Source organism: Oryx dammah, unplaced genomic scaffold (genome assembly GCF_014754425.2).
Source record: "Oryx dammah isolate SB20612 unplaced genomic scaffold, SCBI_Odam_1.1 HiC_scaffold_27, whole genome shotgun sequence".
In the NCBI taxonomy this organism is placed as follows: Eukaryota; Metazoa; Chordata; class Mammalia; order Artiodactyla; family Bovidae; genus Oryx; species Oryx dammah.
In genome coordinates, this window is record NW_024070211.1 from 64663280 (window position 1) to 64807458 (window position 144179).

The following is a 144179-nucleotide window of genomic DNA, read 5'->3' on the forward strand; positions in this document are numbered from 1 at the left end:
CACCTGGTATCAACTCATGCATGGTGAGGGGACCCTTCCTTCTCTCTTCAAGCTTTGCTCTGGGTGATATTTCGTCTCTGACCTCATGAACTGATTGTTTATTTACATTTCAAGAATTCTAAACGCAGCATTTTCCAACTCTGATATATGTCCTGACTATTCATGTGATTCTCAAACTTCTCCTGTAAATGACCCACCCTCATCTTTTCATTTTGTTGAACTGAGGTTCAGAGCCTAGCCAATCATTCTTAGACCATAACACTTGAACATTAAGATCCTCCAGGAGTTTCTTTTCCTTTTTTCATTTCCCCAATGGGATGGCCTTTATGTGTTTGATGTATATCCTTAACCATTGTGTATCCGTGTGTGTGTGTGTGTGTGTGTGTGTGTGTGATTTTTGCTTTCCTAAGTGGCATTATGCTATAAATCTTGTTCTGTTTCCCACTATTCTCACCCAGAAGCATGATGAGAGGCCATCCTTAATGATAATATGTATAACTCTGACTCAATATTTTATACATAATAGGTTGGGTCCCAGTAGTGGCTGGTGAGATCAATTCTGCTGGGGCATAATCACCATATACAGGAAATGAATACAATATATAAGAAATATCAGAGTGCCTCAGACATCATCAGGGTAAATATTGTTTCATGGGAGCTTCCCAGGTGGTTCAGTTGTAAAGAATCTACCTACTATTGCAGGAGCCACAGGAGACCCAGGTTCCATCCCTGGGTGCAGATCCCCTGGAGGAGGGCATGGCAACCCACTGTAGTATTCTTGCCTGGGAAATCCCACGGACAGAGGAGCCTGGCATGGTATGGTCCATGGGATCACAGAGTCAGACACGACTTAGTGACTGAGCACATACACATTGTTCCATGAATTTTTTCCCAAAAATAGATCGATTAGACTTCCTTGATGGTCCAATGGTTCAGAATCTGCCTGCCAGTGCAGGGGACATGAGTTTGATTCTTAGTCCAGGAAGACTTCACAAGCCACCGGGCAACTAAGCCCATGCACAACACTACTGAAGCCCACTGCTGCCTAGAGCCAGTGCTCTGAAACAAGAGAAGCCACCAAGACAAGAAGCCCTCACACCGCAGCTGAAGAGTCACTTCTGCTTGCTGCAACTAGAGAAGGCCCGAATGCAGCATTAAAGACCCAGTGGAGCCAAAAATAATAAATAAAGTGTTAAAAAAAACTAATAAAAAATAGATCGACAGATACAGGTTGCATTGTAAAAGGTATTCTTTACTGAGGGTCCCAGTAAGAAAACTTTAAACAGTCAAGTTCATTGCTGCCTATTGCTTTTGATTGCTCTGTTATTCATCACTGCATTTTATTTGTTCACCTTAGTGATGAACAATAGGTCACTCCAGAACCCACAACCCTACCACCAACCACACTGATGAATATCTTAATCCATGTCTGTCATGTGAGCCTTTATGTCTTGGATGCCTCCAAGCACAACACCAAACAGGCTGAGCCAGAGTTCACAAAATAGAAAGGCTCATAGGCCAAATTAGATGCCTGTATCACACAGACTAATAAGTCAATTAGCACTCAGCGAGAAGGCCAAGTGGGCGGGGGAGATGGAGTGGGTTCACATGCAGACCTAGGATGCCGAACAAGAGGCTGGGAGGTATGTACCACCTGAATCTTAGTATGTGGTCCTCACCTGTCTTTTCCTTCTTATTCTCTCTGATACTAGCCTTTTCCAATGAAGGTGAATTATTAGCACAACAGTTGAGGTTTCAGCCAGGGTCCCAGCAGACAGAAGGTGACCGAGGGCACGTGATCAGAGTCAAAGGACAAAGGATGAGTAGGTCTGGCCACAGCTGTAGCTCAACATTTAGTCTGATCAGCAGCCCTGGGCTTGCTGCAGCTGAGGACCCTTAGGGCAGAGCGGCTGTCACCAAATAAGAGCGGCATCCAGATCACGACTGATACGTGCCTAATGTTTCACAACCTGTGCCTCATGAAAACTGGATGGGGCAGGGGTACTGAGCACCTTCTGGGCCCTCCATCCCTTTTCATCTATATTCACAGTGTGTTCTCTGGATCTGTCTCATGTCTTATCTACCTATATTTCACAAACCTTCTGAGCGTCACCTCCCCATTTGCCTGATGGAACTGAATGTTCTCCAGCAACCTGGCGGATGCACGTTACCTGCTCCCTAGATGCCAGGTCAGGGGCATATGTATGCACTTAGATTTGTTACACACGCCTGTGGCTGCACAGAATGACCCCTCAGTGGACATGAGCACCCAAAGCAGCAAAGTTTTCATTTCCCAACATCCTTGCCAAATGTGATTTTCTCCTCCTACTAACATTTGTTATTTTGATGGGTATAAAATATTGTGATGGGTACATAACTTCATAACCTCACTGCTTGGTATCCTGGGTGCTCTTTTTAAAGGGTTTCACAAATCTATCTCAGATATTTCCTAGAGACTTTGCAGAATGCCAAGCCGCTGAGATGGTGAGCGGGGAACCAGAAAATGCCTCTCTCTGGGGAAAGTATCAGTGGGGATCGGATAGAGTGGGAGATTTGTGGATCTGGGGCTCTCAACCTAACCGCCCCATTGCCCCAGGTAGTCTGGCCCGGCTAGGCAGTGCTAGAGACAAGGGAAGACACCTTCTGTCACTCTTCTCTCCCTTGCCACTCACCCCAGGCTGCCACCCACAGAACTGGTCCCAGCTGGGAATACATGGGGCTTCCCAACTCTTGTCTACTTGGGCAGGATGCCACAAAATCCCAGCAAATCACTACACCTCCCTCTGCTGGCCTCTGCCTGCTATTGTTACTGAAAGGAATTCGTGGGTCCGGCTGCTCGCCACTCAAAACGCAATAAACAGGTCAAGTTGGTGGAAAGGAAAGTTTGTTTTATTTCAGAGCAACAGCCCTGGGTGAGGGTGGTGGACATCTGTCCAAAGGCTCGCTCTCCGCCCCTGACAAGCAGGGGGTGAGAGCTTTTACAGAGTTGCTGGGGCAGGGGTTGGGAGGGGGGTGCGTGTTACAGGCAGAAACAGCAGTCATCTTTAACAGTCATCTTCAAATTGGTCATCAGTGGTCTGACCAGCATCATGATTGTTTCAGGTACAGTTAATCTTCAGTTCCAGGGTCCATTTGTCCCCATTTCATCATGGTCCATTCTCAGAACTGCGGCAGCTCCTGTCCTGGGTCCAGCCTGGTCATCACATAGCCAACTCCTCTACCTGGTGTTTTGGTATCTATAGGACAGGTCACAGGATATGGCTCAGAATATTATCTATAGCCCTTGAGAAAGAACTAAAGGTCCTTGACTATGTCTAATGACTACATTATTATTTAGTTTCTTTGACTGTTTTCCTTTGTTTCCGCATTTCTCACGTCTCTGATTAAACTTATCCTTTGACTAAAGTTTTCCACAGGCAAAGGCAGGCAGAGGACGTGGTGGGGGGTTGGGGGGCCTACGGTCCTGCTCCGTCTCAGTACTGCAGGCAAAGAATCCACTTGTAAGTCTGGCAAAGCCTGGCACCCCATTGCCTCCTTTCAACACACACCTCTGCTGATGCCACCCAGTTCTCCTGGACAAGGTACAGCTGTGGGTGTTGTGGGTGGAGTCTTGTCCTCTCCACCGTGAAGTCTTGTCATCTTGTCCATGTCACTCCATCCCACTGAAGCCAGAATCTCAGAATCGCACACCCTGGCTGTGACAATAGGTACACGGTCCGGGGCAGCAAGAGTGATGGCCTGATGAGTGGACACATAACCCAGACAGGGCAGTCCTGGGCTTCATATAGGTACACTGTGCTAGTCCCCTTGCTCTGGGTCTCTCAGGCAGGTCGTCAGCTTGGGCTGTGTGTGGCCTCAGCCCTCCTCCTGGCATAAGGTAACCCATCCACAGCAGGAGGGAAGCAGGCCAATGTCTATTTTCCATAGCAGACCATCACAGCTCCTGGATCCAGTCTGAGTGGGCTCCCCAGTTCCTTTCTTGAGGGCAGGGTTTGCTGTGGGAGTTGAAACAAGTGGAGGAAAAGACCCCCAAGGAGGAAGCTGGGGGCTCCCTAGAGGGGTGGTCACTTTCCATCCAGTTTTTGGATATTCAAGATGTATTATATATGAACACATATTTTTTGGCTGGCAGGATCTTAGTTCCCTGACCAGGGATTGAACCTGGCCCCTCGACAGTGAAAGAGCCAAATCCTAACCACTGGACAGCCAGGGAATTCTCAAGATGTATCATATTTAAAATCTATGATTATTATTTTGTTTCCAGATATTTTATAGCTGGTATGAATGCAGATTACTTTCTTATACATAATAATACAATTGAATAGAGAGGGTCATGAGCATAAAGTTCTTCCTTATTTCTTTATATTTTGAGAGAAATTGTTAAATGAGAGAAAAACACAGTCTGAGCCCCTTCCTGGCAAGCTCCAAGGCATGACAACTGTGTCCCAGTGCTTCAAATAGTTATCGCTTTCTTAGAGTCACCTCTGGCTCTCAGTTTCCAAATTGAGACAAGTCCAGAGTTTTCCACTTTTATCTTCTGCTTCAGTTATTTGTGATCATGATCAAGACTGCATCGTAGTTAATCACGGAGGATTTTATTCCAATCAGAGTTGCAGTACTATGTATCTTAATAGGTTGACGATCCAGCAAAGAATGTGATGGTAGAAATGGGCATCTCTTTTCTAGGGAGAGAATAGGTTTTACTTTCCAGTGGCTTAAAAGACTGATGACTCTCTTGTTCTTCAGGCGGTGGCTCCAAAGAATGAGGCATGTCCCGGGCAGGAAAGCAGGCATGGCTGGAGCAGGGCATCACCAGCTTCATCAGCAGAGGCTGAGGCACTAGTGCATTGAATGGCTTTGCATCCCGGCCAGGAGGGGGCGCATGTCCTCCGACTATTGACCCAGAGCGTCCTGCTCGGCCCTTAGTGGCCGGCAGGTGGAGCCAGAACCTTCCTGGCCTCTGCACGGGCGCATGCGCACGTCTCCGGCGTCCTTGGCAAGGAGCGGACTTTTTCCTCAGGAAGACGGAGGGCCCGCCACGGTGGCTCTGGGGCAGTTGCCTGGCGTGGTCGCGTCCGAGGCGGCAAAGCGCTTCCGGCTACGCCGCGCGTCTGAGGAGGTGATCATGTGAAGGGGCTGGTTGTGCAGCGGGAGCCGGTGCGGAAGCTGGGACGGAGGTCGTGCTGCCGAGATGTCTGTCAGGGGCAGGGTGGTTTGTGGGGGATGGCAGCCCACTCCAGTGTTCTTGCCTGGAGAATCCCAGGCCCGAGGGAGCCCGGTGGGCCGCCGTCTGTGGGGTCGCACAGAGTCGGACACGACCGAAGCGACTTAGCAGCAGCAGCACAGATGTGTCGTCGTGGAGGGAGATGCGGTGCTGGGGACCCCGCAGCCTCGGGAGAGGGATGAGCGGGACTCGGGACCGGCCTTGGGAGACGCAGGATCCCTGGGCAGAAGGGAGAGTTTACAGTTATCCCCGTTCTTCCGTTACTGTTTGCTCACTTGCCCTCTTGCCCTCGAAAAGTTATAAAAATGTCTGTTTTCCTTAGTGACTGGGAGTGTTTGCCTCCCCTTGTCCACAGGGCACTGAACTATTCAGTCACTGGTGCAAAGATCTTTACTAAATTCCTGGTCTGTGTGGACAATACAGATAGAATGGAATAGTAGTTGAAAAAATACTGAAAAAGTAAAGAGGAAGTGTGTTACATTACTTTAATATTTTAAATATGCAAAAACCAGAATTTTCTATAACTTTAATTTCCTGACTTTAGAGGAATGCAGATTATCTAAAATATACTTAACATACTTCTTAACCTCATTTCCAGATTAAGATGCTTGGGAAAGGAGCTTATTAAAAAATTAAGATTATAGACATTCTAATTTACCATTCGAATAGAGATATACAAAATTAATCTAAATGCCTTCAGATATTGAAGTTATTAGGAGAAAGTTTATAATTTACAAAAGTATTAAAAAAAAATACTAGCCATGCTTGACAGTTTATTTTAACACAGTGGCCATCTTAAGATATGTGTAAATATTAGGTCATTGAAACATCTTTTGCAGGATTACAGTGCAACTAGACATGTTAAAATAATAATATCCAGGCCACTACCAAGTTTTTATAAGAATATAGTGAAAATACTGCAAATCACTTTTAGAAGATCCAAAGACAGTTGTGATTTAAAAAAAAATACTAGCCATTGCGTATTAAGATAATTTAAGATGAATTATATTAAAACTCAAAACTTTAGCGTATTTAAGAGCCGAGACAATGGCTGCTGATTAGAAACTTTTGTAAATTATAAACTTTCTCCTAATAACTTCAATATCTGAAGGCATTTAGATTAATTTTGTATATCTCTATTCGAATGGTAAATTAGAATGTCTATAATTTTATTTTTTAATAAGCTCCTTTCCCAAAAGAATTGATATTTTTATATGTAGTTCTTCATTCCCCATTTCTTTCCTTTTCCTTTATTTTTTATATCAGAAAATGTATGTCTGTGTCTTGTTAAAGCTTTTCATTCTTCTAACGTATTTCAGGAGGTACATTCTCTTCCTGTAAACAAGGAGAGACCCCTTCTAATAAGCATGCATTATATATATAATCAGGAATTTTCCAAGGAGCACTTAACAGTTTCCACTTGGCTTACAGTATCATCTTGTCTTAAAGCCTGCATAAATATTTGTACAATAATGTCCTTTTACCAACATGCTTCTGATTTCACCATGGTATATTTCCTGATGTGACTTTATTTTATCTTATTTTTTCATGTCATTTTTTTTTATTGGAGTATAGTTGCTGTACACTGCTGTGTCAGTTTCTGCTGCAACCCACTCCAGTATTCTTGCCTGGAGAATCCCAGGGACAGAGGAGCCTGGTGGGATGCTGTCTATGGGGTCGCACAGAGTCGGGCATGACTGAAGTGACTTAGCAGCAGCAGCAGCATCCCCCTATATATTCCTGTTTTTGAATTTCCTTCCTATCTAGGTCACTACAGGGCACCAAGTACAGTTCCCTGTGCTATGCACACTTTATACATAGTAGTGTATATCTCGGAGAAGGCAGTGGCACCCCACTCCAGTACTCTTGCCTGGAAGATCCCATGGACGGAGGAGCCTGGTGGGCTGCAGTCCATAGGGTCACTAAGAGTCGGACATGACTGAGCGACTTCCCTTTCACTTTTCACTTTCATGCATTGAGAAGGAAATGGCAGCCCACTCCAATGTTCTTGCCTGGAGAATCCCAGGGACGGGGGAGCCTGGTGGGCTGCCGTCTATGGGGTCGCACAGAGTTGGACACGACTGAACCGACTTAGCAGCAGCAGCAGCAGCAGCAGTGTATATCTAGGGCTTCCTGGGTGGTACTAGTGGTAAAGAATTGCCTGCAGTGCAGGAGACACAAGATACCTGGGTCAGGAAGGTCCCCTGGAGGAGAGTATGGCAACCCACTTCAGTATTCTTGCCTGGAAACCCCCATGGACAGAGGAGCTTGATGGGCTGCAGTCCATAGGGTCACAAAGAATCAGACATTACTGAAGCAACTTTGCACACATGCGGTGTATATATGTCAATCCCAATCTCACAATTCATCCCACCCCATTTACCCCCTTAGTGTCCATATGTTTTTTCTCTACATCTGTGTCTCTATTTCTACTTTGCAAATAAGATCATCTATATGGTTTTTCTAGATTTCAAATAATGATTTCATTTAAAATATTAATCTAATAATACAGTATTTTTGACTTTGTTTTTTTATCATATATATGCTTTAAGAGGACACATATTAATATTTGCTAAATGTAGTTACTTTGCATGAGATGGTAGCTGATTGCATTTCATCTTGATGCCCATTGGGCATTCTTATGAGTGTTTAAAGTACTTTTTAGAACAGATATGAAAATATCTCCCATCAGGAAGCTTCCATTAGCCTCTTATCCTTATCTGTCAGAGGACAGACAGAATGAAAATCACAGTCACAGAAAACTAATCAAACTGATCACATGAATCACAGCTGTGTCTAACTCAATGAAACTATGAGCCATGACATGTAGGGCCACTCAAGACGGACAGGTCATGGTGGAGAGGTCTGATAGAATGTGGTCCACTGGTGAGGGAATGGCATACTACTTCAGTATTCTTGCCTTGAGAACCCCATGAACAGTATGAAAAGGCAAAAAGATACGACACTGAAAGATGCACCCCCAGGTTGATAGGTGCCCAATATGCTACTGGAGATCAGTGGAGAAATAACACCAGAAAGAATGAAGGGATGGAGCCAAAGCAAAAACAACGCCCAGTTGTGGATGGGACTGGTGATGGAAGCAAGATCCAATGCTGTAAAGAGCAGTATTGCATAGGAACCTAGAATGTTAGGTCCATGAATCAAGGCAAATTGGAAGTGGTCAAACAGGAGATGGCAAGAGTGAACATCGACATTCTAGGAATCAGTGAACTAAGATGGACTGGAATGGGTGAATTTACCTCAGATGACCATTATATCTACTACTGTGGGCAAGAATCCCTTAGAAGAAAAGGAGTAGCCATCATAGTCAACAAGAGAGTCTGAAATGCAGTACAATTTCAAAAACGACACAATGATCTCTCTTCGTTTCCAAGGCAAACCATTCAATATCGCAGTTATCCAAATCCAAGCCCTGACCAGTAATGATGAAAAAATTGAAGTTGAACGGTTCTATGAAGACCTACAAGACCTTCCAGAACTAACACCCCCCAAAAATGTCCTTTTCATTATAGGGGACTGGAATGCAAAAGTAGGAAATCAAGAAACACCTGGAGCAACATGCAAATTTGGCTTTGGAATATGGAATGAAGCAAGCCAAAGGCTATTGAGTTCTGCCAACAGAACACACTGGTCATAGCAAACACCCTCTTCCAACAACACAAGAGAAGACTCTACACATGGATATCACCAGATGGTCAATACTGAAATCAGATTGATTATATTCTGTGCAGCCAAAGATGGAGAAGCTCTGTACGGTCAAAAACAAGACCGGGAGCTGACTGTGGCTCAGATCATGAACTCCTTATTGCCTAATTCAGATTTAAATTGAAGAAAGTGGGGAAAATCACTAGACCATTCAGGTATGACCTAAATCAAATCCCTTATGACTAGACAGTGGAAGTCCCTTCTGACTATACAGTGGAAGTAAGAAATAGATTTAAGGGACTAGGTATGATAGAGTGTCTAATGAACTATGGACAGAGGTTCATGACATTGTACAGGAGACAGGGATCAAGACCATCCCTATGGAAAAGAAATGCAAAAAAGCAAAATGGCTGTCTGAGGAGGGCTTACAAATAGCTGTGAAAAGAAGAGAAGCAAAAAGCAAAGGAGAAAAGGAAAGATATAGCCATTTGAATGCAGAGTTCCAAAGAATAGCAAGGAGAGATAAGAAAGCCTTCCTCAGTGACTGATGCAAAGAAATAGAGGAAAACAATAGAATGGGAAAGACTAGAGATCTCTTCAGGAAAATTAGAGATACCAAAGGAACATTTCATGCAAAGATGGGCTCAATAAAGGACAGAAATTGTATGAACCTAACAGAAGCAGAAGATATTAAGAAGAAGTGGCAAGAATACACAGAAGAACTGTATAAAAAAGATCTTCACAACCCAGATAATCACGAAGGTGTGATCACTCACCCTCACCTAGAGCCAGACATCCTGGAATGTGAAGTCAGGTGGGCCTTAGGAAGCATCACTAGGAACAAAGCTAGTGGAGGTGATGGAATTCCAGTTGAGCTATTTCAAATCCTGAAAGATGATGCTGTTAAAGGGCTGCACTGAATATGTCAACAAGTTTGGAAAACTCAGCAGTGGCCACAGGACTGGAAAAGGTCAGTTTTAATCCCAAAGAAAGGCAATGCCAAAGAATGCTCAAACTACCGCACAATTGCACTCATCTCACACACTAGTAAAGTAATGCTTAAAATTCTCCAAGCCAGGTGTGAACATGGCGCTGCGCGCGGTGTGGAGCATGCGGGCCGCGGTCTGCAGCCTGCGTGCCATTTCGGCACCCAGCTCGCCCTGCTCGCTGCGGCCCTGGGGACTGCGACCCGGTGCCGTCCGGACGCTGCGCACCGGCCCTGCTCTGCTGTCGGTGCAGAAATTCACAGAAAAACATGAATGGGTAACAACAGAAAATGGTGTTGGAACAGTGGGAATCAGCAATTTTGCACAGAGGAGTTTGGTGCTTTGGAAAGTATGAAAGCTGCTAGTGAACTTTATTCTCCTCTATCAGGAGAAGTAACTGAAATTAATAAAGCTCTAGCAGAAAATCCAGGACTTGTCAACGAGTCTTGTTATGAAGATGGTTGGCTGATCAAGATGACATTCAGTAACCCTTCAGAACTAGATGAACTAATGAGTGAAGAAGCATATGAGAAATACATAAAATCTATTGAGGAGTGAAAATGGAACCCCTAAATAAACTACTTTGAAACAAACAAAAAAATTCTCCAAGCCAGGCTTCAGCAGTATGTGAACTCTGAACTTCCAGATGTTCAAGCTGGTTTTAGAAAATGCAGAGGAACAGAGATCAAATTGCCAACATCCGCTGGATCATTGAAAAAGCAAGAGAGTTCCAGAAAAACATCTATTTCTGGTTTATTGACTGTGCCAAAGCCTTTGACTGTGTGAATTACAATAAACTGTGGAAAATTCTGAAAGAGCTGGGAATACCAGACCATATGACCTGCCTCTTGAGAAAACTATATGCAGATCTGGAAGCAACAGTTAGAACTGGATATGGAACAACAGACTGGTTCCAAATAGGAAAAGGAGTATGTCAAGGCTGTATATTGTCACCCTGCTTATTTAACTTATATGCAGAGTACATCATGAGAAATGCTGGGCTGGAGGAAGCACAAGCTGGAATCAAGATTGCCAGGAGAAATTTCAATAACCTGAGATATGCAGATGACACCACCCTTATGGCAGAAAGTGAAGAAGAACTAAAGAGTCTCTTAATGAAAGTGAAAGAGGAGCGTGAAAAAGTTGGCTTAAAGCTCAACATTCAGAAAACGAAGATCATGGCATCCGGTCCCATCACTTCATGGGAAATAGATGGGGAAACAGTGGAAACAGTGGCTGACTTTATTTTTTGGGGCTCCAAAATCACTGCAGATGAAATTAAAAAATGCTTACTCCTTGGAAGGAAAGTTATGGCCAACCTAGACAGCATATTAAAAAGCAGAGACATTACTTTGTCAACAAAGGTCCGTCTAGTCAAGGCTGTGGTTTTTCCAATAGTCATGTATGGATGTGAGAGTTGGACTATAAAGAAAGCTGAGCAGCGAAGAATTGATGCTTTTGAACTGTGGTGTTGGAGAAGACTCTTGAGAGTCCCTTGGACTGCAAGGAGATGCAACCAGTCCATCTTAAAGGAGATCAGTCCTGGGTGTTCATTGGAAGGACTGATGTTGAAGCTGAAATTCCAGTACTTTGGCCACCTGATGTGAAGAGCTGACTCATTTGAAAAAAAAACCCGATGCTGGGAAAGATTGAGTGAAGGAGGGGAAGGGGATGACAGAGGATGAGATGGTTGGATGGCATCACCGACTCAATGGACATGGGTTTAGGTTGACTCCGGGAGTTGGTGATGGAGAGGGAGGCCTGTCGTGCTATGGTTCATGGGGTCACAAAGAGTCGGACACGACCTAGCGACTGAACTGAACTGATATTTGTCAGGTGTATTTGTCAAGTCAAATACCAACAGGCAAATTTGGCCTTGGAGTACAAAATGAAGCAGGGCAAAGGCTAACAGAGTTTTGCCAAGAGAATGCATTCGCCATAGCAAACACCCTCTTCCAACAACACGAGAAGATTTTACACATGGACATCACCAGTTGGTCAATACCAAAATCAGATTTATTATATTCTTTGCAGCCAAAGATGTAAAAGCTCTACACAGTCAGCAAAAACAAGACTGGGAGCTGACTGTGGCTCAGATGATTAATTCTTTATTGCAAAATTCAGACTTAAATTGAAGAAACTAGGGAAAACCACTGAACCTTCAGGTATAACCTAAATCAAATCCCTTGCAATTATACAGTGGAAGTGACAAATAGATTCAAAGGATTAGATCTTATAGACAGAGTGCTTGAAGAACTAGGGCGGAAGTTTGTGACATTGTACAGGAGGCAGTGATCTGCCGGGAGCCAGCTCGAGGAGTCCCGCCCTTGGCAAAGGTCATGAGGTTAAGGGGTCCGACAGGCAAAGGCGAGTCCGGCCTTAAGGGAGCCTCGCTGGATTTTCTTGAGCATCTACCCCTGAAACCAGAGTCTGCCTGCCGTACTGCATTATGCTTTCGCTTATGCTTCTGACATTAACAGGGGCTGTTCCCCACCACCTTCTTCTAAAAGGAATTAACTCAGAGCTCCAGTCAATAAGTCTCCTGGGCATAAAAAGAATGTCTCGGCTTAAACCCCTCTGATAGCTTTCTAACTTACCTGATTGGTCTGTCTGGACTTTTACAGCTACGCATGTGAGTGTTTACAGCCCCCCAACTGCGAGAGGCACTAAGCTTAAAACATCTTAAAGATACAGAGCCTTTTTTAAAGAGCTAAGAATTATATCGGTGTAGGTTTTCATTGTTGAGTTAATGACTGCTGCCAGGCCTCCATATCCTTTATCTTTTAGGCACCTGGAGGATATTAATCAATGTAATTGGGATGTAGAAAAAAGAATATAGTAGTTTTGATGTTAGCAATACTAGACTTTTGAGTTAATGAATTTTCTCTTTGTTATAAATCACTGTACTCCTCTTTCCTTGTTATAAATTGTTGTGTCCTTGCTATATAAGAATGTAACCTTAATTAGTGCTTTCTGAGAGTGGTACCAGACTTTAGTAAGAACAACAATTTTAGGGCAAATAAGTTTTCTGGTTGACGGACCCTTATCAGAAAAGGGCCATAAAATGCTAATAGGCCTCCTGGCCAGAAGATGATGTAAATCACCTAAGACCTGTGTATACAGCTAAGTATGCAGAGAGAAAGCCTGGTCTCGATAAGGGTCAGGGCTGCTGACCCTGCATGACTTTGTATTATCCATTTATATCTATGTACAACTAAAAGTATAAAAGCTTTTCTTGGAAAATAAAGGACGGACCAGTTTCTCAGACCAGTTCCTGGAAAGACTGGCTTCCCCCATGTCTTTTCTTTCTTACTCTATTTTCTGGCTGATTCCCGTCTGGAGCATAGAGGCTCATCGTATCTACTTTTTTGCCTGGGTTTCTAAGACCCACGCGAGAGGGAGCCCAAGGTGGGGCACCCTCCGCTATTCAAGGGGGCGCCTGTGGCCTTATGCAGATGGTGAAAGTCTCTTGTCTGAGGTTTTATTGGCTTTCTATGTAAACCAAGGAATACAGCCTCTTTCTCTCTTCTATTCTCTTAACTGCAAACTCTTTCCTTATCTCTCTCTAAATCTATATATCTCTCTTGCCATGTCGTCCCTGCTTCGAATTACCCTGGATCCACCGGGGCTGGTCCCCAGCAGTGATCAAGACCATCCCCAAGAAAAAGAAATGCAAAAAGGCAAAGTGGTTGTCTGAGGAGGCCTTACAAATAACTGAGAAAAGTAGAGAAGCTAAAGGCAAAGGAGAAAAGGAAAGATATAAGCATCTGAATGCAGAGTTCCAAAGAATAGGAAGAAGAGATAAGAAAGCCTTCCTCAGCAATCAATGCAAAGAAATAGAGGAAAACAATAGAATGGGAAAGACTAGAGATCTTGTCAAGAAAATTAGTGATACCAAAGGAATATTTCATGCAAAAATAAGCTCAATAAAGGACAGAAATTGTATGGACCTAACAGAAGCAGAAGATATGGCAAAAATACACAGAAGAACTATACAAAAAAGATATTTATGACCCAGATAACCATGATGGTGTGAATACTCACCCAGAGCCAGACATCCTGGAATGTGAAGTCAAGTGGACCTTAGAAAGCATCTTCATACTCTCTTAATGGTATTTCCCACTGTGGTTTTAAATGAAATTCTACATAATGAACAGTTTTCCTTCATCTCAAATGAAAACTTGCTGGTGGGCCCTATAGTTTGATACTTTCCTCTCACATAATAAAGTGTCCTTAGAGGAAGTGAAATAAGCCTTATAGAAAGGATACACAGGTATGATTTCACTCACATAAGTTGTAGAACAGGCAAAACTAATTTATGGTAGAAAAAAAATGAGAGTGATATTTGCCTCTGGGAGCATGATGACAGACAGTGACTGGAAGGGAACATGAAAGAACTTTCTGGATCAATGATAGCATTCTATATTTTTGTTGCAGGAAGAGGGCCCCCTTCCTGGGCCCTAGACTGAGCTCTTGTCTAACACTCAGAAATGGATTGTCCAAGAACAAACGTGGTGCTGACAAAGCAGGAGACTTTATTGGGAAGAGGCACCCCAGCAGAGAGCAGGAGGGTGAATGAACCCAGGAGAAATGTCTACCATGTGGCTTGCAGTCTCCAGTTTTAGATGATGTACTGTCCAGATTCTCTCTGATCAATCGTTCTGGCTCAAGGTCCTTCCTGTGGTATACACATTGCTTAGCCAAGGTGGATTCCAGCAAGGAGGATTATGGGAGATTGGTAGGACTTTTGGCATCTCTTGCTGACGTTTCCCGAACTCCTGTGGTTGGTGGTGGCTTGTTAGTTCCATGTTCCTTACCAGGACCTCCTGTTGTAAAGTATCTGGTGCAGATGATTACTATGGTGCCTGGCCCAGGGTGAGTGGTTTCATTCAGTGTTTCCTCTAAGATTTTGATAGGGATCTGGGTTGTACAGGTACATGTACTTGTTGAAACTTACCAGTTGGTATATTTAAGATTTTTCATTTTATTATAAATAAATTTTATTCCAAAGAAATAATAAAATGTAAGCAAATGTTGAACTGTACTTAATAATATTCCATAACATCTTACAGAAACACCAGAACGAACTTTTTGGCCAACCCAATATATACACTGAAGTATTCAGTGAGAAGCATATGAATGCCTGCAACTTTGAACGGCATCCAAAAATCATTCAGGTTGCCGGATAGAGTAGTGGAAGGATAGCTAGCTATATGATAAAACAGCTAGAGTAAAATCTTGTGGTAAAAATCTAGGTAGGAAGTACTCGAGAGCTCACTGTAAAAAATAGTATTTTCACTTTATGTTTTCAGTTTCATTAAAAATGGGCAGAAATAAGTTGAAAGTCCTTGAAAAGTCCTTTAAAGTTTGGCGAGGGTAAAAGAAGGCCAGTTTCTCTTGCTCTGCTGTGCTGTGCTTAGTCGCATCGGACTGTTTGCAACCCCATGGACTATAACTCGCCAGGCTCCTCTATCCAGGGGATTCTCTGGGCAAGAATACTGGAGTGGGTTGCTATGGCCTCCTCCAGGGGACCTTCCCAACCCAGGAATTGAACCCAAGTCTCCCACATTGCAGGCGATTCTTTACTGTCTGAGTCACTAGGGAAGCCCAAGAATACTAGAGTGGGTAGCCTATCCCTTCTCCAGAGGATCTTCCTGACCCAGGAATCAAACTGGGGTCACCTGTATTGCAGGCGGATTCTTTACCAGCTGAGCCATCAGAGGCGCCCCTCTTGCTCTGCAGTCACCTGTTTCTGAGATCCTTTCTCAGTCTGTGTCCTCCTGTCTTGCGGCTGCCCATGCAGGAGAGTGGCTTCCTCCCTCCTAGCCAGGAGCTCGTGTTCCTGGGCAGGCTTGTGTGTCTTGACTAGTTGGCCTGGTGTAGAAGGACTGAGTCCTCACCCACTGCCTGCGGTGACTCCAGGAAAGGCTAGGCACTTAGCCTTCTTCTCCCAGCCTGTGGCATCCGGCCTGCGCAGCCTGCCTGGGGAAGGCACCTTTGCCCCATGCCGCTTTCCTGGGTGCAGTCCAACTCTGCACTCCTGCCATCTCCAGGGGCTTCCTAGCTGACCATTTAATATACATGGCCTTGGTTAATGGAAAACATCTGGTCTTGTGCTCCCTAGCAGAATGAGACTTTGGAGAGCAGAGGTGAAACTGAGAAAGAAACGTCTGCTCCAAAGAAATGAGCAGAAACTGTGCAAGATGATGAAAGATGGCTGGGAGGTTGAGAGAGAGAGAGGGAGAAAGAATCTGTAGGAGCAGAGGTCACTAAAGAACCTGGAAAAGACAGCCCTCAAACACTCTCACTTTCAAGGGAGTCTCAAACTGCAAGACACCACTTTTTACCTGCCAGATTGTAAAAACAAAAGAAATTTTAAGTGATAATATTGGTGCTGGCAAGGAAGTGATAGTGAAAAAGCATTATTTTGGAAATAATTTAAAAATATGTATAAAAGATGATAAATTTTGAATCAATAAATTACATTCTAAGTGAAAAATCAAAATGTTTTCAAAGATCTGTATATAAAGATGTTTAACAAATTATAATAATAACAAAAAGTAGATATTGTCTATCAGGGTACTAATTAAATTATAGTCCAACAAAGTGATGCAACTATTATGCAGACATTTTTCATGAAATGATTTTAGGAAAGAAGAATCAGGGTACAGAATTTTATATACAATGTGATTCCCATTATATGCTATAAGACTATGAGATTTAACTTGTTCTCTTTTTCACATTTCTGGCATTTCCCAAGTTTTCTGCAATGCATGCATATTGTTTTTCAAATCAGAAAAGAATTTGTTTAATTTTTATTTTATTATTTATTTCATTTTTGGCTGTGCCGGGTCTTCACTGCTTTGCATGAGCTCTCTCTGGTTTCTGAGAGCGGGGGCTACTCGTGATTGTGCTGCGCCGGCTTAATGTGGTGACTTCTCTTGCTGTAGAGCAGAGGCTCTGGGAAGCTTGGACTTCAGTAGTTGCGGCATGTGGGCTCAGTAGTTGTGGAACGTGGGCTTAGTTTCTCCGAGCATATGAAATCTTCCTGGACCAGGGATTGAACCTGTGCCTCCTGGATTGGCAGGCAGACTCCTGTCCACTATGCCACCAGGGATGTCCAGAAAAAAAATTTTTTTTAAATGCTGCACAGTCTGGGACTGGGCTATGAGAGCGATGTCTGCATAGGGATTTGGGATATGCTGTAAAGAAACTGTATCTTAAAAGACTTGTTTAAAAACTCTTAAAAATCAATTTGCAAAATCTTTTGTTTATAATATAAAGTCAGTGCAGGTCCCGGTTTTGGATCATATTGATGTAAATGTTAAGTTGGTAGGTAGACGGAACAAAGATTGCTGCCTAAGAGCAGAGCTCTGTCTGTACTGGGCTGGAGCCATGTATTACAAATTTTCTGAGTGTACTTGTAAGCATAGGGTATGAACTGTCCATGATGATAAAGGTTGCTGCTACTGTTGTTTTGCAACATGCTGCTGCTGCTGCTAAGTCGCTTCAATTGTGTCCGACTCTGTGCAGCCCCATAGATGGCAGCCCACCAGGCTCTGCCGTCCCTGGGATTCTCCAGACAAGAACACTGGAGTGGGTTGCCATTTCCTTCTCCAATGCATGAAAGTGAAAAGTGAAAGGGAAGTCGCTCAGTCGTGTCCAACTCCTAGCAACCCCATGGACTGCAGCCCACCAGGCTCCTCCATCCATGGGATTTGCCAGGCAAGAGTACTGGAGTGGGGTGCCATTGCCTTCTCTGGTTTTGCAACATAGATGACATTAGTTGCGGAGTCTCACTATCCACAGGGGAAATGAGTTATTGGAAGGGAAGGAGCGCGGGGGTAAGGGAACTTCATTATGGAGCTCTTATAGTTTGCACTGTGCTGTGAGTTTTGCAAGCATTAGCAATCATCTAATCCTTAGAGTAGCCCTGTGAGATATTGTTATATTGTTGTAACCAGGAAGTGACAGAAACCTATGTTAAGCCAGCTGAAGCAGAATGGGAGTGTAGGGGTTCAGTTATCTGGAAAGGACAGTTTGATGGTGGCCACATGCTATACGGTCATAAATCTGTGGCAGGTTATACTAATATTTTCCCAAAAGAGCAGCAACAGTGTCTCCCATCTCACCAGCCTTTCCTACATTGTGATCATGAGACTTTCCATCAAGAATGGGGTCCATGTTCTTTCTCCTTGAATTTGGGTAGGCTTGTGACTATGGTAGAGGTCATGCCATGTGGCTTTCCAGGCTAGGTTATAAAAGGCAGTACGGATTCACTCCGAGTCTCTCGGGACACTCACTCTGGGAACTCAGCCACCATACTGTGAGGAAGTCCAAGCCACGTGGAGAATTGTGGATCGGTGTCCTGGCTAACAGCCACTAGACATGCGAGTGAGGAAGCTCTGAGGTGACCCCTATCCCCACCATCATCTAGCCTCAACCATATGAGCCATCCTGAAGAAGAGCCACTCAGCTGAGCCTAGTTAAGTCCAGAACCATGAGAATGATAATGAAATCACTGTTAAGTCACTAACCTTGGGGGTGACTTATACAGCAAAAGATATCTTTTTTCTTCTGGTATCCAAATAGAATCTCAGGTAAGAGATTTTACTGAAATCATTCTTTGCTATGCCAAACAGCTTATTCCATGCTTCTGGGAAAGATGGCAGCAAGCAGCTCCCACTTATAAAGTCCCTACAGTTAGAGATTTTGGAGGACGGGAGAACTTTCCAACAAGGCCTGGCCACTTTAAGGTGTTCTATGCCCCTGGCCATGAGATTGGTTCAAAGACAGTCAACTGACCCAGGCAATCGCTCTTTCCTAGGATTTTCATGCTGAGACCTTCAGGAAAAATGACCCCTCGTATACTCTAGGACTCTGGTGGACTAATTGCCCTGGAATAGGGGAGGGGGTGTTATTCCTCAAAAGCAGGGATGCCGGTCCAAGCACACATGAGCACAAAAGATACAGTTTAAGATCAGGGAAGAGTCTGGGCTGTGTCAACCAGAACCTCTCAAATTTTAAAACTCTAAATAGATGAATCCATTCTTTAGTCATCTTAAATGCTTTTGTTGATCGTGTATATTCGTTTTTCTTTTTTGTGTTAGGCATTTATTAAAATTTCCACTCAATTCTGCACCATAGAGATTATCCCTATTTTATAGACAAAAAAAGAAAAAAATCTGAGGCTCAGAGAAAATAAGCTGGCTCAAGGTCAGAAAGAGCGAAAGTAGCCACTTTGTGGTTCAAATTTAAATCTATCTGGGAAGCCCATTGGAGAAGGCAGTGGCACCCCACTCCAGTACTCTTGCCTGGAAAATCCATGGATGGAGGAGCCTGGTGGGCTGCAGTCCATGGGGTCGCTAAGAGTTGGACATGACTGAGCGACTTCACTTTCACTTTTCACTTTCATGCATTGGAGAAGGAAATGACAACCCACTCCAGTGTTCTTGCCTGGAGAATCCCAGGGACGAGGGAGCCTGGTGGGCTGCTGTCTATGGGATCACACAGAATTGGACATGACTGAAGTGACTTAGCAGGAGCAGGAGCAGGGAAGCCCATGCTACTTCCATCACTACATATCTTCTGGTGAACAGAGTGTCCCTCAGGGCCACACTTAGGCAAAGCTGTGTGAAGGGCTGAGGTAATCATTCTCTCCAACACCCTCCCACTTTGCTGTCCCCACTCTCTTTTGGTAAGACCCATGCCCCGGTGCCCATGGGTGATTTCTAAGAATGGTCACCTTGGCACAACCTGAGCTTTTAGCTTTTTCATGATTTCCACCAAAACTGTGCTAACTCCTATAGCTTAAGGCTGGTGATTTTTAACTGCTGCTGCTGCTAAGTCGCTTCAGTCGTGTCCGACTCTGTGCGACCCCATAGACGGCAGCCCACCAGGTACCCCCATCCCTGGGATTCTCCAGGCAAGAACACTGGAGTGGGTTGTCATTTCCTTCTCCAATGCATGAAAGTGAAAAGTAAAAGTGAAGTCGCTCAGTTGTGTCCTGACTCTTAAAGACCCCATGGACTGCAGCCTACCATGTTCCTCCATCCATGGGATTTTCTAGGGAAGATTACTAGAGTGGGGTGGCATTGCCTTCCTTGTATTTTTAACTGAGGTGAGCCCAATCAGGTATTCACCAGAGAGCCCTCTGGGTAATGGTGTCTCATTTGTACTTGACAAAGACCTTAAGGGTCTTCTGAAGGAGGGCTGCTGGTGGACAAGACCAGCCCATGGACAGCCATATGAGGATTATTAGCAGGCATATTAGTTTCCTGGGGCTCCTCTGACAAGTCACATAACCTGGATAGTTTAAAACAACAGAAATTTATTTTACCACAGTTCTAGATGCTAGAAATCCAGATTCAGGGTGTCAGCAGGCCTGGTTCCTTCTGGAGACCTAGAGAAGATCTGTCCCATGTCTCTCTCTTAGCTTCTGGTGTTGCTGGTAGCCCTTGGCACTCCTTGGCTCCTAGATGCCTAATTCCAGTCTCTGCCCCCATGTTTACATTGTCTTTCTTTCTGTGCCTATCTGTGTCTCAATTTTCACTTTCTAAGAACAACAGTTATTGGATTAGGGCCCAACCTTAATCCAGGATGATCTTGTCTTGAGATCCTTATCTCAATTGCAACTAGAAAGATCCTCTTTCCAAATAAGGTCACATCCTGAGGTGTGGTGTGTGTATTTGGGGGTGGTGGTGCTTAGGACTTGGACCTATATCCTGAGGGAACACCATCTACCCCACTCTAGCAGAGTATTTGGAAGCCCCACAAGTTACACACTGAAGCTACTTGAGATTACCCCCCCACCAAGTACAGAGTCCTTTACTGTCTTTGATATCTCACTGATTATTCTGGAATGGCTTTGTAGGGGTATCTAAATGTTTGCAGGCAAGACTTATATTAGTTCGTTCATTCCTGAGCAAGGATACTTATAAAAAAATCATAAAACAAAAAAGGTGTAGGTCGACTAATTCCCAGTCCTCCAAGGATCGAGTTGCATCTAAGGCAGGAGGGTGTTGTGAAGCAAGGGGGATGCTCTGCTTGGAGGTGTGCACAGAGGGCATTCCTGGGCCCTTCTGGTGCACTGCCTGGTTTATGGCTCTTTCAGAACAAGGAGGGCATCTGACTGATCTTTAAACCCTAGGATCCTGGTGAGGCTTTGCTCATTTGGGGGGTCTGTTCTTAGCTACCCCACGTCCCTTCAAAAGACAGGTTGTGTGTAGTCACGCAAGTAAATAAAAAGGGAAGAACCATTCTGCCCCTTTCTTTCCTGGGAGCTGCTGAGGGCAGAGGCGCCGTCCTGCATTGAGCCAGTCCAAAGCCTCAGCTCCTTAAAGCCTGCCTCCGCTGGTTATTTCTTTTGGTTCATCCTCAACTCTGAATACCTGTAATTTTACTTTACACATCTTTATGCTGCTTAAACCGCCCACTCACAACTTTATAGCCTGATTCCTGCAAGCTGGGAAGCCCTGGGGCCTTCTCATTCCCCTGTTTTGGTCTCCTTCCTTTCTGTACTGGATCCCATGACCTTCTGCTCAGCCCCATTTTACTGATGAAGAAGCTGAGGGTTACAGAGGTGACACAACTTGCCCTATGTCTATGTAACTTGGGCAGTACTTAGCCAAGGTCCAGTTGCAATCCAGGGGCCTTTCTGTGTCCCCTAAGATGCCTGGTCTCTAGCAGCAGTTCCTAGGCTTTTGGATCTTGGAACTACTTTAGTGTAGGGAAAACATGGTGACCCCCTCCCCCCGAGCCTTATTATTGAAGCACTACTAAGGAGGGGGCGCTTCCCAGGTGGCTCAGTGGTAAAGAATCCGCCTGCCAACGCAGGAGACCTGGGTTCATTCCCTGGGTTGGGAAGATCCCCTGGAAAAGGAAATGGCAACTCACCCCAGTATTGTCTGGAGAATCCCATGGACAGGGGCTGTAGTCCATGGGGTTGCAGAGTTGGACAACTTAGCAACTAAAGAGCAACAAAGTGGGGAGCCGCAGCTTATGTCTTCAGGCCACGGCTTGTCCAAACAGTTGGACAGGGAAGTACTGAGGGTGAGGATGCCGGCTAGGGAAGGCCTCCCGGCTGCTGCAGCTGCTAAGTCACTTCAGTCATGTCTGACTCTGTGTGACCCCATAGACAGCAGCCCACCAGGCTCCCCCGTCCCTGGGATTCTCCAGGCAAGAACACTGGAGTGGGTTGCCATTTCCTTAGTAGTCACTATTTGCTGGGCATTGTGCCAAGCACTTTCCCCATTTTATGGGCTCATTTTCCAGATGGAAGAAAGTGTGGCTCAAAGAAGACAGGTGATTCAGCACCTGAGAGAGGCTGGAGTGGGATTCACATGTAAGTCTGTCAACTGCCTGCAGTGCAGGAGACCTGGGTTCAATTCTTGGGTCGGGAAGATCCCCTGGAGGAAGGCATGGTGACCCACTCTATATTGTTGCCTGAAGAATTCCATGGACAGAGGAGCCTGGTGAGTTGCAGTCCATGGGGGCTGCAAAGAGTTGGACGTGACTGAGCGACTTTGACTTTATGTTAGCCTGGCGAGACAGGGGTCACCAGGTAATGAGTGGTGACCAGAGGGGACATGACAGAAGTGGACAAGCAAGGCCCTTCTGGTCAGAGCCCTGGGTTCGGATCAACTCATCACCTGAGGTGCCTTTTCTTCATCTGAATACTGGGCATGGTAACACAGCAAGGAGGTACAGTTCCCACCTCAAGGCACCACGGATAAATTTCAGAACTGAAGCAAAGAGCCTGACCCTGCAGGTCCTTTGCAAATAATGGCCATTCATCAGAGGCCAGGCCCTTGGTGGGCAGAGGGGCTTTGGGTCTGTCTTTTCACTCCAGTGTCTGTCCCATTGGCATCCACTGGAGAAGAGATATAAGTCGTCATAGTACAATCTAAGCAGAGTGTAACTGCAGAGGGCCATACTGTGCTCTTTGTCAGGGCTTCCCTAAGCTCAGGTCCACTCTTCTGGGATCCTGCCTGGCAACGAGGCAATGACATGTCTGAGCACAGGTCTGTGCTGCCTTTCCAAGCTAGAAATAGCGCAGGGTACCAGGTAGTTGATTTTCTTACCCACACCATCTCCAGTGTTAGGCTCTTGGGCTAGGTCCCCGACTGATAGATATTGCAAGGGATGCTGCCAGGGAAAAAAACTGGTTTGAAGGAGGGTGAGAGAGAAATTCCTGATAAAGTGCTACACACTGTGGTGCCTCCTTTATGGCAGGACCTTCTCACACCCCCTGGAGGCTACACTAGGCCTGACCCTGGAGCCAGGTCTATTTAAGACAAGCGCCATACCCTGGACTCTAAGATTGTTTTTCCTTTGGCTTACTCCCCAAAACAGCCAATAACTTAGCAAAGATGATCTAAATATGGGTCCGGGTGGGTGGCTATGGCTCCTTACTGCCTCCCTTAGGGCTCAGAGGTGCCCCCTGAGTTGGGTGGTCTTGGCAGCCTGGGTAGAGTGGAGCCAGGTGGGAGGCCAGGTTCCCTGCCTCATATGCCCTTAATCACATCAGCACCTAGAACTGGTGCTACTCAGGACATCACCTCCCCTACACTGCACATCTAAACTGTGGGACTTCGTTTTCCATGGGCAGCCTGGGCTGGAACTGGATGACTCACTATTCTCAATAATCACTGATATGGTCAGACTGACCGTCTGAATGCCTTGACCATGTTGCCTCCCCTGCAGCTCCCTATCACCTATGGTCAAGCTGTACTTTTAAACTTGGTTGTCAACTTCCCACTACCTAGTCTCCTTCCACATTGAAGGCCCGCTGTATTCCAGCCATACCAGATGCCCTCCCTGCTTGCTCCTGTTTTTCCCACCAGTGCTACTCACTCCTTTGAGGCTGCCTTGGCTGGTACAGGTATCTGAACCAAGACCTGCACCTGAATGCTGGTCCTGGGTTTCTTTACCAGCTGAGCGACCTTAGGCAAGTTACTGTAGTGCTTAGGTCTCACTGTCCTGGAGCAAGGCTGAACTATGTCTAGGAGCAGGGCACTGGCTCTGGAGGGGAGATCTAAGAGCTGCCTGGCCTCAGAGAGCCTCTCTTTAAGTCCTTTTCGCCTCAGCATCCTCACCTGCAAAATGGAAATATGACTGCCTCCCTTGCAGGACTGTGGAAGTGACTGAAGGGGAACAGGAGGCACAGAGGGTCTGATTGCTGTCTCCTTTAATTCTTACTATTCAACAACCTGCAAAGTCAAAGCTTCAGCCTGTCTTCTTTGCAGCCTTAACCCCTTGCCCTTCTGAGGTCCTGACTGCCCTTCTCCCTGCTGAGCCCTCACTTCTCTTACTGGCTTTTTTGCCTGCCCAGGTGCATGTGGCCAAGCTTCCCCAGAGGACACTGGGGATGCTCCCTGAAAATGCACGTTTCGCCCTGACTGGGGCTTCCCTCCTTGCTTGTTTACCCTGCAACCATGGACTGGTTGGACCTCAGCCAAACCTCAAATGCTCATCAACTCTGTTTTCCTCAGAGTATGAGGCCAGCAGTGTTCTTGACAGAGGGTTGGCAGTACCTGCAGATTGGTGTCTCAGCCCACCTGACTGGTGTAGTTGAAGCTGGGGAAAATGGAGACAGGGAAGGCCACTGCTATAATAACTCCTCTGCACTGAGGTGAACACAGGCCAGGTCTGAACAGGTGGGTGCACCTGCCCACCCTCCAGTGAAGTGTACAGGGGAGATAGGTAAGTTCAAACACTTCTAGATGAAATCTTCAGAAAAAGTGAGGAAGAGAGATCGGAACAGAGGACATTATTTCAAGAACCCAAGTTATCGAAGTAAAGTAACAAAGATACTTTTAATTCATCTACTGATAAAAATTACTCAGCAAGGATTAGTAACCGTTTCAGCTCCTAATCTGTTAATATCCTGGGCTGTCTTGAGCTTCTGGTTTAGCTAGTTATTTATTAACTTCATCCACAGTATTAGAAAAACAAGGCATTAAATCAGTTTAGGTGAAATGAATGGCTGGCAGTCAAACCCAGTCCTCTTATATTCCGTATTTTTTCTTTAGTTCTTCTACTTTGTCAACGTAAGCTTTCATGGCATCTTCTTTAGAAGTCCCTGCAAGGCATCAACAAGATTATTTGTCAGAAAGGCAGTACTGTAGAAAGGCAGCAAACTTTAGAGCCCCAGGTTAATGCTGTGAGGCTGTTTCTCACCTGTGAAGGGGGTGGGGGTTCTACTACCTACACCTCACAGACCTGGCCAGGATGTGACTTTTGAAGTCCTTAAGGAGCTTGGCCCACAGGGAAGGCTCCATAAAGCACTGAGCTCATAATGTGTGTGCAGCTGCCTGAGGCCTGTCACTGGCTTGCTGGCCAGGTGAGTATCCCACTGTTGTGTCCCACTGACTTTCACGATTGGCTTTGACCTATCAAGTATTTCTCTGTTGGGCTCTTATCTCTCAGAGCTGTTAAGCTGCCAGGGAAGAAACAAAGCCAGATACCCTCTTCTCCCCAGAAAGCAGCTTTGGGAACTCTGAAGACAAGCAGCTGGCCCTTGGAGGGGAAGACAGAGGACACTGGAGATATCCCTCAGAGATAGTGATGCCTGGTGTCCTGGATTCTATGCTGAAGGAGAGATACTCGGTGGGAATTAGTGTATGTTCTGGAGCAAGGGTGAGTACATGGGGCCTCAGAATGGTATGGAAATGCCCAATGGGAATGGACAGTCAGAGGGGCATTCCTGTTTCACTTACTTGCAGATCCTAGGAGTGTATTTATTGTATTCTGGCCCCTTTTGAATTCAAGGGTTTCTCATTTGCAGGAAGACAGAGGGCTTATTCAGAAACGAGCAAGCTAGGACACAAAAGCTGGCAGGCACTTCAGTGCCAACTTCTGGGTCTTGCTGCCGCAGGTGGCATGTGATTAAGTCACAGCCGGGATACTTCTTGGCCTCTGTTCTTAGCATATAATAGCTCCATTCACAGAGGCTACGATGTGCCAGCAACCTGCCATGCATTAATTCATTTCTGTTTTTAGGTGCCTTTCTGGCTGGAAGGGAACTAGGGAGGGCTACTTGGGCCAGGGGGTCACTGCCTGGCCTTGTGAGGGAAAGGAAGGTGTGGACAGGAAGCCATCCCTATTCTGAATAGTATAAAGCCCAAGGCAACTCATCACCTCCCCGTCTGTTTGTCAGTGGCCTGGTCCCCTGCCCCTCCACTCTCCAGATGATATTATGACTCAGAGATGGTGTTTTTGGAAATGGCACACGGTATCATAAGCGGTCTAGGTTTTTTTTTTTTTTCCATTCTGGTCTAGGTCAAACTGGTTCCCAGCATGTGCCTCATCCATTCTGTTCTCTCTCCTCACCCCTTACACTCCTTAACAGTATTTCATTACTGGGGTTCCCAAATGAGGGAAGCATATCAGAACAATTACCTTTCAGCTCATTCCAGGCATCCCACTTGGCCTTGCCTTTGAAGTCCAACATTCCAGGACGTTCTTAAACAAGGGAAGGAAAGACATTAGACCTGCTGCAAGTTCTAATGGGGAACTTTATCCATTTTCTTGCCATGATAGCCATATTTTATCTTTTTCCAGGCTCTGCTGCGGAGTTAAATGGGTCTAGTATAGTGGGTTCTGCCTTCAGAAACCCACATGTACAGAAATTAAAACTTAAAATCTAGAGAAAATAGGAGGAAAACTGTTCTCATTACTAGAGAGCCCCTTTCTTATACATTAACTCCAAAATTTCTTTTAAAAACCATACTGTATTTTTTTTAAACAAGTACCACAATCTATTCACCTGGCTTAAAATTCAAACACCACAAAGGGATTACTATAAAGTTTCCTTCCACTCTTCCCACCCAAGGTTTCTCTCCCATGTTATTGTTATCAGTTTTGTATGTGTCCTTTTCTGTGAACTGTCTGTTCATATCCTTGCCCCATTTTGCTACCAAATTGTTAGTCTGTTTCTTATTGTTTTAAGGGAATTTTATTCCACCCCTCCCCACCGAGGGCAAGCTTCTTTTAAGGTATACCATGGTTTTATACCTGTAGACCTGTTATCAGTTGCACTTGGGGAACACACTTACCGCCTCCCTGCTGACCTAGTTCACTGCCATGCTAAGAAGAAAGCCCAGGGGAGCAATTGCAGTGCCCACAGCCAGGACCACAGAGTCTGAGAAACATAAAGTCTCCCCCGAAGTGCTTGCCGGGAAGCATTCCCAGGGACACCTGAGGGAAACCGTGCCCCGGAATCATCATCAGAATCTGAGATTGGCACATCCCAATGGCCCTCTCATGATGATGGAAAGGTGGTACATTTGCACTGTCGAACTTAGGGGCCTCCTGCCACTGGTGGCAGCTGAGCACCTGAAGTGTGACTGGGGAGTTAACTGTTGACTTTATTTCATGTTAAATATTCTCAGTTTAAATTTAGATAGCTGCATGTGGCTAGTGGCTGCTGTACTGGACTGAACAGCCCTAGAGGGAGCTGATCAGGAAGCGGTAAGAATCCCGAGCCAGTCTTCCTACACTAATGCGAAAGCAGGGCAGAGGATAGTCTCTGTGACAATCACATTTGTCAGAAAAGTGTCTCAGTCACTCTGGTTACCCCTACTTCATTTCCCCTGCCTCCCTGGGAAGAGGCAGAATTTATAAACCCAGGGTAAAACTCACCTTCACCACAAGACCTTTCTTAACTAAGCCCTCCCTGTGATTTTTATTTTAAAATATTTTATTTATTTGGCTGTGCCGGGTCTTAGTTGTTGCATATAGGATCTTTAACTGTGGGATCTAGTTCCCTGACCAGGGATAGAACCTGGGCCCCCTGCAGTGGGAGTATGGAATCTTAGCCACTGGACCATCAGGGAAGTCCCACTCCCTGTGATGTTTGATTTGGCACAGCCCAGGATCCTTAGCAGCCAGCCCACCTGCTCTACCCTCTACCCTAACTCGAATGGTATTAGGGGCTATGCTCACCCTCCTAAACAGGAGTGAGGGGTGACCTCCTCTATGCTTCTGTGGTCAACAGCTCTGAGTTCCTGTGTACAATGCAATTGCCATATACTCTGGAGTCTGAAGAACTTAGGGGCAGAATGAAAACTGTCCAAGGGAGAAAAGACATTATAGAATATGGTGGTCCAAACCAAGGCTTCAAATCTGTACCTAGATTTTTTGACAGGGAAGAAATGGTGGAATTGCTGTCAGCAAAAATGCTTCTGACCTACCGCAGAAAGCCAGCTGCTACCCTGGCTGTAGGAGCTGACATCAGGCTTCGCCCAGCTGCCAAGCTCCCCAACTTTGATCCTGTCGGACTGGAGTGGAAACCGTGTGGTTCAACAAAATTACTACTGAGCTGAGAGCTTGGAGCAAGGCTCTTCAAAGCTGGGATCTTTGTTCCTCCCAAATAGATTGAAAATGCTGGTGATAACGAGACAAGTCCTCAAACTGGGATTTGAATTCTGCTATCTGAGCCACCAAGAAACCAAGAACTGTACAGGGTCTGTAAACCCCATTCAGGAACATGATCTTTGGGCAACCTCTCCCAGCTTAAACCCTAAGAACCGCCTTAAGAGTAGGGCTGTGGGTGGTTTTGAGAATGAGGTTCCCAGAGATAACAGTTTCAGCACCAACCAAGGCTGCCAAGCCTACTTTGATGAATCTGGGCCCTCCCAACTCCACCTCAACATACCTGTATTTATGTCACCCACAGTTGCTTGTTTGTAGTGGCTGTAGATGAACAGCATCTCCTCATCTGCTGGCTTGGTCTTAAGCTGCTTAACTTCCTCAGCAGCTTTGTCAAACTCAGCCTAAATATGAGGGAGAGAAGAGGCCTGACTAGAGTTTGGTAATGAGGATGGAGGGGTTGGAAAGGAAGCACTCTCTTGCCCTAATGGTGAGGAAAAGCAGTCTTCCTCATCTCAACAGGGCAGCTAGAGAGATTCAGCAAAACCAGGAGGGTAAGCACATCCCTTCACTCACTTGGACAACTATGTATGGGGCTCTCTCACTAAACCAGGTATTATGTGCTGGAAACAGAGGTGAAGGAGGCAGGCTGAGACTGGCTGCAGTGGACACACACTTCACAGAAAAAGCAGCACGGCCAACTGGCTGGCCAGACAGAGGTCTCAGGATAGCCCTGACTTACGATAGGGCTGGAAATGGGTGACTGAAACAGCGGAGAAAACTGCATGAGCGCAGCGGTGTCAGCGGCCAGAGCCCGCTGGTTCCCTCCCTCTGAGGCCTGGGGATCCGGTGGCGCCGATCCCTGTCCCAGTGTCCGTACTGAAGACGGGGAAGGAGCCAAAGATCACCACCGCCCCCCCCCCCACCCCGCCCCGCCCCAACTGCTAGGTCCCGGAAAAGCGTCTACAGTCAAAGAAGAGAAAGGCCTCTAGGTCACCCCTCCTCAGGCTGCGACCCTCCCCTGGCCTCGCGCTGGACACTCGGCCCCTGCTTCCCCTGACCTCCAAGCTCTCAACCGCGGCCTCCTGGCTTCTCCACTCTATATGGCACCCCTACTCCTGCCGTGTCCTTCCGGATGGGGCACTCTGTCCCCTTAGTCTTTCAATCTATAAAAACCATTACATCCCATCTGTCTATGTTGGACGCTAGCCTCCGACCTCAATTCCTGCTTCACTGCGAACGAAGTCTTCCCTATGGGCAACTTGCCAGCTGTTGCGGGCTCAGTAAGGGTGTTAGGAGCCCCAGACCGGAAAGTTTCGCTTACAGGGTTCTGTTCAGTCTGGGCTGGGCAAGGGTCCAGAAATAACAGCAGAGCACAGAAGGGAAAGACCCTGCGGGGTTGTGTCTGCGGGATGACCCCGCACCAGCTTCCGGCCTCGTGGTACCTTCGCAGCCAAGGCTGGGCACGCATATTACCTGAGACATGCCGGCGGTGTTGCAAAGATTCCAGGAAGCTCGCGGAGGCGGTGAAGAGTAGGAAGCAGGAGCACAAGAGACAACTGGCAGCGCCTCTGGAAGCGCAGCCTTAGGCCTCTACTCGGGTGCTCAGACCAGGAGAGACAGCCAATCAGAAGCCGGATGTACGCTGGGGGCGTGCCCAACCAACCCACGCTGCCAACCTCGCTGTCAGCATCGCTTGAACCCGGGAGGGTTTGCTTGCGCAAGCGCAGCGGGGAGGAGCCGAAGGGGACGCCAGGAGCAGGTGAGGATCGCGGAAGTACAGCGTTCTCGGTAGTGACTGCCAGTTGGTCAGAGCGGGAATTGGGTTCCCGGCTCACCGTGGGGAGTGACCAGCGAAGCAGAAGACAGGGGGTAGAAGCTGAAGAGCGGAGGGTTTAAAATTTGTTTCATTAAATCGTGTGTCCTGCCTGAAATGTCGGAAGTCGCGCCGCCGGACGAGTAAACGCTCACGCTTGGGGAGGGCGAGGGGCCCAGTCCTTCTGTGGGGACTAGAAGAGACTTTCTGAGGGTGGTCCCTGGAAAACTGCTCGAGAGTGGGAAGCTGGATTGGTTCCCAGAGGGTCGAAGCCGAGGCTCTTCCTCTGAATTTTTGACATGTTCTGTGGCTTGCCACATTGGCCGTGATTTGCAGTCCTGTTTTGTGTGCAGTAATCCGTCTGGTGCACTCAAGTCAGGGACAGTGTCTTAGTTGTCTTGACCTCCCTGGTGCCTCAGACGGTAAAGAATCTGCCCAGCGGTGTGGGAGACCCAGGTTGGATCCCTGGGTCGGGGAGATCCCCAGGAGGAGGGCACGGCAACACCTTCCAGTATTCTTACCTGGAAAATCCCATGCACAGAGGAACCTGGAGGGGCTACAGACCGTGGGGTCGCAAAGAGCAGGACACAACCGAGCGAGTAACACTTTCACGTTAACAAACTTGGCCCGGACTAGGTGCTCAGCAGGCATCTGTTACTTTTCTTCGTTCACGAATGTGTACTAAAGTCTTGTCAGGTTGCTTGCACTGCTCCAGACCGTAGGGTGAAGGATTAAGGGAAGGTAACTTTTGAGAAAGCCCCTCAAGAGGAAGCATTCCAGGCAGAAAATGAGTGTAAATGTATGAGCAGGGAGTGAGGGGAAGATAGGAGATGAGGCTGGAAGGTTAAGGAGGTGGCAGGCTGGCTGGATGATGCAGAACCTTGAATTCTATTCTGAGTGAAATGGAAAGTTGGAGGCTTTTGAGCAGAGGATAAGAAGACTAGCGCAGTTTTGCAAAGTTGTTGCAGAGGCTGATAGTCTCCATGGGAGAAAGGTGAGTGGGGGAGTTTGAAGGTGATACCTAAGGGACCAAAGGGAGAATTTTCAGGCTGCAGCTACAGAGGAGCTAGGTGAAAGGAGGGAATTGATGGAAAATAAGTCTCCAGAAATCTTTTGATAAAGAGAGACCATTCCTCTCCAATTCCTAATTTGTAAGGAGGAGTGGACCGCAGATCAACCTCCAGATCCTTCCCACATTAATTTATAGCTGTAGGTGTTTAAAGAAAGGCCAGGTAAATGCTTTCAGATATAACTTACTAACTTAATGGAGATCAGGCTTTATAAAAAGGGGAAAAGTAGAGATGCAATAGCAGGGAGCACATCTCGAGTCTTCAGCCTATGTGTAATTTTGTTTGAGAAAGCAAAGCCAAATGAATTAACAAATTTTGGAGCTAACTTTGGGGAAAATTACGTTTGAATTGTAAGAGATGTGAGTTTCTTCCAAAATGACAATTCAGAACTGTCTTTTTGCCCTTAGTCACATGTGAAACTTGGATTCACTTTTGCCTCCACCATTTGGTGCTTACAGCTTCCTTGATGAAATTCAGATTATTCCTTGTGTGGATCATATTTGCAGTCAAATATATTTTCTAGTAGGTAGGTTTTGTGCTTCCCTGGTGGCTCAATGGCAATGATTCTGCCTGCAGTGCAGAAGCCTCAGGAGACGTGAGTAAACACAAAGTTATTGTGTTTGTGTTGTGTTTGGCACATTTGAAAAGATTAGGTACCTCTGAAAATGAAATTTTCTTTTTATTCCTCCAAGTTTGGCTAGTGTGATTGAATTTTGACTGAAGTTCAGCATTGCAGAAAGCAAAGCTAGTGTTTTAAATTAATTTGGTAATCTCCAGCTTAAGTGGGGTTGATTTTTTGGTTGCTTCTTTGGAATATATGCCACTCTTCTTGAAAAAACTGACCTTCCACACGGTTGCCCAGGTTGCTTAAAGTGACGGAAGTATGGAACTGATCTCAGGGAGCCTGAGTCTGCAGTGGCTTGAAGTGGGGCTTCAGTTCCTTAACCAGAGATTGAGGCCAGGTCGCTGTGGTGAGAGCCCCAAATCCTAGCCACTAGGCCAGTGGTCAGTGACAAGGGCCCTGGCCCTTCAGCTTTGCAGAAAAGAATTTCCACGAAGTCAGAAAGTGGTGAAGCAAGTGGAATATTTATTAAGAGGAAAAAGAGTACATTATATGTGGATAGAGACACGGGTGGACTGAGAGAGAGTCCCTGAGTTGTGCCTTCGTGGTGATTTGAATTACTTTTATGGGACATTTCTTCCAAGTTTCTGTTGGCCAGTCATTTTGAATTGCCTGGTTCAGAGTCCATATTTGATACATCTCAGGATCCTCCCACATGTGTGTATGTATCTCTTGGCCAAGATAGATTCTACCGAAAAGGCCTAAGGGTAGAATATCTCTTATCATCACTCCCCTTTTGACCTCCACAGAACCCTTTTGCACATATGTAGCTGGGGAGTCTCCTGACTTCAAGAATGGGAAATATGTGGTATGGGCAAGGGAACAGCCTCCTCAATTGTCCTGCTATTCTCCATGTGGAGTTCTGGTCCACAGAGAATGAATTTTCAATTGCTTTACCCTGGGTTGGTGGGTGGGAGGGGAGCTGTGGTATCTGCCTCCTGCCTCAGAACTAGTAGTGATTGCAGATCCCAGGGAACCGGGTGCTATGTGATCTTGAGGAGAAGGAAGAACGTTTTTCCTTGTTAGGGGATCCAGCCTAGGCCAAGTTTCAAAATAGCTGAAGGCATGCTTACTTTGTGCTTCCTTCCCTCACTTTTCAGTGACCTCCACCTATGCAAATGCTGCTTTATGCCCTGGAGATCAGTCCTGGGTGTTCTTTGGAAGGACTGATGCTAAAGCTGAAACTCCAATACTTTTGGCCACCTCATGCGAAGAGTTGACTCATTGGAAAAGACTCTGATGCTGGGAGGGATTGGGGGCAGGAGGAGAAGGGGATGACAGAGGATAAGATGGCTGGATGGCATCACCGACTCGATGCACATGAGTTTGGGTGAACTCCGGGAGTTGGTGATGGACAGGGAGGCCTGGTGTGCTGCAGTTCATGGGGTCGCAAAGAGTCGGACACGACTGAGTGACTGAACTGAACTGAACCATCTCTGCTCTAGGGAATTGGAATGTCATTCAGCTTTTAACATAAAGAGAGGGTAACAAGTCAGCAGCTGGTATTTAATTTTTAAAAGTAAATTTTAGCGTATATTTGGGGTCAATAGATGATATGAATTAAAAAAAATAATTTGTTTGTTTTTGGCTATGCTGAGTCTTTGTTGTCAGGCAGGCTTTTCCCTAGTTGTGCTAGCAGGTGCTACTCTCTGGTTGTGGTGTAAGAGCTTCTTGTTGCAGTGGCTTCCCTTGTTGTGCAGCGCATGCTCCAGGGCACGCGTAGGCTTCAGTGGTTTTGGTACATGGCTCAGTAGTTTCAGCTCCTGGGCTCTAGAGCATGGGCTCAGTAGTTGTGGTGCACAGGCTTAGTTGCTCTGTGGCATCTTCCCGCACCAGGGAACCATGTCTCCTGCACTGATTGGTGGATTCTTTACCACTGACCCACCAGGGAAGCCCAGAATTTTTTGATTCTATGTTTTGACACTACTGGAAGGGTCTTCATATCCCAAGAAAGGGCAAGGTTGTTAGCTCTGTTCGTATTCTTGTTAGCAACTATCACGGTTGGTAATTACTTTTTGTACTTATTTTATTTACAATCACTTTTATTTTAATTTACTCCTCTACTGTCTGAGCCCCTGCCCTACCTAAGTCAGGGAGGATAGGGATCACTGAGTTATCAGTTAGTGTTCTGTCTCCAAGTACCTGGCACTTAAATGGTGGGTGAATGAACAGAGTATTTTTCTCTCTATGAAACATTTTCCTTCTAATTAGCCATGAACTTAGAAACCAGCCAAGTTTATTAGAACTAAATGTGAGACTATGAGCTAGATTAAAGTAGATGAACTCTGGTGGAAGGGCTGTGTCATCTCTATGTTCTGCCTGCAGTCTTGGAAATAGAACACTTGAAATATTAGGGGAAGATGAGAACCTGATGAGCTGACGTGTCAGCCTAATTGACCCTCCGAGTTAGTGGAGGGGCCATTATCATTACTGCAGTTTCCCCCCACATCCTTGTCTTGCTAGTTTTGGCTACTCACAGGCTTCACTTGCTGGGTGTCAGTGTAAAGCCAACCAGGCAAGTTATATTAACAGGTAAAAGCAGTTCTTGCCCAGTGGGTGTGAATAGTAGTTTAATATTATGTTTCTTGGTGTAAACTAAATGTCTAATTTCTAAGAGTAACCTAGTCATTAAAACGTGAAAATTATTACCAGAAGTTTTATGGTAAAGCTTTACTGGAAGGCAAGGGTTAGTGTATTCACAAATAATGAATTATATTAATTTTGTATTTATTTTCTGGTTTCTTGGCATAAGAAACTGGGGTTAATCATTTTTGTGACATTTTAAAATTGTAGTTTCTAGTTTCGGGAGTCAGGGTGCTCTGGTTTACCGTTCTCTGGCCGGGTAGTCCATGGCTTGGGGGTCTGTTAGCTCATGTTGTCCTGGAGAAACAACCTGAGTTTGTTCATTAATGATGATACCTATAATAGCAATTTTAGAAAGATGTTATCAGTAACAGCGATTATAGTCATCTGACTCTGGTTGCTTAGTGCTCAGCACCCAATTGAGGTCAGAGGGGATAAAAAAGAATAAAATTTTGGATAGAGAGATTAACCATAAACTTGGTAAGGGAACTTGATTTTAGGGGGACTTGGGTTCAGAAGCACTTGGGAACTGCTGCTGGGATAGGAGTGGGGAGAGCTGGATAGAGTTGTAGCCTTTATTTTGTGAAGGTGGAGGGAACTGACAGCTGAGGTGAAAATGTACCGTAGCTTTTCTTCTCCCGCCCACCCCCCACCCCCCTGCCTTTTCTCCTCTCTTGTCTCTTTTTCTTTTCTGATGAAAAAACTGGTAAGAGGAGGCCTGGTTACCAGAGATCTTAACCAGCCCTTCCCCTTTGCCATTCTTTTCTTCCTTTGGGTATTTATATTTGGAGAAATTGGGTGAGAGAAGAATGGGCATGGGTGTAAGACACATGAGTGTATGAATCTCACCTTTCCCCTGTCCTGTTTTTGCCCAGCCAACATGGGGTGGAGGAGGGGGTGGTTTGGGCTTAGTTGAGACATGAAGATCAGGGCTTGGGTAGAGGTGGGGTGTATTCCTGGCAGGAAGTGACCTTCGCTGGCTGGGAATTAAGAAGTAAGGAAAGTTACTTATAAGTTGGTCATGCACTGGTGAGCTGCTACCTGTGTTCTATTTAGAAATACTTACAAATGTGGGCAGGCATAATGAAGTGCTTTACAAAGATAAGTTCAGTACTGTAGTTCCTGTTCAGCTTCACTAGAAGAAGTATAAACTCTCTTCTAAATCTACTTTGCCTTCCTCACTTTGCCTGTTTCCCTAGCTCCTAGTTGCATGTAACAAGCTCTTGGTAAATGCTTTGAAACTAGGTTGTTAGAGATGAATTTTCTAGTGTGCTTTCCTATTGCCTGTCAACAACAACAAAAAATAGAAATATTAAAATTTGATGACAAATAATTTGGCTGATAATTCCTTTGGAGATAATGCTGCTGCTGCTAAGTCGCTTCAGTTGTGTCTGACTCTGTGCGACCCCATAGACTGCAGCCCACCAGGCTCCCCTGTCCCTGGGATTCTCCAGGCAAGAACATTGGAGTGGGTTGCCATTTCCTTCTCCAGTGCATGAAAGTGAAAAGTGAAAGTGAAGTCACTCAGTTGTGTCCAACTCAGCCAGATAATGCAGTTTTATTTATTTGCTTATTTTTAATTTTTTTTTTTTGGATGTGGACCATTTTTAAAATCTGTATTGCTTTTGTTACAATATTGCTTCTGTTTTATGTTTTTCATTTTTTTGGTCACCAGGCATGTGGAACCTTAGCTTCTCAACCAGAGTTTAAACCTGTGCCCCCTGCAGTGGAAGTGTGGAGTTTCTTAACCATTGGACAGTCAGGGATGTCCCTCTGTGCTGTTATCCCTTGTACTCTTTGTCCTGATGGTAACAGCTTGCACAGTTATTGTACATACCACGAATAGTACATTGACAATAATAGGTTGAAGATACAGAACATTTTCATCATCGTCCTTTTATTGCCCTGTGATAGCCACAACCACTTCCCTCCTGTCCTTACTCTTCCTCTGTTCCTGGCAACTAGGAATTTATTCTATTTCTATAATTCTGTCATTTCAAGAATGTTATGTAAGTGAAATCATGTAGTTTGTAACCTTTTGGGACTGGCTTCTTTACTCAACCTAATTCTCTAGTGATTTATCCAGATTGTTGTATGTACCAGTAATTAATTCTTAATGCTGAGTATACTCCATCATATGGATGAACCAGTTTGTTTAACCATTCACCTGTTGAAGGACATCTGCACTGTTTCCACATTTTAATTGTTACCAATAAAGCTGCTGCTAGTCACTCATGTACAGATTTTTCTGTGGATGTTTTCATTTTTCTGCAATGAAAGCCCAGGAGTGCAGCTCTGGGCCATATGGCCATTCCATGTTTGGTTTTGTAAGAAATTGCCATTGTATCTGTACCATTTTACATTCCTACCAGTAATAAAGGAGAGATCCAGTTTCTCCACATCCTTACCAGAATTTGGTGTTATCACTATTTTTTATTTTAGGCATTCTTATAAGTGTGTTATGGTATCTCATTGTGGTTTTAGGTTTGCATTCCCTAATTATTAATGATGTTGAGCATCTTTTCATGTGTTTATTTGTGCCACATGTATAATCTCTTTTCTGAATTTTCTGTGTCTTTTGCTTGTGTTTAAATTGGATGTTTTTAAATGTTGAGTTTTGGGAGTTCTTAATATATTCCAGATACTATTCCTTTGTTTGATATGTGGTTTACAAATATTTTCTTCCAATTTTTAGTTTGTTTTTTTCATCTTCTTAACAGAGTCTTTCACAAAGCATAAAATTTTAATTCTGGTGAAATCCAGTTTTTCCAATTTTTTCTTTTATGGATTACACTTTTGGTATCATGTCTAATAAATTTTGACCTAGCCCTAGATTCTGAAAATTTTCTCTTTTTTTTGGTAAAAGTTTTATGGTTTTGCATTTTAAAATTCACATAATTTATTTTGAGTTAATTTTTGTATAAAGTATAAGATTTAGATTGAAGTTCTCCTCCCCTCCCCTACCTTGGATGTCTTATTGTTCCAGCACCATTTGTTGAAAAGATATCTTTCCTTTAATGAATTGCTTTTTGCACCTTTGTCTGTAACCTCTTGGGCATATTTATGTGGTCTTTTCTGGGTCCTGTCTTCTGTTGATCTGTGCATCTGTTCCTCCACCAATACTACACAGTCCTGATTATTGTAGCTGTATAATAAATCTTGAAATTGGGTAAACTAATTCTTTCTACTTTATTCTCCTTTTTCAGAACTGTTTAGTTATTTTAGTTCCTTTCTCATTCCATATAAATTTTAGAATAAACTTGTCTATGTCTAGAACTTCCAGAACTATGTTCTAGAACCATAACTATATTGAATAAGAGTGATGAGAGTGAATATATACTTGCCTTGGATTTGTAGAGAATATTGGTCTGTGGCTTTCGTTTTTATAATGTCTTTGGTTGGTTATCCTGTAACTATTAACTTGATAAAATGAATTAGGAAATGTTCCCTCCTCTTCTGTTTTCTAGAAGAGAATGTATAGAATTCTTCAGTGAAACCTTCTGGGCCTAGAGATTTCTCTTTTGGGAGTATCAAAATTATCGATTTTCCTCAATAGTTTCCTTAAAAGTTCCATTCAGATTATCTATTTCTTATTGGATTAATGATGTAGTTGGTGTTTTTCAAGAAATTGGCCCCTTTAATCTAAGTTGTGAAATGTGTTTATGTAGATTTGTTCATAGTATTCCCTTATGAAATGTACAGAGTCTTAGCGAATATTTGTTTCATTTCTGATATTGATCATTTAGATCTTCTCTCTTTTTTTGGCCAGTCTTGCACAAGATTTATCAATTTTTTTTGATCTTTCTGAAGAACTAGCCCTTTTTTCATTGATTTTCTCTTTATTGTCTTTCTGTTTTCAACTTTATTGATTTCTGTTCTCTATTATTTCTCTCCTCCTGCCTATTTTGGGTTGTTTTGCTTTTATTTTTCTAGGTGCCTGAGATGAAAGCTTCCTGACTCTTCACCAGGCACCCTGTGACACTAGCCGTTTTGTTTTATTAACGTTTGTGAAGTGGAGCACAGGTTGCTGGATGGCGAGCTGTGGTCAACGGAGGACCACAGAGAAATTGAAATAGAGATGTTTATTATTCCCCCGTCCTCAAGGAAGTACATGGCACTACTCGAGATCCCACGTGGGGAGGAGGTCAAGACTGAGTACAGGGAGAGAGTGAGCTGTAGGCCCTGGAACACATGGTCTATGAGTGGAACCCCTGGGGTTCCCAGGTTAACACTGGATTGATCAGTGCAAACCAAACGTGCAGGGTTCTAGTAAGCTCTGTGGGGGTTTTATCTAAGGAGTGTCAAAGGGCAGGCCCTGGAGGCACGGGAAGCTGGTGATCACAAGGGCTGTTGGGGAAGTCTTATCAGGAGCTTGTTTTTCTCTGTGATTCAGGGCTGTTATCTAGGGCACATACTTCCATGAGGGGGCAAGTTTCAGTTTAAGGTCCTTGTGGGGCTACACAGCCAAACAAAATGTTTGCTGGGGCAGCAGTATCACGTAGTAGCTTAGGTAAACTCTCCACAGAGCCCCCATGGGGAAGGGGAGGGCCTTATTTCTGTGGAGGTGGGAGAGTCCAAGCTCTTTACTGACTCCAGGATGCCGAGGAATCAAGCTGGTGATTGCCCAGCCTTCTCTAATGTGACCCTGGTGGGGGGTTGGGGCTCCTCAGTAAGGCCTGTGGAGGGTAGAAGTCTAGGCTTGGGCTCTACCTTTGCTAGTGGGGGTGGGGCAGCAGTTTCTTATGTGATTTCTGGCTGGATTAGAGGGCTCCTTTGTCTAAAAGTTTTCTTTCTTGGCTAGGCTGCCCCTTTCCTGGTCCTTTGGCTAGATAGAGAAGACTTGTTCAAGCTTTTTTTTTTTTTTTCCTTTTCCTGCACCTGTTTGTGATTCTGGGTTGCTGACTTCTTCAGCTCTGTGTCTGAGATATATGAAAAACCAGGGACCTCTCCACCATGTTGTTCCTTAGGTCTGTAGATCCCTAGCTAATCTGTTGCCCTCCCTCCACCTTTCTGATCCTCTTACATTTGTTTTATAGATAATGTCCAGGATTTTTAATTGTATTTTATCAGGACATATAGGGAAAGATACATCTACTCCATCTTCCTAGACACAGAAATGAAGAATAGTACCACTTAAAATTCATCATTAGTTTCTCCGTGAATTAGACTAGATTCTGAATTCATAACCTAAGTATGGCTTTTAAAGTTGAATAAAAACTCAGTGTTCTCCATTCTTTTCAGAAGAGCATTAGTTCTCTTTTGGCTGTTTGAAAGTTGTTTCACATGGTTGAAGCTTGAAGTGAACTGAAGTGAAGTCGCTCAGCCGTGTCCGACTCTTTGCGACCCCATGGAAGGAGTAGTCTGCACCAGGCTACTCCATCCATGGGATTTTCTAGGCAAGAGTACTGGAGTGGGTTGCCATTTCCTTCTCCAGGGAATCTTCCTGACCCAGGGATCGTACCCAGGTCTCCCACATTGTAGACAGACGCTTTACCATCTGAGCCACCAGGTTGAAGCTTACAACCTCTCAAATTCAATAGCAGGATTATTTTCTTCTTAAGAAGCCAAGTGGTAGGGGAATATAGCCAATATTTTGTAATAAGTGGAGTATAACCTTTAAAAAATGTTGTTCTCTTGTAACTTATATAGTATTCTATAGCAATGGCACTCCACTCCAGTACTTTTGCCTGGAAAATTCCATGGACGGAGGAGCCTGGTAGACTGCAGTCCATGGGGTCGCTAAGAGTCAGATATGACTGAGCGACTTCACTTTCACTTTTCACTTTCATGCATTGGAGAAGGAAATGGCAACTCACTCCAGTGTTCTTGCCTGGAGAATCCCAAGGATGGGGGAGCCTGGTGTGCTGCCGTCTCTGGGGTCGCACAGAGTCGGCCACGACTGAAGCAACTTAGCAGCAGTAGTAGCAGCAGCAGCAACTTCTTCAATTAAAAAAAAAAAAGAAGCCAAGTGGTCAAATACAAGCCAGGTGGTTTGCCATTAAAAGTGAGTTTGTGCTGTGCTATGCTAAGTGGCTTTAGTCATGTCCGACTCCGTGCAGCCCTATGGACTGTAGCCCACCAGGCCCCTCTGTCCATGGGATTCTCCAGGCAAGAATACTGGAGTGGGTTGCCATTTCCTCTTCCAGGGGATCTTCCTGACCCAGGGATCGAACCTGTGTCTCCCACATTGAAGGTGGGTTCTTTACCACTAGCACCACCTGGGAAGCCCAAAAAGTGAGTTTCAGTAAGGCCAAATCCAACGTTAACTAGTGCTTAATATAATGTATGTTTTAAAATATTAATTTAGAAACAATTTATTTTAAAAAGCATCCTTCCTGGGATGGGTGATACAAAAAGTAAGTTTTGAATTTATCTTAACGGTATTTTCGGGCTTCCCAGGTGGCCCTAGTGGTAAAGAACTCACCTGTCAATGCAGGTAGAAGTAAGAGACGTGGGTTTGATCCCTGGGTCAGAAGGATCCCCTAGAGGAGGGCATGGCAACCCACTCCAGTATTCTTGCCTGGAGAATCCCTGGCAAGGGATTCCAGAGGAATCCCAGGCTCTAGAGGAGCCTGGAGTCCAAAGGGTCCCTTAGTCCATAGGGTCACACAGAGTCGGACACAATTACAGTGACTTAGCACATGACAGTATTTTCTGATTATGTGTAACAGTACCAGAAATGTTGCTGCAGTGACACTGGTTGTTCTTTAGTAGAGCCTGCCAAATACATTATTTGTGTATAGGTAGCTCTTGATGGAAGTCAAGGCATGTGTTCTAGTCTTGTCTCTGCTACTAAATTAGCTGTGTTATTCTAGATTCACATATCCTTTGTTTCCTCATCGGCAGAATAGGGGCAGTTGCACTTGCTTTGCTGATAGGTAATTGAGGATTATTACTGACATTGTACAGGAGACAGGGAGCAAGACCAACCCCAAGAAAAAGAAATGCAAAAAAGTAAAATGACTGTCGGAGGAGGCCTTACAAATAGCTGTGAAAAGAAGAGAAGTGAAAGGCAAAGGAGAAAAGGAAAGATATACTCATTTGATTGCAGAGTTCCAAAGAATAGCAAGGAGAGATAAGAAAGCCTTCCTCAGCGATCAATGCAAAGAAATAGAGGAAAACAATAGAATGGGAAAGACTAGAGATCTCTTCAAGAAAATTAGAGATACGAAGGGTACATTTCATGCAAAGATGGGCTCAATAAAGGACAGAAATTGTATGACTATGCCAAAGGCTTTGACTGTGTGGATCACAATAAACTGTGGAAAATTCTGAAAGAGATGGGAATACCAGACCACCTGACCTGCCTCTTGAGAAATCTGTATGCAGGTCAGGAAGCAACAGTTAGAACTGGACATGGAACAACAGACTGGTTCCAAATAGGAAAAGGAGTATGTCAAGGCTGTATATTGTCACCCTGCTTATTTAACTTATATGCAGAGTACATTATGAGAAACGCTGGACTGGAAGAAACACAAGCTGGAATCAAGATTGCTGGGAGAAATATCAATAACCTGAGATATGCAGATGACACCACCCTTATGGCAGAAAGTGAAGAGGAACTAAAGAGTCTCTTAATGAAAGTGAAAGAGGAGAGTGAAAAAGTTGGCTTAAAGCTCAACATTCAGAAAACGAAGATCATGGCATCCGGTCCCATCACTTCATGGGAAGTAGAAGGGGAAACAGTGGAAACAGTGTCAGACTTTATTTTTTTGGGCTCCAAAATCACTGCAGATGGTGACTGCAGCCATGAAATTAAAAGACACTCCTTGGAAGAAAAGTTATGACCAACCTAGATAGCGTATTCAAAAGCAGAGACATTACTTTGCCGACTAAGGTCCATCTAGTCAAGGCTATAGTTTTCCCAGTGGTCATGTATGGATGTGACAGTTGGACTGTGAAGAAGGCTGAGCACCGAAGAATTGATGCTTTTGAACTGTGGTGTTGGAGAAGACTCTTGAGAGTCCCTTGGACTGCAAGGAGATCCAACCAGTCCATTCTGAAGATCAACCCTGGGATTTCTGTGGAAGGAATGATGCTAACGCTGAAGCTCCAGTACTTTGGCCACCTCACGTGAAGAGTTGACTCATTGGAAAAGACTCTGATGCTGGGAGGGATTGGGGGCAAGAGGAGAAGGGGACGACAGAGGATGAGATGGCTGGATGGCATCACTGAATCGATGAATGTGAGTCTGGGTGAACTCTGGGAGTTGTTGATGGACAGGGAGGCCTGGTGTGCTGCAATTCATGGGGTTGCAAAGAGTTGGACACGACTGAGCGACTGAACTGAACTGAACAGAAGCAGAAGATATTAAGAAAAGGTGGCAAGAATACACAGAAGAACTGTACAAAAAAGATCTTCATGACCCAGATAATCACGAAGGTGTGATCACTCACACTCACCTAGAGCCAGACATCCTGGAATGTGAAGTCAGGTGGGCCTTAGGAAGCATCACTAGGAACAAAGCTAGTGGAGGTGATGGAATTTCAGCTGAGCTATTTCAAATCCTAAAAGATGATGCTGTGAAAGTGCTGCACTCAATATGCCAACAAATTTGGAAAACTCAGCAGTGGCCACAGGACTCGAAAAGGTCAGTTTTTATTCCAATCCCAAAGAAAGACAATGCCAAAGAATGCTCAAACTACCACACAATTGCACTCATCTCACACGCTAGTAAAGTAATGCTCAAAATTCTCCAAGCCAGGCTTCAGCAGTATGTGAACTGTGAACTTCCAGATGTTCAAGCTGGTTTTAGAAAAGGCAGAGGAACTGGAGGTCAAATTGCCAACATTTGCTGGATCATTGAAAAAGCAAGAGAGGTCCAGAAAAACATCTGTTTCTGGTTTGACTATGCCAAAGCCTTTGATTGTGTGGATCATAAACTGTGGAAAATTCTGAGAGAGATGGGAATACCAGACCACCTGACCTGCCTCTTGAGAAACCTGTATGCAGGTCAGGAAGCAACAGTTAGAACTGGACATGGAACAACAGACTGGTTCCAAATAGGAAAAGGAATACGTCAAGGCTGTATATTGTTACCCTGCTTATTTAACTTATATGCAGAGTACATCATGAGAAATGCTGGGCTGGATGAAGCACAAGCTGGCATCAAGATTGCCGGGAGAAATATCAATAACCTCAGATATGCAGATGACAGAAAGTGAAGAGGAACTAAAGAGCCTCTTGATGAAAGTGAAAGAGGAGAGTGAAAAAGTTGGCTTAAAGCTCAACATTCAGAAAACGAAGATCATGGCATCCGGTCCCGTCACTTCATCGCAAATAGATGGGGAAACAGTGTCAGACTTTATTTTTTGGGGCTCCAAAATCACTGCAGATGGTGACTGCAGCCATGAAATTAAAAGATGCTTGCTCCTTGGAAGGAAAGTTATGACCAACCTAGACAGCATATTAAAAAGCAGAGACATTACTTTGCCAACAAAGGTCCATCTAGTCAAGGCTGTGGTTTTTCCAGTAGTTGTATGGATGTGAGAGTTGGACTATAAAGAAAGCTGAGCACTGAAGAATTGATGCTTTTGAACTGTGGTGTTGGAGAAGACTCTTGAGAGTCCCTTGGACTGCAAGGAGATCCAACCAGTCCATCCTAAAGATCAGTCCTGAGTGTTCATTGGAAGGACTGATGTTGAAGCTGAAACTCCAATACTTGGCCACCTGATTCAAATAGCTGACTCGTTTGAAAAGACCCTGATGCTGGGAAAGATTGAGGGCAGGAGTGGAAGGGGACAACAGAGGATGAGATGGTTGGATGGCATCACCAACACAATGGACATGGGTTTGGGTGGTCTCCGGGAGTTGGTGATGGACAGGGGATCCTGGTGTGCTGCTGTTCATGGGGTCGTAAAGAGTCGAACATGACTGAATGACTGAACTGAACCGAGTGATATTTCTAAAGCATTTAGCACATTCTGAGTAGCTATTATTATCATCCGTAATGCACTTTGTTAAAGCAAAAACGTTGAAGCATATTCATAGCAAAATTAGAGATAACTTGCCCCAGTCCTTGTTATAAATGATCATAGAGTTGAGATTGAGGAATCTGTGACTTTTCTTCTTTGACTCCATTGTAGTTTTTCAGGAACTGTTTGCAGTGCCATTTAATATGGATTGGTGTAATAATAGAGATTATTTTGGGGCGTGGGGCTGGTTGAATTGGGTTCCTAGACTCAATTCCAGTGTACATATATGGAGGCTTCCCCACATCAACAAGCAGTTCTTGATGATAGGAGGGTATTCAAAAATTCAACTCAGTTCTCACACTACCTGGCCAGACAGAATCAGATTCCATACACAAAGGGCTCAGTTGCACAAGTCTGCCCTCCACTTCAGAGGCCAGTCACACAAGTTGTTATCTGTGCTTTTGCCCAGCTACAGACTGGAGGTTCTGTTTACCCCTCCAATTCAGGGTGCCAGCTGCAAGTCTAGGTTGCAGCCCATACTTCTGATCAATTGGCTGTAAGTCAGAGGTTCCCACAACTCCCTCTTGGGGTTCAATTAGCTTGTTAGAAGAGCTCACAGAACTCAGGAAAACCTGTTTACTCACTAGATTACCAATTTATTATAAAAGGATATTAAAGGATATACATCAACAGCCAGAGAAGATACATGGGTTGAGGTCCTACAAAGGGACTTCCGTTGTCATGACTGATGAAGCTGAGCATGGGGGCATGTGGAAGTGTTCTGGTTCCCCAACGTGGAAGATCTCTGAAAAAGGTCCAAAAACCTGTTCTTTGGAGTTGTTTATGGAGGCTTCATTACATAGTTATGATTGACTAAATCACTGGCCAGTGGTGATCGATTCAACTTCCAGCAGAGGGTGGGACTGAAAGTTAGTTTTCCTAACCACCAGCCCCCACCTTTGTGTGGACCCCAAAAATCATCTTCCCTGGAGTGGTTTTCAGAAACAGGATGAGAGACCAAATTCCATTCCATTGTTCAGGAGATTCTAAGAGACTGGGAAACCGTGAGCAGGAACTGTGGATGAGGACCAAATATATATATATTTCCTATGAATCATGACATTTCTGTGTAGTGAGGCTTCACTGTAACTGTAGCTCATATGTACTTTGTACTGTACCATGCAGCATGGAGGATCTTAGTTCCCTGGACCAGGGATCCAAATCATGCCCCCTGCAGTGCAAGTGCTGATTCATAACTCCTGGACCACGGGAACGCCTGTTGTTCATATTTTAATAATTAGGTTACTTTCAAAAATGAAAGTTTTAGTTTAAGCAGACAAATGTTAAAACTGTCATTCATGCCCCTTTATCCACCGCTTCCCTCTGTAAGAACACCTTTCACTTCTATATATGTCTTTGCAATTTGGCATTTGTGTTAGTCTCTTAGGGTTGCTATAGCGAAGTATCATAAGCTGGAAGACTTCAAACAACAGATATTTATTGTCCCATAGTTCTGGGGGCCAGAAGTCCAAAATCAATGAGCAAGCCTGATTGCTTGTGAGGATTGTGAGAGAGAATCTGTTCCTTGTCTCTCTCTTATCTTCTGGTAGCCCCAAGCATTCCTTGGCTCTTAGAGGCATCACTTCAGTCCCCCATCTTCACATGGTGGTCTTCTTGTGTGCTTGTCTTTACAAGGCCCTCTGCTTTCATAAGGATGCTAGTTGTATTGGATATGAGGCCCAGCCTACCCCAGTATGACCTCACCTTAATGAGTTGCATGTTCAGCAACTGCATTTACAAATAATATCACATTCTGAGGAAGGGGTAGGCATTAGGATGTCAACTTATCTTTTTAGGGAGAACACAGTAACACCCACAACAACATTCACCTAAAAATCAGAAATAAATGAATTGGTATTAAAAACAAGTGCTTTTCTTCAAGCATTATTGTTTTATAGTAGGGGAAAACAGAGCAGAGGAATAAGTGGAGCTGAGTCAGTCAGAAAAGGTCCTCCTGATGGGGTACCAATTACACTGATAGGGAGGATCCAGTTTTAGAAAAAGCAATAATGTTTCAAGCTAGAGAACAACCTATTGTCTAGTTTCTGGAATGATCCAGAAAGCTGGATGTATTGGAAGAACCAAAGGAGGACCAGTGTAATTGTTGAGCAGTGGCATAGGGGGAGATGGTGTCTAGGGCCAACCATGCAGGGACTAGCTGGCCATAATGATGAGTTCACTTCTTTCCTTTAGGGGCTCTGGGGAGCCTGTGAAGAATTTTAAGCAGGGGAGACATATTCAGATTTACATATTATGGAGATCACTCCTGCTGCTATATGTCACATGGATGGAGAGAACTGGACTGGTAATGGGACCAAGACCAGTTTCTATTATTTCAGTAGAGACAGTGAGAGTGGAGGCTTAGACTAGTGTAATGGAGGTGGAAAGAGATGGGGAAATTCAAGATACGTTTTGGGGAAAGACCTGAGAAGATTTGCTGGGTTAGCTAAAGAGTGGGGAAGGAGGAATGCTCTGCTGATGGCTTGAGTAACTCAAGTGTAATGGACTGAGATGGGGAAATTAGGATTAGGGGTTGGGGTCAGATTTAACTGCCAGGTTCAGTTTGGGATATGTTAAATGCCTGGGGTGATAACTAACTAGAGAACTTAAGTAGCCTCTGATGTCTGAGTTTTGAACTTAGGTCTGGAAATGTATCTGAGAGAGTGGTCAGAGGAGCAGTAACATTTCAAGGTCTCAGAGAGGAGAGGAGCCTGGAGAAGATCTAGGAAAGGAGCAGTGCAGTAATAGACAGCTGGAGAGAAGCAGAGAAGGATGAGCAGGTTCTTCAGCTCTGTTGAGTGCTTCTAAGAAGTTGAGTGTGATCAAAGGGATATGAAGAAAAGGAGAGAAATGTATTCAGTGGATCTGACCTCTGCTATTTTAACTGATGGGTGAGTGCAAAGTCTTTCAGTTTTATTCAGTTCAGTCACTCAGTCATGTCCGACTCTGCGACCCCATGGACTGCAGCATGCCAGGCTTCCCTGTCCATCACCAACTTCTGGAGCTTGCTCAAACTCATGTCTATCAAGTTGGTGATGCCATCCAACCATGTCATCCTCTGTTGCCCCCTTCTCTTCCTGCCTTCAGTCTTTCTGAGCATCAGGGTTTTTTCCAGTGAGTCAGTTCTTCACATCAGATGGCCAAACTATTGGAGCTTCAGCATCAGTCTTTCCAATGATATTCAGGACTGATTTCCTTTAGGATTGGCTGGTTGGATCTTCTTGCAGTCCAAGGGACTCTCAAGAGTCTTCTCCCACACTACAGTTCAAAGGTATCAGTTCTTTGGTGCTCAGCCTTCTTTATGGTCCAACTCTCACATCTATACATGACTACTGGAAAAACCATAGCTTTGACTAAACGGACCTTTGTTGGCAAAGTAATGTCTCTGCTTTTTAATATGCTGTCTAGGTTGGTCATACCTTTTCTTCCAAGGAGCAATCGTCTTTTAATTTCATGGCTGTGGACATTGTCTGCAGTGATTTTGGAGCCCAAGAAAATAAAGTCTGTCACTATTTCCATTGTTTTCCCATTTATTTGCCGTGAAATGATGGGACTGATGCCATGATCTTTGTTTTTTGAATGTTGAGCTTTAAGCCAGATTTTTTACTCTCCTCTTTCACGTTCATCAGAGGCTGTTTATTTCCTGTTCGCTTTCTGCCAAAAGGGTGGTGTCATCTTCATATCTGAGGTTATTAATATTTCTCCCAGCAATCTTGATTACAGCTTGTGCTTCCTCCAGCCCAGCATTTCTCATGATGTACTCTGCATATAAGTTAAATAAGCAAGGTGACAATATACAGCCTTGATGTATTCCTTTCCCAATTTGGAACCAGTCCATTGTTCCATGTCTGGTTCTAACTGTTGCTTCTTGATCTGCATACAGATTTCTCAGGAAGCAGATAAGGTGATCTGGTATTCCCATCTCTTGAAGAATTTTCCAGTTTATTGTGATCCACACAATGAAAGGCTTTGGCATAGTCAATAAAGCAGAAGTAGATATTTTTCTGGAACTCTCTAGCTTTTCCAGTGATGGAACGGATGTTGACAATTTGATCTCTGGTTCCTCTGCCTTTTCTAAATCTGGAAGTTCTTAGTTTGTGTACTGTTGAAGCCTAGCTTGGAGAATTTTGAGCATATCTTTGCTAGTGTGTGAGATGAGTGCAATTTTGCAATAGTCTGAACATTCTTTGGCATTGCCTTTCTTTGGGATTGGAATGAAAACTGATCTTTTCCAGTCCTGTGGCCACTGCTGAGTTTTCCAAATTTGCTGGCATATTGAGCGCAGCACTTTCACAGCATCATCTTTTAGGATTTGAAATTGCTCAACTGGAATTCCATCACCTCCACTAATTTTGTTGGTAATGATGCTTCCTAACGCCCACTTGACTCTCTAGGTGAGTGATCACACCATCATGGTTATCTGGGTCATTAATATCTTTTTTTTTTTTTTTTTGTAGTTCTTCTGTGTATTCTTGCTAATATCTTATATTCTTGCTTCTTAATATCTTCTGCTTCTGTTAGGTCCCTACCATTTCTGTCCTTTATTGTGCCCATCTTTGCATGAAATGTTCCCTTGGTAGCTCTTATTTTCTTGAAGAGATCTCTAGTCTTTCCCATTCTATTGTTTTCCTCTATTTGCATTGATCACTGAGCAAGGCTTTCTTATGTCTCCTTGCAATTCTTTGGAACTCTGCATTCAGATGAACATATAAATTTCCTTTTCTCCTTTGCCTTTCACTTCTTTTCTAAGCTATTTGTACGGCCTCCTCAGACAACCATTTTGCCTTTTTGCAGTTCTTTTTCTTGGGGATGGTTTTGATCACCGACTCCTGTATGATGTTAGAAACCTTTATTCTAATGTCTTCTTTAGAATAGATTGAAGAGAGAATGGGAGGTGGGGAATTAGATCAGCAGAGTAAACGTACTACCCCTGTGCTGGGGGCAGACACTATCTTTCAAGTCCATAGACTATATAGATATCCTGAGAAAAGATAGCTGAGAGCAAAGGCCGCCAGTGATTCTGCTCAGTAAGATATGTAGAAACTCAGACTCATGGAAAATTTTCGCTGGCTAGGAGCCAGTCCCAGGTGGCACTGGTGGTAAAGAACCCGCTTGCCAGTGCAGAAGATCTAAGAAATGTGGTTTGATCCCTGGATCGGGAAGACCCCCTGGAGAAGGGGCAACCCACTTCAGTATTCTTGCCTGGAGAATCCCATGGACAGAGGAGCCTGGTGGCTACAGTCCATGGGGTCACAAAGAGTCAGACACGACTGAAGTGACTTAGCTCGCATGGCAAGAGCCACTCCCCATTTCTATAGCATATTCCAGTGAATGTTCCTCTGAGTATGCCACTCTCAGCCAGTCTGGTTTATCTACTGACAGGCTGGGACTAAATCAGTTCTGTTCATCTCAGACAGCATTTCGTTAGGACTACTGTCAGTAAGACTCCAAGCAGCAGGACCAGGGCAACCTGCAGTATTGATCTCCACCATACCACCAGGGTCCTGAGCAAATCCCAGAAACCACCCATGGGCCTTAAAAAACCAGGGCCCTTTCTCTTTAAGTTTCTGTATTGACCTTCCCTCTGGGTACAAGACATCAATCTAGGTGTGAAAGTGAAAGTGAAGTCGCTCAGTCGTGTCCGACTCTTTGCCACCCCATGGACTGTAGCCCACCAGGCTCCTCCGCCCATGGGATTCTTCAGGCAAGAGTACTGGAGTGGGTTGCCATTTCCTTCTCCAGGGAATCTTCCCGACCCAGGGATCGAACCCAGGTCTCCTGCAGTGCAGGCAGATGCTTTAACCTCTGAGCCACCAGGGAAGCCCAATCTAGGTGTAGCAGCTTGTATTAGCCTTGGCAGAGACTTCACCCTGGGCAAAAGGCAGGAGTCTAGAGTCTGCCACCCATAGCCACGCTGGCCAGTGAGTGAACCCTTGCTAACTTGCAGGATGAGGTGGTGTTCCTTATCGCTTTAGCTTAAGCTGGGAATGGATTTCAAACCACCCTTTCTGATTGGATGGCTCACTGTGGGGGAAACTGCCCATAGGGTCTACTTAAGATAGTTAACCCTCCTAGAAGCTTTCCTGAGTTCCCTAGGGCTGTTTTGGAGAGATTGCTACCTCTAGTTGCTGGTCATCTGAGATCTTACTCATGTGTGTTCTTAGACCTGTTTTTTGGGAGAGAGGCAAGTGGTGTGCATGTGCACGCATACACACGTACACATTCACGCATACAACCAGTCACAGGCCTGGAGGTGCATTTGGTATCCCTGGAAAAAAAATTCTTTACAGTTTGCAACTGGGACTCACATGGTTCGGAACACATAGCTTGTCAGGGCCTCCAGTATGACCCTTGACCTGCTCAACCCAAATGTGTCACTTGGGTTCACGTTATTGCACTTAGGTCTTGTTTTGGGAGGCACTGCATGAGGGCTGGCAGTCAGTCTGTCTTGTTTGTTTAGGCTGCCCACTGAGTGTCATTGTCTGTAACATGACATGCTGAGCAGTGGCTGTGGGAATGGGGTGGAGAAGATGTCTGGAGGTGTGGACAGATGTCTTGTATGAGAAGTACAGGAGCTGGCACAGATGTTCTGAGACACTTGTTTTCTTGGTAACAGTAATCACATAGGGGTCAGAGCCATCTGTCAGGGGTGGCAAATTCAGGAGTCAGTTAAATTTGAAGTGCTTATACCAATTTTGGGGAAGCTTGTCAGGGTGTTTTGCTTCATGTGAACTGCTCCGGGGCAGCCCGGAAAGATGAAAGATCGTCAGGGAATGATCCTTCCCACCCGTATCTCCTGGGGTACAGGTTGTTCTCTTCTTCAATGGTGAGGTTAATCCCCACCCCCCTCCACCTCCGCAAAAATGCTTGTGTCCCATTCCAGGCCCATGGACACTGCTGGGTTTGAGCTTATCCAAACCATCTGTGAACTAAGTCCAGGCATCTAGGGCAACCTCGGTGAACAGAGCATCCTGCTGAGTCAGTAGCTGGGTCAAGGAGGTGAGGAGCCCAAAACGCAAAGGAGTGCCTCTGAATGGAGGCTGTCTCCCTCTGCTAGAGGCTCTAGTTTGCAAAATCATCAGCCACAGAGACTGGTACCTCAACGAGACCGTTGGGTTGTGGGAACCAAAGTTAGACATGTAGTGCAGCTTGTTGGACCACTTTTGATGCAGCCAGTTGATTTGGGCACCACTCAGGATGCTTCCTTGTAGGTTAAAAGACCGTGTAGAGTATCCATGTGAGGACTGTATCAATCAGGGTTCAACTGGAGAAGCAGCAGAGCCGGAAGGGACGAAATACACAGACACACACACACACATACACGGAACTGACTCACTCCTTGGTGGGGACTGGCTAAGCAGGTTGGAATCCAGAGGGCAGCAGTCAGGAAGGGCCCATGAGGAGCAGACTGGACCCCATGGACACCAACCAAGGCCTGTGGTCCCAGGCAGTGATCAGGAGGGAGGACCCAGGGGGAGGGAGAGCAAGTGCAGGCCTCACTGTAGTTTGGACTCTTTGAGCTCAGGGATGCCTATGTCCTTCTGTGCTGTGCTTAGTTGCTCAGTTGTGTCCAACTCTTTGCGACTCAATGGACCATAGCCCACCAGGCTTCTCTGTCATGGGGGTTCTCCAGGCAAGAATACTGGAATGGGTTGCCATGCCCTCCTCCAGGGGATCTTCCCAACCCATGGATCCAACCCAGGTCTCCTGCATTGCAGGCAGATTCTTTACTGCCTGAGCCACCAGGGAAGTCCTCCTAAAGGGCTTCTAACTGATTAAGTCAGGCCCGCCCGGGAAAATCTCCCTTTTGATTAATTTAAGGCCAGCTGATTATGGACTTTAATTTTATCTACAAATTGAATCTGCTACAAAATGGTCACTGCCCCCTTCTTCCTCTGACATTCTGGAGAGAATATCCCTTGTGCATTCTGCGGACTGTAGCTCAGCCTGGCCAAGATGAGCCACCCCAGGCATATACTGTCTCCAGTACCCAAAGACTGTAGCAAGGTGCTAGGCTTTCTCTTTGGTGGTGGGAGGCTGATGAGGCAGCTGTTGTTCCTTGATCACCAAAGGGCTTGGGCATTGTGAATCCACCCACATAATCCCAGGAAACTTTACTTGTTGAATAGGGCCCTGGATTTGGCTGGCAGAGGTGTGGTAACAGCACAGGCAGGACCGTGGAGACTGAGGTGTCTGATCTGCCAGCCAACAGGACATCTTTTATATATTGAAAACTTTGAACATCAATGGATAGGGCAATTACATGTTGTCTTGACCCACCCACTGATGACACACAGCAGGGGAGCTTCTCCCACTAGCATTTCTCTGTCTATAGCTCTTCCTCGTAGGGAAGAATCTCCTCTGGCACTGTGGATGGGGAAGTATTAAGGACATATAAGCATCATTTGTACAATCAGATGTAGAAAGAACAGCAGTACTTTGAATTGGCCTGAAGCACCCATCTGCTACATTGTGTTAGTTTCCCTCTACCATTGTGAATCTTGTCCAGATTCCGTTAGCTGAATCTGAGTACCTCCTCCTGCACAGGGCCAAGTAGCGCAGTTAATGTGGGTGCCTGTATCCACAGAGCCACAGATATTTGAGTCCCTCCTTTCCTTGGAGTTCTCCAGTATCCTTGAGTGCATCAGGTCTTCAGCCTCTCTTGGGAGCAGAGAGGCTTCAGGCCACCCCTGATGCTTCTCCTAAAAGTAGATGTCAGGGTAGAGGGCACAGGGCAGGATCAGGGTTACAAAGGGATAGAGGAGCTTTGTGCCAGTAAGTGTACGTGTGTGTGTGCTAAGTTGCTTCAGTCGTGTCCAGCTCTCTGTGACCTCATGGACACAGGCTTCTCTGTCCTACCAGGCTTCTCTGTCCATGGGATTCTCCAGGCAAGAATACTGGAGTGGGTTGCCATGCCCTCCTCCAGGGGATCTTCCCGACCCAGGGATTGAACCTGTTTCTCTTAACGTCTCCTGCATTGGCAGGCAAGTTCTTTATCACTAGCACCACCTGGGAAGCCCCACTTATCTTTAGTTTCATATGGCTTGATGACTAAACATGGCTCCACTTAATGAATTTTTCAGTTATCCAAAAGCTCTGCATCCTCACTGATGATGTAATCTGTTTCAGCTCTGAGGACTCTACTTAATAGCTGCAGCCGCATTGCTTCTCATCTGGAGTCAGGGGCTGGTGCTTCACTGCCTCAGTAACATCCCTTCCTGCTCCCACCCAAGGGAGCATGAGCAACAGCAAAAGGTCCACTGGGCAGGTGTTTCAGTCCTACCTTTTGCTGCTTGTCCTCTGAGGTCAATTAGCCCTAACACCCCCACACCCATCACTTGGAGAAGAACTTTTGTTACTGGATCCCAGGGAATCTTCTTGTGTACCCTAAACCCATGGGACCCTTGTCTTTTCTGTTCCAGAAAGCCATGTTTCTGCCAGCATCCCATCCTTGTCACCTACTGTTAAGAACTGTGAAGAGTCTTGAGATTTTACCCAACTTGGAAGCCAGCAAGTCAGCCTGTCATCCTGGATGCTGGCAGAAGACATGGGACTCTTGGTTCTGAGACAAAGGACTGTATATCAGCACAGCCAACAGCATGAGCTCCCTGTCTGTGTCATTTCCTTTTGTCCCATGAGTCCACAGCTGTGAATTTAGGTAATCCAAATATTGCAATATATTTTAAAGAACTATAGTGAGCCTACCCAACCTTAGCCCAGAGGGAACCATTGTTTTTGTTATACTAGACAGGAAACACACCTGCCCTCTATTCTGGAGGGGGAGAATATCTGTCTTCCTGGACTGTTTGCTTTATACACATCCTTGAAAAGAATATCTGAGTGCTAGAGCAGCCAGTGCCTCTGCTCACAAGGTGTGCAGAAGTGTGAGAGCACCATGGAGAAGTATCTCCAACACACTGTGTAAGGATTGACATTCTCACTGATGATTGTGTATCAAGAAAAATCAAATTGGTATTCCATGTACCTTGTTACAAACAGGAAGGACGGCGTGAAATATTTTTACCAAATGGTTAACTGTTAAACCTTTTGGAAAATTCAACTGTCCAGAATAGTTAGCTCTCTGAGAGTTTTGTTTTTGTCCTTGAGCAGAGAAACCAGATTATGATTTTGTGTATTTGCCCCAAATCGAAGGTCATAAAGGCAGGTCTGTGGAATTGTAGGTGTTGATTTGTCAGTGAGTGATACACTCAGGGTGAACAGCAAGAGTTTACTTACTAGAATTGACCATGTCTCTTTCTCAGGAAAGCCTAGCTGCTAATGTAATCTTGCAGTGAAGCAGTTACAGTATGAGAATTATTTGCATAATCATCTGATTTAGCAAATGTTTGTTGTTTAGTCTCTAAACTAAACTATGTCAGACTCTTATCGACTCCATGGACTGTAGCCTGCCAGGCTCTTCTGTTCATGGGATTTCCCAGGCAAGCAAGAATAGTGGAATGGGTTGCCATTTCTTTCTCCAGGGGATCTTCCCCTCCCAAGGATTGAAACCATGTCTCCTCTATTGGCAGGCAGATTCTTTACCACTGAGCCATAAGGGAAGCCTTAATTTAGCTAATTATTTGTCTTGCACCTTCTGTGTTATCTTAAACATCTAATGTATGAGATTTTATTTTTCTGACCTATCTAAAAAATGGCTGAAGTCAAAGACTTTGAAGTCTTTCATAAGTTAATACGTTGAAAATCTCTTTCTCAAAGGTTTTGTGTCACTGAAAGATGAATAACTGATTTTTCTAGTATAATAGTGTTTTGATTTCAATTATACAACTAAACATTTGGAAGAAAAAGGCTAGGAGATTTTCACATGTTTATTTGGTTCTCTCATGGACCTATTCTATAGTTATAGCTTATGATCTTAAAAATTATACTTTTGAAAATATTTAAAGCAAATTTCTGTTAACTTTTTTCTTTTTATTATAAAGACCAGTTTTTGGTATTTCACTTTTACCTAGGTCTAATTTTAGAATAAAATTTTGTTCTTCATTTATGAGTTTAAAAATAATTATACTTTTAAAGTAGGCTGGAATATATTAGAATGAAATTAACATTTTAGACATAGTCTAAAATAATTGACTTGATTATAATTTGTCATTCTTATCAACTTCAGTTAAATTGGAATTTTATATAAACTTACTAATTTGCCAAGGTTATGTTCTTTTTAAAAGGTGAACATTTCTCATTCACCTATTTAGCAGTGTGCTAGGTGCTCAGTAATTTTAAGAATAGTATAAAGAATGTAGGTCAATTGTAGTGAGGTGTATGAACCCAGAGCCTGTTATACACAGTGAGGTAAGTCAGAAAGTAAAAATCAAATATCATATATTAAAGCATATACTCATGAACCTGCTTACAGGGAAGGAATGGAGATGCAGATGTAGAGAATGGACTTAGGGAGGTAGCAGGGGAAGGAGAGTGTAGGATGAATGGAGAAGTAGCATTTACATGTATACACTTTGTTGTTGTTCAGTCGCTAAGTCGTGTCTGAATCATTGTGACCCCATGGACTGCAGCACGCCAGTCTCCTCTGTCCTTCGCTGTCTCCCAGAGTTTGCTCCGATTCATGCCGTTTGAGTCAGTGATGCTGTCTAACCATCTCATCCTCTGCTGCCGCCGTTTCCTTTTGCCTTCAATCTTTCCCAGCATCAGGGTCTTTTTCAATGAGTCGGCTCTTCCCATCAGGTGGCCAAAGTATTGGAGTTTCAGCTTCAGCATCAGTCCTTCCAGTGAATATTCAGGACTGATTTCCTTTAGGATTGACTGGTTTGATCTCCTTGAAGTCCAGGGGACTCTCAGGAGTCTTTTCCAGCGCCACAATTTGAAAGTATCAATTCTTACACATACCATACATCCACTATCATGTGTAAAATAGATAACTAGTGGGAAGCCATTATATAACACAGGGAGTCCAGCCTGGAGCTCTGTGACCTCCTGGAGGGGTGGGATGGAAGGGGGGAGGGAGACACTGGAGGGAGGGTGTGTGTATATAATTATGACTGATTCGAGTTGTTTAGAAGAAACCAACACAACAATTTAAAGCAGTTATTCTCCAATTAAAAAAAAAAAAAAGGCAAAAGCATTAAAGGAAGAAAGAATGTAGGTTTTCTTTCCTCTCCCTCTTTGGCCTCAAACAACTTTTTCTAGGGGTAAAATCACATATTTGGGTGATATTTAGTAGTACATATGTTTATTTTCTTCAGAATCATTGTCAGACTCATTTGCATATTGAGTAATTTTCATCTTAGCAGTGCTCTTCTTTTTCCTACTTTTATGTCAGTTTAGTTTCCTCATACAAAAGAACAATAAACTGTATTTCTTCTTTTTATTGATTTGTTTCAAAAGGAAGGCAAATTTACTCTTTGCTGTGTTCTATTAGTTCCTAAATCTAGAGGAAAATTAACCATTTAGTATAATATATGTTTTTTGTATGTGCTTAGAACATTAGTTTTTTGAAAGCTGTACCTTTTTCATATCGGTAAGACAAGTTTTAAAGCAAACTTGGTATTATGACAATTTTGATTTTATAATACTTAAATTTAGGGAGTAGATATAACTTTACAAAATATTTTAGTTTTTCAAAGTGATTCACCTTAGGAATCTGTTAAATTTCAAGTTACGTACACCCTTTCTCCTTCCTGGTGATTATAGAATCTGAATGCTAACTGCCTGAGTGGTGGGTGCTTTTCTACACTTAAAACTTCTGATTCTTTACATGTATGTGTATGGCTGAGTACCTTCACCTGAAATTATCACAACATTGTTAATCGGCTATACATCAATACAGAATAAAAAGTTTTTTAAAAAAGCTTTTAACTCTCAAGGACATTTGGATTCTCTTCCATTCTCTGACAAAAAGTGAAGAGCGTGCTTTCTTCAAATACTGGAAAGCACGTGAAAGTGAAAGTTGCTCAGTTGTGTCCAGCTCTTTGTGACACCATGGACTATATAGTCCATGGAATTCTCCAGGCCAGAATACTGGAGTGGGTAGCCTTTCCCTTCTCCAGGGGATCTTCCCAACCCAGGGATCAAGCCCAGGTCTCCCACATTGCAGGTGGATCCTTTACCAGCTGAGCCACCAGGGAAGCCCAAGAACACTGGAGTGGGTAGCCTGTCCCTTCTCCAGTGGATCTTCTCGACCCAGGAATCAAACCGGGGTCTCCTGCATTGCAGGTGGATTCTTTGCCAATTGAGTTATCAGGGAAACCCGGAAAGCACATATACTTTTTTTTTTTTTAACTGTAATGCAGTCAATCCTTGTTGTTCACAGACTGTGTATTTGTGATTTGCCTACTCACTAAAATTTACTTGCAACCCCCAAAGCAATACCCAGGCACTTTCTTGGTCATTCTCCAGTCTGCAGGGCTGTGACACATTTGAATTAACAAAATTCACATTGCCAGCTGAGGTGAAACGAGGCAACTTGCTGCCTTCTTGTTTCAGTTCATATTGTAAACAGGTGTCCGCATTGTGCTTCGTTTAATGCCATGCTTTTCACATTTTCGTGGTTGTTTGTTGGTGATGTCACTTTAAAATGGCCCCCAAATATCTTGCTGTCTGTGTGTGCCTTAGAAAACATGTGGGTTAAGCAAACTTTGTTCAGGCATGACTTGTAATACTCCTGGCTGTGAGTTTAACATTTATGAATCAGCAGTGTACAGTATATATCAAAGAAGGTGTCTTTAAATAGAAATGCACATAAAACAAGGTTAGGTATTTACCAGTTGATGAAAATTGTGACTAGAGGAAACAGGTGTCCCAGAACCTGACTCTATATTTCCCTCGGAGCAGTGGTCTAGTATTCGTGAATTCAGTGTTCGAGACCACTTTACAGACAGCATCCACTGCAAGTAACTAGAATCAGCTGTAGTTATTTTATTTTATTTTGTTGAACTGATAGAGATCATCAGTCAAGTATTTTATGCATAGGTGTGTTTCATGTTTCTGTTAATGCTGGGCTGTGCACTTTCATTTCAGGAGTGCCCTAGCTAGTTTACAGCTCATCAGCTCAGAGCTTTGCCTCAGGGAGAGGCGTCAGCTCTGGCATGAGAGCCATTGGCTGGTTAGGGAACCTGGCTTGAAGCTTGGCTTGGCTTTCCCTGACAACTCCATCCTGACTTTCCACCTTCCCTTTTCACGCTGCTGCAGCCTGGGCCATGAAAAGCAGCTCCAACCTGACCTGTGACGCTGGTCCAGGAGGGGAGGATATTGGACTGCATCTATTCTTGGCTCTGATGGTGCAGGGACGGGGGATGTGGGAGCTCCTCGTGCGGGTCTTCTTATGTGGGTTTCTTGCTTGCTTTGTTTGTTTCTTTGTTTTTAAGAGTTTTGCTTTGCTATGGTTATGGGTTTTTCTTCATTATCCCAAACCAGCTGGGTAAGGTACCAGCCATGACAGGTTTCTAAGGCAGGGAAGTTTAAAGACCTTCCTAAGCCCTGAAGTGAAGTGAAGTCGCTCAGTCGTGTCCGACTCTTTGTGACCCCAGGGACAGTAGCCTACTAGGCTCCACCATCCTTGGGATTCTCCAGGCAAGAAGACTGGAGTGGGCTGCCATTTCTTTCTCCAGGGGATCTTCCCAACCCAGGGATCGAACCCGGGTCTCCTGCATTGTAGACAGACGCTTCACCGTCTGAGCTACCAGGGAAGCCCTCCTAAGCCCTAGGCACTGTTACTTTTCAAATCCCCACCCTACATTGTAGAAAATGGTCTTGTATCCTGTATTAAATCTAAGATTTAAAAGTAGAGTTGAATTGGTGTTGAAATGTTACTTGTAGTTACTTAAATGTTAAATTTGATTTTTAAAAATTTCATGTTCTAGAGCAGTAAGTTTTTTCTCCAGATCTCAAGCATTTTCATGGACCCTGGAAAAAACTCATAGGTACCTGGGTGCTTCTCTAGTGGCTCTGCAGTAAAGAATCTGCCTGTAGTGCAGGAGATGTGGGTTCGATCCCTGGGTCAGGAAGATCCCTTGGAGGAGGAAATGGCACCCTGCTCCAGGATTCTTGCCTGGAGAATCCCATGGACAGAGGAGCCTGGGGGGGGGCTACAGTCCATGGGGCTGCAAAAGAGTTGGACGCGACTGAATGACTAAACAACAATAACTGTGTCTGTAGTGCTGGACTGTGTCAAGAATTCAAGTGTTCCTTAGCATTGCAGTTATCCAAACACTGATGGGGGCTCTGATGTGCCTCATGACACATACGTTGCTTTGGTACAAAAACAAGCCATAAACAGATGACTGCAGTATGACGTGGTCAGGTGCTGTGGGTGGACAGAGGGCCTTTAGCTGAGTTGGGGCAGAGGAGAAAGTATTGTGATGCTGTCCTGGAGCAGATGGTGCCAGGCTGGGTTTTGGAGGCTGCCTGTGTAGTAAGGTGAAGAGTGGAGGGACAAAGGGAGTTTGGAGAAAAGCTGGGGGTGGAAAGGTGTGTCAGGGGCTTGGAAACAGCCTGATGTGTGTGGGAAATTATGGGCTGACATTACCGCCGGGGTAATATGTACAAAATGGGTTGTGGTGGTGACAAATACCATCAGAGGAGCAGGGAGAGGCTGAGTATGGAAGGCCTTTTGTATTTCTTAGACAAGTGTAAACTCGTCTTGGGCCTGTGACCTGCTTCTAGTGCTTCTTGACTGCTGAGTGATACTTTCTGAATTTATCAATAGTTGGTATCCTTCAAGGCATATCAGTAATATAACTAAGTTTCTGACCCTCTCTGTCCTTTCTGGTATTTGCTAAGTTCTGTTTTGTTTGCCTTTGCTCAGTAAACTCTTTTTTCTTAAAGGAAATAGAAATACCTTAGTTTTAAAAATAACTTTTTGTTAATGTATACCACATACCTCAGAAAAGTGAAAATGTAAGTATACAGAGAAATTAGCCTAATTTCAAAACATATACTCATTCTTAAAACATCAAGCAATATTAAAAATTTATAAAACAAGTAGCAGTCTGTTGGATTTCTGCCATTCATAGCTGCTGTGAACATTTTGGTCAATGCTGCTCTGAACCTGTCTCTGATCTTATGCAGACACCATGCACCCATGGTTTTCTAATTTATTTTTTCATTTCACCAATATTTCATACCCATCTTTTAAAGTTAATATCTGTGGATTCATTTCACCCTTTAATGGCTACAAGGGATTTTGTTTTATGGCATGACATAATTTACTTCATTAATGAACTCAATTGATTTAATTGATGAATTCAGTTACTTCATTGAATTCTAATTTTTATAAACTATTAGAAGCACATCAGTGGAAAAAAATCTTCCTAGAATGTACATTTATCTTTTCTTAAAATGATTTTACTATTAAAAAATTTCAAGCATCTAAAAACTGTGTAGTATGATAAGGTCCCATATACATTCAGCTTCAGCAGTTACCAGTGTTCTTTTCAATCTACACATCCATAATTGTTTTTTCTCTGTCAAGAGTATTTGAAAGCAAGTACCAGTCATAGTATCATTTTACCTATATACCTCAGTCTTTTAAGTTAGACTCACAAGCATCATAATATTAAATAAACAGAATTGATATTGATTCCTAATATCTTCTAGTATTATGCAGATTAAGATCCATGCATGATCTAAACATTAGTTGATATATCTCTTTTAAGTCTCTTAGTTTCTGACCTTCCTCCCCTTCTGTGTATTGCATGCTAATTATTTGTTGAAGAAAACAAGTCATTTATTCAGTAGAATTTTCCACAGTCTACTGATGACCTCCTTATGGTGTCATTTAACTTGTTCTTGCAGACACTGTCATAACCCCTAAACTGGGAGTTAGATCCAGAGGCTTAATTCATTTGTTAAGTTGGATTCATTTGTTAAGTTTGATTACTAAGTTTAGCCCCTGAAGTATCCATTCTAAAGTTTCCCATCAATCTTTTACCTAATGGTTTTGTCACCCCTTTATGATCACTGCCTACTTTCATTACTTCATTAGGGTTTCCAAAATGATGGCCTTTAGCAACTTTTTATTTTGAAATAATTGCAGAGTCACATGCAGTTATAAGAAATAATAGCAGTGATCCTTTCTGCCCCTCATCCAGTTTTCTGCAAGGGTGACATCCTGCTTCAGGGTGGTCTTAGATCAGCCACATCTAGGGAATTGATGTTGATGCAATCCATGGACCATATTCACACCTCACTGGTTTTACATCCTCTCCTGTAGGCATATGTGCACGTGTATGTGTATTTGGTTTTAGGCAATTTTATCACATGTGTAGATAAGTGTGGATCACACCACGGTCAAGAATTAGAAACTTTCCATCACAAGGATCTCGTTACCCTTTTACAGCCAGAGCCACCTCCTTCCCTCCTTGCTAACCCCAGGGACACTAATTATTCTCCATTTCTATACTTTTGTGATTACAAGAATGGCATACAGGACTCCCCTAGTTGTCTAATGATTAAGAATCCATCTTCTGATGCAGAGGGCATGGATTTGATCCCTGGTCCGGGAAGATTTCACATGCCATAGGGCAACTAAGCCCATGTGCCCTACCGCCCATGCTCTGCAACAAGAGACACCACTGCAGTGAGTAGCTGTGCACTGCTACTAGAGAGTAGCCCCTGCTTGCCACAGCTAGGGAAGGCCCGTGCGCAGCAGAAGACCCAGAACAGCCGGAAATAAACACACAAGTAAAAGTCTGCTGTTAAAAAAGAATGATGTATAATGGAACTACGCAGTATGTGACCTTCTGAGATTGATTTTTCTTTTCAATTTAATTCCCTTAAGATCTATCAAAATTGTTATGTGTATCAGTAGTTTTTTCTTCTTTATTCCCCAGTGGTTCATGATATGGATATACCACACTTGGTCTAACCACTCGCATGTTGAAGGATGTTTGGGTTGTTTCCAGTTTGGGGGTATTAACCATGGATATACTATGAGCATTTATAGATAGTTTTTTTGTGTGAACATGAGTTTTCATTTCTCTGGCATAAATGCTCAAGAGTGCATGTGCTGGGTCTATGGTAAGCATGTGTTTAGTTTTGTAAGAAATTATCATGTTCTTTTCTAGAGTGGCTGTACCATTTTGCATTTCCATCAGTGGTGAGTGAAAGATTAGTTTCTCTATACCCTCACCAGTATTTGGTGTTATCATTGTTTTTATTTTAGCCATTTTGATATTTATGTAAATCATAATTTTTAAATTCTGTCATGCCTTCAGTGCTTTTTAGCTGTCATTCTTCTTTAAAGAAGAAGCTTTTCATCAGCTATTTGGTAATCTTGAAATACAAACTGTATAAGAATCTGATTATTTTTCTCATTTTCAATGCCCCGTTCCCTACCTTGGTAAGCCGGTTTTCAGGAAAACAAATAAGTGCCCTTTAGCTTCCCGAGTGACTAATTGACTTAAAAAATATCATTATAAACTCATGGATTTTAAAATATTTGATGTGATTGTCTTCTCCAGATAAATTGGTAGAAGGAAAATTGTCATGTCAAAAGGTAGGCAAATTTAAAATTTTGATATCGGTGATCTCACTCCTGGATGGCATCATTGACTCAATGGACGTGAGTCTGAGTGAACTTCGGGAGTTGGTGATGGACAGGGAGGCCTGGCGTGCTGCGATTTATGGGGTCGCAAAGAGTCAGACATGACTGAGTGACTGAACTGAACTGAACTGAACTGATCCCACTCCTCTCCAGAAAGTCTATCATTTAATGTTCTTGGCAAGAGTATGTAAAATATTTATTTTTCTATATCCTTGCCAACACTGGTGTGACCAGTTTTTAATTTAAATATATTTTACTAATCTGTGGCTAACCATTATCTTACTATTTCTATTTTTCAGTTCTACAGTTACCAGTAATATTGACTTAAAAATTTAGCCTATTGCTCATTGATTACCTTTATCCATGTTATCAAGACATTTGTCTTTTCTTATAATTTTTTTTTTTTGCTATATCTGTCAACCTTTTTCTTGGTGGTTGCTGATTTTTATTTGCTTAGAAAGGTCTGTTCTGCCTTAAGCTTATAAAAGTTTATACCCATTTTTTGATGCCTTCCTGTGATTTTACAGTTTAGTTTAAATATTTGTTCTACGTATAGTTTATTTTGTATAAGATATGAAGTAAGGATCCAGAATTACCTATTTCTAAATGTCTGACCGGTTTTCTTAATGCCATTGATTAGGGTGTCTTTTCCTCACAAATGTGAAATGCCATTTTTATACTAAATTCTTGCATCTTGAGTCTTTTCTGAATTTTCTATTCTCTTCCCCTGATTTGTCAGTCTTCAGTTGTCACATAATGTATGGTACTGCTGGTCTCTCTGTCTCTCTTTCTCTCTCTTTTTTTTTTTTTCCTTTTATGACTTTGCTAAGTTCACAAGCATGTTCTTCTAGATTAGAAATACTTGTTTTAAATCCAGACCACCCTGTTATATTTTGATGGGGATTTTATTTAATTTATAGGTTAATTTAGGGAGAATTATTTCTTTACAACTCTGAGCTTTCATAGTTAAGAAAATGGTCTATCATTTCATTTATTCACACCTTTTTTCTTCTTTTTGAATATGTTTTGTTAATTTACCTCTAAATTATTGCTTTTGGTTTCTCTGTCCCTTCATTTGAAGGATACCTTTTAAACTTGATCAGATTCATTTTTTAAAAGTAGGTCAAACGTTTTGGGAAAGCATCACATTTATAATTTGTAATGCATTCCAAGCTGTCTCTTCAGTATGTCTGGCTCCCTAAACTAACAACCTATATTTCCCACAGTCCTTGAGACAAATTAAATAATGGCCTCATTCTAATAGTAGCTAATATGGCTTAGTTACTGAGTATAAATTACTACAAATTTCTGATGAAGATGACAATACATTGTTAATCAAATTAGACAGTAACACACATTTGGAGTTTTAAATCGAAAACTTCATCTATTTAAGTACAGCATATGGGGCAGCTTTTTTTAAAGTGGAAAAAACAAGCCTACAATTATAAAAGTTTCGTAAGGCATACATGTGCTAGCTTGCTTGGCCTCTTTCGTTAGTCCATTGACATCATTTATTTCATTGCACCTGGGAATCTTGTATCTTTATTTGCTGCCTACGTGAGCTGTCTTTATGCCCAAACCTGTTTAATCCCAAGTAGACCCTTGATAAAAGCAGCTACTATTTATTGAGATCCAACTATATGTTAGGGCTGAGAAGTAGAGTCAGTAATTAAGTTTGATCTGTCCAGCTCTGAACTCTTTAGGAATTTGGACTTCATTGTAGGGCTTCTGTCCATGTGTGTGTGAGTGTGTGTGTGTGTGTGTGTGTGTGTGTACTGCATTATAGGGCTTCCGTGTGTGTGTGTGGTGTGTTTTGGAGAGCTTGTTTGTTGTTTTGGGGGCTAGGTGAGAGGAGGAAGAAATTGGTCATAATTTTCACAAACCTGTTAACACTGCCTCTAAAATATGGAGTCTTTTTTTCTTTTCTTTTTAAAATTTATTTATGTATTTATTTGGTTGCTTCGGGTCCTAGTTGTAGCGTGCAGGATCTTTGTTGTGGTGGGGGCTCTTCTGTTGTGGCTTGCAGGCTTCAGAGTGCATGGGCTCAGTAATTGCAGCACTTAGTTGCTCCTCAGCATGTGGGATCTTAGTTCCCCAACCAGGGATCACACCTGCGTCCCCTGCATTGCAAGGGATTCTTGCAATGGATTCTTAATCACTAGACCACAGGGGAAGTTCCTAGAGTCTTTTATGCTATCCCTTTCTTGAGAGAGATTCTTTATTAGGTATCTCAGTAAATTTTAAATTGTAATTTTGTAGATGTATTGCTAAACTGCCATTATTTGGTAGATTTTAGGATCAGAATTTTGGGAAGCCCTATAAAGCCAGATTTAATAACAAACAGCGTAACAGCTAATAATGGAATTTCCAAAAGATTTAATTTAAGCTCTCAAGCCAGAAAACAAGATTATAGAATGAATCCTTTATTTTAGAGGAAAAATAATATTTTAAATTCAAGACCATTTAATTAAAACCACTTGTTTAATTATAAACAGTACGCTATAATCACAGATTATTTTATGCATTAAAACAGCTTGAACCTTTGCTTTTCACATGTAATGTGCTGTATATTCTCTCAAACTTAGTGAAATGTTTGTATAAGCATTTTGTGATTCAAAGACACTTTCCAGATCAAATTAGTGTGGCTTCCTTGTGTATGTTATGAAATATTATGAAATATTCCAGACACACTAAAAGGCTTAAAGAATGGTAGCTATACCATCCCTATACTTGACATCCTGCTTAAGATATAAAATGCAACCAGTATGATGGAAACACCTGTTTTACTTCTCCCTAATTGCAGAATCCTTTCTTTGCTCCAAGAATCATCTCTTTTTCAACATATAATGAAACCTTTGTTTTTGAATTTTGTGTAAATGATGTGTTATTCTGATGCTTTTGTGACTTGCTTTTTTAGCATTCACCTTACTATTTCTGAGATTCCATCTGTGTTGATGTGCATCGTTCAAGTTCATTCATTTTCACTGCTTGAAGTATTTTGTTGAATGAAAGTACCATAATTATCTATTCTCCTGCTGATGGACATTTAGTTGTTTCCAGTTTTTGCAATTAACAATGTTAATATTGATGTTCTTTTACAGTTCTCCTTGTGCACACATGTGAGAGATTCCCAAGAGCACCTACATATGAATGACATTGCTGGATTGAAAGGTATATGAATCTTCAGCTTTACTAAATATTGCCCAATTGTCTCCAGAAGTAGAATCCATTTGGATGCCCACCTTAACTGATTAAACTCTCATTTTTCTGCACTCTTGCCAACAGTAGGTATTGTCAGGCTTTTTCGTTTGTCAGTTTGATGAGTAATATATAGCTCATTGTTATTTTGAATTTCTCTGATTACTGGTGAGGTCGGACATCTTATTTTATCTTATTAGCATTACAGGTATTTTTTTTTTTTTTAGTACTTGTGTATTATAGCTGAAAGTTATATGCAAAGTTGAAAACATGAAGTAGTTGCTGCTAATTAGAAATATACCATAATTTTATTTTTAAAACATTGGCAACTTTGCAGAGGAAATTATTTGGGGTGATTTTTTTTAATAGTATATTATATATTAGATCATGAAATTTGGAATTAAATTGGTGCTTGAATCCTGGCTCCATGTTTTATGACCTTGGGCATTTAGTGCAATGAATTTTTCCTCATCTTAAAATAAGTATGATTTGGTAATAAAGTATGGTTTGGTAATAAAATTAAATCTGATAACATTAACACTGGCATGTAGGACTGTTATATAGTTTAGGGTGAAATAAACATATTCAAATTAAACAATAGTGTGGAGAATGGGTGATACTATGCATGCTAAGTTGCTTCAGTTGTGTCCAGCTCTTTGCAATCCTGTGGATTCTAGCCCACCAGGTTGCTCTGTCCATGGCATTTTCTAGGTAAGGATACTGGAGTGGGTTACCATGCCCTCCTCCAGGGCATCTTCCCAACCCATGGATGGAACCTGAGTCTCTTTCGTCTCTTGCATTGTCAGGGGGATTCTTTACCACTAGCACCACCTGGGAAGCCTGGGTAATTCTGACGCATGATTAAATCAGTTCTGAAATCTGGCAGCATTTGTGAAATGAAAATGCAGCCTGAGAGTTGATGCTAATGTCAGTGAACTTCCTCTCAGGGCCAAATGAGATTGGTGGTATAGCACACCAGAGCAGAAACGTGTGCAGCCCCACTTCTCCACGTACACCCACATTCCTGAGTCGGTGTTCATCTTCTGTACCTTGTCAGTTTTCTACCTGTCAGAACATCAGGGACTGTGGTAAAGCTGTCCAGGATCACAGTGGGTAGGTGCGAGTGACCTTGGGACCCTTTGGTTGTTCCGGAATCTCGTCTGGTTCTAGGAATTCTGTCGTTAACTGTGCAGTGTGGGCGAGATGGGCTGAGTGCCTGAGAGCTGATGGAGGAAATGCAGGCTGGTGGATGATTATGAGTTGATGTTATTATCCCTTGCCACAGGAACTTCTGCACATGGCTTCCGAAGATGTGACCATTACAGTTCGCCTCATTCGTTCATTTGAGCATCGCAATTTCAGACCTGTAGTATATCATGGAGTTCATTTGGACCAAACTGTGAAGGATTTTATAGTATTTCTAAAGCAAGGTATGAGATGTTTCAACCACTTGGCTTTATTAGTGTTTCAAAAAAGAGTAGTTGAGTATTAGAGTGATAGTAACCTTTTAAAAGCACTTTGAAAGATACCAATCTGTGTTCTAAGCCAGGTGTGAGGCTTTCTCCTGCTCTGGGCCTTGGTATCAGCAGCAATCTCTCCAAGGCTTATTTAGCAACATGTGTGCCTTCCTCAGGGATTGTCACTAGCATGTTAGACTTCTCCTTTTTTTTTTTAATTAAAAAACATTTAAGATCTACGATTCCTCATGACAAATGGCTTTATGTATTTGGAGGCTAGTTAACAAGAGAAGGTAGTGTTACCTGGCTGAGCACACAGAGGGCATCCTGGGGAGCGTGACAGGAAGGTAGCAGGCCTCTATCTGTCCAGCCAGGAGATCACGAGAGCATCTGGTCGTTGTGGACACAGAGTGATGACCAGCCTCACTCGTGTAGTGTATCATTTCAAACTCAGCATACAGCAGATGTGAATGTAGTCTTCATTTAGGTAGGTCCTTGGTGGGTTTCTATCCTCTGGTCTTAATTACAGAAGTGTTCTAGTCATCAACATTTGATGAAACATCTAGAATAAGCTTTTATTGCTTTAATTGAATTGCGATTTATATATGGTATAATGTACAGATCTTAGTGCACATTTCTGTGAATTTTGGCAGATATAGCACTTTATATCTAACTTAATTTTTTTCAACTGACATAATTTGAGACAGAGAAGTTGCCAGAACTCCTGAAAGCTCTTCACACAGGTTCCCCAAATGTCACCATTTTGTTACATTTGTTTTTCTCTCTCCTCCTCCCCAGTTCCTTTCTTACTCTTCCACTTCATTTTTCTCTCTGAACCATTTAAAAGTATGTTGCAGACATTATTCCCTTTTACCTCTAAACATTTCAGGGTGTATTTTCCAAAAATAGGGAATTTGCTTTATATAACTATAGTTACAGTAATGAAAATCAGCCTTAACATTGAAACAATGCTATCAACTAATTCATAGACCTTACTGAGATTTTACCTGTCCCAGAAAGGTCTTTCTGAACAAAAGAAAATCTGAAGACATATGTTAGTTCAGTTTCTTTAATCTGAATTAATTTCTTCATCCAGGAGTCTTTTTTGTTGTTGTTGATTTTAATTCTTTTTTTTTTGAAGGATAATTGCTTTACAGAATTTTGTTGTTTTCTGTCAAACCTCAACATGAATCAGCCATAGCTATACATATATCTCCTCCTTTTTGAACCTCCCTCCCATGTCTCACCCCATCCCACCTCTCTAGATTGATACAGAGTCCCTGTTTGAGTTTCCTGAGCCATACAGCAAATAGATGGTTTTACATATGGTAATGTAAGTTTCCATGTTGCTGTTTCCATACATCTCATCCTCTCCTCCCCTCTCCCTATGTCCAAAGGCTAGTCTCTATGTCTGTTTCTCCATTGCCTGTAAATAAATTCTTCAGTACCATTTTTGTAGATTCCATATATATGCATTAGAATACAATATTTACCTTTCTCTTTCTGACTCACTTCAGTCTGTATAATAGGTTCTAGGCTCATCCCCCTCATCAGAACTGACTTAAATGCATTCCTCTTTATGGCTGAGTCATATTCCATTATGTATCTGTACCACAGCTTCTTTATGCATTCATCTGTTGATGGACATCTAGGTTGCTTCCATGTGCTAGCTATTGTAAATAGTGCTACAGTGAACAATGGGATACATGTGTCTTTTTCAATTTTGGTTTCCTGAGGATATATGCCTAGGCGTGGGATTGCTGGGTCATATGGTGGTTTTATTCCTAGTTTTTTTAAGGAATCTCCATACCGTCTTCCATAGTGGCTGTATCAATTTACATTCCCACCAGCAATGCAAGAGCATTCCCTTTTCTCCACACCCACTCTAGCATTTATTGTTTGTAGACTTTTTGATGATGGCCATTCTGACTGGTGTGAGGTGATATCTCATTGTAGTTCTGATTTACATTTCTCTAATAATGAGTGATGTTGAGCATCTTTTCATGTGTTTGTTAGCCATCTGTATGTCTTCTCTGGAGAAATGTCTGTTTAGGTCTTTCCCCCACTTTTTGATTGGGTTGTTTGTTTTTCTGGCATTGAGTTGTGTGAGCTACTTGTATATTTTGGAAATTAATCCTTTATCCAGTTGTTTGATTTATTACTTTCTCCCATTCCGAGGGTTGTCTTTTCACCTTGCTTATAGTTTCCTTTGCTGTGCAAAAGCTTTTAAGTTTAATCAGGTCCCACTTGTTTACTTTTGTTTTTATTTCCGTTACTCTAGGAGGTGGGTCATAGAGGATCTTGCTTTGATTTATGTCATCGAGTGTTCTGCCTATGTTTTCCTCTTAGAGTTTTATAGTTTCTGGTCTTACATTTAGGTCTTTAATCCATTTTGAGTTTATCTTTGTGTGTGGTGTTAGGAAGTGTTCTAATTTCATTCTTTTACATGCAGCTGTCCAGTTTTCCCAGCACCATTTATTGAAGAGGCTGTCTTTGCCCTATTGTACATTTGCCTCTTTTGTCGAAAATAATGTACCCATAGGTGCATAGGTTTATTTCTGGGCTTTCTGTCGTGTTCCATTACTCATTCTATGAGGCCACCATCACCCTGATGCCAAAACCAGACAAAGAAAACACACAAAAGGAAAACTACAGGCCAGTGTCACTGATGAACACAGATGCAAAAATCCTCAACAAAATTTTAGCAGATAGAATTCAGCAACACATCAAAAAGCTCATACACCATGATCAAGTTGGGTTTATTCCAGGATTGCAAGGATTCTTCAATATATGCAAATCAATCAATGTGATACACCATATTAACAAATTGAAAGATAAAGACCATATGATCATCTCAATAGATACAGAAAAAGCTTTTGACAAAATTCAGCACCTATTTATGACTAAAAGTCCTCAAAAAATGGGCATAGAAGTACCCTGCCTCAAAATAGTAAAGACCATATATGATAAGCCTATAGCAAACATTATTCTCAGTGGGGAAAAACTGAAAGCATTAACCCTAAGATCAGGAACAAGACAAGGGTGTCCACTTTCACCACTATTATTCAACATAGTTCTGGAAGTCCTAGCTACAGCAGTCATCGAAGAAAGAGAAATAAAAGGAATCCCGATCGGAAAAGAAGTAAAGCTCTCATTGTTTGCAGATGACATGATATCGTACATAGAAAACCCTAAAGATAGTATCAGAAAAATACTACAGCTAGTCAGTGAATTTAGCAAAGTTGCAGGATACAAAATCAATACACAGAAATCACTTGTATTTCTATATACTAATGAAAGGTTGTTGTTGAATCACGACGCTGGGATTCTTGGCCCCCGGAGGAGAAGAATTCAATCTGGGGCCAGAGACGAGGCTTGATCGCTCAGAGCTTTTGTGTAATAAAGTTTTACTAAAGTATAAAGGAGATAGGGAAAGCTTCTGACATAGGCATCAGAAGCGGGCAGAAAGAATACCCGCTTGCTGTGTTAGCAATGAAGTTATATACTCTCCAATGAATCCAAAGAATGTCTGGAGGTAGTAAAGACCTCATCAGACCTACTCCCATAATTTACATTTTAAGATAACAGAATTAGCCAGAAGGTTTAATCCAGAGACTGTCCTCAGGCAGAATACATTGTTGTTGTATAATCCTAAGAAATGTAGAGAAGGAAAAAAAGTTTGTCCTTTCTTCCTCCTTGAGAATTCCAGACCCCTCTCTCCTTGGGGTCCCCTAGACTTCTTATCAACCTGCCTAGGAAATGACTCTCTCATTCCCCCCTTTTCTTTTAGGAGAATTATGTTGCCTAGGGAAAACGGGCGTCGTTCTCGTTCCATAACTGCTTCCCAGCTGAGAAGGGGCGTTGTCCTTAAATTGCCGAGACAACATATTCTCCTAATCCTCATATTGAGGATATCTGATCCAGAGGTCCCAAATAGCCATTGGAGGAATGTGCAGCAGTAGCAGGAGTTTGAGCAACCATTTGTAACTTAAAAGCTTTCATGCGGCTAGAAACAAATCCAGTTATACAATTATAGATGTAAGGCAACACAGTCATTAAAACAAGTTAAAATCAAAATTAAAAGTCACATTATGTCCATAGTTAAAGTGCAGCTTGTTGCACCAGTCCATTTTAGGGTTGGTAGATGTCATCAGATGAAGAAGAGGCATCGCATGTGATTGTGGTCGAAGGTATTCACAGACTTGGAGAAAGTCTTTCCTAGAAGTGGAGATGTCCACCAAGGGAAGCCTTTCACTGATGAAGAGAATCTTTATAACCTCCTTAGCCTGTTCACTACGACAGAGAAAAGCCTCAATCCATCCAGTAAAAGTATCTACCCAAACTTGTAAGCAAGAACATGCATTAGCTTTTGGCATATGACTAAAATCAATTTCCCAATCCTCTCCCCACTTCGTTGTACAATATATAGCAGTTAGAAGTCTCTCGATCTCCCTGAAATGCTTAATAGGTTCTCCTGTTGCTGTTTTACACTGTCTTTCTTTCCATATTGCAGCATGAGCGTGTAAAGTCAAATAAGCATACTTAGAATCCGTGTAGATATTTACCCGCTACCCTCTGCTTAGCTCTAGAGCTCGGGTCAGAGCCACAAGCTCTGCTAACTGAGCACTGGTTCCCTGGGGGAGAGATTTTGCTTCCTAAACCTGTTCAGCAGTCACCACGGCATAACCTGCTTTACGCTTTCCATCCCGAACAAAAGAACTGCCATTTGTAAATATTTCCATGTCAGGATTGTCTAACGGGGTATCCATTAGATCTTCCCGAGCTGCATAGTTCAAAGTTAGGAATTGAGAACAATCATGATCAGGTGTTTCATTTTCCTTCTCAGGAAGGAAGGTGGCAGGATTTAAATTTCCACAGACTTTAAGTTTAGTTACTGGTCCTTCTAACAACAATGACTGGTATTTAAGAAGCCTACTGTCTGTCATCTAAATATTAACTTTAGAATTTAAGATTTCACTCACATCATGAGAAGTCAGTACAGTAAGGTTTCGTCCATTAATTATTTTTAAAGCTTCAGGTGCTAATAAAGCCGCTGCCCCAATTACTCTTAGGCAGTGGGGCCACCCACATGAAATTACATCTAATTCTCTGCTTAGATAAGCAATAGGTTGCTGGTGAGGCCCTTGGGGTTGTGTCAAAACTCCCAAGGCCATACCTTTTCTTTCAGTGACAAACAAATTAAATTCTGACCCTGTGGGCAAGCTCAGAGCTGGAGCTTCAGGAGAGCAGTCTGAAGAATCTTAAAAAGCCTTTTGAGTTTCTGGAGACCAAACCAGTTTGTCAGTTTCGGCCTGCTGAGTTTTAGCTATAAGTTTATATAAAGGCCGGGCAAGTTCCCCATAACCCAGAATCCAAATGCAACAGTAACCTGTGATTCCCAAAAATCCTCTCAATTGTCTTAAAGTCATAGGTAGGGGATGACTTAGTATAGGTTTAATTCTCTCAGGGCCTATGGCCCTAGTCCCTTCTGATATGATTAGGCCCAGATACCCAGATTGTTGACAAAGCTGAGCCTTTTCTCTGATGCCTTGTAACCACAGCCTGCCAGGAAGTTTAAGAAATCTTCTGAGGCTCATGAACAAGCTTCCTTTGTCTCAGTACAGAGCAAAATATCATCTACATACTGTAACACCACCGCTTCAGAGCTATTAAAGTTTTGGAGATCCCGTGACAAACTTTGTCCAAATAAGTGAGGACTGTCATGAAATCCCTGGGGCAAAACTGTCCAGGTTAACTGAGAAGCTGGCTATGTAGGGTCTTCAAAGGCAAATAGAAATTGACTTTCCTCCGCCAAAGGCACTGAATAGAAAGCATCTTTTAAATCAATTACTGAGAAATATTTGGCTTGTTCAGGAATTTCAGACAATAGAGTATAAGGATTAGGCACCACGGGGTGTAAAGGAACTACAGCCTCATTTATTATATGTAAATCTTGAACTAGTCTCCATTTACCATTTGATTTCTTTATACCCAAAATAGGAGTGTTGCAAGGACTGTTACAGGGATTAATAGTCCCTGTTCCTTTAAATTTTCGAGGATGGGTTTTAACCCTTCCTTAACCTCAGGTTTCAGTGGATACTGCTTCTTATGTGGAAATAAGTGCAGGTCTTTGAGCTTGACAACTACATGAATAGCATTTTGTGCTCGACCCACAGATTTTCCATCAGCCCATACTCTAGGATTTACATTTTGTTCAACTAAAGGGAGAGAAAGGGAGGGTTCCATATTCATGAAAACAGAGGCATGGACCTTGCTCAGTATATCCCTCCCCAAAAGGGGTGACGGAGATTCTGGCAGAGTCAGATACTCATGTGAAAATAGCACAGAATCCCAGTTGCAAGGTAAAAAATAACTGAAATAATACCTTTTGGCTCATCCAGACAGTCCGATTACAGAAGCGGATTGGGAAGAAAGTGGGCCAGGGGCTTCAGTAAGCACAGAGTAAGTTGCCCCAGTATCTAAAAGGAAATCGACGGATTGGCCCCCCACAATTGTTAATACCCTGGGTTCCTCAGGTATAATTAGGAAGGAAGCTTGTGTGGGGACCTCTGGGCACCTTCAGTCCTGATTGTCTTGAGAGTCTGACCCCAGATACCTACGCCTCTGAGGGCAGTCTCTCTTCCAGTGTGGTCCTTTGCAGACTGGACATGGAGCCGGGGGCAGCTTAGATGCCTGAGGGCAATCCCGCTTGAGATGTCCCTCCTTTCCACAGTAATAGCAGTTCAGTTCAGTTCAGTTCAGTTCAGTCACTCAGTCGTGTCCGACTCTTTGCGACCCTATGAATCACAGCACCCCAGGCCTCCCTGTCCATCACCATCTTCCGGAGTTCACTCAGACTCATGTCCATTGAGTCAGTGATGTCATCCAGCCATCTCATCCTCTGTCGTCCCCTTCTCCTCCTGCCCCAAATCCCTCCCAGCATCAGAGTCTTTTCCAATGAGTCAACTCTTCGCATGAGGTGGCCAGAGTACTGGAGCTTCAGCTTTAGCATCATTCCTTCCAAAGAAATCCCAGGGCTGATCTCCTTCAGAGTGGACTGGTTGGATCTCCTTGTTGTCCAAGGGACTCTCAAGAGTCTTCTCCAACACCACAGTTCAAAAGCATCAATTCTTCGGTGCTCAGCCTTCTTCACAGTCCAACTGTCACATCCATACATGACCACAGGAAAAACCACGGCCTTAACTAGACAGACCTTAGTCGGCAAAGTAATGTCTCTGCTTTTGAATATACTATCTAGGTTGGTCATAACTTTTCTTCCAAGGAGTAAGTGTCTTTTAATTTCATGGCTGCAGTCACCATCTGCAGTGATTTCGGAGCCCCCCAAAATAAAGTCTGACACTGTTTCCACTGTTTCCCCATCTATTTCCCATGAAGTGATGGGACCAGATGCCATGATCTTCGTTTTCTGAATGTTGAGCTTTAAGCCAACTTTTTCACTCTCCTCTTTCACTTTCATCAAGAGACTCTTTAGTTCCTCTTCACTTTCTGCCATAAGGGTGGTGTCATCTGCATATCTGAGGTTATTGATATTTCTCCCAGAAATCTTGATTCCAGCTTGTGTTTCTTCCAGTCCAGTGTTTCTCATGATGTACTCTGCATATAAGTTAAATAAGCAGGGTGACAATATACAGACTTGACGTACTCCTTTTCCTATTTGGAACCAGTCTGTTGTTCCATGTCCAGTTCTAACTGTTGCTTCCTGACCTGCATACAGGTTTCTCAAGAGGCAGGTCAGGTGGTCTGGTATTCCCATCTGTTTCAGAATTTTCCACAGTTTCTTGTGATCCACACAGTCACAGGCTTTGGCATAGTCAATAAAGCAGAAGTAGATGTTTTTCTGGAACTCTCTTGCTTTTTCCATGATCCAGCAGATGTTGGCAATTTGATCTCTGGTTCCTCTGCCTTTTCTCAAACCAGCTTGAACATCAGGGAGTTCACGGTTCACGTATTGCTGAAGCCTGGCTTGGAGAATTTTGAGCATTACTTTACTAACATGTGAGATGAGTGCAATTGTGTGGTAGTTTGAGCATTCCTTGGCATTTCCTTTCTTTGGGATTGGAATGAAAACTGACCTTTTCCAGTCTTGTGGCCACTGCTGAGTTTTCCAAATTTGTTGGCATATTGAGTGCAGCACTTTCACAGCATCATCTTTCAGGAATTCCATCACCTCCACTAGCTTTGTTCCTGGTGATGCTTTCTAAGGCCCACTTGACTTTACATTCCAGGATGTCCGGCTCTAGATGCGTGATCACACCATCGTGATTATCCGGGTTGTGAAGATCCTTTTTGTACAGTTCTTCTGTGTATTCTTGCCACCTCTTCTTAATATCTTCTGCTTCTGTTAGGTCCATACCATTTCTGTCCTTTATTGAGGCCATCTTTGCATGAAATGTTCCCTTGGTATCTCTAATTTTCTTGAAGAGAACTCTAGTCTTTCCCATTCTGTTCCTTTCCTCTATTTCTTTGCATTGATCGCTGAGGAAGGCTTTCTTATCTCTTCTTGCTATTCTTTGGAACTCTGCATTCAGATGCTTATATCTTTGCTTTTCACCTCTCTTCTTTTCACAGCTATTTGTAAGGCTCCTCAGACAGCCATTTTGCTTTTTTGCATTTCTTTTCCATGGGGATGGTCTTGATCACTGTCTCCTGTACAATGTCACAAACCTCAGTCCATAGTTCATCAGGCACTCTGTCTGTCGGATCTAGTCCTTTAAACCTATCTCTCACTTCTACTGTATAATCATAAGGGATTTGATTTAGGTCATACCTGAATGGTCTAGTGGTTTTCCCTACTTTCTTCAATTTGAGTCTGAATTTGGCAATAAGGAGTTCATGATCTGAGCCACAGTCAGCTCCTGGTCTTGTTTTTGTTGACTGTATAGAGCTTCTCCATCTTTGGTTGCAAAGAATATAATCAGTCTGATTTCGGTGTTGACCATCTGGTGATGTCCATGTGTATAGTCTTCTCTTGTGTTGTTGGAAGAGGGTGTTTGCTATGACCAGTGCATCTTCTTGGCAAAACTCTATTAGTCTTTCCTCTGCTTCATTCTGTACTCCAAGGCCAAATTTGCCTGTTATTCCAGGTGTTTCTTGACTTCCTACTTTTGCATTCCAGTCCCCTATACTGAAAAGGACATCTTTTTTTGGGTGTTAGTTCTAAAATGTCTTGTAGGTCTTCATAAAACCATTCAACTTCAGTTTCTTCAGTGTTACTGGTTGGAGCATAGACTTGGATCACCATGATATTGAATGGTTTGCCTTGGAGACAAACAGAGATCATTCTGTCGTTTTTGAGATTGCATCCAAGTACTACATTTCGGACTCTTTTGTTGACCATGATGCCGCTCCATTTCTTCTGAGGGATTCCTGCCCGCAGTAGTAGATATAATGGTCATCTGAGTTAAATTCACCCATTCCAGTCCATTTTAGTTCGCTGATTCCTAGAATGTCAACGTTCACTCTTGCCATCTCTTGTTTGACCACTTCCAATTTGCCTTGATTCATGGACCTGACATTCCAGGTTCCTATGCAATATTGCTCTTTACAGCATTGGACCTTGCTTCTATCACCAGTCACATCCACAGCTGTGTATTTTTTTTTTTTTTGGTTTGGCTCCATCCCTTCATTCTTTCTGGAGTTATTTCTCCATTGATCTCCAGTAGCATATTGGGCATCTACTGACCTGGGGAGTTACTCTTTCAGTATCTTATTATTTTGCCTTTTCGTAATGTTCATGGGGTTCTCAAGGCAAGAATACTGAAGTGGCTTGCCTTTCCCTTCTCCAGTGGACCACATTCTGTCAGACCTCTCCACCATGACCCGCTCATCTTGAGTTACCCCACGAGCATGGCTTAATTTCATTGAGTTAGACAAGGCTGTGGTCCTAGTGTGATTAGATTGACTAGTTTTCTGTGAGTATGGTTTCAGTGTGTCTGCCCTCTGATGCCCTCTTGCAACACCTACCATCTTACCTGGGTTTCTCTTACCTTGGGTGTAGGGTATCTCTTCATGGCTGCTCCAGCAAAGTGCAGCCACTGCTCCTTACCTTGGGTGAGGGGTGTCTCCTCACTGCCGCCCTTCCTGTCTTTCAACGTGGGATGGCTCCTCTAGGCCCTCCTGCGCCCAGACAGCCACCGCTCCTTGGGCGTGGGGTAGCTCTTCCCAGCCACCGCTCCTGGCCTCGGGCGTGGGGTTGCTCCTCCCGGCCACTGCCCCTGATCTTGGGCGCCAGGTGGCTCCTCTCGCTGCCGCCCCTGACCTCGTATGCAGGGTGGCTCTTCTGAGGCGCCACCTCTGGCCTCGGACGTGGGGTAGCTCCTCTCAGCTGTTCCTGCGCCATCGCAGCCTGGCACTCTTGGCTTCTGCCCCTGACCTCAGATATGGGGTAGCTCCTCTTGGCCGTGCTTAGTGTGCCGGCTGGTCGCAGCCACCTGCGCAGAATTAGCCAGAAGGTTTAATCCAGAGACTGTTCTCAGGCAGAATACATTGTTGTTATATAATCCTAAGAAATGTAGAGAAGGAAAAAAAGTTTGTCCTTTCTTCCTCCTTGAGAATTCCAGACCCCTCTCTCCTTGGGGACCCCTAGACTTCTTATCAACCTGTCTAGGAAATGACTCTTTCACTAACAATGAAAAATCAGAAAGAGAAATTAAGGAATCAATCCCACTCACCATTGAAACAAAAAGAATGAAATATCTAGGAATAAACTTACCTAAGGAGACAAAAGAACTGTACATAGAAAATTATAAGACACTAATGAAAGAAATCAAAGATGACATAAACATATGGAGAGATATTCCATGTTCCTGGGTAGAAAGAATCAATATTGTGAAAATGACTATACTACCAAATGCAATCTACAGATTCAGTGCAATCCTTATCAAATACCAATGGCATTTTTCACAGAACTAGAACAGAAAAGTTCACAATTCATATGGAAACACAAAAGACCCTGAACATCCAAACCAGTCTTAAGAAGAATGGAGCTGGAGGTTTCAACCTTCTTGACTTCAGATTATACTACAAAGCTACAGTCATCAGGACAGTATGGTACTGGCACAAAAACAGAGATACAGACCAATGGAACAAGATAGAAAACCCAGAATTAAACCTGTTTGGGAATCTTTTATTGTGTTTCATAACACTGGCAATTTTGAATAGTACAGGCTAGTGTTTTTGTAGAATGCTTCCCTCAGGTGGGTTTTTCCAGTGTTTTCTCTATTAGATTTAGGGTATGCTTTTGGCAGAGAACATTGAAATGATGCTGACTTTCAGTGCATTTACACCAAGATACACATGCTGTCAAATGGCCACATTGCTGACAATGGTGACTTCAATCGTTGGTTAAGGCAAAATGAGACTGATTATATTCTTTGCAGCCAAAGATGGAGAAGCTCTACACAGTCAGCAAAAACAAGACTGGGAGCTGACTGTGGCTCAGATCATGAACTCCTTATTGCTGAATTCAGACTTAACTTGAAGAAAGTAGGGAAAACCACTAGACCATTCAGGTATGACCTAAATCAAATCCCTTATGATTATACAGTGGAAGTCAGAAATAGATTTAAGGGACTAGATATAATAGATAGAGTGCCTGATAAACTATGGACAGAGGTTTGTGACATTGTACAGGAGACAGGGAGCAAGACCATCTCCAAGAAAAAGAAATGCAAAAAAGCAAAATGGCTGTCTCAGGAGGCCTTACAAATAGCTGTGAAAAGAAAAGAAGTGAAAAGCAAAGGAGGAAAGGAAAGATATACCCATCTGAATGCAGATTTCTGAAGAGTAGCAAGGAGAGATAAGAAAGCCTTCCTCACTGATCAGTGCAAAGAAATAGAGGAAAACAATAGAATGGGAAAGACTAGAGAAATGGAAAAGAAAATTAGAGATACAAAGGGAACATTTCATGCAAATATGGGCTCAGTAAAGGACAGAAATGGTATGGACCTAATAGAAGCAGAAGATATTAAGAAGAGGTGGCAAGAATACACAGAAGAACTATACAAAAAAGATCTTCATGACCCAGATAATCACGAAAATGTGATCACTCACACTCACCTAGAGCCAGACATCCTGGAATGTAAAGTCAAGTGGGCCTTAGGAAACATCACTAGGAACAAAGCTAGTGGAGGTGATGGAATTCCAGTTGAGCTATTTCAAATCCTGAAAGATGATGCTGTGAAAGTGCTGCACTCAATATGCCAACAAATCTAGAAAACTCAGCGGTGGCCACAGGACTAGAAAAGGTCAGTTTTCATTCCAGTCCCAAAGAAAGGCCATGTCAAAGAATGCTCAAACTACCACACAATTGCACTCATCTCACACGCTAGTAAAGTAATGCTTAAAATTCTCCAAGCCAGGGTTGAGCACTATGTGAACTGTGAACTTCCAGATGCTCAAACTGGATTTAGAAAAGGCAGAGGAACCAAATTACCAACATCCACTGAACCATTGCAAAAGCAAGAGAGTTCCAGAAAAACATCTGCTTTTGCTTTATTGACTATGCTAAAGCCTTTGTGTGGATCACAATAAACTGTGGAAAATTCTGAAAGAGATGGGAATACCAGACCACCTGACCTGCCTCTTGAGAAATCTGTATGCAGGTCAGGAAGCAACAGTTGGAACAGACTGGTTCCAAATAGGAAAAGGAGTATGTCAAGGCTGTGTATTGTCACCCTGCTTATTTAACTTATAAGCAGAGTACATCATAAGAAATGCTGGGCTCGAGGAAGCACAAGTTTGAATCAAGATTGCCGGGACAAATATCAATAACCTCAGATATGCAGATGACACCACCCTTATGGCAGAAAGTGAAGAAGAACTAAAGAGCCTGTTGATGAAAGTGAAAGAGGAGAGTGAAAAAGTTGGCTTAAAGCTCAACATTCAGAAAACGAAGATCATGCCCATCACTTCATGGGAAATAGATGGAGAAACAGTGGAAACAGTGGCAGAGTTTATTTTGGGGGGCTCCAAAATCACTGCAGATGGTGACTGCAGCCATGAAATTAAAAGATGCTTACTCCTTGGAAGGAAAGTTATGGCCAACCTAGACAGCATATTAAAAAACAGACATTACTTTGCCAACAAAGGTCTGTCTAGTCAAGGCTATGGTTTTTCCAGTAGTCATATATGGATGTGAGAGTTGGACTATAAAGAAAGCCGAGCACCAAAGAATTGATGCTTTTGCACTGTGGTGTTGGAGAAGACTCTTGAGAGTCCCTTGGACAGCAAGGAGATCCAACCAGTCCATCCTAAAGGAGATCAATCCTGGGTGTTCATTGGAAGGACTGATGTTGAAGCTGAAACTTCAATACTTTGGCCACCTTATGCGAACAGCTGACTTATTCGAAAAGACCCTGATGCTGGGAAAGATTGAGGGCAGGAGGAGTAGGGAATGACAGAGGATGAGATGGTTGGATGGCATCACTGACTCAATGGAAATGAGTTTGAGTAAATTCTGGGAGCTGGTGATGGGCAGGGAGGCCTGGCATGCTGCAGTCTATGTGGTCGCAAAGAGTCAGACACGACTGAGTGACTGAGCTGAACTGAACTGAAGGTTATAGCTGCCAGGTTTCTGTACTGTAAATTTTGATTGTACTTGAAAAGTAACTTGTTAGGGATACATTCTGAGACTACGTGAATGTCCTGTTACTTCCCGATCTTTCATCCACTAGTTTGATTATTCTTGCCTGAATCAGTTATGATGTTTGGCAAACGATGATTCTTCTTATTCCATCATTACTTTTACATATATTAGTTGTTTTTCTACAGTAAGGAAGAACTTTTTATCCTACCCCCCCATTCCTACTCCTGCCCCATTTATTTAATCTTTGGTTTATATCATTGTGCACTCAAGGATACTTACTTTATTCAGAGAATTATAATTCTTTATTTTTATTTTATCCTGATGGTCTAATAATCCTCATTTTGGCTGGGGGTGGCCAAAAACACTATTCAAAATTGCCAATGAAAGACAATAAAAGAGTCCTGAATGAAGAAATTAATTCAGATGAAAGGAGCTGAACTAACCTACGTCCTTGGATTTTCATCTGTTACAGAAAGAAAGGACAAGGCTCCATGTCCCTTTAACATGTCCACGTCCTTCTTTGAGCACTTCCTTATTTTTTGATCTAAGATGTTCCAGATATGTCCTTTTCTTTCCCTACCCCAGTCTTGGAATCAGTCATTTCTCTGAGGAGCTGTGATTCCATTACTGGAGAATGTTACTGGGAAACCACAAACTTTGTTTATATGTGTGCAATATAAATGTACATAGTTAACTTTTAAAAATGTAGTGAATTCTTGACATTTTGCTTCCTGATTGACTTTGTAAAATTTCTAAACTCTTCTCCCCCCCCTTTTTTTTCCCATCTAATTCAAGTGGTTTTACTGCTCAGTGTTACTTGCCTAAGAAGTAAGCATGGTGTTTTAACTCATAGAGAAGACAGGCTAGTCACTCTACTTGTTAGGGAGAGACTGAGAGTTGGTACTAAGATATTGGCAATTACAGAGTGTCCTGTTTTTGAAAGGCTATCACCAAAAGTATATTCAGATTTTGAAAGAAAAACAAATCCCTACTTTTTTTGTTTTAAAATCTGTGTGTGTATCATGGGTTACAGTGTTTCTTAGTACAGTAAGTGCTCTGTTTGGTACAGTGCAGAATAGATTCTCTGAAGCCCTTGAGAACAAGATGTAATCTTCAGGCTGCTCCAGTGCCAAGGGAAGATATAGTCTCCCCAGTGTCACTGTGTTCTTTTCCTTCCCAAGTACCGCAGAGTTGCTCCCCATTAGAGCAGTGGTGTGGATCACTGCAAACTCTCAGCACAGCCTACTCACATCTTTCACCTGTTACTTGTTTCTATTAATATTGTGCATGTGGGAAATGTGTTCCACTGATTAAAAGATCAACTTTGGGCTTCAGGCCTTTCTGAGCTGTGTGCTCTGTGCCTGTCTTTGTCCTCTAATTTGAGGTACAGTGGAACTCTGCAAAGTTAGTGAATTTACGTTTTATGAATTGTGTACATAACAAAGACCAAATAGCTTATTACTGAGGAATGTTTGAACTAATTTGTGCTAAGAGCTTTACGTAGATTTTCTCATTTCATCCTCACAGCATCCTTCTAAATTAGGAACTGTTACTACCTCCATTTTGCAGATGAAGAAACTGAAGAACAGAGAGAGAAGTTGAGAAGCTTGCCTGAGATTACATGGCAAAAACAAGGCAAAGCTGCAATCCTGCCGTTGCAGTTTAGCTATACAACCATGTACTCCTAAACAGTACACTCAGTTGCCTCTTTATTCTTCTCTTACTTTACTTGCTTAAAATAGACTCTCTGAAATAAATGGATTTGCTTAGAGTTAAAAGTCTTTGAATTTAGTTCATCATGCTCTACTGTTTTATTTTTAGTGGAAGTATAGTTGATTTACTGTGTTTCAGGTATATAACAAACAGATTCACACACATACATATTCTTTTTCAGATTCTTTTCCATTATAGATTAGTATATTGAATATAGTTAGCTCCCTGTGCTATGCAGTAGTCCTTGTTGTTTAAATTTTATACATAGTAGTGTGTATCTGTTAATTTCAAATTTCTAATTTATCCTTCCCACCCTTTCCCTTTGATAACCATAATTTTATTTTCTATGTCTGTGAGTCTGTTTTTGTCTTATAAGAAAGTTCATTTGCATTATTATTTTAGATCCCACAGATAAGTAATGTCATATAATATTTGTCTTTCTGTGTCTGACTTAACTTCATTTAGTATGATAATATCTAGGTTCATCCATGTTGTTGCAAATGGCACTACTTTGTTCTTTTATGTGGCTGAGTAATATTCCATTGTATGTGTATACCACATCTTCTTTATCCATTCCTCTGATGATGGACATTTAGGTTGCTTCCATGTCTTGGTTTTGTAAATAGTGCTGCTGTGAACATTTCAGTAAAGACTTTTTGTCTTTTTTGGACATGTGGCCAGGAGTGGGATTCCCAGATCATATGGTAACTCTGGTTTTAGTTTTTTAAGGAGCTTCCATCCTGCTCTCCATAGTGACTGCACCAATTTATATTCCCGCCAACAGTGTAGGAGGGTCCTGTTTTCTCCACACACTTTCCAGCATTTATTATTTGTAGACTTTAAAAAATATTTTCACTTATATATTTATTTGGCTGCAACAGGTCTTAGTTTCTGCGCATGTGGGGTCTAGTTCCCTAACCAGGGATTGAAGCCAGGCACTCTGAATTGGGCACACAGAGTCTTGACTGCTGGACACCAGGGGAGTCGCCTATTTGCAGACTTTGAGGGTGGCCATTCTGACTGGCTTCAGGTCTGGTCTGATCTCATTATAGTTTTGATTTGCATTTATCTAATAATTAGCGATGTTGAGCATCTTTTCATGTGCCTGTTGGCCTTGCTTTAACGTTTTGAACACTGAAAGCTGGAAGGATGCTTGAAATCATGGCAGAGAATCTTGTATACAAACTGAATGTTCATTGTGGTGAATGACTTTTGGGGGTTATTTTAGATGCCTTCTTGCCTTTCCAGCTGTACTTTTGATAAATCACTTTTGTCATCCATAGCTTAACATGGTCTCTTCCCATAATTGTCTTTTTCTCCCTCAACCAAGCAACTTTGGTTAAATTGGATTCATTCTGCCTTGAGAATCATTGAACCACTATACCATGCCATTAAAATCTAAAGTTGTGTAAATAGAACAAATAAGTGTAGTGGATATAAACTAGCATTTATGAAGTGAAGTGAAGTGAAGTCACTCAGTCATGTCCGACTCTTTGTGACCCCATGGACGGTAGCCCACCAGGCTCCTCCATCCATGGAATTTTCTAGTCAAGAATACTGGAGTGGGTTGCCATTTCCTTCTCTAGAGGATCTTCCCAACCCAGGGATTGAACCCACATCTTCCGCATTGCAGGCAGATGCTTTACCATCTGAGCCACCAGGGTGTAAATATAATAATACATGATTGTATCCATGTATAAGCATATAAATAAATAAAACAAATCTATTGTTAACATAGGGGAAATGGATATTGATCATGTATTACTTTATTTTTTAAAATGTATTTATATAGATGACAAATTTTCAGATTTGTTAACATAGGGGAAATGGATATTGATCATGTATTACTTTATTTTTTAAATGTATTTATATAGATGACAAATTTTCAGAATAATATACAAACCAATTATCTAGACTGTATGACATTTTAATTTGTTGATGTGGCATTTTAATACTTTGCAATATTTTAGATTTGGGTTCTGAATGTAAAATCATTTCATCTATTAAATAAAGAAAAGCTGTGGAGATTTTATCCAAACTTCCAATTCAGAACTCAATTCTTTATACCCCGTTACTCCTGGTGAACTGTTACTTTGTAGAGCAGTCTGTTCTGTTGGGTGACTACTAGAATAGTTAGAAAAATTTTCCTTATCTTTTAAATCTTTATTTATTTGTTTATATTTAATTCTCCCTCCACAGTTTCCCCTATTATTAATATATTAATATGCTGCATTTGTTGGAATTAATGAACCAGTATTGATGTCTTATTAACTACAGTCCATAGTTGATTCCCTGGTGGCTCAGACGGTAAAGCATCTGTCTACAATGCGGGAGACCCAGGTTTGATCCCTGGGTTGGGAAGAGCCCCTGGAGAAGGAAATGGCAATCCACTCCAGGACTATTGCCTGGAAAATCCCATGGACAGAGGAGCCTGGTAGGCTACAGCCCATGGGGTTGTAAAGAGTCGGACACGACTGAGCGACTTCACTTTCACTTCACTATAGTTGATTCAGGTTTCCTTAGTTTTTACTGATGTCCTTTTTCTGCTCCAGGATCCCAGCCAGGATACTACATTACACTTAGTTGTCATGTCTCTCTAGGCTCTGTGAACTGTGGCGATTTCTCAGATTTTCCTTGTTTGAGGACTTCGACAGTTTTGGGGGGTACTGATCAAGCTTACTGTAGGATATCCCTCTATTGGAATGTGCCTGATGACTTTTCTCGTGATTAGACTGGAGTTGTGGGTTTTTGAGAGGAAGATCACACAGATAGTGTCACTTTTTTTCACATCGTGTCATATCAAGGGTACATATTTTCTAAATGATTTGTGGTTGTTGATGTTGACTTTGACCACTTGGCTAAAGTAGTACAGGTTTCTCCACTGCATCACTGGTTACTCTGGTATCTCTCTGTTCCTAAGGGGCTCTGGAAGGAAGGCACTATGCACAGCAGACAGTTGAGGAGTGGGGATTATGTTCTCCTTCCTTTAGTGTGGAATATCTACATAATGTATTTGAAATTCTTTTGCATGGGAGGTATTTGTTGCTCAGATTGTTACAGATTTGGTCACTGAAAACTTTCAGTTGTCTTCTGTGCCCCTTTGACTTATGCCATCTGTGTGTGGTTTTTAAGATGGTCCAGGCTAATTTTGTGTATTTCCTGTGCCAGTCCTAGAACCAGCCATTTCTCCAGGAGCCTTGGTTGCTTTTATTGGAGAATGGTTTTAGAGCAAAATCTGGGTGCTAGGTATGCTCTTCACTACTTTAATTTCTTAGGCGTTCTTGACAGAGCAAGGAAGTATGTCAACCTGTGTATTTATCAGTTCAGTTCAGTCGCTCAGTCGTGTCTGACTCTTTGCGACCCCATGAATCGCAGCACGCCAGGCCTCCCTGTCCATCACCAACTCCCGGAGTTCACTCAGACTCATGTCCATAGAGTTGGTGATGCCATCCAGCCATCTCATCCTCTGTCTTCCCCTTCTCCTCCTGCCCCTAATCCCTCCCAGCATCAGGGTCTTTTCCAATGAGTCAGCTCTTCACATGAGGTGGCCAAAATACTGGAGTTTCAGCTTCAGCATCATTCCTTCCAAAGAACACCCAGGACTCATCTTTAGGATGGACTGGTTGGATCTCCTTGCAGTCCAAGGGTCTCTCAACAGTCTTCTCCAGCACCACAGTTCAAAAGCATCAATTCTTCGGTGCTCAGCTTTCTTCACAGTCCAACTTTCACATCCATACATGACCACTGGAAAAACCATAGCCTTGACTAGATGGACCTTTGTTGGCAAAGTAATATCTCTGCTTTTGAACATGCTCTCTAGGTTGGTCATAACTTTCCTTCCAAGGAGTAAGCATCTTTTTATTTCATGGCTGCAGTCACCATCTGCAGTGATTTTGGAGCCCCCCAAAATAAAGTCTGACACTGTTTCCACTGTTTCCCTATCTATTTCCCATGAAGTGATGGGACTAGATGCCATGATCTTCGTTTTCTGAATGTTGAGCTTTAAGCCAACTTTTTCACTCTCCTCTTTCAATTTCATCAAGAGGCTTTTTAGTTCTTCTTCACTTTCTGCCATAAGGGTGGTGTCATCTGCATATCTGAGGTTATTGATATTTCCCCCGCAATCTTGATTCCAGCTTGTGCTTCTTCCAGCCCAGTGTTTCTCATGATGTACTCTGCATATAAGTTAAATAAGCAGGGTGACAAAATACAGCCTTGACGGACTCCTTTTCCTATTTGGAACCAGTCTGTTGTTCCATGTCTAGTTCTAACTGTTGCTTCCTGACCTGCATACAGGTTTCTCAAGAGGCAGGTCAGGTGGTCTGGTATTCCCATCTCTTTCAGAATTTTCCACAGTTTATTTTTACATATGTATAAATATTTCATATTTACCATCTGAATCTGTATGTTAAATGTGAGTTCTTACTGATGTTTCCAACTCTAATCCATTATCATGTGGATCATTTCAGCCTTCTCTGTTTGCTTATCTGTACATCCTCACTCCAACTGTGAGAAACCTGGCTCCTATCATCTGCCATCCATTTACTTACCTGTTTAATTCCAGTATACAGGTATTGGCTTCCCTGATAGCTCAGTCGGTAAAGAATCCGCCTGCAATGCAGGAGACCCTGGTTTGATCCCTGGGTTGGGAAGATCCCCTGGAGAAGAGAAAGGGTACCCACTCCAGTATTCTGGCCTGGAGAATTCCATAGACTATATATTTCATGGGGTTACAAATGGACACAACTGAGCAACTTTCACTTTCCCTGGAGAAGGAAATGGCAACCCATTCCAGTATCCTTGCCTGGAAAATTCCATGGACTGAGGAGCCTGGCAGGCTATAGTCCACGGGGTTGGAAAGAGTCGGATACAACTGAACAACTTAACTTAAACTCAACGTACAGGTATAGCTGTATTAGAGTTGTTATTTGGTACTCTGTGGGTAACAACTTGATATTAACTAGAATACAGTGCTTTTGTGATTTCCTTTTGCCTTAATCTTACAAAATCTGTTCATTGCCGAGTTATTTAGGTCAGCACCTTTTTTCTCCATCTTCTGTAAGATTGTTTCATATTTTTGCAATACATTTATATTCTCTTGTCACCCTCTGTGTTCTTTCCTAGGACCCTCTGTCCTGGTTGTTTTTTTTTTTTTTTTTGGTAGTTGTTTTGTTTTGCATACATTAAAGTTCACTCTTTGTGCTGTAAAGTTCTATGGGTTTTGATAAATGAATAACGTCATGTAGCCACCATTATAGTATCATAAAGAATAGTTTAATTGCCCGAAAAATCCCCCATGCTTCATCTATTCATCCTCTTTGCAAGCCCCTGGCATCTACTGATCTTTTTATTGTCTCTAGTTTTGCTTTTTCCAGAATATCATGTACTTCGAATCATATGTATGTAGTCTTTTCAGACTGGCTTCTTTCACTTAGAAACATGCATTTAAGGATTTTCTGTATGTTTTCATGGCAAGTCCTATCTTCTTAACCTCCTTTAACCTGAAACAGGCCTCACCTTCAGTTATCTGTCATTTTATTAATTTTTTTTTGAGAAAAATCCAAATCTGAATTTTTATAGAATACCCCACAATTTTAATTTGTCAGATTGTTTTTGTATGATTAGATTCAGATTAGACATTTTTGACAGGGTTACCATGTAGGTTGCAGGTTGACAAATCACGAGCTATGGGTCAGTCTGACCTTCCCCCTGTTTTTATAAAGTTTATTGAAACACAGCCACACCCATTTATTTACATATTATATGTACTGCTTTTATGTTTCAGTGGCACTTACATAGTTGTGACAGAAACCATGTGGCTCACAAAAACTAAAATATTTTTTACTGATCTTTACAGAATAGTTTGCTGATCCCTAACGTTGGTGATTCCTCCTCATTGCATCATATCAGGAAGCACTTGGTTATTGGTAGTATTTATGAACTTACTGGATCAGCCGTTTGTTAGAGAAGGATTAAACTGAGGAATGGCCAGATGGAAAATATGCATAGGACAAAGCATGGGGAAAGGGGGTGGAGCTTCCGTGCCCTCCTGGCGTCACATGCATTCACCAACCTGGAAGCTCTCGTGATAGATGTTTAAGTCATTTGGTTAAGATGCTGTCTATTAGATTTCTCTGTTGTAAAGGTATCTTTTCAACTAATAAATGGTTGAGACCGTATGTGTATGTTGTTTCCATTAGTTTTAGTATCTATTTTGTTTTTAAATTCATTTTGAAATTCTATGGGCACACCAAAACAGTTCCTCAACCAGAGATCGAACTTGTGCCCCTGTATTGGAAGCCTGGAGTTTTAACTACAGGACTGCCAGGGAAGTTCCGGTTTTAGTATCTATTGATGATCTTTACCCAAATCTCTGATAGTTGCAGTAATTGGGATTTTTTTCTAACTCTGTGACTCCTTCTATGTTTATTATCGAGCATTTTTTCTGTAAAGAGGCACTCCCCTGGTGCTCCTCTTATTTAGAAAGGAACAGGATAATTTTATAGTAGCAAAATCATAGCACATTATCACCTTATCACAAAGGGACCATTCCTTCAATACAGTGTTAGGGTAATACTCTCTTGTTTGTATTACAAATGTACTATAGATTCCTTAGTTTAAATATTCCATAAATTTAAAACACAAAATAATACTTTATTTTCTGTGGCTATGACTTAACAGAGTGAAAATGTAGCAATGAAGAAAGTAATGCTAACTTAAGGATGGTTAATGGTTACTTCTGGGAAGGGAGGTCGATGGTACTAAGGAAAGAAATCTTTGATTTCTGCCAAACATCAACATGAATCAGCCATAGGCGTACTTATGTCCCCTTCCTCTAGAGCCTCCCTCCTACCTCCCACCCTTTCCCACCCTTCTAGGTTGTTATGGAGCCCTGGTTTGAGTTCCCCGAGTCGTACAGCAAATTTCCATTGGCTGTCTGTTTTACATATGGTAGTGTATATGCTTCTACAGCATCTACTTCTGTTAGAAAACTTTTTTAGTAAAGTTGGAATAGAAGGGAACTTTCTCTACCTGATTAAGGATATTTGTGAAAAAAATGATACCCTACATCGTGTTTAATGGTGAAAGGCTGAGGACTTTCCTCCTAATATAAGGAACTAGGCAAGTTGTTTTCTTAGAAGTTGCTTGTATTAAACACTGTGCTGGAAGTTCTAGCCAGTTCAGTAAGACAAGATAGAGAAATAAATGGCATCCAAGTTAGAAAGAGGTAAAATTGTCATTATTCCCTGGTGAGTTGATTATCTTTGTTGAAAATCTTATGGAGTTTATAAAAACACTACTGGAACTAGTAACTTGAGCTTTTAGCAAGGTTGTAGGATATAAATGAATATATAAAAACTAATTATGCAATATACAGTTGGAAACTAAAAAATAATAATAGCATCCAAAAAATTGAAATAGGGTATATTCGATAAGAGTTGTAAGACTTTTGCACTGAAAACTCTAAAACATCACTGAGAAGTTTAAAAAGACCTAGATAAGTGGAGATATACTATGTTCATAGATCAGAAACTGCAATACGGTTAAGATGTCATGACTTCTCAAAATAATGTATGGATTCCAATCCCAATCAGAATCTCAGCAAGCTTTCTTTTTTCCTTCAGATAATGTCTACTTATTCTAAAGTTTATGAATAAGTTATTCTAATGTGTTCAAAAATTATAAGGAAAGTAAATAAGTAGATAATGATATAAATAAATCACAGAAAGAAATAAGTTGGAAGAGTTACACTATCTGATTGCATGACTTATTACTATAGAGCTGTATCAGGCAGGAGTCAGTGGTATTGTTATACAGATGACATGTATATCGGTGAAAAATAGTCTTATACATCTATGTTTGATTGGGTTTTGATCACAGCATTTTAGGGGGAAGCTGTCATCTTTCTAAAAAGGAGCTGAAACAATTGGATATTCACATGCAAATAAGTGAACTTGAACTCTCACCTCTTGCCATACACAAAAAATGGTTTGAGATTGGTCAAGGCCTAAATTTAAAATCTGAAACTATAAAAACTTCTGAAAGAAAACATAAGAGAAAATCTTAAAGGCTGATTTTGCAAAATTTCTTAAAGTACAATGAGCCAAAAAAAAAAAAAAAAATCTAGCTAGGGTTCATCAAAATTAAAAACTTTCACTTTTTATAATACACTGTTAAGAAAATGAAGAGGCAAACCATAGACTTTGGAGAAAATACTTGTAAAGCATATATCCAACAAGGAATTTGTGTCTAGAATAATAGTAACTAAAGAAAGAGACCAAACTCTTACCACTCAAGTTATATGACATATAACCCAATTAAAAAATGGGCAAAATATTTGATCATGCACTTCATCAAAGAAAATGTATGGACGACGAATATGCACATTCAGTGATACTCATCATCAGTCTTTAGTGAAATGCAAGTTAAAACCACAATGAGAGCATAACACACCCACTTAACATGACTAAAATAAGGAGGCTTTAGAAGTTAAAAACCAAGTTTTGGTTAGGATGTGAAAGAACTGGAGCTTCTTATATGTTGCTAGTGGGAGCGTTGAAAAGGTACCACTTTGGAAGATGATTCGGCAAATTCTTGACAAGTTAAACATATGAACCTACCTTACAACCCAGGCATTCCACTTGTAGGTGTAATGAAAGTGTGTCCACATATGAAGACTCATGGCCGAATTCATAGCGGTACAAAATGGGAAACAACCTTTTTCATAAGGAAGTGTTTGTTCCTTTTCTCTTCCTCTTCATTTTTATATGTAAAGTTCACCTCACCAGAATGTGTTTAACGTCTAATCTTTCTTTTCTTTTGCCACCGCAGAAGACACCAGCTTTAGTCCTACCCTTCTTAGTGTGGCAGATGGAAGTTGGGAGCGCTGGATTCTAGTCCCGGCTCTTGACACTTTGGGCTGATCAACTGCCTTCTTGGGGCCTCAGTGCCTTAACCTGCTGATTAAAGGGATTAAATGATACATTTTTACTCATGTCTGTTTTAGAGCACCTGCCATGTGCCGGGCACTCTGTTAGGTTTTGGCAACATGATGAAGGAAATACGCTGTAGTCCTCGCCCTCATTGGAACCAGTATTTATTAACATATAATGTGCCAGGCACTGTCCTAGGTTTTGGGAAGACAGGCCATTGTGTCTTAATCTCTAGGAACTTATGAATTAGTAGAGAAGAGAGACCAAACTAAGTAAACAAAGCTCTAATTGTAAAAAATGTTATGAATGGAGGAATATGAGAGGAGACCCCTCTTTTAGTAGGGCTGTCCTGGAAGGCCTCTTTGTGGAGGTGACAGCTGAGCTGAGATCCACAGATGGAAAAAAATGGCTCCTTTCATGTCTGTCATAGTCTCTTCTCTCAGAAGCCTAGACTTCTGACGTCTGAGGGGGTGATTTGGTGTCCTGACTGTAGACATCTCTAAACGAAAATAGTTTCATGGCACTGTTTCTTCTGTACCTTAGTCCTTTCTTCAGGGAGTTTTGCTGTCTAGTTTAGGAAATACAAATGGCAATAAATTAAACAGATTTAATTCTTCTTTCTGATATTTAGTCAACACTTCTTTGGCCTATAATTCAAAAGTAAGAAGCAAAAGATAAAATGAAGTTCTGTGCTCTGCTAAGGCTGAAACAGAGGTTTCAGATGGAGGTTGGGCAGGCGAATGTGGACTCCACAGACAGGTTTCCTTTGGCCTACAGCATTTTGTTTTTGTTTTCTTTTTTTTTTTTTTTGGCTGCATTGGGTCTTAGTTGCTGCACATGGGATCTTCATTGTGGCATGTGGGCTTGTTGCCCTGTGGCATATCTTGCCTGGGAAATCCCATGGACAGAGGAGCCTGGTGGGATACAGTCCATGGGGTGACAAGAGTAGGATATGACTGAGGGACTAAACCACCACCAATGTGGGGATCTTAGTTCCCCAATCAGGAATACAACCTGTGTCCTCTGTGTTGGAAGGCGAATTCAACCACTGGATAACCAGGGAAGTCCCTGCCTACAGTATTTTAAAGTGAAAAGTGAAAGTGAAGTCGCTTAGGCCTGTCCGACTCTTTGTGACCCCATGGACTGTAGCCTACCAGGCTCCTCCCTCCATGGGATTCTCCAGGCAGGAGTACTGGAGTGGGGTGCCATTTCCTTCTCCAGGGGATCTTCCCAACCCAGGGATCGAACCCAGGTCTCCTACATTCCAGGCAGACGCTTTAACCTCTGAGCCACCAGGGAAGCACCTCCCCCACCCCTACCCCAGACTTTCCATTTAAATCTTTAGGTGACCAGTTAGAATGAAGGGGCTGTACCTCCTTTAATGGGATGCTTGCTCTTACCTCACGGCTCTCCTGTTTGCCCAGCCTCACTCAGTGCTGTCATCTGGTTGGCCTCCTGTGATTGTGTTTGTCTAAGAATCATCTCAGCAGGTTTTCATTTTGAGTCTAAATATGCTTGGGACTGGCCGGCTGTGAGTCTGATCTCTGGGTGTGGGGCTGGGTGATTCTAGCATGTGGCAGGTGAGATCATAGCCCTAGCTGTGAACACACCTTTGTTACAGGATTCACAGGGACCATGCCCTCTCAAGAGCGGGGACTTGTCTCAGTAACTTCTTATTTTCCCTGTCCCTGGAATACAGGTAGTGGGTACTTTAAATGCTTGTAACGTAAATGAATAAATTATATTTTAATTTTGGTATTTATTTGACCTTTAAATTTTGGGCTTTCCTGGTGACTCAGTGGTAGAGAATCTGCCTGCAATGCAAGAGATGTGGGTTTAATCCCTGGGTCAGGAAGATACCCTGGAGAAGGGAACGGCTACCCACTCCAGTATTCTTGCTTGGAGAAGTCCGTGGACAAAGCAGCTTGGTAGGCTACAGTCCATGGGGTTGCAAAAGAGTCGGACATAACTTAGCAACTAACACTTTTTCACTTTCACTGACCTTTAAAAGGTTAAATGTACTTGAACACTTTTCCTAATTCAGATGTGTAGGTTTTTAAAAAAGTTTTCTTTGGTAACACATTCCTATGGTTTTTAAGGATGAATATGTAAAAGGAATACAGTGAAAAGTCTCCTTCCCACTTCTGTTCTTTATCTGACCAGTGCCTCATGCTGTCTCCCAGGGAAGTATAAACAAAAGCAAATACATATTCTTATTTTTCCTCTTTTATTCAAAAGGTAGCATACTAAAAATAATGTTCTGCCTTATGCCTCCTTTGCTCTTTTTAAAAAAAAAATTATTTACTTATTTAATTTTTGGCTGCATTAGATCTTTGTTGCTGCACACAGGCTTTTTGTAGTTGCGGCATGCGGGGGCTACTCTCTAATTGCTGTGCACAGACTTCCATTGTGGTGGCTTCTCTTGTTAAGGAGCAACCAGGCTCTAGAGCGTAGGTTCAGTCATTGTGGCACACAGGCTTGGTTGCTGTGTGGCATGCGGGATCTTCTGGACCAGGGATTGAACCCATGTTCTCTGCGCTGGCAGGCAGATTCTTAACCACTTGGACCACCAGGAAAATCTGCCTTGTTTACTCTTGACATATCTTGAAGATCTTATCATGTTAGTAAAGAGCTTCCTTCTCCTCCTTTTTTGGTTGTTTTACTGGTTGTTGAAAAATATGTTTAATTGTTTGGACATATTATAGTTTATTTAGGAAGTCCCCTCATTGAAAGACACTTGGATTTTCCTAGGCATTTGCTATTGCAAACAGTGCTACAGTTAGTACCTTTGTTTAAGTCATTTCATACACACACACACACACACACACACACGAATGTGCAAAGTATATTTCTATGGTAAATTCTCCAAGTGGAATTGTTATGTCAAAGGATATATACATATGTAATTTAGATATATGTTACTTAATTTTCATCTGTAAGGGTTGTAGTTTAATTAATTATTAATGAAAACTAATACTAGTGTTTGAAAACACTGTTTTAAGAAAATTTTATAGTTTCTTTGCTGAGTTAGAGTAGTTACATTCTAGGTTATATGAATTTTGGTAAGAGTGATAAGCTTGTTCTAGATCTTTGGTTTCTACTACTGACCCCAAGGGATTCTCAGATTCATGTGCTAAACGAACATCGACTATATAATAATGTTTCACACATACGTACTATATATTTCAAGTGTATGTAGATGTTGTTGTATAACAAAGTGCCAATTCTCTTAATACTATGACTATTTGAATATTTTATAATAAAAATACTCTTTATCTTACAGACATCCCTTTGAGGACCAGCCTCCCACCACCATTCAGAAATTATAAATATGGTAACCAATTTTTCTTATTCTTTTAAAACATAATTTCACATTAGTTTTATTTTGAAGTGAATTTAAATTTGGTTTTCAAAAATGAGTTTCAACCTATATATAAAAACCAATATGGAAGTTCTTTAAAAATATAGGAATTCTAGCATATCGTTAAAGTAAACACTACTTGTGTCATCAAGTGGACTATTTATGAGGAATAGCATGTTTGGAAAACTATTTGAAACGAATTTCTTTGTCAAGTAATCAGAAAAGGAGAAATGATTAAAGACAGGAAATTAAAAGAAGAGATTTAACATTTTAGATGTCAATAACTTGAGTATGTTGGCTTCCCTGGTGTCTCAGTGGTAAAGAATTCATATGCCAGTGTAGGAGCTGCTGCTGCTGCTGCTAAGTCGCTTCAGTCGTGTCTGACTCTGTGCGACCCCATAGACGGCAGCCCACCAGGCTCCCCGTCCCTGGGATTCTCCAGGCAAGAACACTGGAGTGGGTTGCCATTTCTTTCTCCAGTGCATGAAAGTGAAAAGTGAAAGTGAAGTCGCTCAGTCGTGTCCGACTCTTTGAGACTCCATGGACTGCAGCCTCACAGACTCCTTCATCCATGGGATTTTCCAGGCAGGAGTACCGAAGTGTGTTGCCATTGCCTTCTCCAGCCAACACAGGAGAGGCAGATTCAATCCTTGGGTCAGGAAGATCCCCCGGAGAAGGAAATGGCAACCCACTCCAGTATTCTTGCCTGGGAAATCCCATGGACAGAGGAGCCTGGTGGGCAATAGTCCATAGGGCTTTTAGCAAATGAGTCGGACTCTACTTAGCTGACTGAACAACAACAGCAGCAACTTGAGCATGTTACATAGTAATTTTGTATGTTGCAATTATTGACTTTAAAATGTAGTAATAAGTCAAGAAGCTAGGTTTCATTATTCATTATAAAGATGGTACAGTTATTAATCTTCAGGATAGTGACACTCACCAAACTTTGGATTTGAGACTTCACTTGAGAATTATAATGCACCTAATAAATATTTCTGTTAATTGGTGCAGACATTTTAAAGCATAAATTTTTAATTACCCTAGATCATTTCTGGAGTGGTTTTTAATTCTGCTGCCATTTGGTAGAGCAACTTATGACATAAAATACTTTGAAATCACAATCTTCACCGTGTGTATGCATTTTAATATTCAGAGACTAATTGTGAGGTCACAAGGGGTAATCAAGCAGAAGTTAAAGGCACTGAGTCAAAAGTACTTTGATTTATTGGACTTAAAGAATTTACATATTAAATATTGAATAAGAGAAAGGAATAAAAAGCATGATTAAGTAAATATGAAACTTTTCAGTTCTGTCTTTCACAGCTTTCAAAGTGTCAAGCCTTGAAATAACAACCTTAAACTTGAATCTGCCTACAGATGCCACTTCAGATTAGCATAGTTACATGTGGGTTCCCTTTTTTACATGCTGTGGATGTGTATTCAAACTGTGTTCCATGGAAATTATTTTGAAAGATAAGTTTTAGATAATGAAATTATCAAAATATCTGGCTACTCATCATCATGATGGTAAATAATGTAGTCCTTCAGTTTTTCGATTTGTTGGTATTTGTATATTTAGGTGTGATGTTGGGTATGTATATTTGTTAATGGGTGGAGTATCTTCTTGTATTGATTCTTTTATCATTTTATAGTGTCTTTCTTTCTTTACGGCCTTTGTTAAAAAGTCTGTTTTGTCTGACATGAGTATTTTGCCACCCCTGCTTTCTTATCCTTTTTGTTTGCATAAAATATCTTTAAAAATCTTTTATTTATTAGTTGAATTATACTTAATTTATAATTTCTGTTATATAACAAAGTGACTCATATGTATGTATGTATGTACGTATGTGTGTGTGTGTATTCTTTTTCATTATGATTTATCCCAGGACATTGAATATAATTTCCTGTGCTATACAGTAGGACCTTGTTGTCCATCCATTCTATATGTAATTTTTGCATCTACAAAACCCAAGATTGCCAGGAGAAATGTCAATAACCTCAGATATGCAGATGACACCACCCTTATGGCAGAAAGTGAAGAGGAAGTAAAGAGCCTCTTGATGATGGTGAAAGAGGAGAGGGAAAAACTAGCTTAAAACTAAACATTCAAAAAACAAAGATCATGGCATCTGGTCCCATCACTTCATGGCAAATAGATGGGGAAACAATGGAAACAGTGAGAGACTTTATTTTCTTGAGCCCCCAAATCACTGCAGATGGTGGCTGCAGCCATGAAATTAAAAGATTCTTGCTCCTTCAAAGAAAAGCTATGACAAAGCTAGACAGTGTATTAAAAAGCAGAGACATTAGTTTGCCAACAAAGGCCTGTCTAGTCAAAGCTAGCTATGGTTTTTCCAGTAGTCACGTATGGATGTGAGAGCTGGACCATAAAGAAGGCTGAGTGCTGAAGAATCGATGCTTTTGAACTGTAGTGTTAGAGAAGGCTCCTGAGAATCCCTTGGACTTCAAGGAGATCAAACCAGTCAATCCTAAAGAAAATCAACCCTAAATATTCATTGAAAGGACTGATGCTGAAGCTCCAATATTTTGGCCACTTGAAGCGAAGAGCTGACTCATTAGAAAAGACCCTGATGCTGGGAAAGATTGAAGGCAGGAGGAGAAAGGGATGACAGAGGATAAGATGGTTGGATGGCATCACTGACTCAATGGGTGTGAGTTTGAGCAAGCTCCAGGAGATGGTGAAGGACAGGGAAGCCTAGTGTGCTGCAGTCCATGGGGTCACAAGAGTGGGACACGACTGAGTGACTGAACAACAGCAAACCCCAAATTCCCAGTCTGTCCCTTCCCACTGCTCTTGGCAACCACAGATCTGTTCTCTGTGTTTTTGAGTCTATTTCTGCTTTGTAGATTCGTTCCTGTCATATTTAGATTCCACATTAAAGTGATATCATATGCTATTTGTCTTTCTGACTTACTTCACTTAGTATGATCATCTCTGGTTGCATCCATGTTGCTAGAAATGGCATTGTTTTCCTCATTTTTATGACTGAGTAGTGTTCCATTGTATATATGTACCACATCTTATTTATCCCTTCCTCTGGAGATCCAACCAATCCATTCTGAAGGAGATCAGCCCTGGGATTTTTTTGGAAGGAATGATGCTAAAGCTGAAACTCCAGTACTTTGGCCACCTCACGCGAAGAGTTGACTCATTGGAAAAGACTCTGATGCTGGGAGGGATTTGGGGCAGGAGGAGAAGGGGATGACAGAGGATGAGATGGCTGGATGGCATCACTGACTCGATGGACGTGAGTCTGAGTGAACTCCAGGAGTTGGTGATGGACAGGGAGGCCTGGCGTGCTGTGATTCATGGGGTCGCAAAGAGTCGGACACGACTGAGCGACTGAACTGAACTGAACTGTTAATAGACATTTAGGTTGTTTCTATGTCTTGACTATTGTGAACAGTGCTGCTATGATCATAGGAGTGCATGTATCATTTTGAATTATAGTTTTGTCCACATATATACACAAGAGTGGGAATGTTGGATCATATGGTAACTCTAGTTTTAGTTCTTTAAGGAAATTCCATAGTGTTCTCTATACTAACTGCACCAATTTACATTTCCACAAACAGTGTAGGAGAGTTCCTTTTTCCCTACACCCTCTCCAGCATTTGTTATTTGTAGACTTTTTAATGATGGCCATTGTGACTGGTGTGAGGTGGTACCTCATTGTAGTTTTGATTTGCATTTCTCTAATAATTAGCAATGTTGAACATCTTTTCACGTGCTTATTGGTCATCTCTTGTCTTCTCTGGAGAAATACCTGTTTAGATCTTCTGCTCATTTTTTGATTGGCTTTGTTGTCATTGTTGTATGAGCTGCTTGTATATTTTGGAAACTAAGCCCTTGTTGGTTGTATCACCTGCAAATATTTTATCCCTTTATGTAAGTTGTCTTTTGTTTTGTTTATGGTTTCCTTGGCTGTGCAAAAGCTTGTAAGTTTGATTAGGTCCCATTTATTTTTCTATTGCCTCTTGCCTTGGGAGACCAACCTAGACCAACCTAGACAGCAACCTATGACCAACCTAGACAGCATATTAAAAAGCAGAGACATTACTTTGCTGACAAAGATCTGTCTAATCAAAGCTATGGTTTTTCCGGTAGTCATGTATGGATGTGAGAGTTGTACTGTAAAGAAAGCTGAGCAGCGAAGAATTGATGCTTTTGAACTGTGGTGCTGGAGAAGACTCTTGAGAGTTCCTTGGACTGCAAGTAGATCAAACCGGTCAATCCTGAAGGAAGTCAGTCCTGAATATTCACTGGAAGGACTGATGCTGAAGCTGAAACTCCAATACTTTGGCCACCTGATGTGAAGGACTGACTCATTGAAAAAGACTCTGATACTGGCCAAGATTGAGGGTGGGAGGAGAAGGGGATGACAGAGGATGAGATGGTTGGATGGCATCACTGACTCAATGGACATGAGTTTGAGCAAACTCCGGGAGTTGGTGATGGATAGGGAAGCCTGGCATGCTGCAGTCCATGGAGTCGCCAAGAGTCAGACGTGACTGAGTGACTGAACTGAGCTTGGGAGACTGACCTAAGAAAATGTTGGTACGATTTATGTCAGAAAATGTTTTGTCTGTGTTCTCTTCTAGGAGTATTATGGTGTCTTGTCTTATGCTTATGTCTTTAAGCCATTTTGAGTTCATTTTTGTGCATGTTGTAGGGATGTGTTCTGACTTTAGTGATTTACATGCGGCAAAATCACTTGCTAAAGAGACTTTCCCCTTTTATACTGTTGCCACTTTGTCAAAGATTAATTGACTGTATGTGTGGTTTTATTTCTGAGCTCTCTGTTATGTTCCATTGATCTATATGTCTGTTTTTGCCCCAATACCACACTGTTTTGATTACTGTAGCTTTGTAGAATTGTTAATATTATAGTATCAATCAACTCCTTCCCGAAGTTTGGGAGGGTTTGCCTTCTGTTTTGTTTTTTTCCCTCAGGAGTGCTCTGGCAGTTGTGGTCTTTTATAGCTCTATACATGAATCTTTCCTATTCCGTCACTCTCAATGTATGTGTGTCCTTCACCCTTAAATGGGTCTCTTGTAGGCAACATATTGTAAGCTGTTGTTTTATTATCCAGGCTGTCACTCTAAGTCTTTTGATTGGAGCATTTAGTTAATTGATAATTAAGGTAATTACTGCCAGATATGTTTTTATTGCCATTTAAACCTTGTTTTGCAGTTGATTTTGTACTTTTTCCTTGTTCCTTTTTCTTTTACCATGGTGGTAGATAATGTATCTTTCTTATTAGTCCACCTTATTAACATCTACTTGTCCTGTTATTTCTATACTACTCAGATGAATTGGCAGGAAAAACGAACACATTTACCTGTGAGGAAATTAGAGAACCACCATGGTTTTGGTAGAATTCAAGTGACTGTGTTTGGCTCTTTAACAATCTGCCACTTTGTTTTTGACAAGAAACGCTGAAGTGTTCCTTGCTCACCTGTCCTTGTCCTGTTGTATTGCTACACTCTCTGTGGGACTGAACATGCTGGGTGTTGGGGAGTGGAAAGGGCACAGAGTCAGATTTCATTTTTGTTGGTTGCTATCTCTGTGTCCTTGGACAAAGGTCCAGTCTCTCTGCCAGGCTGCCAAGAGTCAGAGATTTCTCAGAGCCCTGCCTCCCATTTAATTGGCATCTGCATCTATTACTGATTTACCCTGGCCAGATAGTGTGTTCTTAAAGCACAGGGGATGTTGTCTTATTTTTAAATTCTTTTTGTTTAGGCATGGTGTGTATGTGCAGTGAATGTTTGTTGTTGTGCAATGTGAGGCTGCTAATTCTGTTTGTTTCTAAGGCTGTGTAGATTACATTAAACAATGTGAACACATTAAATACTCTGCAAACGTAAATCTTATTTTTATCTTTATGAGGTTGTTTTCCTCAAGAAATCTGTGCTAAGGAAACAATAGCAGCAGAAGTTGTTTCTGTTAATAATTAAAACATTTTTTTAAGAAGTAAAAACAAGTGAAAAAGATGATTTAACAAAGAAAAGGGCATTTCTTTTTTTCCCAATTCTTACCAATTTCTGTTGGAGAGAAAAATTTGGTGAAAGTTTATGTTCAAAGCATTTCTTTTTCTGCTAAAAAAAAAAACGTTGCCTCCTTATTGTGGGGTTGCAGAGCATATCAGAGCAAAGATATTTCTAACTTAAAGAGTTATTAGCAAAATATATAGAACATGATGACACTTGGAGAGGTCAGTATGCAATTTTGCAGGTCGATTATAACTGACTTTAATCAAGGTCCTTTTGTTTAAAAAAAAAAAAAGGAACTACTATTGGCTTCTCTAACTTGTCTCTAGTAACAAACAATATATATTTATAGTGAGAAAAAGAGTGTAATAGGTAACTCAGTATAATAGATAATTCAAAAGTCACATTTGTTTGTTTTCTTGTGTACACTGTAAGGTTATTTTTAGCCATTGTGAGCTATTTTATATCATAAATGTATATATTTCACTTAGGTTAGATTGATTTTTATAAGATGACCTTATATTAAAAATTGTAATAGGCAATTGAAAGTTAACTAAAATAATGAGCGTTTCAGAGTGCCTGTTCTTAACTAAATAGGTACCCTAATTCTTCTTTATTATTAGAACATAGTTAAATCAAGGTTTGTTTTTTTTTTTCTTTAACACAGTCTTTCATTTCACTGAAATTCCTTGTTGAATCAAATAGCATGATTGATAGAAATGAATTTTAGCTTAAGGTTAAGAATTTATTCAGATATAATAATATATGTAACTATAGTAAATTAATTAAATAGCTAGGTAAAACTGAGTGGAGAATTAGTAACTTTCTGAATTTAAACCTGTTGAATGCTATGTCTGTTATATAATTAAGAACTGATTATTGCCCAGTTAGAAATACCTAATGTAGAGAAACTACTTACTGGAAAAACAGTGTAGCCTGACTTCAAGATAAACAGATTAAGGAGTGAAGGAGAGATTGAATAAAGCAGATTAGATGGTGTGAGCCTGTGCAGTATTTGAAAACCAGGAGACAGATATTGGTAGTCTTTGGGTATTAGCAGCCTTGATCAGATTACCAGTGCATCCTTGATGGTGTTTAAATTCTGAGACTCATAGCAACTTGTTGCTATGATCCTTTGACCCCCTGTCACTGAATCCCTTCTGAGAGATTAGTAGAAAAATAGTAGTAGTAGACATTAACAAAGACAGACTTTTTAAAAAACCTTATTTGCTAATCTTAGCATTTAAGGACTCTAACAAACAAGATAGGGTCATGTCATTCAGCTGTCTTCTAGGGGAAAAAGGGCTGAGTTGACTACAGGTTATGGTACAAACACAGCTCTATTTGTCAAAGGCCAGGGCTTTAAAATATTTTATACAGTGATCTTTAATTTTAATAATATGCAAATATAATATTTCTTTTACTGCATATTAGATTTTTAAGTGAACCTGATCATAAGGCAGGGACCCAGATTTCTCACTTTCCTAGCTGCCACCCTCCCCAGCTCACCACACACCTCATCTCACTTTGTGTATGTGTGCACTCGCTTATGTCTGACTTTGTGACCCCATGGGTTGCAGCCCACCAGGCCCCTCTGTCCGTGGGGTTTTCCAGGTGAGAATACTGGAGAGGGTGTCATTTCCTTTTCTAGGAGATCTTCCTAACCCAGGGATCGAACCCTCATCTCTTGTGTCTCCTTCATTGGTAGATCCTTTACCACTAGCGCCACCAGGGAAGCCTTTTAATCTCACTTCAATAAGTTTGAAATGAAGCTTTAGAATAATTTTAGTAAAAAGACAACTTTTTTTTTCTTTCAGATAAACTGAAGATTGTTCATCAAGCACATAAATCAAAGGTATGTTTCATATGTACAGTATCTGGCACATAGCAGGTAATCAATTTTGATTGACTTAGTGAATAAATGAATGAACATGTGTACTTCTAAGATATTTTTCATTATAGTAGCATTTTTCATTTTGAATTTACCCTTTAAATAGCCTTTTATCCATTAAAAGAAAAAAAAACACCTCTAAATTATATTCCTGTTGGTAATAGGTTCTTTTTTTAAAAAGTGTTAATTAAAAAAAAAATGTTATTAATATATTGCTGCTGCTGCTGCTAAGTCGCTTCAGTTGTGCCCAATTCTGTGCGACCCCATAGACGGCAGCCCACCAGGCTCCCCCGTCCCTGGGATTCTCCAGGCAAGAACACTGGAGTGGGTTGCCATTTCCTTCTCCAATGCATGAAAGTGAAAAGTGAAAGTGAAGCTGCTCAGTCGTGTCTGACCCTCAGCGACCCCTTGGACTGCAGCCTTCCAGGCTTTTCTGTCCATGGGGTTTTCCAGGCAAGAGTACTGGAGTGGGGTGCCATTGCCTTCTCCAGTTAATATATTGAGTTGACCAAAAAGTTTGTTCGGGTTTTTCTGGTGCAGAAAAACTTGAATGAACTTTTTGGTCAACCCAATATATCAAGCAAATGTTTAACAAGCATAAAACTTGTTGAAATAAATTCAGCTTACAAATAAAGGAAATCAAATATTATATCTAGTCCAATTTCTTTGATTTTCTTATTTCTATACCAGAAGAGGGCATTATGAAAATAACGTGTTTTCTCTCATTTGACTCTCTCCTTATGTTAAGGCCCCGTACTGTGGCTCTCGGAAACAGGCCTACTAGTTTCACAGAGGACATGGGCCGCCCCAAAGAGGACTGCTTAGTTATGTGTTTATAGTATGTTTACATTTCTGTCTTCATACTTTTTTAGAACAATGTTTTTATGTTTGCATCTCATGTAGATAGACCAGAGTGATCTGTTTTCTTGAATCTCAGTGACCTCGTATAGACTTCTCATTAAAACAATAATCGCCTCTATTATAGAAACTACTCAAGGACAAGGGACTGTATTTTATTCCTCATATCTCCAATACCTAGCACAATGCCTCATTCAAAGGAGTGTTTCCATAACAATTTTTGAAGGAAGTATTTATTTAATTCATTTAATTTCATTCTCTTTGCTAGTCATGGATGATGCCCCCCATAAACTCAGTCAGCTTTCAAATAAACGTTTAACAAGAGATCATAAAGAGGATGGTGTAAGGATATGTCTGTTGACTGTGGATTAGTAACTCAAATTTTTTTTTCCCCCTGTGGCTTAAAACAACACACATTTACTGTCTTATAGTTCTGGAGGTCAGAAATCTGAAATCAGTTTCCCTGGGCTAAAATCAAGCTGGTTCTTTCCAGTAACTTTATTTTTCTATACCAAGGACTATGTATACAAATTTGACAGCATCCATAATTTGGTGCTTGTGTATGTCTGGGACTATGGTATGGAATCTTTACTTTGTAAGGATGTAAATTGTATCTGGCCACAGACTCCATCCGTTTTCTCTTGTCCAAGCCAGGACTGTTTTTAGGCTTGTCCCTAAAATGTGGAGAGTAAGAATCTTGATCTTATTGTAGAAAGAAAATAAATAAAGTTAAAATGAACACTAGGCTCTTTAAAAAGGTTGTCATCCTCCATTTAGAGTTGCATTTATATCATAGCTTGCTCATACGCTCATGTTTCCTAAAAGGGAATAATAAGTAGAGTATTCCTTTATCCTAATGAAGACCTAGTTCATAATATTCAAACTAATCAGTATTATGATATTTTAAAAAATCAGAAAGTTTTCCTGCTATAGTTGGAAATATCTTAGAATTGTTTCTTATATTTGAAACATATGTTCCATCTTGGCACAATAGAGTTGTGAAATTAGAGCCCATTTTTCAGTTGAGCAATGTATTTACTTAAAGATTCTCCAAACAAATTGAGTCACTGAGGATGTTTCTGGAATCTTGCTTTATAAACTTCTCATCTAAATCATAGAGATTCTAGTTGAGATTGTTGTTATTTAGTTGCTAAGTTGTGTCCAACTCTTCTGCGACACCATGAACTGCAGCCCCGCCAGGCCCCTCTGTCCATGGGATTTCCCAGGCAAGAATCCTGGAGTGGGTTGCCATTTCCTTCTCCAGGGGATCTTCCAGACCCAGGAATGGAACCCATGTCTCCTGCATTGGCAGGTGGGTTCTTTATCCCTGAGCCACCAGGGAAACCCAGTTAAGAGAGTTCTTCAGATTTCCTCTTTAACTTTTGTAAGGAAGGAGTCAATATATTTTTACAGATACAGTTTTAAGACTTAAAACTTCTACCCACATGTTCCTCCTTTGTGCTTTTTCCAGTTGCCACCTGTGGTTCTCATCTTTGCATGTGCGTTCTACTCCCCATTTACAAGGCCTGTAGACATCACTGGCCCAGCCTGTCGGTTTTCTAACCCTGCTGTAATTTTAGTCTTCTTCCTTAGCCAAAGGGAGAAACTTCCAACTCACTCCTGTGTCTTAATGAACTTGTTCACAAAAGGCATGTTCCCCATTTCCCCAAATTTCTAGGGTTAGACTTTCTTAATTGAAATTACCAGGTGTCCACAGAAATTTGGTGCCATTACAATAAAAAAGTGACTGGATACCTTCCCACCAAGCCTCCTGTTTGGATGATGAGCTCAGTGTTGTTAAATGAATCAGTAGTCCAGTGCAAGTAATTACTATAGTATGGTTTATTTTGGCAAAAAAATGTACTTGTGTGTCTATGTGTGTAGTATGGAGTATAATCAGTAGGCTACTTGTAAAGTCATAATAATTCCTACCAAAAATATTTGAAAGAAAAACTCCAGTTTCTGTCATACATTTTGTGAGTTTGGAAACCGGATAGCTATCCTTGTTAAAAGTTTATGAAAGGAAGAAGTCACACCCTATAGTAAACTTTGTAAGAAATATGCAAGATCTTTAAGAAGAAAACTTTAAAATTGCAGAGAGGTTATTCAGTTGTCCAGACTCATTGAGCTGAACTTCTCTTAAGAACTATGTGCTATCTTTATATGAAATTCCACCTTAATTTATCAAAAAAGAAAAACATGCAAAGAGGGATATAAGATGAGATTTAAGTGGAAACATAAAGGATATTTGGATGGGAAGAGGCAACAGTATGAAGATGTCAGTTCTCTCATAGTTAATTTACAAATTTAATGCCACCCAAATAAAATTCTAGTAGCAGTTGTGCATGTATATTTGTGTGTGTGTGTGTATGTGGTGTGTATATAAAAGCTAAAGAAACTGATTATAAAACTAACATGCCAAAGATAAATAATGAAGAATAGTCAGAAGAAAGAGAAATGAGAGTGACTAACCCTGGCACATTAGACATATTGTAAAACTATATTAATTAAAACAGTGTGGTACTGTCGCATGAACTGTTAATTCAAAGACACAGAATCAGAAGTCCAAAAATAGACCCAATTATATATGGGAATTTAGTATATAGTGAATATTGTGTTTCAAATTTATGGAGAAAATATGGAGGATTCAGTAAATCTTATTGGAACAACTGGAAAACAATTAAATTGAATCCATATCCTTTTCCTTATGCCAAAATAAATACTCAAATAAGTCTAAGATGAAACCCATAGGTAAGGATAGAGATTAACTAGATTTAACATGAGTGGGTAATTTGTTCAAGTTGGGTGTTAGGTACATGAAGGGTTCATTGTACTATCCTGCATACATTTTATGTTTGAAATACTTTATGATTAGAAGTTTAAAAGATGAAGTTAATGAACATATTTTAAGGAAACATGGGATTTTAAAGTAATCTTACACTGAAGGTCTTTTTAAGTATGATAGAAAAATAAAAGGTTGATACATTTTCCTTTATTCATTCAGCAGACATTCCCCACCTTCTTTAAAAAAAAAAGGCACTAGAAGGAAAATGAAGGAACAAAGGAAAACTGGTAGATTTTCTAACTTGTATTACAGAAAAGACCTAATTTTCTTAGTGAAAAGTGAGTGTTAGTCACTCAGTTGTGTCTGACTCTTTGTGACTGGCGTGGGTAGCCATTCCCTTCTCCAGAGGATCTTCCTGACCTGGGGATTGAACCCAGGTCTCCTACATTTCAGGTAGATTCTTTACCATCTGAGCCTTCAGGGAAGCCCGGTTTTCTTAGAATGTAACAATGTTCCACAATTTCATTTAAAAAATTATCCAACAAGTTTATTAAAAAATAGAAACTATTCACACCTTTATTCACACCCAAATAAATATAAATTACTCTTCTTGGGGTCTTCCTTGGTAGCTCAGTAGGTAGAGAATCTGCCTGCAGTGCAGCAGACCCAGGTTCAATCCCTGGGTCAGGAAGATCCGCTGGAGAAGGAAATGGCAACTACTTCAGTATTCTTGCCCGGAAAATCCTATGTATAGAGGAACATGGAGGGCTACAGTCCAGGGGTCGCAAGAGTTGGACACGACTTAGTGACTAAACCACCACAACACTATTCTTAATCTACATTTGCTAGATTGGCAATATCAAAATCTTTCGATAATACACCGTGCTGGTGAGGGTATGGGAAACAGGGACTCTCCGTGATGGGTGAAGGGAAGGGAAGTCACGCAGTCGTGTCCAGCTCTTTGCAACCCCATGGACTGTAGCCCACCAGGCTCCTCCATCCATGGGATTTTCTAGGCAGAATACTGGAGTGAGTTGCCATTTCCTTCTCCAGGGCATCTTCCCAACCCAGGGATCGAACTCGGGTCTCCCGCACTACAGGCAGATACTTGACCATCTGAGCCACAAGGGAATCCCAGTGATGGGCAGTGGTGGTATAAATGGGTACTGCTTCTTTGGAGAGTAATTTGGAAATATCTGTCAAAATAAAAATTGTACTTCCTCTCTGACCGAACAGTTCTACTTCTAGGAATTTGTATTACAGACAAAACTTGTACATACACCAAATGATACATGGACAAGGATATTTGATGCAGGACTGAGTAGGATAGGAGATAGGAAACAACCTGAATGTCCATCAGTAGGGACAGAGAGTGTTAATCCTTCCAATGGAATATACTGCAGCCTTGATAAATTATGATGCAGCTCTTAAACTGATTTTGAATGATTTTAAGATATTTTATTTTGTATTGTGGTGTAGCTGATAAACAATATTGTGATAGTTTCAGGTGAACAGCTAAGGGACTCAGCCATATATATACATGTATCCCAAACCCTGCTCTCTCCCAAACCCTCCTCCCATCTAGGCTGCCACATGATGTTGAGCAGAGCTGCATGTGCTATACAGTAGGTCCTTGTTGGTTATCCACTTTAAATATAGCAGTGTGTACGTGTCCATCCCAGACTCCCTAACTGTCCTTTCCCTCAGCAACCATAAGTTCATTCTCTAAGTCTGTGAGTCGCTTTTAGTTTTGTAAGTTCAGTTGTATCCAAATGAATCTAAGATATTTAAAGAGAAGTTAGAATACAGCATATACCATGCCATCGTTTGTGTGAAAAAGTTTATAGGCACATCTCTGCCTGCATGTACATGTACACAACAGTCTCTGGAAGGTACAAGGGCAGTCTCTGGAAGGATGCATAACAATTAGTACAAATTCTCTGGAGGAGAGGTGGGTAGCTGGGTGGAGAAGGGAGGAGCCTACTTCTCATTCTGTCCATATGTACTTGGAGAATTTTGTCTTGTGAGTATGTATTGCCTATTCTAAAATGATTTTTTCAGTAAAGTTTCTCTCCCCTTTTAATCTGTGCGTGTTTAAGCCCCTGTGCTCTTTCTAGTGAGTAAAGCTGTGGAGCATGCCTCCCAGGGTGGCTCTTTTGACTGCTGAGAAGGCCTTTCTTTTGAGCCTCCCTCTCAGCCATATTCTGGAAAGAGAATCTGGTACTAAACAACTGCGTTCTGGTTGACAGGTGGTACTGTGTGCCCAGCGGGTGCTCACTACTAGATGCTGTTTAGAGGCAGGATCAACATTTATGATGTTTAAGTGGATTTGTGAGTAGCATTGGAGAGCAAACTCTCCCTAAATCACAAAGAGAAATGTTAGTTAACAGGACTTGGAACCAAGTGTTTGTTAGTTGGAGCAGGGTTTTTAAATACGTGAGCTTTCAGCAAAGGCAGACTTGCTTCTCTCAGAAGTCAGACTGGTCAAAACTGGATCTGTTGCAGGAAGAGGGACACCTACCAGGACCCAAGACTGAGCTCTGGTCTAAGACTGGGAGATGAATTGTCCGAGGAGACGCAGCTGCTGACACAGCAAGAGGCTTTACTGGGAAGGGTTCCCGGGTGAAGAGCAGGAGGGTAAGGGAGCCCAGGGGCACTGCTCTGCCATGTGGCCTGCAGTCCCAGGTTCTGTGGTGATGAGATTAGCTTCTGGGCTGTCTCTGGCCAGTCATTCTCACGCAGGGTCCTTCCTGGTGGAGCAAGCATTGTTCAGCCAAGATGGATTCCAGTGAGAAGGATTCTGGGAGATTGGTAGGACATGTGGCATCTCCTTTAGACCTTTCCCAAATTCTTCCAGTTGGTAGTGGCTTGTTAGTTCTGTTTTCCTTACTAGGACCTGCTGTTGTAAAATCACGCAAATGGTTACTGTAGTGCCTGACCAGGGTGGGCGGTTTCCGTCAGTGTTTCCACTAACAGAAGCTTAGTCCCCTGATCACATCCTCAGCCTGTATGCTAACCTCTCTGAATCCTCCTGGGGTATTATGAGGATGAGCTGATGATGAACAGAGCACTGACAGCTAACACTACTCCCTGTGTGACTGACACTGCACTGGGGGTGTTATATGCTGCATCTCTCTTCATCCTCACCACATGGCAATAAGAAGATGTGTTGCTACCCTACTTTTTTTTTTCTAAGGCTATGTAATTTATTGAGACCACACAGCTGGATATTTGTGGAACCTGAATTTTAACCCAGCTCCGGCACAAAAGCTCTGTGTTCTAGCCCCGTCTCCCTAGTGCTTTATGTAGCATGTATTTAGGAAGCACTCACTATGTACATGTTCACTGCTTTCCCTACAGTGATGGGAGCAAAATGTGACTTGGATTATTGCTGTGACCCAAAGTAACAATTCATTTGTCTTTGAGGAATCTCACCAAATGTGAAACTAATGAAAGTACTGGTAAAAAGTGGATTTTTTTTTTTCTTTCTAGACAAATGAACTTGTGTTGAGTTTGGAAGACGATGACAGACTCCTGTTAAAAGAAGATAGCACCCTAAAAGCAGCTGGAATTGGTGAGAAAGTGTGTCTTGTGTGTGTGTGCATGCGGAGCTGGAGGGGGCACTGTCTTTCCCGGCCTGGATGGTGATGTCTGGCTGATTATATTTAGATAACTTAATGCAAAGTAAATGCTACCCTTGGTGCTCTTTACACTACCTGATAATTATTCAGAGGGGAAGGACAAGAGTGATGTACATTCAGATCGTTTGACTGAGGGCAGTAGATATCTGCTTTTCCAACGTTAGCATGCAAACAGTTCTTTCCAGAAAGTATGCTCAGAATTCTGCTGAGAGTTATTTTAAGTGATTGACAGGTTGTTACTCACTTAATAACCTACTTACTCATATCAGCTTCATTTGAGCTGATAGTTTAAGAGAAAAGGGCCCGGTAGAAGTATCGTGGAATAATGAAGTGAGATGTTGTTTGTATAACAAGCAGCATGGTTTCTGATAGTTATCCAAATCACTGCAAGCCGACCAAGTCATGGAATTTCAAATAGGAGCCTATGATATGCAGTTGAAAAACTGCCTGATTTAACCTTTCAATTTGGATATGCATGCAGTTTTGTTTTAAAGAAATGCTGTGTGACGTGTGTTGTGACCATTAGATGTCACTGTAATTCTACTTACATGTATACTTAGAGATGATGTGGTAGTACAGCGAAGGTTTTGAGAGAAATGTGAGCAGTTGAAGGCATTATGCCTCTGACATAATGAAGCAGCACAAATCACACTTACTTTCTAATTTTCTATATACACTGGTTAAGGGACACTCTAAGGTCCATGGGGTTGCTATGGGGTCACTAAGAGTCGGGCATGACTGAGCGACTTCCCTTTCACTTTTCACTTTCATGCATCGGAGAAGGAAATGGCAACCCACTCCAGTGTTCTTGCCTGGAGAATCCCAGGGATGGGGGAGCCTGGTGGGCTGCCGTCTATGGGGTCGCACAGAGTCGGACACGACTGAAGCGACTTGGCAGCAGCAAGGTTCATGAAGTCCATGTTAGGAATCCTAACATTTTTTTTTTTGACAGGTGTTTTATTGTCACATCTGTCAGGAATTCATTTTTAAATGACACATGTGGTTGAAGTGGATTCCTGACATCTCTAACTTAGATATGATTTTGAATGCCATGTTATATAATCTCACACTTGTTTTCTGTGTCTAAGTCTATACTCTTGGCTAGATTTAGTGTCTTTCCATATTGTGACTAAGATTGATTGCTGTTATCTGAAAAAACAATGTTTAATTTGGCATTTATTTCTTCTTAATTTGGTGCTTATTTTATTACAGCAGGTAGTACTTAACTGCTTATTAAGTGTAAAACTATACTTAGTATAACAGACTGGTATTGATACAGGCCGGAGAAGGCAATGGCATGCCACTCCAGTACTCTTGCCTGGACAATGCCATGGATGGAGGAGCCTGGTAGGCTGCAGTGCATGGGGTTGCGAAGAGTCGGACACGACTGAGCAACTTCTCTTTCACTTTTCACTTTCATGCATTGGAGAAGGAAATGGCAACCCCCTCCAGTGTTCTTGCCTGGAGAATCCCAGGGATGGCGGAGCCTGGTGGGCTGCCGTCTGTGGGGTCGCACGGAGTCAGACACGACTGAAGCAACTTAGAAGCAGCAGAAGCATTGATACAGAAATTGACAGCTCCATGGAAAAGACTGGAAAACTCAAAAACCAACTAAAAAGCAGTTTCATGGTATGAAAAAATTTTGATATTTCAAATAAGTGGAGAAAAGAATGAATTAGCCAGAAACTATTGGGCCCATTGCCAAAACATTTGAGAAAATAAAACTTAAGTTCTTAGTCTTTATTCTAAAATAAATTCTATATAGACTAAATGTTTGCAATGTAAAAAAGTTTTTAGGTAAAATGTAGGTCAGTAGTTTCATAATCTTGGGGAGAAGAGCTTTCTAAGCATGCCCTTGAAGCCAGAAGCCATAAAGCAGGGAGAAATGATAGATTTAACCACATAAACAGAGTTAAAGGAGAAGCAATAAATTGTGAAAAAATATTTGCAGCTAAATGACAAAGAAAGCCTGACTTTATAAAGAGGTCTTATAATTAGCACACAAAAAAGAGAAATAAACTACTGATAGAAGAAATAGCTCGGAGAAGGCGATGGCACCCCACTCCCGTACTCTTGCCTGGAAAATCCCATGGACAAGAGGAGCCTGGTAGGCTGCAGTGCATGGGGTTGCGAAGAGTTGGACATGACTGAGCAACTTCTCTTTCACTTTTCACTTTCAGGCATTGGAGCAGAAAATGGCAACCCACTCCAGTGTTCTTGCCTGGAGAATCCCAGGGACGGCGGAGCCTGGTGGGCTGCTGTCTATGGGGTCACACAGAGTCGGACACGACTGAAGTGACTTAGCAGCAGCAGCAGCAGAAGAAATAGCTAGCATAAAAAATAGTTCAGCCCTATTAGTAACGAGAGCAATATACATGAAAATAGAGACTAAATTTTATGTACTTTACTACTCTAGTGATTAAGAATTAGAGGCTGAAGTCAGAGTGCTTGGGTTAGCAGCTTGACTGCCACGTACTGCCTGGGTGACCTTAAACAAGCAATAATTTAAGACTAGCAGACACAAAGAACAGTGGTTGTATCTGAAGGAATGTTAGAAAATAGATGTTCCCTTGTACTACTGTTGGGAAGGTGTTATTACCTCTAACTTTGTTGATCAATTTGACCAGTAAGACTTTCTCAACCTTACTAAGTAATTTTCTGTCATATCTATTGCCAAGCCAACAGAAAAGTGCTTCCTCAACTCTGTGGCTCCTCCAAGGTTGTGATACACATTCAGAAGTGTTATCTCTCACCTTCCTGGTTTGAGATTCATTGATGTAGAGCTTTATTGAATGGAAATAGAAAATGTATTGTGTGATACCATTATTATTTTTAAATGTATGTATTTACATGTCTGTATATGTATATGAGGACTTCCCTGGTGGCTCAGACGGTAAAGCGTCTCTCTACAATGCGGGAGACCCGGGTTCGATCCCTGGGTTGGGAAGATCCCCTGGAGAAGGAAATGGCAACCCACTCCAGTACTATTGCCTGGAAAATCCCATGGACAGAAGAGCCTGGTAGGCTACAGTCCATGGGGTCGCAAAGAGTCGGACATGACTGAGCGACTTCACTTTCACTATCTTTCATATGTATATGAAGAAGAGATCATATACCAAAATTATAAAAATGGCTTCCCTGGGTGGTGGCATTGCTAGCAATTTTTTTTTTCCTTTATTCTCCATTTTATCTAGTTGTTCTTGTAATTTAAACTTTCTTGTATAATTTACATGTATTACTTATAAAGTAAGGGCCTAATTTTAAGGAATCAACTCCTAAATTTAGGGAAAATTGGTTTGAATGATGGCTCTGTATCTGTGACCTTCTGGAAGCCATTTAGATTCTCTGAACTTCTACTTTGATTTGTGTAAAATGAAACAGAAATAATAAACCTATTTCAGAGGGTTGTCATAGGGTTAAGTAAAAGAATGTATTTGAAAGCATCTGGAGCAATGCATGTAAACGCCCTCAAAAACATTTCATTTTATTTGGAAACCATTTTGGAGAAAGCAATTGGCAAATGTTTTGAATTTGTTAAAATCTCAAGTTGTTGGTTTAATTGTCATCAATTTCAGACTTATATAACAAACCACCTATAAAGGTATAAATCAAATCATTTTTTTTTTTTTTTGGGTCATTCTTGTTTTAAGGCCATATAGATCTTCGATCAGAATCGGATCGTTTTCATGGGTTCTCCACTGGTTTCAGGTTGTTACTTCAAACTGTTCTCATGCCCTGGCAAGTCTGTAGCCCTGGTTGAGGGTGTCTTCCATCCCTGTTGGGAGCAACCCCCTCTTCTGCATGTTCCCCTTTGTTGCTGAGAGCAGTGTTTCTGTACCCTTGAGAACAAGCCACAGTTATTACTCATGGGGAAGGTGATGGCCCCTGGAGAGCAACAAAAAATTCTAAGTGGGAGTAGAGCTGTAAAAGCAGTACTTGAAATGTGTGATTTTTCTAGGGAATTTTCCCTCCCTTGGTGCTGTGCCTGGTTAGGGTTTTAAGAGGTTTTAGGAGGAAAATTCTAAGTCATCGCTTTCTCCCTTCTTACCACTTGATCTTGCTGTAGAGCTGTCACTCTGCCATCACAGCCAGTTGCCATGGGAATAAGGCCAGTGTAACAAATGTATCATTATGACTTTTCTGTAAAAGTCATGAAAGGAAAAGAGACTGTAAGAGGGGAAATTAGGGGAACAAACTGGTTTGAAGATTTCTTTTCTCACCAAGAAATTCTCTAGCCTGTTATCTACATTGCAGATCCCAATTGTATATTCTACGCTTGACGTCAGGAGAGGTTTTTGCTTGTGGATTTAGTCCTAAAATACATCAATAAAAAGATTTGTTTTGTGGAAGAAGGAAGGCCTTACCTAGAATTGTTATTTTTAATTTAAAGATCTTGTTAACAGTTGTGGTTTTATGGACTAATTCTCCTAAGTAATAAATTTTCATGTTCAGTATTTTTGGGGTTATATTTTATCTCTTTCATTTTGCTGCATTCTACTATTGCTGTCTTTTGAATTGTCTCCAGTTTAGGAAAGAAACTGAGATAGTGTAACTCTTCTAAAGTCAGTTATGTTTTACTGGAAATATTTTAGAGCAAGACACAGTCTGGCAAACCCTAAGTGCTCACCTCTGGGAAGAGTCCGCATCAGGCCACATCTTGCACCAACTCCCCAGCTCCCTTGTGGTTTGTCTTCACTTTGTGTGCCATTCCTCTATTATCTGCCCACAGCCGAAACCCAGTCCTGGTGCCCGGCACCTCTCGGTGACCTTGGCCAAGCAGCTTGGATTGTAGGACTCCTTGGCTCCACTTCTTTATCAGGCTCATATATGATTAGTGTTTCTGGAAGGTTTGAGTCCCTTTCCCATTCTCTTTTTAGGTAGAAATATCTTGGGGGCATACATGCTTTCCTGCTTTGACAGTGTGTTTAACTGGCTGTTCATGTTAACATCATAGCAGCGATGATCTGCTACTTGCTAAAATAGGTGGTAAGCCCAGGGAATTTGGGATCCCAGAGAAAGAAGATCAAAAGGAACCTTCCAGACTTGATTCTTCCCTTTTTGCTCTCCCCTCGGGCTTCCCTGGTAGCTCAGGTATAAAGAATATGCCCGCCGATGCAGGAGACACGGGTTTGATCCCTTGGTCAGGAAGATCCCCTGGAGAAGGGAATGGCAACCTATTCTAGTATTTTTGTCTGGAGAATTCCATGACCGAGAAACCTGGAGGGCTACAGTCCATGGGGTCACAAAGAGTCCACACGACTGAGCGACTAACACTTTCACTTTGCATGCTGATGTGGAAATCACAGTGTCCAGTCTATCAAAGGTCAGATTTATTTCTATATTTGTTTTCTCCAAACTATAGTTTGAAATCTTTCTCAACCAGCTTGAAAACAAATTCTCAAGCAAATAAGAAATAAAAGACACATGGTTGTTTGGAACTACTTGTTGGATTGTTGATCTCCTTTGGCAAAAAGTTAGAAATATAACACAGCTGTGGGCATGGTTTTGAATGATTTGTAGATTATACTTTTGTGAAACTTGCAAGGATGAGTCCTGGACCAGGCAAGACAGTGAAACTTTGTCCTTTTGGTGTCAAATTGCTGCAGAAATCACACCTTGCCCTTCCTGGCTTTTTTTTTGTCAATAATCTGGAGTTATTATTCACATTACAGCCTGCTCTGATCATTAATTGTCTGTACTCCAGTCAGGACACATTTCTCAGCCTCTTTTCTCGGACAACAGTTGCTGTGCTGCACACAGCTCTGATATGAGGCTCGGGATTTAGAAGCCATACAGTAAATCCTTGTTGATAGATGGGTTTATTGAAATAAGTTAGTTGAGGAGTTTAAGTACATTATACTCAACTTTCCTGAGATTTTTGCATTTAAAATGGTTTTTCTTCTTTTTTAAAAAAAGTTGAAGTTATTATTTTCCCATTCAAGGTGTATATATGTGCATTTTATAATGGAAACATTATAAAATTCTTAATTATTAATTTCATATCCAACATTTGAGTGTACTGGCTTGTGTTCATTTCATTAAACTTGAAAGTCAGTATTAAAATGGTCCACAAATGTATTTGGAGCGTTCTTACTTGGTTTCATTTGCTAGTAAGACAAAGGTATGAGCTGGTGGTATATTTATTGGATTTGAGAATGCACATTCATTTCACATTCACATGCCAAGGCACTATGCACCTGAGTGCACTGCCGCCCGCAGCACATTTAATTTAAAATCAGGAGCCCTAGGGGACCAGCATGTGGTAGACTTCCTGAGGGTTCTTCTGGAGCCATTTTAAATAGAATTTGGGATAATGGAGGAAAGGGTGATTATGTAGAGGTCTTGAAAATCTTTTGTAATTTGTTTTCACTGTAATTGGCAAGTAAATTTGCAGTCTAAATACGTGAAATCATTGTCTCAGAGATTTCCAATAGGGTTCTCTAGATTTAAGAAAAAACATATTCTGTTTCTGCTTAAGAAACATTACTAAAATTTAAAATCCACCTTATGTCTTTCTTTTGAATGTTCAAAGCAGCTAACTCCTAATTTGTGTGTTATTCTCCAATTTGTTAAGGGTGAACATTTTTATCAACCTGGACCATTTGAGTTTAACCCATTTGTCAATCTAGTTTTCCTGAAAAAAAATTCATTCATCTGAAAATAAAATCTTTACCTTAGATGACCTCATTTTTAAGCCTGTAGTGTATAAATGATGGATTGATCTATAACTTAATTAGACCCAAGAGAACTTATGTGTCAAAACAGAAATGCTTTGTCAGTTTTTTCTATACATTCATTTAATCCTAAACCTATTATTGGTATCCTGAAGAGCTGTAAGATGTACTAGTTTCTCAAAAGGGGTACAGATAAATGTCAGCTGCGGTTAAGTGAAAATTGTAATTACGGTTAGTGTGTATTGAGCAAAGTGCTGTGTGGGCAAAGCACTGTGTAAAGTTCTATATGTAAATAGCACATTGTGTATGAAATCTTGCATTGTGATTATTAAGAACAAGGGACTTTTGCTTATTCTCCTAACATCAGGAGGAGGATTTTAGAATCACTTGCAAATTTTGTAGGTCTACCTTTGGGCTTGCTTCTCTTCCAAAAGGAGCTTTTTATTTAAAGGATAGATCTCAGAATATCTTCTCTTTGAATACTGAATTTTTTGAAGCCCCCTTTTCAACTTTTTACTAATTCCTAGTATAGAGCTCTTAGCTATTATTTTAAATGCCATTTTCTTATAAAATTTAACTGTACATTAACTTACCGTTTGCCAGGGTGTATACAGACCCTCTCATCAATTCCCAGTTTCTTTCTGCTGTGTCTTCCCTGCTTGCCTACACACACACATACTCAGGCTTATTGTAACAAGAGTTTGTAATATGATTTTTATCAAGATTAATCTTCATTTAATCTTGAATATATAAAAGGGCTGGAATGAGGATCTGAGACTCTGGGTGATTTTATTTTCTTCTTTCAACATTTCCATATGTTCTGTAAAGACCACAAAAATTTAGGTTTGAGAAACATTAAATTTGGTATACTTAAAACCAGCAAAAACATTTTTAATGAAATGTTATGCTAAGCTCTTTAATTTCATTCTTCTGTGATAAATTCTAATAAAGAGATGAGAGCTTTAAACTGGGAGACCAGTGGTAATCCTTGGCATCCTTCCTGATTATCCTATTTATTTGGCTTGAAGAGTTTCACTTGTCTGTTTTTAGAGAATATGTTAATTGAGTGATCAGTATTCATTACAAATAATCTTGTCTGTTTTCTTGTCAAGATTCTGAAGGCCCTTTTGCTCTTTCTGTAAAAGCTAAGCAGGCTGTATTAACTTCTGATTTAATTTAAAAAATGTGGAACTTGTTGGTGCAACACCTTAAAGAATTGCATGTTTAATAATTGGAAGGCTTTCCATCAGATTTGTCTCCAGTCTGAATTAATAATGTTGCTGACTTATTGTTTTAGAAGACAGAGTCCTTGACCTGCTAGGTTGAAAGAATTGTGACTGCTCTGAACCTTTGTGGGTCCTTTAGCTGTGCCATATCCCTTGTGAATAATTAGAGGTATTTGAAGGTATTGCGGTAGAAGCCAATTTGTGTCTTCCACTTTGCATATTGTTGAAGCCTCATGAATTAGTCATAAGCGGGCAAAAAATTAACTTCTTCAGACACATATTTTGATGGGTCATGAGGGAGAATGTAAAGTGATCTGTAAAATATTCTACTGATCCTCTAAGTATTAAATTATTATACCTACAGGCTAATTTCAGAGTGGGGAGAAAAGAGTTTTCCTCCTCCTTCAGGACCAGAGTAACACATTTGGAAAAAAAAATAATGGTTTATTATTTCTAGGATTGTCAAGAGGACTATAAATGAACAATTTTATGATTTCTTGAAAACCAGATTCATGTGTTAACTCTTGTTTTTAATTTTTTTGGTAATTTTTCTTTTTACTTTTAAATTGGTTGAATTCTAGATTCTCGTATTTAAACTTCTTGTTGATTTTGTGAAATGTGAAACCATATTGTTTTTCTAACTTTGGGCCTTGGAAGCACTGAATCAATGAAATATGTATTTCCATACTTATTTAAAATCTAGTTTTACATTACAATTTTTTTCCATTTTCTATTTTTTTTTCAGCCAGTGAAACTGAAATTGCATTCTTCTGTGAAGAAGACTATAAGAACTACAAAACTAATCCCATTTCATCCTGGTGAAAACCTCACAGAGCTTTCTTTTTTGCATACTTGTATTAAGCTCTTTATTCCACTAGTGAGTTTCTGAAATTGACAAATAAACTTAAAAAAATTAATCCCAGCCTCTGCTGTTTGAGGTAAAATCTGTGGTGTGTTCTCTCTTGTGCAGGTCTCATTTCTTTCTTTCTTGTTGTAAAATAATGTGTTTATTTATGGGAAAAAATCTGGTTTTAAGTGAAAGAAATAATTATTCAAAAATCACCATGGAGTGTTGGCTCTTTCGTTATCATTTGTTTCTCTAAATTAGAGGTCATTTTGGTGACTTGCATGTTGGATTCTTTAAAAAAGATTATAAGACTAAGGTCATTCTCTTTTATTTTGTGTTTTCTCCAAAGTTTCTAATTAGCGCCCCTGTTACTATCTTTGTCTAGCAGGGATTCTTATGACCATGAATGACCATAAGAGTCTCTTATGACCATGAATGCCATCTTTTCACTCACTGTGATAAACACCACCACACATGAAATTAAATTGGGTATATTTTAGGGAGAGTTTCTTCTATATTTTAGAAGAGAGTTTCTTCTTTCTTTTCATGTTACAGCCCACACAAATAACATTGCTGAAATGTGTTTTTCTGAGCTATGTTTCCTGACTTCAGGAGCAAACTATAATAGAGTCAAACTCATTTATTTGGAGAGAGGAGGTAGCAGGAAGTTTGCACTTCTGGAAGAAAATTGTCCATTGAGAACAAGTCTAAGTCATGGATGATACATTCTTTCAAAATAATATAATACTTTGATGTCTGACTACCAGCATCTGAAGAATAGTGGATTCAAGGGGGCCTCTCAGCCAGCATGTATCTAATCAGAACTCTGAGAGAGGTTAGTTGGCTCTAGAATTGTTCCATGAAGCCTTAAATTGCTAGTAAGGCTTCACTGTGGTGAGGCTAATGTAAGAAAATCTATTCTGCTAAAACTGACAAACAAACAAACAAAAATCAAACTTGAAAGTCTGGTTAACATAGCCAGAAGATGCGTTGCTTTGTTTAAAGGCAAAGCACTTGCAGTAGAGGAAGATAAGGGCAGAAAGTCTGTTGAACTAGGCCTTCTAAGTCATGCTGAGGAGTTGGAACTTTACCTAGTAGGTAGTTGGGAGCCAGTGGGAAGATTTAAACAGGTAAATTACATGATTAGATTTGTATATTAGAAAGTAAGCTTTGGCAGCGGTGTCCATATGGCAGAAAGACTAGAAGACAGTTGTCATAGACCAGGTGAAGGTTGGAAGGCCTCAGCCTAGGACCCAACAGAGGGCAAGGGAGAAGAGGAGAACTTGCTGAAGTAGTGCTAACCTTTGGTCATGCATCAGATGGCAGGCATTGTGTTAGGTATCTACATGTGTTATTTAATTTTTACCACAACTCTTTAAGGGGCTTCCCAGGTGGCACTAGTGGTAAAGAACCTGCCTGCCAGTGCAGGAGACATAAGAGACACAGGTTTGATCCCTGGATTGGGAAGATCCCCTGGAGGAGGGCATGGCAACCCATTCTAGTATTCTTGCCTGGAGAACCCCCTGGACAGAGGAGCCTGGTGTGGGCTATGGTCCATAGGGTTGAAAAGAGTCAGACATGACTGAAGTGATTTAGCATGCACAGCTCTTTAGTCTTGATAGTATCATATCTATTTATAGATGAATAAATTAGGGCCCAGAGAGGTGAAGTAACTTACCCAAGGCAACACAGTAATGTGCACTGCGAGTGGAGCCGGGTCTGTCTTAAATTCTTGACCTTGCCCATTTTATCCTGTGGCCTCCTAGGAGAGCTATGAGGTAAAATCTTTGGGACTTGCTGAATGGCTGTTGTGGAAGGTGTAGAAGAAGGAGGAAAGGAGACTTTAATTCTTCCAGATTCTTGCTGGAGCAAGTGACTGGATTGATGGTGACAGCCTGAACCCAAACAGAAAGTTAAGTAAGTAGAAGAATAAGTTAAAGCATATTCAGTTTGATTATTTTTCAAACATTCAGTTTACCCACACTTTTTTCTTTTTTAAGAAAAATTAAGCATTCTTTATGTTTTCTTTTTAACAAATAATGCAAAAATATGTATGTATGTCTAATCCTTTGTTTTGGCCTATATTTATTTTCCTTATTAGAAAGTTACATATAGCCTTTTCTCACTTGTAAACACAGATGTAAAAGTCAGAAATTAAAGTATATTATGACTAAGAAGGATTTTTACTGGGAGTGAAAGATTTGTTGAAAACATAGAAAATTTATCACTGTACATAATTTGCAAAATCTATAAAGAAGAAGGAAATTGTGCTATCTCAAGAGATGCCAGAAAGAAGCATATGATGATGTACAACCCCATGTGTGAATAATAGAACAGAATCTCCCTAACCTGATGAAGGTTACCCACAGGAAACATACTAATGGAGAAGTGCTTAAGCAAACCTATGAGATGAATGGGACCAGTACGATTCAGAATGGTTCTGCCTCATATTGCATCCAGTGCAATAAGAAAAAGTAGTGAGAACCACAGGCGTTGGAAAGGAGACAGAACATTTATTTGCAGGTAATATGATTGCAGGAGAATCAACTGACAAGTTATGAGAACTAACAGGAGACTTTGAGTGCTTAATAATGTACTTAAAATGTGCACAAAAGCTATAAAACTGTTAACTAGAAGATATAAGAGACCTAAGTAGAGAGATACTACACGTTCATAGATGGAAACTTTGGTGTGTAGTAAAGATGTTGATTTATACCTAATCTGTAATTTAGTGCAACCTCAGTATTTATATTGGGATTTGACAAATTGATTTTAAGGTTCATTTGGAAAAGCAAATGTATAAGAAGAGCCAGGATCAATTTGGAAAAACAAGGATTAGGGAGAATTGCCTACCCCGTGTCAAAATACATTGTAAAACTGAAGTAATTAAAACAGCTTGGTCGTGATACAGCAAACCAAAACATCAGTGAATAGAAACTGACTAATGTCTATGGAAACTTAGTATATAATAAAAGTGTTTATAATCAGTGGAAAAAAGATGGATATTTAGCACCTGCCTAGGTCTTAAAAAAATGATTAAGGACCTTACTTCCTACCATTCACTGAAATTTCAGATGGACTAAATAAACATGAAAAAAGAAATGAATTTATTAGAAAAAAATGATTATTTTTATGACCTTAGGGTAAGGCTGGCTTTAAAACACAAAACGTGCAAATGCCATCATTTGCTGAATTTGATGTATTGGTATGAAAGACTAGATTCTCCTCCTACCCCCCGCCAATAAAAGAAGATTGAAAGACAAAGTCTGGGAAAAGCTTGAAGATTCGTTTCCAGAATATATGAAGAACTCTTATAAAAATCAATGAGAAAAGGACAAACCTGCAACAGAAAAATGGACACATTTTGTAAAGAAGAAATTTGTAAAAAAGGAAACATATGGCTTATAAAAATTTGAAAAGACACACATCCTGTGATTCAAGGAAATTAAAACAGCAGAGAGTCATTTTTATTCATCAAGTTGGCAAAAAGTTAAAGGTTTTGTTAGCAAGTATTGACAGTGATGTGTGCCTACACTGGGAGTATAAATTCGTGTGCAGTCACTTAGTCAAGCAATTTGATGTACTGTCTGTTAAAATAACCAATGTGTGTCTTCTCTTGACCTAGCAGTTCCACTTCTTAAAGTGAATCTCAAGGAAACCCTCTAATGCCTGCAGAAGAAGGCATTTATAAGAGAATTGACTGCAGAATTATTTTTAGTAGAAAAACACTAAATGCTGTTAGTAGAGAGTAACTAAGTGACATTTGGTGTATCTATATTTTGTGTTGCTATTTAATCTAAAACAATGTTACTTAGTGACATGGGATAATCTTTGAGACATCTTGACGGGTGAAATTGCAAAGGGTCTCAAACTGATGTCATTTGTTTTAAAAAGGCAGAAAATGATAATATATATAATGTTATATATACATGTGTATGTCTGAATACACACATTGTATACACATATGTACATATACATGAAAGAACATACACCAAACTGATAACATTGATTACCCCTTGGTAGGGGCCTAGGATTGGGAGGTGAAAGTGGGAAAAGGCTCTATCTGTGATATTTAAGGAGAATGTATCTGTGTTAAGAATTAGTAAAAACTAGTACACTGTAGAAATTAAAAGAGGCAGGAAAAGGACTCATCAGACAATTGCTATTAATATTTTGGCATATTCCACCTAGGTTATTTTTTCTATGTATCTTTTTTAATGTTTCTGATCTTTTTGTTGTGTTTTGAATTATACAAGTAATATGTGCTTGTTAAAAACAACTCTAGAGGACTTTCCTGGTGGTCCAGGGGTTATGCATCCACCTTGCAATGCAGGGCACATGGGTTCAATCTCTGGTGAAGGAACTTAAATTTCACATGCCATGGAGCAACCAGGCCTGTGAGTTGCAGATACTGAGCCTGTGCACTATGACGTTCAAGCGCCACAACTAGGGAGTCTGTGAACAACAATGAAAGATCCCCAAAGATGCAATGAAGACTCAGCGCAGCCTAAGTAAGTAACTAAAAACAGCTCCAAGGTGAAATAAAATGCCCTTCAGTGGTCTCTTTTTTGCACGACTTGGTGTTCATACTTGAGTTTATTTTTGTTTTTCCTGCACATATATCAGTTTTAAAGTGAGCATTTTAAAGCATTATCATTTGAATATTTTAAAATATTCTCATATATATAGAAGTCTCATTTTCTTTCTTTTTACAAACTTTATTTATTTTTGGCTGTGCTGGGTCTTTGTGCCGTGTGTGGGCTTTCTCTAGTTGCAGCGAGTGTGGACTACTCTCTAGTTGTAGCGCTCAGGCTTCTCATTGCGGTGGCTTCTCTTGTTGTGAACCACAGACTCTAGGGTGAGCAGGCTTCAGTATCTGCAGTACTTGGGCTCAGTAATTGTGGCTCAGGGGCTCAGTAGTTCTGGCACATGAGTCTACTTGCCTTGAGGCATGTGGAATCTTCCCAGACCAGGGATCACACTGGTGTCCCTTGCACTGGCAGGTGGATTCTTAACCACTGGACCACATGGGAAGTCCTGGAAGTCTCATTTTCTTTTTGAAAAATCACTGTGCACCAGATGCTGCATGTGTTTTATATATTAAGTCCTCGAGGTGGATAGAGCTATGAGTAGCTCCATCTGTGAAGTGGAGGTGATGATGCCCACCTTACAGGATCTTAGTGTCAAGTGAGACACTGTCCACAGGGCACTTAATAGGCAGGGCGTGGTGTGCGGTAAGTGCTCATTGAATGTCTTATGATACTCATGAGTTGTGAAGCAGCATCAGCTTCAGTTTGAAGCCCCAGACCCTGATGCTCTCAGGTATTAAGCCACTTGCCCAAGGCCTAAAATCTGGAAGGTCAAAGAGCAGGTTTCTTCTGGCTTCAGATACCATGTTCTGCCACTCTTGAAAAACAAGGTGTGTTAGGCACTTGAAGAAACATGATATGAAGGTTGTCAACCATGGGCTGAGAGGTGATGTCCCATTTTTGTCAATTGTCACCCTTTCTCCAAACATTTTTGCCATTCTCAGTTGAAGAGAACTTTCTTCCTCTTGTGCCAAATGAACATACAGGCTCTGCTGCTGCTGCTAAGTCGCTTCAGTCGTGTCTGACTCTGTGCCACCCCATAGATGGCAGCCCACCAGGCTCCGCCATCCCTGGGATTCTCCAGGCAAAAATACTGGAGTGGGTTATCATTTCCTTCTCCAACGCATGAAAGTGAAAAGTGAAAGTGAAGTCATTCAGTCGTGTCTGACCCTCAGTGACCCCATGGACTGCAGCCTTCCAGGCTCCTCTGTCCATGGGATTTTCTGGGCAAGAGTACTGGAATGGGTGCCATTGCCTTCTCCGTACAGGCTCTAGCCCCACTTAATAACCACACCTAGTTTTATGTGTCTGAGGCTTTTTAACACAGCAAAGGTGTTTTATTTCCCTTCTCTTTCTGCCTGTTTTAGATACACGCAGGAGAGGTGGTGATGCTCTTGCCTATGTGGGACACCCAGAGAGCTGGCCTGGCCTGGGCCTCTTGGGAAACTGCTGCTCATTGCTAAGGAGGGGAGGGGAGGGAAAAATGAGGCTTTCTTACTTTGGGCATGCAGGGGCAGGGGCCAGAGGAGTCAGGCTGCTGAACCACATCTCGAGAACACAGAAAAGTCGAGGTAAGACAAGTAAGTCAGTCCAAGGATCTGGACTTGTCCATTTTTTCTTCACTGTGTGGGCATGCATGTGTGTTGGGTGGGGGTGGGGGGGCTCTGATTATTGGTTATAGACGGTTTCCTTTTATTTTACTCTTAAAACACTCTCATAGTTAATCAGGTTAGTTAGCAAGGGTAACTGAAGCAAGTGCTCTAGTTAATTCCTTGGTTTGAGGTGGCCATTTTGAACCCCACCATCGTGATGGGGGCGGGGCTTGGGTGTCTGAGGGCCTGGAAGATACCCGTCTTTCACTTTGAACCTCCTGCATGAAGCTCATGGCCACTGTTGAGCTTTCACTCAGCACTTCCAGCATGATGGAGAAGAGCATGGCTTTTGTCATTTCTCTCCATCAAGGGAGACGTATTTCTTTCAGTGAATCAGACCGGAGACCAGTTCTCCCATCCCCAGGTGTGCATTTTGGACGTTGGATAATGGCCCTTGGAGACTCTTTTTTTTTTTTGATTGTTAGTCAGTGAGAGGATTATATAATGTGCAATGACTTAAAAGAAACATACAGGATATGTGTCATGCTGCTTTATGACATGGGTTTTCTGGAGAGCAGTGACTCAACTCTTCTGTGCTTCTGGCTCTTCACACAATCATAGGCAGCAAGATTTAGGATGGAGAAAATGCACTTCAGGTCCCAGGTGATGTCATACGACTCCTGAAATATGTGAAGGCAAATTGTTTGGGGAATGCTGGGAATGCCTTAGAGATCAGGCCTTTGGTTTTAGCTTCATTCGTAAGTCCAATACACAGGAAAAATGCCACCCCCAACAATAAAATTTTTGTCGTTCATGAGTGAGCAGAGGCTCTGATTCTTTAACAGGACTAAGGCAAGTGATAAAGACAAGATTGTGGGGGCTTCTTCCCCCCATTTCTCACTTGGTGGGAAATGAGAGCAAGAAAGATCAAGGACTGTTATCCGCATTCCTTTCTTTGTTCAGTCCTACTTAGTGAAAAACAAGAATCTCATTTAATTTCCTCATCATTATTGCCTCTTTGCCTCTTCCTCCCTCACATAATCCCCAGTTCTGTGCTTTCTGCCATCAGACTGTACATCACCTGCCTGCCCAACCCTTTGTTGCAGGACCCAACACCAGTCCCCCTTATTGCTTGCAAACTCAGGTCAGCTTTTGGCTCATGCCAGTACTACTACTGTCATGATTTGGTATAGTCGAGCCTTCCAGTACCATGGAGACTTGCAGCTCGACTGTCTCAGCCAACTGCTTACCCTCATGTTCACACTTTAGCCATAGTTATCATCACTAATCACAGCCTAGTCCATAACTTCTCAATATCATGCCTCTCATTCATCAACCACTGTGTACTGTCTTTCCAGTTCTTTCCCTCTGGTGTCCCCTCCTGCAGTTCTTCAGACTTGTGAGATCCCACCAGCATTGACTCTACTATCTTTTCACTGTCCCTCCTAACCCCACTGAGATTCTCTGGTCCTTTGGAGAAGACTCTTGCGAGTCCCTTGGACAGCAAGGAAATCAAGCCAGTCAACCTTAAAGGAAATCAACCCTGAATATTCATTGGAAGGACTGATGCTGAAGCTGAAGCTCCAATACTTTGGCCACCTAATGCGAAGAGCTGACTCATTGGAAAAGACCCTGATGGAAAAGATTGAAGACAGGAAGAGAAGGGGGTGACTGAGGATGAGATAGTTGGATGGCATCACCGATTCAATGGACATGAGTTTGAGCAAGCCCTGGGAGATGGTGAAGGACAGGAAAGCCTGGTGTGCTGCAGTCCATGGGGTTGTGGAGAGTTGGACACAGCTTAGCAACTGAACAACCACAACTGGTCGTTTGTATGGATCCTCAGTATCCTTACCATTCCCAAGTCCCCAGGCTTAATTCTACCCTCTGCCTTCTCCACGTTTGCCTGGCTGGATAAAAACACGTGGGCTGACAAACCATTTTGTTTGATTTGTGACTGCTAAACTCAGGTGAGTTCCTAATGCTGCCCTGCAGTTCTTACACTTCCCTGGTTCCATCACTCTCCTTGGCCCTCAATTTTAACACCTCCTTTCCAACTTTGAGCTGCTATCCCTGCTTCCTATTTCACTTGAGAAAATAGAAGTCATCAGAAGATAGCTTACTTCTGTCCCACCAGTTACTGATGAATGAGAAGACTCCTTTCGAGTCTGCCCTCTACTTGTGTATCCATCCCTGCCTTTCAAGCACCACCACAGCACTTGGCCTCTCTCCCTCTCTTGTGTTGTCACGTCTGCCCTGCCCCCCAGATCATTCCCACCAGTGTATAAACATATAAACATGCTGTAACGTCTCTCATCTTGACCCACAACAGTTGTCCCATTTTCCCTTTACAGCAAAGTTCCTTAACAGAGTTAATCATACCCTCCTTTCCCCACTTTCTCTCTTCCCATTTTCCCTTGAACTCACTCTAGTTGGGCTTTCATCCCCATCTCTGTACTGACTTGGGCCTGGTCAGGATCACCAGTGGATTCCCTCTTGCCAAAGGAGTATGATGCTTCAGCTTCAAATTACTGGGCCTATCAGAAGCATTGGACACAGATTCACTTGGCACCCTCCTGCTTGTGAATACTGTCTTCATTCGGCTTTCTGGTGCTCCCCTGACCACTCATCCCGATTTCCTTTACTGGTCCTTCCTCATCTTTCCCTTTCTACTCCCTTGATGACCTTGTGCATCTCACAGTTTTAATTGACAACTAGATGCCGTGGACTCCTGATTTTTTAATACTTTTATTCAGTGATTCATTTTTGGCTGCACTGGGTCTTTGTTGCTTGGTGCAGGCTTTCTCTAGTTGCAGTGACGGACTTATTGCGGTGGCTTTTCTAGTTATGGAGCACAGGCTCTAGCTGTGAGGCCTTCAGTAATTGCAGCCCCGTGGGCTTGCTGCTCCAAGGCATGTGGAATCCTCCCAGATCAGGGATTGATCCTGTGTCCCTTACATTGGCAGGCAGATTCTTATCCCCTGCGCCACCAGTGGATAAGTTAGAAGTCCCTTCTAACTCTACTCTTAAAAAATCTTTTTCTGGTCAGTCTGCTATCAGGCTGTCCCCACTATATAGAACTGTGCTGGCACTTAATAGGCCAGCATAAATATTTCTTGAATGAATGAATGCCTTTGGGACTATATCTGAATCTTAAAACTTTACAGACTCTTGAAGCTCATCTCCTAGCAAAGTAGACCCGAAGTAGATTGGATAACTTCTAGACACTTTTTTACTTGAAGACAGTCATCTAGATTTGTATACTAATAGACTGGGCCCTGTAGTAATTGGCCAGCAGTCCTTAGTGCATATGTGTTTCAAATGGTATTGAGGAAATGAGATTAAAAATCTTGTTACATTTGGTGTTTATTTGTCTGAACCTGGTGGCTGTCACACCTGCCTATGCGTGCAGCTGACAGCTCTCTTCACTGTGCAGTCCCTGTGTGTGCCTGGAGGCCATCATGCACCTCGTGTGAGGGTTTTTTACCAGCTGGAGAAAAACACAGTGTTGAGTACTCACAATAGACAAGACAGGTGTCCTAGATTGTCATCTCTTTCCGTTTGAACCGTCCCTGGAAAGCTGAGTAGAAAACTGCACAGTGGATCCTACAACTGTACAAATTACAGCAGTATTTTCTCCCTTTCTTGCCTTAAAGCAAAGTTTCTTGTTTTAAAAGTGACCTAGAAGTGAACTTGTGGTGACATTTAAAATTATACAGGTTGAAAAAGGCAAAGGGTACACTTCTGCCTGTATTGGAATTATTTATCTTTCAGTGTTTGCTTAAGCAAGTGTGAGCAGGAGGAAAGAGCATTGGCTCTGAAGTCAGCCCTGGGTTGAAGGACAGACACACTGTCGCTAGTACGCAGGTGTGACCTTGGGCAAGCCACTCGGCCTCTCTGGGCCTCAGTCTCTTCTACTGTTGGTGTTTACTCGCTAAGTTGTGTCCAACTCTTGTGACCCCATGGATTGTAGCCCTCCAGTCTCTGTCCATGGGATTTCCCAGGCAAGAGTACTGAAGTGGGCTGCCGTTTCATTCTCCAGGGGATCTTCCCAACCCAGGGATTGAACCTGTGTCTCCTGCATTGGCAGGCAGATTCTTTCCCACTGAGCCACCTGGGAAATCCCTTTTCTCCCATTGCCTGGAGCCAGCCTGAGGAACTCCGCCCATGGCAAAGGTCATGAGGAAGGAGGCTTGGCATACACAAAGGCGTGATCAAGCCTCAGGAAACCCCCTGTTCCCGAGCATCTACCCCAAAAACCAGAGTCTATCTACTTTACTGTTTCATGCTCTCGCCTACACCTCTGACTGTATGGGGGGCTGTTCCCCACCGGTTCTCTCAGAGAAGGAGTAAACGTGCAGCTCCAAGTCAATAAAAATTCCTGGGCGTGACAAGAGTGTTTCAACTTATGAACTCCTCTGAAGGTTATCTAGCCCACCTGTATGGGTTCCTCTGGCCACATGTGATTGTTTACAGCCTCCCAACCTGAGAGGCATGAGATGTTTTAGACTTACTAAAGGCAAATTCTTTTGGGAAGTTAGGAATTATTAGTATACTGGGTTGGTTAGGAATTATATTGGTGAAGGGTTTTTCATTTGTTGTGCCAATAATTGCTGCTAATTCCCTGCCCTGGGTGTGATGAGGGTGTCTCAGGTCAAACCTCTCTGCTGGCAAACTAGCTTGTGTGACAGGATTATCCATACTCCTGCCACTAGCACATGATTTTTTACTACCTCTCAACCATAAACAGCACAGAGAGTTTTGGAGTATTTTGAAAGTCTTAATTAGCATAGGGCTTTTCTGTTGAGTCAATGATTGCCGCCAGGCTTCCATATCCTTAGGCACCTAGGCATATATTAATCAATGTATTTGGAATATAGAAAAGGAAATATAGTAGTTTTTAAGGTTAGCAATACTAGACTTTTTGAGTTAATGAATTTTCTCTTTTGTAATAGATCACTGTACTTTGTTATAAATCACTGTGTCCTTGCTATGTAAAAATGTAACTTTATCACTATCTTAAGACTAAACAGATCTTAAGGGGAACATTGGTGAAAGGATTTTCATTTGTTGGGCTGATGGTTGCTGCTAAATCTCCATATTCCCTGCCCTTATAATGAACATAACTAACATATAGGAGAAATAAGTATTAACCTTTAAGATTAATCATGTTAACCTTGGGTTAAATAAATTCCTTTCTTGATTGTAACTCACTACAGCCTCACCCTATAGGAATGCAACTTTATTTGGAGGGTGGTGCCTGGTTTAAGAAAAAACACCCTTGGAAAAAATAAGTTTTTTAGTTATCAGAAAGAAAGGGTCATAAAATGTCAGCAGGCCTCATGGCCAGAAGATGATGTAAAACCCCTAAGATCTTTTTTTATGTAAAGCACCTGATTTTGATAAAGGTCAGGACTGCTGACCCCAGCGTGACTCTGTATTCAGTTCAGTTCAGTTCAGTCCCTCAGTCGTGTCTGACTCTTTGTGACCCCATGAATCGCAGCATGCCAGGCCTCCCTGTTCATCACCATCTCCCAGAGTTCACTCAGACTCATGTCCATCAAGTTTGTGTTGCCATCCAGCCATCTCATCCTTGGTCGTCCCTTTCTCCTCCTGCCCCCAATCCCTTCCAGCATCAGAGTCTTTTCCAGTGAGTCAACTCTTCTCATGAGGTGTCCAAAGTACTGGAGCTTCAGCTTTAGCATCATTTCTTCCAAAGAAATCCCAGGGTTGATCTCCTTCAGAATGGACTGGTTGGATCTCCTTGCAGTCCAAGGGACTCTCAAGAGTCTTCTCCAACACCACAGTTCAAACGCATCAATTCTTCAGTGCTCAGCCTTCTTCACAGTCCAACTCTCACATCCATACATGACCACTGGAAAAACCATAGCCTTGACTAGACAGACCTTAGTCGGCAAAGTAATGTCTCTGCTTTTGAATATACTATCTAGGTTGGTCATAACTTTTCTTCCAAGCAGTAAGCGTCTTTTAATTTCATGGCTGCAGTCACCATCTACAGTGATTTTGGAGCCCAAAAAAATAAAGTCTGACACTGTTTCTACTGTTTCCCCATCTATTTCCCATGAAGTGACGGGACCAGATGCCATGATCTTCGTTTTCTGCATGTGGAGCTTTAAGCCAACTTTTTCACTCTCCTCTTTCACTTTCATCAAGAGGCTTTTTAGCTCCTCTTCACTTTCTGCCATAAGGGTGGTGTCATCTGCATATCTGAGGTTATTGATATTTCTCCCAGCAATCTTGATTCCAGCTTGAATAAGCAGGGTGACAATATACAGCCTTGACAGACTCCTTTTCCTATTTGGAACCAGTCTGTTGTTCCATGTCCAGTTCTAACTGTTGCTTCCTGACCTGCATACAGATTTCTCAAGAGGCAGGTCAGGTGCTCTGGTATTCCCATCTCTTTCAGAATTTTCCACAGTTTCTCGTGATCCACACAGTCAAAGGCTTTGGCATAGTCAATAAAGCAGAAATTGATGTATTTCTGGAACTCTCTTGCTTTTTCCATGATCCAGTGGATGTTGGCAATTTGATCTCTGGTTCCTCTGCCTTTTCTAAAACCAGCTTGAACATCAGGGAGCTCATGGCTCATGTATTGCTGAAGTCTGGCTTGGAGAATTTTGAGCATTACTTTACTAGCATGTGAGATGAGTGCAATTGTGCAGTAGTTTGAGCATTCTTTGGCATTGCCTTTCTTTGGAACTGGAATGAAAACTGACCTTTTCCAGTCCTGTGGCCACTGCTGAGTTTTCCAAACTTGCTGGCATATTGAATGCAGCACTTTCACAGCATCATCTTTCAGGATTTGAAACAGCTCAACTGGAGTTCCATCACCTCCACTAGCTTTGTTCGTAGTGATGCTTTCTAAGGCCCACTTGACTTCACATTCCAAGATGTCTGGCTCTAGATTAGTGATCACATCATCATGATTATCTGGGTCATGATGATCTTTTTTGTACAGTTCTTCTGTGTATTCTTGCCACCTCTTCTTAATATCTTCTGCTTCTGTTAGGTCCAGGCCATTTCTGTCCTTTATCGAGCCCATCTTTCCATGAAATGTTCCCTTGGTATCTCTAATTTTCTTGAAGAGATCTCTAGTCTTTCCCATTCTGTTGTTTGCCTCTATTTCTTTGCATTGATCAGTGAGGAAGGCTTTCTTATCTCTTCTTGCTATTCTTTGGAACTCTGCATTCAGATGCTTATATCTTTGCTTTTCTCCTTTGCTTTTCACCTCTCTTCTTTTCATAGCTATTTGTAAGGCCTCCTCAGACAGCCATTTTGCTTTTTTGCATTTCTTTTCCATGGGGATGTTCTTGATCCCTGTCTCCTGTACAATGTCATGAACCTCATTCCATAGTTCGTCAGGCACTCTATCTATCAGATCAAGACCCTTAAATCTATTTCTCACTTCCACTGTATAATCATAAGGGATTTGATTTAGGTCATACCTGAATGGTCTAGCGGTTTTTCCTACTTTCTTCAATTTAAGTCTGAATTTGGCAATAAGGAGTTCATGATCTGAGCCAGTCAGCTCCCGGTCTTGTTTTTGTTGACTATATAGAGCTTCCCCATCATGGTCAACAAAAGAGTTCGAAATGCAGTACTTGGATGCAATCTCAAAAACGACAGAATGATCTCTGTTCGTCTCCAAGGCAAACCATTCAATATCACAGCTATCCAAGTCTATGCCCCAACCAGTAACGCTGAAGAAACTGAAGTTGAACCGTTTTATGAAGACCTACAAGATCTTTTAGAACTAACACCCAAAAAAGATGTCCTTTTCGTTATAGGGGACTGGAATGCAAAAGTAGGAAGTCAAGAAACACCTTGGAGTAACAGGCAAATTTGGCCTTGGAATGCGGAATGAAGCAGGGCAAAGACTAATGGAGTTTTGCCAAGAAAATGCACTGGTTATAGCAAACACCCTCTTCCAACAACACAAGAGAAGACTCTACACATGGACATCGCCAGATGGTCAACACCGAAATCAGATTGATTATATTCTTTGCAGCCAAAGATGGAGAAGCTCTATACAGTCAACAAAAACAAGACTCTGTATTCATCCCTATGTGTAACAAAAGGTATATAAGCAAACTTAAAAATAAAGAAATCAGGATCAGTTTCTGGAAAGACTGATTCCCCTGTGTCGCTTCTTTCTTGCTCCCCGTTTTTCTGGCTGAATTCCCATCTGGAGTGTGGGTGCTCACCATGTCTACTTACTTGTCCTGGCTTTCAAGCCCATGCAAGAAGGAGCCCAAGGAGGGGCACCTTCTGATATTCAAGTGGCGCTGGTGGCCCAGCGTAGATGGTGCAAGTTCCTTGTCTTGGAATTTTATTGGTATCCCACGTAAACCAAGTTATTCAGCATCTTTTTCTCTCCTACTATTTTCTGGCCGAATTCCCATCTGGTCATGGGTACTCACCAAGCCTGCTAATTTTGCCTGGGCTTCTAAGATCGGACTGGGGCGGGGGGTGGGGGGCGCCTCAGTGCCTCCTCTCCTTCAGGAGAAACGGAAGACGCCTGCGGCCTACGTAGGTGGTGATTGGTATTCCATGTAAACCAAGTTATTCAGCTGCTTTTTCCTCTGCTAACTTTCTAATCCCTCTCTATCTGTAATTAAATAAGTGATTTCCAAGGACGCCGACTCCGTCCCCACCTTCGAATCACCCTGGATCCACCGGGGCTGGACCCCGGCATCCCATTACATGGGGGGATAATAACTCTGACCGCACAGGATTGCTCTGAGCTTTAGCAAAATGGCCTACTCAGTGCCTGGCATACAGATACTCTATTTTGGGAGGAACTATCGTGTTGGCTGTTTCCACAAAGAAGACCATTCATCTTATTTAGGGACAATCTAAACAGAGAATGGGGTTGTCCCACATCAAACACTGGGCAGTAGAGCCAAGCCTTTACAAGTATATCCTGCTGCTTGCCAATTTTCTCTTGCCCTATTAGCTCCAATGATACAGCCCAGTAATGTTCTTGGGACCTGGTGAAGAATTCATTTTTCTTTTTCCAAGAAATCTTCCCATCTTATTCCCTTTCCTGCAGAGCCTTGTCCTTGAATGCAGCTAACCATTAACAATGTTAAATGTTTCTTGTACCTGTCCCTTTTCTTCTGGTTGGTGTTATTCCCAGTTAGGATTGAGTTAATTGACAATAGCAGAACAATTTAAATGCCCCCTTTATAAGAATAAGGACTATTCTTTTTCTATTCTCTGGATATAACTTGCTTAAAATGTGGATAAGGGCAGGAGTTGGTAGAATGAATGGATTCCAGAGAGGTGGATACAGAGATTGTTCAAACAAATTTCATTTATGGGAAGAACAATTTTGAAAAGCAGGTTTTGCCATTTGAATTTTCTAGATACCTGCGTGGGATTCTTTATTGGTGCTGATTAATTTCTGGCCACTAATGTGACGATCTTACAGAGCAGCTCTTCCTCTAATGTAACATCATTCTTGCCGTTTTAGCCGATATCCACTGCAGACCAGAAGTCCAGGCAGCAGGTCAGATGAAAGGAAATCCTCTGTGGACTCAGCTCAGTCTGCCTGCTGTCGGCCACCAGGTGTCAGCAGAGGCCACTGGGCCTCAGAGTTGCCAGAGCAGAGAGGGCTGAGCCCTTTGTCAAAAGACTGTGCTTCCCAGGAGGTGCTAGAAGTAAAGAACCCACCTGCCAGTGCAGGAGGTGGAAAAGGCGCGGGTTCGATCCCTGACTTGGAAAGATCCCCTGGAGGAGGGCATAACAACTCACTCCTGTATTCTTGCCTGGAGAATCCCATGGACAGAGGAGCCTGGCACGTTACAGTCCATAGAGTCACAAAGAATCGGATATGACTGAAGTGGCTTAGCAGCAGCAGCAGAAGGTAGGTTTATACACCTGTCAAGTCGGCCTTGCAGTACTTCAGCAGAAAGTCAAAGCCTTCAACCAGTAAATGATTTGTTGTACTCCTGTTCAAAATGATCATGTGATTTCTACTGCCTAGAATTTTAATTTGTTTCAGAAATTAGCACCTAATGATTACAAAACCAATGGCTACTTTTAATCAGTCGCACCTCTGTAATCTTCCTTATTTCTACAATGTATACCAGTAAGGTGTTCATGCTTCAGAAAATGATCCTACTTATTTGTTGAGGATTATGTTTTGAAGGTAAGGATTGAGAGGTGGCAAGAAAGTTTTAATAGATCCTTTTTTAAAAGCTTCCAAGTATACTGCATTATGTGCGCCTTCCTTTGTTCGGCTGAGGTTAGATGCTTAAGCCAGTTCCTTCCCAAACCAGTGATGTTTGTGAAAACATTCTACTTGGTGGAAGACCTTGGGAGCTCTCTTTTTTTGAGCTTTAAAGCAGTGCCCACAGCTCCAGGAGCAAAGAGCGACTCGCCCCTCAAGGACATAAAAATTACTTTATACAACATGGTGTCTCTCTTCCGTTTTAAAGGCTGAATGTACTCACACATGATTAGGCAATGCCTTTAACCCCTAACAGTTTATAAAAACCCCTGTGTTTGTTTCTGAATTATTAAAAAAAATTTTTTTAAACATCATTTTGAGTTAGTGAACAGAATTTAAAACCAATCAGGTGTGGTACAGAATTGCCTCTGTGGGTTCTCTTCATGGTTCGGCTTCAGTCTGGCCATTAGAAGAAAACTTTTTGAGTAGACAGAGGGCTGAGCTGGTGCTGGGAGTGGGGCCTAGAGTAGATTTTAAAACTTTTTTAAAGAATTCTTTATTTTTTATTTTTGGCTGTGCTGGATATTTGTTGCTGCATGGGGGCTTTTTCTCGTTGCAGAGAGGGGGCTTCTCTTCATTGCTGTGTGTGCGGTTCTTCTTGTGGTGTCTTCTCTCATTGCAGGGCACAGGCTCGAGGCGCACAGCTTCAGTAGTTGCAGCATAGCACGAGGGCTCAGTAGTTGCACAGCATTTGAATCTTCCCGGACAAGGGGTTGAACTGGTGTCCCCCACTTTGCAAGGTGGATTCTTAACCACTGGACCACCAGGGAAACCCCTGACAGTAGATTTGAAGTAGCAGTGTCTTTTTATAGCTTTGGGGACTCTATTGGTGTCTAATTTCAGCTCCCTGTGCTGTCTATGTCATTCAGCTCTTTAATGCATATACCACAGCTGGTAGATGCTTCCAGACTAAGACATTGATGAGAGGCTTGGCAAAGTGTGAGTTGAAACACAGTGACTGAAAATGAGGAGGAGAATTCTAAGAAGCCTATTTGATGTAGGAATGAGTCCAACCCTCCCTTACCTCTCCATTTTCCAAATTCTTACAGCCCTGGGATGAAAGGGGCTTCTTTGATCTGGTGAGCATTCTGTGGTCTTAGGTCTCCTATATTTCATGGAAATGTGTTGGGACCTACCTGTTGTGCAAAGGCCTGGTGACTGCCCTTCCTCAGGGTCTCCAGTACAAGGGGACAGAGTAGTATAGAGACAGGAATTTGTGTGTGTGTTGCGCTCTTTGGTGTCCTAGCCCAGGGGTACTTGAAGGGTTGAAAGCAGAAGCAACTTGAAGATTAATTCTGTAAGTCTTTCTTGAAAGCCTTAGCTGGTCAGGCACATTTTGGAAGGCAGGGTGGAGGAGACTGGGAAGCTGGAGTGATTCTCCAAGACAGGAGGGGAATGGAGGCCTATGAGTTCTACCATAAGCAGCTGTCTGCATTCTTGGGGCATGGCGGGTGGGTCTGACCTTGGAGACAAAGAGTAGTTCTACTCAGGGGAGCACTCCAACTCCACCCAAGACCCCAGGCTTCTCTATTCCTCATGAGAGCAGCCAGGTTGTTAGCCTCTCGGAACCACATGGATTGAGATAACAGGCATCTCTGGGAAACCAAGTATGAACTGAAGACTAAGAGCCCCAGAAATATTTTGCCCCAGGACCTTTGCGTAACCCTCAGGTAGGGTATAAGAAAGATAGGTAATGTCTGAGGTTGAATTTCAAGCCAGATAGGGACTTGAAATCAGACTTCAGGAAATAAAAAATATGAAATTTCTTTTACACATACATCATAATTGCAAATTCATACACACTATACCGTGAACTCCTTAGTGCCAAATTCAGACTTAAATTGAAGAAAGTAGGGAAAACCGCTAGATCATTCAGGTATGACCTAAATCAAACGCCTTAGGATTATACAGTGGAAGTGACAAATATATACAAGGGATTAGATCCTGATATACAGAGTGCTTGAAGAACTATGGACGGAGGTTCGTGACATTGTACAGGAGGTGGTGATCAAGATCATCCTCAAGAAAAAGAAATGAAAAAAGGCAAAATGGTTGTCTGAGGAGGACTTACAAATAGCTGTAAAAAGAAGAGAAGTGAAAGGCAAAGGAGAAAAGGAAAGATAAACGCATTTGATGCAGAGTTCCAAAGAAGAGCAAGGAGAGATAACAAAGCCTTCCTCAGTGATCAGTGTAAAGAAATACAGGAAAACAATAGAATGGGAAAGACTAGAGATGTCTTCAAGAAAATTAGAGATATCAAGGGAACATTTCATGCAAAAATGGGCAAGATAAAGGATAGAAAGCCGTTGACTGTGTGGATCACAATAAACTGTGGAAAATTCTGAAAGAGATGGGAATACCAGACCACCTGACCTGCCTCTTGATAAACCTATATGCAGGTCAGGAAGCAACAGTTAGAACTGGACATTGAACAACAGACTGGTTCCAAATAGGAAAAGGAGTACGTCAAGGCTATATATTATCACCCTGCTTATTTAACTTATATGCAGAATACATCATGAGAAACGCTGGGCTGGAAGAAGCACAAGCTGGAATCAAGATTGCTGGGAGAAATCTCAATAACCTCAGATATGCAGATGACACCACCCTTATGGCAGAAAGTGAAGAGGAACTAAAAAGCCTCTTGATGAAAGTGAAAGTGGAGAGTGAAAAAGTTGGCTTAAAGCTCAACATTCAGAAAACGAAGATCATGGCATCTGTTCCCATCTCTTCATGGGAAATAGATGGGGAAACAGTGGACACAGTGTCAGACTTTATTTTTTGGGGCTCCAAAATCACTGCAGATGGTGACTGACTACAGCCATGAAATTAAAAGACACTTACTCCTTGGAAGAAAAGTTATGACCACCTAGATAGCATATTCAAAAGCAGAGACATTACTTTGCTGACTAAGGTCCATCTAGTCTAGGCTATGGTTTTTCCTGTGGTCATGTATGGATGTGAGAGTTGGACTGTGAAGAAGGCTGAGTGCCGAAGAATTGGTGCATTTGAACTGTGGTGTTGGAGAAGACTCTTGAGAGTCCCTTGGATTGCAAGGAGATCCAACCAGTCCATTCTGAAGGAGATCAGCTCTGGGATTTCTTTGGAAGGAATGATGCTAAAGCTGATACTCCAGTATTTTGGCCACCTCATGCGAAGAGTTGACTCATTGGAAAAGACTCTGATGCTGGGAGGGATTGTGGGCAAGAGGAGAAGGGGACGACCGAGGATGAGATGGCTGGATGGCATCACTGATTTGATGGATGTGAGTCTGAGTGAACTCCGGGAGTTGTTGATGGACAGGGAGGCCTGGTGTGCTGCGTTTCATGGGGTCGCAAAGAGTTGGACACAACTGAGCGATTGAAATGAACTGAACAGAGCAGAAGATATTAAGAAAAGGTGGCAAGAATACACAGAAGAACTATACAAAAAAGATCTTCATGACTCAGATAATCACAATAGTGATGACTATGATGGTGATTACTCTCAGTGATCACTCACCTAGAGCCAGACAATCTGGAATGTGGAGTAAAGTGGCCCTTAGGAAGCATCACTACAAAAAAAGCTAGTGGAGGTGGATGGAGTTCCATTTGAGCTACTTCAAATCCTAAAAGATGATGCAGTGAAAGTGCTGCACTCAATATGAGCAAATTTGGAAAACTCAGCAGTGGCCAAAGGATGGGAAAAGGTCAGTTTCATTCCAATCCCTAAGAAAGGCAATGCCAAAGAATGTTCAAGTTCAGTTCAGTTCACTTAAGTCGCCCAGTCGTGTCCAACTCTTGTGATCCCATGAAATGCAGCATGCCAGGCCTCCCTGTCCATCACCAACTCCTGGATCCTACGCAAACTAATGTCCATTGAGTTGGTGATGCCATCCAACCATCTTATCCTCCATTGTCCCCTTCTCCTCCTGCCTTCAATCTTTCCCAGCATCAGGGTCTTTTCAGATGAGTCAGATCTTTGCATCAGGTGGCCAAAGTAATGGAGTTTCAGCTTCAACATCAGTCCTTCCAATGAACACCCAGGAATGATCTCCCTTCGGTTGGACTGTTTGGATCTCCTTGCAGTCCAAGGGACTCTCAAGAGGCTTCTCCAACATCACAGTGCAAAAGTATCAATTCTTCAGTGCTCAGCTTTCCTTATAGTCCAACTCTCACATCCATACATGACTACTGGAAAAACCATAGCCATGACTAGACGGACCTTTGTTGGCAAAGTAATGTCTCTGCTGTCTAGGTTGGTCATAACTTTCCTCCCAAGGAGTAAGCATCTTTTAATTTCATGGCTGCAGTCACCATCGGCAGTGATTTTGGAGTCCCCCAAAATAATGCCAGCCACTGTTCCCACTGTTTCCCCATCTATTTGCCATGAAGTGAGGGGACCAGATGCCATGATCTTTGTTTTCTGAATGTTGAGCTTTAAGCCAACTTTTTCACTCTCCTCTTTCACTTTCTTCAAGAGGCTTTTTAGTTCCTCTTCACTTTCTGCCATAAGTGTGGTATCATCTGCATATCTGAGGTTATTGATATTTCTCCCAGCAATCTTGATTCCAGATAGTGTTTCTTCCAGCCCAGCATTTCTCATTATGTACTCTGCATATAAGTTCAATAAACAGGGTGACAAAATACAGCCTTGACGTACTCCTTTTCCTAATTGGAACCAGTCTGTTGTTCCATGTCCAGTTGCTTCCTGACCTGCATACAGATTTCTCAAGAGGCAGGTCAGGTGGTCTGGTATTCCCATCTCTTTCAGAATTTTCCACAGTTTCTTGTGATCCACACAGTCAAAGGCTTTGGCATAGTCAATAAAGCAAAAGTAGATGTTTTTCTGGAACTCTCTTGCTTTTTCCATGACCCAGCGGATGAAACAGTATCAGATTTTATTTTTCGGGGCTCCAAAATCACTGCAGATGGTGACTGCAGCCATGAAATTAAAAGACGCTTACTCCTTGGAAGGAAAGTTATGACCAACCTAGATAGTATATTCACAAGCAGAGACATTACTTTGCCGACTAAGGTCCATCTAGTCAAGGCTATGGTTTTTCCCGTGGTCATGTATGGATATGAGAGTTGGACTGTGAAGAAGGCTGAGTGCCGAAGAATTGATGCGTTTGAACTGTGGTGTTGGAGAAGACTCTTGAGAGTCCCTTAGACTGCAAGGAGATCCAACCAGTCCATTCTGAAGGAGATCAGCCCTGGGATTTCTTTGGAAGGAATGATGCTAAAGCTGAAGCTCCAGTACTTTGGCCACCTCATGCGAAGAGTTGACTCATTGGAAAAGACTGATGCTGGGAGGGATTGGGGGCAGGAGGAGAAGGGGACGACCAAGGATGAGATGGCTAGATGGCATCACGCACTCAATGGATGTGAGTCTGAGTGAACTCCAGGAGATGGTGATGGACAGGGAGGCCTGGCGTGCTGCGATTCATGGGGTCGCAAAGAGTCAGACATGACTGAGTGACTGAACTGAACCTTAAATCTATTTCTCACTTCCACTGTATAATCATAAGGGATTTGATTTAGGTCATACCTGAATGGTCTAGTGGTTTTCCCTACTTTCTTCAATTTAAGTCTGAATTTGGTAATAAGGAGTTCATGATCTGAGCCACAGTCAGCTCCCGGTCTTGTTTTTGCTGACTGTATAGAACTTCTCCATCCTTGGCTGCAAAGAATATAATCATTCTGATTTCAGTGTTGGCCATCTGGTGATATCCACGTGTAGTCTTCTCTTGTGCTGTTGGAAGAAGGTATTTGCTATGACCAGTGCGTTCTCTTGACAAAACTCTATTAGCCTTTGCCCTGCTTCATTCTGTACTCCAAGGCCAAATTTGCCTGTTACTCCAGATGTTTCCTGACTTCCTACTTTTACATTCCAGTCCCCTATAATGAAACGGACATCTTTTGGGGGTGTTAGTTCTAAAAGGTATTGTGGGTCTTCCTAGAACCATTCAACTTCAGCTTCTTCAGCGTTACTGGGCAGGGCATAGATTGGATTACTGTGATATTGAGTGGTTTTCCTTGGAAATGTACAGAGATCATTTTGTCATTTTTGAGACTGCATCCAAGTACTGCATTTTGGACTCTTTTGTTGACTATGATGGCTACACCATTTTTTTCTAAGGGATTCCTGCCCACAGTTATAGATATAATGGTCATTTGAGGTAAATTCACCCATTGCAGTCCATTTTAGTTCACTGATTTCTAGAATGTCGATGTTCACTCTTGCCATCTCCTGTTTGACCACTTCCAATTTGCCTTGATTCATGGACCTAACATTCCAGGTTCCTATGCAATACTGATCTTTACAGCATCGGACCTTGCTTCTATCACCAGTCACACCCACAACTGGGTGTTGTTTTTTGCTTTGGCTCCATCTTGTCATTCTTTCTGAATTTATTTCTCCACTGATCTCCAGTAGCATGTTGGGCACCTACCGACTTGGGGAGTTCATCTTTCACTGTCCTATCTTTTTGCCTTTTCATACTGTTCATGGGGTTCTCAAGGCAAGAATACTGAAGTGGTTTGCCATTCCCTTCTCTAGTGGACCACATTCTGTCAGACCTCTCCACCATGACCCGTCCATCTTGGGTGGCCCCACACAGCATGGCCTGGTTTCATTGAGTTAAACAAGGCTGTGGTCCATGTGATCAGATTGGCTAATTTTCTGTGATCGGAGTTTCAGTCTGTTTGCCCTCTGATGCCCTCTCTCAGGGCCTACCTACCATCTATTTGGGTTTCCCGTACATTGGACATGGGGTATCTCCTCACAGCTGCCACTCCTGACCTTGGACATGGGGTATCTCCTCTATGCTGCTTGCTGCCCCTGTGCCATGCAGCCCCTGTTCACCACCCCGACTACCACACAATTGCACTCATTTCACACACTGGCAAAGTAATGCTCAAAATTCTCCAAGCCAGGCTTCAACAATATGTGAACTGTGAACTTCCAGATGTTCAAGCTAGATTTAGAAAAGGCAGAGGAACCAGAGATCAAATTGCCAACATCCGTTGGATCCTTGTAAAGCAAAGAGTTCCAGAAAAACACCTCCTTCTGATTTATTGACTATGCTAAAGCCTTGATTGTGTGGATCACAACAAACTGGAAAATTCTTGAAGAGTTGGAAATACCAGATCACCTGACCTGCATCCTGAGAGATCTGTATTCAGGTCAAGAAGCAACAGTTAGAACTGGACATGGAACAACAGACTGGTTCCAAATCAGGAAAGGAGTATGTCAAGGCTGTATATTGTCACCCTGCTTATTTAACTTATACGCAGAGTACATCATGAGAAATGCTGGACTGGATGAAGCACAAGCTGGAATCAAGATTGCCAGGAGAAATATCAATAACCTCAGATATGCAGATGACACCACACTTATGTCAAAAAGTGAAGAACTAAAGAGCCTCTTGATGAAAGAGGAGAGTGAAAAAGTTGGCTTAGAGCTCAACATTCAGAAAACTAAAAGAACATGGCATCTGGTCCCATCATTTCATGGCAAATAGATGGGGAAACAATGGAAACAGTGACAGACTTTTTTCGGGGGCTCCAAAAATAGTGCAGATGGTGACTGCAGTCCTGAAATTAGAAGACGCTTGCTCCTTGGAAGGAAAGTTATGACCAACCTAGACAGCATATTAAAAAGTAGAGACATTACTTTGCCAACAAAGGTCCATCTAGTCAAAGCTATGGTTTTCCAGTAGTGAGGTATGGATGTGAGAGTTGGACTATAAGGCAAGCTGAGCACTGGAGAATTGATGCTTTTGCACTGTGATATTGGAGAAGACTCATGCGAGTCCCTTGGACAGCAAGGAGAGTCAACCAGTCCATCCTAAAGGAAATGAGTCCTGAATATTTATTGGAAGGACCAGTGCTGAAGCTGAAGCTCCAATACTTTGGCCTCGTGATGTGAAGAACTGACTCATTTGAAAAGACTCTGATGCTAGGAAAGATTGAAAGCAGGAGGAGAAGGGGATGACAGAGGATGAGATGGTTGGATGACATCACCGACTCAATGGACACGAGTTTGACTATGCTCTGGAAGTTGGTGATGGACAGGGAGTCCTGGCATACTGCAGTCCATGAGGTTGCAAAGAATTGGACACAACTCAGCGACCGAACTGAACTGAACTGAACTGAACTGAACTGAACACAGTATACAAGTTTTGTATACTCTAATGTTGAAGGAGGAGCAATGTAACCTCTTGGTTACCAACCAAAATGATAATTTGATAAAAATGGAGAACAGAATTAAATCCTCCTGCCAAATTTTCAAAAGAAACACCTGTCTTTTTTTTTTTTTTGGAAGAATTAAAAAATATATCTTTAGTCTTACCAAGTTAAAACAAATAATGTCCTACAGTACTAATGGCTTATACTGGCTTCCATCTCCTCTCTCTGGTCTCAAGTCCCCAAAGCAACTACTTTAAACTCTTGATTAGTTCCTTCTGCTATTTTTCTCCATGTTTCATCTTATCTGCTCCTGTTCCTTTCCTTGATCTGCCCATTTGGGGAACAATCTATTGAGTTTCTACTGTAGAAGGGAATTGACTCAGAGGGAGAGGGAGAGGGTGAGATGATTTGGGAGAATGGCATTGAAACATGTATATTATCATGTAAGAATCGAATTGCCAGTCTATGTCCGATGCAGGATACGGCACGCTTGGGGCTGGTACACGGGGATGACCCAGAGAGATGTTGTGGGGAGGGGG

At 41.9% G+C, this 144179-nt stretch overlaps 2 protein-coding genes and 1 pseudogene across 4 annotated transcripts; 2 read left to right on the forward strand and 1 right to left on the reverse strand.

Moving 5' to 3' along the window:
- Window positions 1-4981: 4981 nt before the first annotated feature.
- On the forward strand, window positions 4982-119130 carry CUNH2orf76 (chromosome unknown C2orf76 homolog). Of its 3 annotated transcripts, none has more exons than XM_040228970.1 (7): window positions 4982-5119; window positions 65929-65998; window positions 67311-67455; window positions 95018-95068; window positions 102929-102966; window positions 110138-110219; window positions 118932-119130. In XM_040228970.1, exons 3-7 carry the CDS (start codon window positions 67323-67325, stop codon window positions 119006-119008), a joined length of 381 nt encoding a protein of 126 aa, XP_040084904.1. In that variant the 5' UTR covers window positions 4982-5119; window positions 65929-65998; window positions 67311-67322; the 3' UTR covers window positions 119009-119130. The 3 variants fall into 3 exon arrangements, with proteins under 3 accessions (XP_040084904.1, XP_040084905.1, XP_040084903.1); XM_040228971.1 differs by lacking the exon at window positions 4982-5119 and adding an exon at window positions 29927-30010 and having other exon boundaries at window positions 65929-66111; XM_040228969.1 differs by lacking the exon at window positions 4982-5119 and adding an exon at window positions 29927-30010.
- LOC120854727 lies at window positions 9977-10469 on the forward strand (annotated as a pseudogene).
- DBI (diazepam binding inhibitor, acyl-CoA binding protein) lies at window positions 24668-30140 on the reverse strand. Its single transcript, XM_040228972.1, has 4 exons — window positions 29725-30140; window positions 28535-28652; window positions 26278-26340; window positions 24668-24958 (listed from the first exon to the last, which is right to left on the reverse strand). Exons 1-4 carry the CDS (start codon window positions 29731-29733, stop codon window positions 24885-24887), a joined length of 264 nt encoding a protein of 87 aa, XP_040084906.1. The 5' UTR covers window positions 29734-30140; the 3' UTR covers window positions 24668-24884.
- Window positions 119131-144179: the final 25049 nt, after the last annotated feature.

Coding starts and splice junctions, on each gene's coding strand:
- DBI (XM_040228972.1), bottom strand. Junction 26,341..28,534: donor TGTGGGTGACATAAATACAG/GTATGTTGAGGT, acceptor CCCTTGTTTAAG/AACGTCCTGGAATGTTGGAC. Junction 24,959..26,277: donor TGCCTGGAATGAGCTGAAAG/GTAATTGTTCTG, acceptor GATGCCTTGCAG/GGACTTCTAAAGAAGATGCC.
- CUNH2orf76 (XM_040228970.1), top strand. CDS start 67,323: ATGGCTTCCGAAGATGTGACCATTACAGTTCGCCTCATTCGTTCATTT. Junction 102,967..110,137: donor ATCAAGCACATAAATCAAAG/GTATGTTTCATA, acceptor TTTTCTTTCTAG/ACAAATGAACTTGTGTTGAG. Junction 110,220..118,931: donor CCTAAAAGCAGCTGGAATTG/GTGAGAAAGTGT, acceptor TTTTTTTTTCAG/CCAGTGAAACTGAAATTGCA.